The 102074-nt window shown below is 41.7% G+C and overlaps 4 protein-coding genes, 2 non-coding genes and 2 pseudogenes across 13 annotated transcripts in view; 3 read left to right on the top strand and 5 right to left on the bottom strand.

The window, feature by feature from the left end:
- Positions 1 to 1644: 1644 nt before the first annotated feature.
- On the top strand, positions 1645 to 16338 carry LOC110528453 (DDB1- and CUL4-associated factor 12). Of its 4 annotated transcripts, none has more exons than XR_016497420.1 (9): positions 1645 to 2025; positions 6319 to 6609; positions 6797 to 7072; positions 7194 to 7254; positions 7371 to 7564; positions 7691 to 7756; positions 10068 to 10230; positions 10341 to 11231; positions 14012 to 16338. XR_016497420.1 is itself a non-coding variant. In XM_021610526.3 (9 exons), exons 1-9 carry the CDS (start codon positions 1963 to 1965, stop codon positions 14168 to 14170), a joined length of 1452 nt encoding a protein of 483 aa, XP_021466201.1. In that variant the 5' UTR covers positions 1645 to 1962; the 3' UTR covers positions 14171 to 16338. The 4 variants fall into 4 exon arrangements, 2 of the variants coding, with proteins under 2 accessions (XP_021466201.1, XP_021466199.1); XR_016497419.1 differs by having other exon boundaries at positions 6797 to 7096; XM_021610526.3 differs by having other exon boundaries at positions 11053 to 11231.
- A 249-nt stretch (positions 16339 to 16587) lies between these two features.
- Positions 16588 to 46484, top strand: LOC110528452 (ubiquitin-associated protein 2). Of its 4 annotated transcripts, none has more exons than XM_036984034.2 (27): positions 16588 to 16693; positions 18203 to 18340; positions 18559 to 18636; positions 19139 to 19249; positions 25421 to 25589; positions 29317 to 29400; positions 29545 to 29611; positions 29724 to 29821; positions 30093 to 30145; positions 30443 to 30513; positions 30979 to 31129; positions 31306 to 31597; positions 31996 to 32261; positions 36755 to 36942; positions 37260 to 37533; positions 37833 to 37869; positions 37964 to 38132; positions 39789 to 39837; positions 39940 to 40399; positions 40546 to 40637; positions 42317 to 42367; positions 42470 to 42560; positions 42723 to 43091; positions 43200 to 43304; positions 44884 to 44954; positions 45203 to 45385; positions 45714 to 46484. In XM_036984034.2, exons 2-27 carry the CDS (start codon positions 18245 to 18247, stop codon positions 45807 to 45809), a joined length of 3771 nt encoding a protein of 1256 aa, XP_036839929.2. In that variant the 5' UTR covers positions 16588 to 16693; positions 18203 to 18244; the 3' UTR covers positions 45810 to 46484. The 4 variants fall into 4 exon arrangements, with proteins under 4 accessions (XP_036839929.2, XP_036839930.2, XP_090097938.1 ...); XM_036984035.2 differs by having other exon boundaries at positions 29317 to 29451; XM_090241812.1 differs by lacking the exon at positions 16588 to 16693 and adding an exon at positions 16910 to 17063.
- A 7269-nt stretch (positions 46485 to 53753) lies between these two features.
- Positions 53754 to 58418, bottom strand: LOC110529024 (nucleolar protein 56-like; annotated as a pseudogene). Its single transcript, XR_016497421.1, has 8 exons — positions 58307 to 58418; positions 56773 to 56962; positions 56340 to 56491; positions 56050 to 56141; positions 55606 to 55754; positions 55210 to 55332; positions 54608 to 54712; positions 53754 to 54353 (listed from the first exon to the last, which is right to left on the bottom strand). The product of XR_016497421.1 is annotated as a nucleolar protein 56-like (transcript).
- Positions 54799 to 54865, bottom strand: LOC118965415 (small nucleolar RNA SNORD57). Its single transcript, XR_005052741.1, has one exon. It is a non-coding gene; the product is annotated as a small nucleolar RNA SNORD57 (small nucleolar RNA).
- LOC118965417 (small nucleolar RNA SNORA26) lies at positions 56593 to 56717 on the bottom strand. Its single transcript, XR_005052743.1, has one exon. It is a non-coding gene; the product is annotated as a small nucleolar RNA SNORA26 (small nucleolar RNA).
- An 8102-nt stretch (positions 58419 to 66520) lies between the features above and the next one.
- Positions 66521 to 68365, bottom strand: LOC110529023 (protein NLRC3-like; annotated as a pseudogene).
- Positions 68366 to 82425: 14060 nt separating this feature from the next.
- Positions 82426 to 86098, top strand: mlnl (motilin-like). Its single transcript, XM_036984493.2, has 5 exons — positions 82426 to 82523; positions 82891 to 83021; positions 83710 to 83817; positions 84003 to 84111; positions 85967 to 86098. The coding sequence occupies exons 2-5, from the start codon at positions 82902 to 82904 to the stop codon at positions 85972 to 85974; spliced, it is 345 nt and encodes a 114-aa protein (XP_036840388.2). The 5' UTR covers positions 82426 to 82523; positions 82891 to 82901; the 3' UTR covers positions 85975 to 86098.
- Positions 86099 to 97352: 11254 nt separating this feature from the next.
- Positions 97353 to 102074, bottom strand: part of LOC110528451 (retinol dehydrogenase 12) — a 26001-nt gene continuing 21279 nt past the window's right edge. Inside the window, exons 5-6 of the mRNA XM_036984032.2 lie at positions 101830 to 101939; positions 97353 to 99613 (exon numbers count right to left, since the gene is read on the bottom strand). Coding sequence (XP_036839927.2) covers positions 99434 to 99613; positions 101830 to 101939 — 290 coding nt within the window. The 3' untranslated portion in view covers positions 97353 to 99433. The remainder of the gene's footprint in view (positions 99614 to 101829; positions 101940 to 102074) is intronic.

Genomic DNA, 102074 nt, shown 5'->3' with positions numbered 1-102074 from the left:
TTATTACAGACAGAAATACGACGATCCCGCAGGTGAAGAAGCTGAATGTGGAGGTCCTGGACAGACATGGTTACACGTGGTCTGAGGTTGTGAGGGTGGTTGGACGTACAGCCAAATTCTCTAAAATGACGTTGGAAGCGGCATACGGTCGAGAAATGAACATTCAATTCTATGGCAACAGAGCTGGTGGACATTCCTGCAGTCAGCATGACAACTGCACGCTCCCTCAAAACTTGAGACATCTGTGGCATTGTGTTGTATGACAAAACTACACATTTTAGAGTGGCCTTTTATTGTCCCCAGCACCAGATGCACCTTTGTAATGGCCTTGCTGTTAAATCAGCTTCTTGTTATGCCACACCTGTCAGATGGATGGATTGTCTTGGTAAATGAGAAATGCTCATTAACAGGGACGTAAATAAATTTGTGCACAAAATTTGAGAGGAATAAGCTTTTTGTATGGAACATTTCTGGGATCTTTAATTTCAGCTCATAAAACATGGGACCAACACTCTTGCGTGTGCGAGCGTTGTAAAATCTATTTCGATATCTATGTTATTCAATTATTGCACCCACACTGGTCGCACACGCCAACGGGCGTCTGCGTTGCCAAGGGCTAAAATAGAAGTCAGTTCTGTTCCTGAAGCAGATCGCGCTGCAAGTCCTGCCTCTCCCATCTCCTCATTGGTTTATAGAAGCAGGTACCCACGTGCCATCTCCTCATTGGTTATACCCATGTGGATGACTGAAAGACAAACAAAGTCAGTGGCGGAAATGCACCTAATTTATGAAAGTTGCCAATCGCAATATAAAGTCAAGAGAAGAAAAAGCCTGGAAGGAGGAGAGATGACTAGAAAATATTTGGTTGACCGTTTTATGTGTGGATTAATTGGCAGAGTAGAGGACCTTGTGCATTTTAGGTAAAATAACAACTCAGTGTTTATATCCCTGGACAAATTAGCTAGCAACAGCAAGCTAGCTAAAAAGAACAAATTGGTTAGTGCAAGCTAGCTAGCTAAATTGCCATAAATGTTTCATGCTTTTTGACCTGTCCCCAAATTAATATAATTGTTTCAGAGTTTTTGTTTTGATATTTTAACCTGCGTGTAGTGATTGCGTTTGGTGGGGGGACAAAATACATTTATGCACGATGGCGCACGGGCGCAGCTGGTTTGGGTTAGTGGAATATTGTTAGCCCTTGGCAACGCAGATGTTCGTTGGCACAATAATTGAATAATATAGATTTCTAAATTAATGTTGCAACGCTCGCGCACGCGACGCAAGGGGTGTTATCAGCCTGTTACAGAGTGACTTCTCTATAGTTTTTGGGGGGGATTCCCTGTCCAGGAAATATTACAATATATTCTATGTGATGCACATTTATTTTGGCACGATCAATGTAATCTGTTAGTCTCATGCATTTGATGTTTGCATGAACTCTGAATTGAAAAAATATTGTGCTTTTTCAATAAATCATTGGAGCAAAGAGTTCGGAAGCATAAATATGACGCCAATGACAAATGGTTCGTGAACGCGCACGCTTTATCGTAAACATGCACGTTCGACCTTGTTTTTGTTGATGTTTAACTTGACTGCGGCTGCGCGCGGCAGAATGTTGTTGCCGTTGGTGACGCGATTTGTAAAGAAAGAACAATTGGATAAAATATAAAAATCGATTTGTACTGTAGGGGAGTCTCATATTTTGGCTCCTCGACCGAAACACATTTTAGTAGGTTACAAGCTAATCTACGCGCGTAGCTAGAGTTTGAGTTTCGGAGGCCGGAGTGGAGTGGAAGGGAAGCTAGCTCGTCAACCTCACCCTTATGTGATCGTCCTTCCACGTCGCCGGGCTCTGCTACACTCGGAGCAAGACAACAAAATAGCTTATCGCCATTATATGACCCAGTACTTAGCGTCATTATTTGGCCTCCATGTGGGTGAGGGATTTGTGTGTGTCAGATTATGGCGAGAAAAACAGTTAGCAGGAAAAGGAAGGCAGGGGAGTCCAAGGACCAACAACAACAGGTATGAGGAAACAGACTGGTGTTTCAGTCAATTGCCGTTAGCCATTCGAGCAAATCTTGGTTAGCCTAGCCTAGTTGGCTAGCTAACGTTACCACTTTGCCTTGACTGGTTGAGCTAGCTAACTACTAACATATTCGTAGCGAATTTAGCTCGATAGCTAACGCCACGCAGATAAAAAAAAGCACGTCCATTTTTTAAAGTGTAACGTTACAGTAACTAGATAACTATTAGTAACATTAACTTTAGCTTCCTAAGGAACTCAATCCGTGTTACTAGCTAGAATGCCATGGCTAACGTTAGCTAGCTCACTGGCCAGTGTGCTTAGCTTATGTAAGTTCATGTTTCTATTTAAAAAGTTTTGTCGTTTGACTGTCTTTTTTTATTACATGGACCGTTTCTCTAACTGGTTAGCTAGCTAAATTAGTTAGCTAGTTAAATTAGACGTGTGTGAGTGAGTGTTTCTGGTTAGGCCCTAGGCCTACAACCACTAATGCTTTTTCCTAAGCACGGGATGTAATATTGGATCGTAGGGGATGGATGGAAATATATATAGAATAATCATTCTGAGAATGGAATACAATTTCAGTAGCTGTATAAAATGATAGGAATTTTAGCAAGGTTATGTCCTATTCGACTGGATAAGGGTGGTTAAGTCATATGTTGTATACCGAATGCAGTTGCGTTAAACTCAATTCAGTTCGTATTTTAGACTATATCCATGTGGTTGGTTAGGCAAACATTTTTGTGAATTAAAATATATGTAAAAAGAGTTGTTAAAGTATTGCCCCCAAATTCAGTGCCACATCCGGCATCGTGTTCCCATGTTGATGTACCACGACCACATACAAAGCCCATACTGCATTAATGTCCAAGTAATAACACTGTTAGTTCCTATGTTACAACAATGCAAGTATGAATTGACGACCAAGAAATCCAAAGGTGACATGTTAGTTGAATTCAGCAAATATATAATTGGCCTGCACGAATGACACCTGTTTTTATTTAATTTTTAAACTTCTATTTAACTAGGCAAGTCAGTTATGAACACATTCTTATTTACGATGACGGCCAAACCCAGACGACGCTGGGCCAATTGTGTGCTGCCCTATGGGACTCACACTCGCGGCCAATTGTGATGCAGCCTGGATTCGAACAAAGGACTGTAGTGACTCCTCTTGCACTGAGATGCAGTGCCTTAGACTGTACCACTCGGGAGCCAGAAGGAGCTAGCAAGTTTAATAGATAGCTACAGTACTTGTCAAGGTAACCAAACAAACTTGCTAGTTTTGCTAACCAAACCATCTGTCCTATTGTTGAATTCGATTTTCATAATGTCAGTAATGTTTTCAATTTGACTTTTGCTTTCAAAATCAGCTCAAAATAGAACATGTAAGAATGAACTATAGCTATTGAATTCTACCTTGTAAATATACAGTGTGTTTATAGGGTAATAATCTGTCCTCTAAAATACTCTTCAAGACAATCAGGAACAAGTATTCAACAATGCCATGGTATAAAGACAATTATAAACTGTGTGGTTCAAGCCCTGAATGCTGAGTTGCTGAAAGCTGTGGTATATTAGACCGTATACCATGGGTATGACAACGTGTATTTTTACTAGGGATGAACTGATATTAAAGTTTTGGCCGATATACATTTTCCTTGCCCAAAAAAAACGATACCGATAACGATATGTTAAATTTTACCGGGCTTTTAAGCATTCTAGTTCAGTTAAATAGTTGACACGCACACACAATGACCAAAAAGTTATTTTGTTGGCATTTACGTTTTTAAAACTTAAATATATTTAAGTAACCTTTTATTTAACTAGGCAAGTCAGGTAAGAACAAATTCTTGTTTACAATGACCGCGTACCCTGGGCCAAACCCGGAAGACGCTAAGCCAATTGTGCGCCGCACTATGGGACTCCCAATCACTGCGGATGTGATGCAGCCTGCAGCTATGTCCTCATTACCAGTAAAACATAATCAAAACCTATTTCTTTCACTTACTTGCTGTGCTGTTTCGTTTAGTCTCAACCAGGATTTCATCATGCATGTCAAGCAGTGAAGTTTCAGCTCTGTCCGTGGCCTCTTCCTCGGTACACGCTGTCACTGTGTCCGTTTCCATCTTGTCCAGCTGTGTCTTTAACATTTCACGTAAACTCTGTTTCTTGTCTGTGTCGAAGTAGCGGTCCTTGTACCTGGCATCGACCATGGTGGTGACACAATAGAGGCTCGGAGAGAATGCAACCGCATCGCTTTTTCACAGTCTCTTTCGACTTAACCCGATGGTCTGTTGGCATTTTTGTTGAGCAGGCATTTCAATGCCATGACACGGTATCACGCCCGCTGCAGATGCAGTTGAGCTTATTTCTCGAGTCAGTTGTTCAAATGGAGCTCGGAGTGTTCATGTTTCAAACATGTTCTCAAATGCCATTGAAATGGCTGCAGCGGTATGAGAACCGGCACATTCTTGAGCATGCAATACGGCTTAGTATCGCAATGCCGAGTGCGACAAACTTAGGAATTATTTCCCAGAATCAATGTTCATTGATACTCACATTTTTGTAGTCTGCTCTGCTCGCAATTCGAGTTGAGATATAAGTGTATCGTTAGAAAGGTTAACTTCTCAATAGCTAGGTTTCCATCCAATTGGTGACAGATTTTCATGCAAATATTCTAAAATCTGCATCAAATCAACATGCGCGGTTTCCGGCCAGAGATGTTTCCATTAAATAGAGTTGTTGCAGGTAAACGGCAGTGCGTGATGACATAGTGCACATAAAAATACCTTTTGCGGTTCAAATCCCATCTACTGAATAAAAAATACAAGTTCAATGGGTTTCCATTGCATTTTCAACTCTACTGATGTTTGTCTCATGTAAAAATAAAAAAAAGCTTTATATAGCTTGTGTCCCCTCTGGTATTGGCACGTGTGCTCTAGCTGAAAGCGCGCAGATGTACTGTATCTGCACACTGTTGAGCCTACATGATGAGATTAAAAAGAGCAAGATTGTTTATTTGTCAAAAGGCAGCCAAGCATCGATGATGATGTCACCAGAATAAGTCCCTCGATATTTATTGGAAAGGAGCATCAAGCTCATCACCTTGCACTTTCACCACCCTGTGATGATAACGTATGATAACTCTGTTGCCTAATAAACTGCATGCTTTCCTGGCGAGTTGTAGTGGGAGGACCACACGTGATATCAACAGAAAGGTATAAAGTTCCAGTATATAGTGTATGAGGTCATAGAAGTTTTGTAGTGATTTCTTTGTTTTTTGATGTAATTCATATTTGTTGGTCTGTAGTGTGTAATGAGGAGCAAGCAGACACTGCACTTGACATATTTATGACATTTCTTATTCCAGTTACTAACAAGCATGCACCCATTTAAGAAATTACTATTGATGAGCAATTGAAAAATTGTATGGTTGAGAGGGATGAGGGAAAATGAATGGCAAATAAGTCTGGCAGCACAACCGATTGGCAAACATAATTTCTCAATTTGCAGTATGTGACTAAGGTAAATAGAAATAATTAACTATTCTATGAAACAAAGATGAATGATAGTAAAAGCTTTGGAGCACCTTAAATGAAATGTTGGGCAAAAGGGCAAACTCAGCTCTGTCATTCATTAAATCAGATGGCTCATTCATCACAAAACCCACTGATATTGCCAATTACTTTTAATATTTTTTTTCCATTGGCAAGATTAGCAAATTTAGGCATGACGTAATGCGGCTTTTGACATTATGATCAATAATCTGCTGATGGAAAAACGTATGTGTTATGGCTTTACACCCCCTGCTATATTGTGGATAAATAGTTAACTGTCTAACAGTACACAGAGGGTGTTCTTTAATGGAAGCCTCCAACATAATCCAGATAGAATCAGGAATTCCTCAGGGCAGCTGTCTAGGCCCCTTACTTTTTTCAATCTTTACTAACGACATGCCACTCACTGGCTTTGAGTAAAGTGTGTTTATGAATGTGGCTGACTCAACACTATACACATCACCTACTACAGTGAGTGTAATCTCTGCAACACCTAGCAAAGAGCTGCAGTTATCACATGCACATAAAGTCAAACTGTCAAAGATATGTTCTCTAGCCTAAAATACAACTTTGTTTATTGAATTGCAGGAGCATGGCAAATGTAATGAAAATTTTGTTCCATATTCACTTGGAATGACCTTGTTCTAAATAGTCAGTGTTCTTGATTTACTTGGTGCATTTCATTTAAACCTTGTACTAACTGTTCTCCTCTCTTTCTTTCTCCTCCGTCAGGTGGCCTGGTGCCAGTCGGCGAGCAAGCGGACGCGTGTGTCCTCCTCGTCCCGGCACGCTCAGCAGTGGTGGCGTAGTCAGTGCTCGGTGGTGTGTGCGCTCCGGGGCCGAGAGTTTCGGCCGCAGCAGCAGCATGAGTGGCGGCTCCAGCGTAGCCTGCGGGGCTTTGCTGCTGGCCGCCTCCCGGGCATCCTCAAGGAGCGGGAGTTCTCCCTTGGCCGCCTCAACAAGGTGTTTGCCTCCCAGTGGCTCAACCACCGCCAGGTGGTGTGTGGAACCAAGTGCAATACGGTGAGACATTGGCCTCTTGTTTTACTCTACTCTGCTTTCTTCTCTCAAAATGGAGAAAGTGTATAAACATTTGCTGTTAACTGGAAAACCTTGAACTGACCTATTATGAACCAAAAAAATGCAACCTCCAATGATTCCAGACCATTTAACTTTTTCTCTTACCAGATTTCTTTCTTACTCTCCCCAGCTATTTGTGGCAGATGTTCTGACAGGGCAGATCACCCGCATCCCAATGCTGAAGGACCGACACGGCGGAGGAGGGGCCCCCGGGGGGGTTGCGGGTACAATAGGGGCCCCCTTCCTCCCTGGTAGTGGCTCAGTGTCTGGGCTGGACCAGCAAGGCTGTGGGATCCACGCCATCGAGCTTAACCCCTCCGGCACTCTGTTGGCCACCGGCGGAGACAACCCTAACAGCCTGGCCGTCTACCGGCTTCCTACCCTGGATCCCGTCTGCGTGGGGGACGTGAGTGGTTCCCCTCTCTTCTTGGTGTGTTGGTACTGAGCTACACAAAGTGGGACAGCACTGGTGGCTGAGACAGCCTAAGCAAGCCTGATCATACATTGAAACAAGTTCTGTTTTTCAGGATGGCCATAAAGATTGGATCTTCTCCATTGCGTGGATCAGCGACAGAATGGCTGTGTCAGGTGACACGCTGCTAAGCCATAGGAAGACCTTCACACCATTGTTCATCTGCGATAGTTTTTGTGTAATATTGTCTCTATAAAATCAACTAACCAATCAATGTGCTGCTGTTCTTCAGGGTCCCGGGATGGTTCAATGGGGCTGTGGGAGGTGTCTGAGGTGGTTCTGAGCCACTCCATGAGACAGCAGGACGAAGAGGGGGTCCCCTGCTACTCCCACATCTCCCACCGTGCCCTGGAGGACATCCCCAAGGAATACACCAACCCCTACAACTGCAAAGTGCGCGCCCTGGCCTTCAACAACAACCACAAGGTCAGACATACCTCCCTCCTAGACCTCTGAGACAAACCACAGCCTGTGTTCTCTAGTAAAAATCTGTGTTGTACTATAGCCCTGTACTTACGGGGACCTACACACTCTTGTTTTGCCTTCTCTCAGGAGCTTGGTGCAGTGTCCCTGGATGGCTATTTCCACCTTTGGAAGGCAGAGCAAAACTTGAGCAAGGTCTGTTTGAGTATATCTGTTTCCGCTCTGCATAGCAATGCTTGTTTGGTTCAGTGACTGTGTACTTGTTTGGGGACATTGGAGATTATGAAGACTTGGCTGGTGTCATCATGAGTCAATATTAAACAGTACTGCATTTTTGTTGAATGTCCTCGCATACCAAACATTTCTGGTCAAGACGATTGTGCAAATAAGACATTTCTGTTTTTCTATTTGAATTTCTAAAAGGATGTTTTCATTTTGTCATTATAGAGTATTGTGTGCAGATTGGTGACGATTTTTATTTATTTAATCCATTTTAGAATAAGGCTGTAACAAAATGTAGGTTATGCATGCCAAAGCAAAGGAATATGCCATTTGGCAGGGCCTGCTGTGGGCTGCCCGGTCAGCTCTTTACTGCGTGTTACAGACTATTTGAAATCGACGATGGCTGTCAATCATCTTTGATATCTGATACCATTGTAACATCGCCAAACCCTAGCGTACATAGTTGTTCAGTCTCTTTGTTATGCGACACAAATTTGAGCTCCGGTACATCCTATTTCCATTGATCATCCTTGAAATGTTTGTACAACTTGTTTGGAGTACACCTGTGGTAAATTCAATTGATTGGACATGATTTGGAAAGAAACACACCTGTCTATATAAGGTCCCACAGTTGACAGTGCATGTCAAAGCAAAAACCAAGCCATGAGATCTAAGAAATCAGTGGAGGCACAGATCTGGGGAAAGATACCAGAACACAGTGGCCTCCATTCTTAAATGGAAGAAGTTCGGAACCACCAAGACATCCTGGAGTTGTCTGAAAGGCCAAACTGAGCAATCGGGGGAGAAGAGCCTTGGTCGGGGAGGTGACCAAGAACCCGATGGTTACTCTGACAGAGCTCCAGAGTTCTTCTGTGTAGATGGGAGAACCTTCCAGAAGGACAACCATCTCTGCAGCACTCCAACAATCAGACCTTTATGGTAGTGGCCAGATGGAAGCCTCAGTAAAAAGGCACATGACAGCCTGCTTGGTGTTTGCTAAAAGGCATCTAAAGGCCATGTGTGGTCTGATGAATCCAAGATTGAACTCTTTGGCCTGAATGCCAAGCATCATGTCTGGAGGAACCTAGGCACCATCCCTGCAGTGATGGTGTCGAAAAAAAACATTTTTGATCAATATTAGAATAAGTCTGTAACGTAACAAAATGTGGGAAAAGTCCAGGGGTCTGAATACTTTCCGAATGCACTGTATTTAAAAAAATGTTGACAATTTACAGAATGCAACTTAACAATGTAGACAGAGATAAGATGTTTACCAAAGCAGCGCAGAATGTCCAGTCAAATGTTTTTATCTTTCTCTCAATGTCAGTTGATCTGAAGCCTATTTTAGTTTTTATAGAGGACACTCTGGTGTCTTAATTATTTTAAAATCCACATTTGGTATTTTCTCACCATTTGATATGAATATGACTTAATTTTTTATGCATGCTGTCTTTCTCCCGCCGTGCTATTTCATTATTAAACAATGAATTTATCTAGCTGAGTTCTAGGCTCTCTCAAAGTTTGAAGTTGTTTTTGAATAACCTAAAAACATGATAGGCCTAAGGGAATAATTAGAGGTAGAACAAACAATAGCGAGATAGAAAAATCAAACTAGTAGTTTGAACAAACCGTAGTTGGGCAAGGCTTAGTCTATTATAAAATAAAGGATGCATGCATCCCTCCTTCCCGTTGCCAACCAAACGGCCAAAAGCCAAATCCTACTGATAGCCTATCAAAACCATTAAGACAAGTTAGTTATTTAGAGTATTTCCCAAATAGGCTAATAGTGTCATGTCCAAGCATTGCAGCTTTCAAATGGGAACAATTAGAAAATTGCCTATAGACTGACTTTACATCACAGCTCTATTTTGAATGGAAACCATGAGAGGGAACAATAAGTGAAATTTAGCAAACAATATCAAGATGGAACATTTTTATGCGAAGTCAAAAGAACTTACAGCTGAACAAAGCTTATGAAAGCAGCAACATGTAGAGTAGGCCTATTTACATAGGCTATTATTAGAAATGTGGCCTACAACACACTGACTATACCAAAGATTAGGAACACTTTCCTAATATTGAGTTGCACATATTGAGTTTCCCGGTTGCTGTCGGCTGGAACACCGCCTGGGATTGAACCAGGATCTGTAGTGACGCAGCTAGCGCTGCGATTCAGTGCCTTAGACCGCTGCACCACTTGGGAGGCCCCGGTGTGTGCAAACTTTTGACTGGTACTGTACATGTCTATCCCTGTCTAACAAGCCTGTGTATCTGTTGTTCATAGCTGCTGTCCACAAAGCTGCCTCACTGCAAGGAGAATGTATGTCTGGCGTACGGTCAGGACTGGTCGGTGTATGCGGTGGGATCTCAGGCCCATGTGTCCTTCCTAGACCCCCGGCAGCCCACTCACAACATCAAATCAGTCAGCTCCCGGGAGAGGGGAAGTGGTAAGGAATTGACACCACACTACAATGTTTGACACACACAGGGTATATAGAACACTATAGCATACATTCTGTAAACTTTCTGTAACTTTCATTTCATTCCATTTTTCCAGAGGCAACACGAGGTACTACAAACACATTCCACCAAGAAGCAAAACAAAATCCAAACATTCGCCAAGACCCGCTCTGCACTTATGCTGCCTTCAAGTGGTGTCGGAATTATCGGAAATAGGAGTTACCAACTCTGAAATTTCACTTGAATGGCCCTCCATGTCGGGATTACGAGTTGGAAAGGCGGGAGAAAATAATGAAACCCGAATTTACGAGTTGTGCCGTTTCATCACTGTCCTTTTCAACCAAAAGATGATTAAACAAATCCATTTACATTATTTGTACATTATTTTAATGTGAATAATGTAGTTAGTTTGGCTATATTGTCAACGTTAGCCAGCTAGCTAAAATATTATTAGGAACGTTAGCTAGCTAGATTTATTATTAGCAACATTAGCCAGCTAGCTAAATTATTATTATTAGCAACGTTAGTCAGCTTGCTAAATTATTATTATTGTTAGCAACGTTAGCTAACTAGCTAAAATATAATTGGTTGAAGAGTTGTTCCGAATACAAAAGCTCTTGGACACACTGATGTCGTATTTACGACTTCACCAACTGGGAAATGCGAGTTTCCGAGTAGCATTTGAACGCAGCATTACAATGAAGTGCAGAGGCAGTACTTTTGAAATACATTTATTACAGCTTTTTTAAAGACGTTTATAAAGCTATTAAAGGCAAGGTATTAACTTGTTTGTGTGTGCTCGTTCACAGGCATCCGCTCGGTGAGTTTCTATGAACACATAGTGACTGTGGGCACAGGCCAGGGCTCCCTGCTGTTCTATGACATCAGAGCCCAGAGGTTCCTGGAGGACCCTTCCAGCCTGGCCGGCGGGTTCCGGCAGCGCCCAGGAGAGGGCATCCTCAAACTCACCACAGGGAAGGGCTGGCTGGTACGATTATTTTATTTATTATTCCTCTTTTGTATACCCATCTCAGGAACTTTTAACTTGAAGTGTCCTGCTATTACTATTTACGCTACATGGCCAAAATATGTGGACACCTGCTCTTTTCATTCCAAAATCATGGGCGTTCATATGAAGTTGGTTCCCCCTTTGCTGCTAATACAGCCTCCACTCTTCTGGGAACATACTGGGTATACATACGGGACCTCTTGAGACCCTGAAGCGACATTTGTCTGGATTTAGTTTGAGATTAAGAGCTTTTATCCTGTCTATGATCTGGCGGAGGGGCTCGTCGTGTTCCTGACCAGGATGTCGACCATAATGATTTTGACAGGGTTGTTCTGCGAAGAGCTGCTCCATGCACCTCCTGAAACACTTCACTTCCTGTAGAGATTCCACAGGGCATGCGTAGGAAGTGATATCTGCCCCCTGGGGTCAAGAAGTTGGTGAGCTTTGACGCTTCATCAAGTGTGCTCTGCCAGAACCAAAACTTGGCATCCAACATGAAGGCACGTCTGAGATCCCCTGCTCCACTGTTTTCATGGGATGATGTGGCCTGAGGAGTGCTTTGTTGAGATGGACTGGGTCAATGCATATTCTCACTCTTCTATCCTTTTTTCTTTACAGCCACCATGGCTGAGACCAATTCCATGGCCTCTTCTCTCATGATGAGATCTTGTCCTTCCATTCGGTTTATCTCCTTGATCACTTTTCCTTCAAATCAAATGTACATATTTTTACCAGATGTTATTGCGTGTGTAGCAAAATGCTTGTGTTTCTAGCTCCAACAGTGCAGTAGTATCTTCATGGCGAGTGGCATGCTTCTGGGAGCCCACACTGTGGGGTAAACAGTCATCCAGCCGCATGTAGTAAAAGGCTGGTAGCTTACCCACTGTGCTACAGTCAAACAGGTATTCAGTCTGCTCAGGGGCTTCATGCTGGACTGCATGCACTTCAGGTTGGAGATGAACTAAGCCCAGTCTGATACTGTCAGGGGGCAATGAGTGGTTTGACTTCACGATACACCACATGGAATTGTAATTTTTGAAGACCAGAGTGGCAGTAAAAGTCATAATCACCTGTCCTCCATAAGCCACTTGATTCACTGTGTTTGAGTGGTCAACAGGAGTGCTTGGGTCAACGTGTTGTAGCCCCAGTGTACATTTTTTGTTTAACGTTCTCACTGCTATTGATGGCTGAGAGATCTGTGAATATCACTCCCCTCTCTGATGTTATATCCACATTTTCACAGTTTAGTAGATCTGCTGGTTCAGGTGTCTCCTGTGTCCCCAGTTCATTAACCCTGTGTGAATACCTGCCTCTGCATGGATTGGGAGGAGCAGCCTGTGCTGGTCTGTTTGTAGTACACTACATGAACAAACGTATGTGGACGTCTGCTCTTCACAAATCTCATTCCAAAATCATGGGTATTAATATGGAGTTGGTCTATAACAGCCTCCACAATTCTGGGAAGGCTTTCCACTAGATGTTGGAACATTGCTGCAGGGACTTGCATCCATTCAGCCACAAACGCATTCGTGAGGTCGGGAACTGATGTTGGGTGATTAGGCATGGCTCGCAGTCGGCGTTCCAATTCATCCCAAAGGTGTTCAATGAGGTTGAGGTCAGGGCTCTGTGCAGGCCAGTCAAGTTCTTTCACATTGATCTCCACTAGCCATTTCTGTATGAACATTGTCTTTCTGAAACATGAAAGGGCTTTCCCCAAACTGTTGCCACAAAGTTGGAAGCACAGAATTGTCTAGAATGTCATTGCATGTTGTAGTGTTCCTTCTCTGGAACTAATGGGGCCTAGCCTGAACCATGAAAAACAGCCCCAGGCCATTATTCCTTGTCCACCAAACTTTACAGTTGGCACTGCATTCGGTAGTGAGTGTTGCAACCGAGGACAGGCGATTTTTACACATGCTACGCGCTTCAGCACTTGACGGTCCCATTCTGTGAGCTTGTGTGGCCTACCACTTCGCGGCTGAGCCGTTGTTACTCCTAGAAGTTTTCACTTCACAATAACAGCCCTTACAGTTAACCGGGGCACCTCTAGCAGGGCAGAAATTTGACGGACTGACTTTTTGGAAAGGTGGCGCCCTGTAACGGTGCCACGTTGAAAGTCACTGAGCTCTTCTGTAAGGCCATTCTACTGTTAATGTTTGTCTATGGAGATTGCATGGCTGTGTGCTCGATTTTTTTACACCTGTCAGCAACTGGTGTGGCTGAAATAGTTGAATCCACTCATTTGTAGGGATGTGCACACACTTTTGTATATAAAGTGCATCTCCTTAATGCTGTTGTAAGAATGGCATGAAATACTGGTTACTCCAGCATTTCTAGATTGTGACTATTGACAGTACTATCATGACACGGAACATATTTATGAACAGCTGACTTTAGGGTACACTAAAAGAAACTGTGATTCAGTGACTCCTGATCTCATGTGTTTGTAGTCTATCTTGGACCTGCCTTGACAAGATGTTAGCACAAGACAACAAGAACCATTTCCCCCTCAGTGTTCTTTCACCCTTGTTTTCAGCAGCAGTGTTAGGTCTCAAAAAGGATCTTTTAAAAAAAAAAAAAATATTGCTCCATTATAATTTTTCTACATGCTTTATATCTGGTTAAAGTTTACACTGGAAAACTTTTTACCATCCTGGAAATATATCCCCCCCCCCAGTGAGGCCACAATTTAAATTCATATAGGGGAAACATTGATGTCATCCCCTCCCCTCACACCTGTTTCTCTCGTTCTCCCTCAGAATCATGACGAGACGTGGAGGAGCTACTTCTCGGACATCAACTCGTTTCCCAACGCCGTGTACACACACTGCTACGACGACTCCGGCACCAAGCTGTTTGTGGCCGGCGGACCGCTGTGCTCAGGCCTTCACGGCAACTACGCAGCCCTCTGGAGCTAGCCTTCCCTTCGCCTCTATTCTCCTCCGCTATTCTCTCCTTACCCCACTACCCAGCCCCCCTCTCTCCTCTTCCTCCTTTTAGCGTTTCACTCACTGGTGTCCCTCCTTAGTGGACTCAGGAGCATGATCTTGGACCCCCTCTTTTCTTATCACGGCTTCCATATTGCCAATGTGTATCTCGTCAACACCTCCTTGTTGCATCCCTCCATCCTCCCTTGCACTTTGCCCTGTTTATATTCAGTTCTTTCATCTCTGCTCCCTGTTTTTTTATATAGATGATTAACCAGTTATGTTGTAATGAGCTGAGAGGTCCGCTTTTGAAAAACTCAAATGAAAGTTTAACGTTTTCTTACAATTTTTTTGTCTGTTTTTGGGAGTATGTCATACTGGCATAGACCGTTTCCTTGTGCGAACATTGGAGACACACTCCTTACTGTTCCCCTTCTCTCTCCGAAACTGATGGCAATATAAAATATTGAGGATGGGGGGAACATAAGAGACAAAGTTCTGAAGGAAGGAACAGGAGTATAGTTAAACTTTTCTAAGAAACTGAAAAAGGACATAGTCATTGGTTGGTAGCGTACCACCCTGTGCCATGGCAACCAATAAGAGCCGTAGCGATGGAAAAACTACCCAAACAGACGCAAGGTGAGAAGAAGCAGAGGATGAGTACAACAATCAGACAGCGGCAGCCACTTGTTTTTTTGTTTTTCCCTGACTGATGATGTAAAGGAGTGATGACTAGATGCTAAATGCCATAGGTATTCTGCAATGAATAATAATCCTGAAGAATCCTTATTTTATTTTGATTCTGACTGTGTGATTTGACATAAACGTACACTTGTTGATATTACTACTATCTTTATTATAATTTATTTTCCCCCTTTCACTATCACCCTTAGTTATGGTTTACGGCCAGGGCATTCAACGTCAGGGCCGTGCGGAACGCAGTGTCTGCTGGTTCTCTTTCTTCCCAGTTACTGGTCCATTCATGTCAGTGGTTGTGTATATCACAAAGCATGATCATTAAGTCAGCTAGCTAACTTGGATAAACATTCATACATGGCTGTTGATGTTGTGGATTATCCCTTACTTAGACCCTTTCAAATTCAACACCCTCTTGCTTTTTGAACTAGGAAATATGGAGTTGTTTGAGGACATTTTTGAAACATTATCTTGCTAACTCTTTGATCCTGCTTTGTGACAACCCAGTGGTTTCCATGTTCTAAACCAGCTGCTGATATAAAAACGAGGATGAAAACCTGCAGACAGTGCTGACCTTAAGCGCCTGAATCCCAAATCAGACCCTTGCCCTTTCCTCCTAGGCACTTGTGCAGATTTGAGAGAATTTAATAGGTGTTAGCAATATGGTGACCACTCCATCAATGCCCTCTGATAGCCAGATGGCATTGTTGCCATTTTGCCAAGACTTTACCAATATTAACAGATCTGAGGTGTATTCACTAGAAGCAAGCAGAATGAAGCAGGGAGAGACTTACCTGAATTGGTCCAATAGAAACTCTTGTTTTCATTGGAAAGGATTTTCGTTTGGAGTAAACTGTTTCCATTGCAAAACGGTTTGCTAAGGTCATGGTCTGAATGAATACATCCCTGGACAAGCGCATAGGATGTAGGGGGAAGGGGTTGGAGTTGAATACATCTGGAGGCACCATCGTTTTTGTCACTCTTATTTTTTTCTATCAAGGGATGAGTGTAGCTGCTCTTTTCCTTGTGTGCAAAGGCAGGGTATATTTGAGTGACTTTGTTGCCTTTCTATAGTCTTTCTGTGAAAGACTTGTAGGCTGACATAGTTTTGCTTTTTGGAACTTTGAGAGTTTTCATGATAATGCGAGAACAAAAAGAGACCCAATTACGACCATAAGTTGAACAAATAACCACTTTTAAAGTGTATTTTATAAATGTGTATGTGTGAAATGCATAGGGACAAATGCATACCTTTTTATGTATATGTTCCAGGGAGTGTGTGAACTGACCCCTGTCTTTACTTTGGTGGTGACCTATTTTATACCTTTACACACCTCATGAATGTTTTTAGAAATTACTGAACCTGGGGATATTGTATGATGTCAACAACAGCCGAAACCAACCTATAAATCTTTAAAATGAAAATAATGATAAATTAAAAATGTAATATTTCTCTTATTTCATATTGCTGTTTGTGTGTGGTTTATTTCATTATATTTGTGCTGGACTTACTCGGATTGCTCATTGGGTGATATTGTAGCCCTACAGTACTTACAAAGTTCAATTCATTGTACGGACAGGGTTTCTGTGTTACTGACACATTATTCATAGACATCATAGGTGACCCTGGCTATACTCTAAAACTTTTACTTATATCAACGACCCTTTATGGCTTGCTGTGAATATCAATGACCCCCAAGAGGACGACGCGCGCATGCGCGCTTGTATCCCACTGAGGAAAGCAAAGACAGCAGCTACGCCGTATATCACGTGACCTTGTCTGCTGCTGACTGAGTAGAGCGTGTTAGCGGTTAGCAGGTAATACAAAAAACAAATCTCGTTCAGGCACTCAATATTTATCTTTATACTTGAGCTAATTTAAACCCTTGTATAGTCTTGTCCCGCTTGAAGTGTAATATCACCGATTCATTCGTCTCTTTAAACCATCTTTTCACTCTTTATTTCGTTATTTTCTATTGGCTTGTTCCCTGGCAAGTAATGTCGGAGCTTGGATCATACGCTGTGGCCATTTTCGTCAGAATTGAATTGATAAAGCTTTGTGGTTAGCTAGCAAACTAGAATTATTTGATACCTGAAGAACGGTTGTTTGTTATTGTCACTTGGGGAGAACCCCCGTTGGTCAACATTCAATAATGTTTGAACAGGAATGTCCGTTCGTCGTGTTTTGGTATATTTTTTTGCAATAAATAGCCTAAATTGCATTTCCAGCTAGCTAGCTACTTAGCTAACTAGGACAAAGGGGTCCCACTGTCTGTCACTGTTGTGTATTATTTGGCAGCTAGGACTAGAATCCACATTCGTGTATTTGAAACGCTCGCGCTTGCATTTGAGTTAACGTATCGAACGTGTGAAGACACGGAATTTATTATAAATGTAATTTATATAGGTATGCATTTTTTTATTCTAACTTAATTATGGCAAGCTATAAATAACAATTATTGTTTGCGTTGCACCCATTTGTTGGCCGTGATTATATTGGCTACCGTTCGAGTGTGTTCATGTCATATATTGTGTAACTAGATTAATGATTTATGAGTAGCCAGCTACTATTAGAGGTGATGAGGCCAAATTCGATAGCTACGGTAACTTGTTTTGTTGTTGGTGAAACCTCTTGGCGAGTGACATGATCCAATAGCTCATTAGCTTTCATGATAATGAACTCGCTTTGTAAATACAAATAGGCCCCGTCAGACTATTTGCTAGGTTTCCAAGTCCACTGCTTTCGCAAAGGCAAACTGGTGTTGCTGCTCTAAATAATCATATTTTAGAGCCAGTGTTTTTGGATGCATTACTGTAAGTTGCCAATGGTAGCCACTGACCTGCAGCTGCATTGTCTGATATGAACCAAGCAGTGTAATGTGTGAAGGTCTCACTATTCAATCTACGTATTCAACGCTCAGTTTATACAGTCTAGTTTATAAAGTATGTCTAGGGATACTGTTCACCGTAGATTTATGCCAATACAGGCAGATCACTGTGTGTTTAGACTTGGTGTTGCGCAATCCCATCCGACTTTGTTGACGTGTGGATGTCTGATACAGGTTACTCCTGTCCACGACCAGGGAATGCATTTCAGTTCAAAATAAACTGCAATAAAATAAAATCAGGACTATCCTAACAACCTGGGCCTAAATTTAAATAAGTGTTTGTCTTATACCTGTAATTTATTTGTATTTTTATTTAACCTTTATTTAACTGTCTACAGTGAGTAGGGAAAATACTGATTGCGTTATTGGTGTGACTTTCTATCCACATTTGACCTTTGTTCCCACCCCAATCCCTCTTTCTCTCTGTTTTGTCTTCCAGATTTTTCTATTTTGTACATACATTGTTTTGTATATACTGTATATGATGACCTCGTTGGGTGGCGACAAAGCCCGGGGCACTCGGGATAAAGTGCTGCCTGCTGCCACCCACACAACTCAACCACAGAAACAGCTCCAGGTGAGGGACACACAGTACAATTCACTTGATCATACTTAGCAGGTCTTCAGGTGTTAATGAATTTCTTCAAAACATTACTTCTCCTTCCTTCACTTCTCTTTTCCTCCTCCCCCACCTTCCTCTTTTCCTCCTCCACCACCTTCCTCTTTTCCTCCTCCACCACCTTCCTCTTTTCCTCCTCATTTATCCTTCCTCGCTCTACCTCTTCTCGTCTGCAGGCGACCGCAGAGCAAATCCGGCTCGCCCAGATGATCTATGACAAGAACGATTCTGATTTTGAGGACAAAGTGAACCAGGTGAATGGGCGGGCATTGCCGAGGCCATTGTGTCAGTGCTGAATGTTGGCGTGTGTCTGTTGGAATGTTTGTTGCCCATTAAGAGGCCTACCTTAATTCCATCTGGAATCAGCAGGAATGAACACACTTGTGCTGTGCTCTCCTGTTAACTTTGGAAACCATTCTAAGCCTGTGAGTGTATGTTTGTGACTGCATGTACTAGAGAAAGAGGGTCCGCACTAATCTAATTTAAAAAAAAATATATATATATATAATGCAATTTTAGAATAAAATGTCCCCCTCCCCCACACACCTAAATTCTAAGAGTGCAGACCTTTTCCTTTTCTAATACTGTCTATGCAACTAGAAGTGACAAATATTTCCTTCTGTAATACACACACAAGCGGTACATACTATCAACATCAGTATACATAGGGTCCTTGTATATTCTGTCATGTTTTGTTGTGGATTCAAATGAAGCACTCGTGTATATTTGTGTGTGCCCGTGTGTGTACGTCCATAGCTGATGGAGGTGACCGGAAAGAACCAGGACGAGTGCATGGTAGCGCTCCACGACTGCAACGAGGATGTTAACAGAGCCATCAACTTCCTTCTTGAGAGCACCTCTGACACGGTAGGGCACAGGGGACTAACGCTAATGCTACCTTTTCAATTTCCTTCAACCACTTTCCTTCTCTCTGGGTGATGGGCAGCTAGTCGTAGCTAATTTAGTTTTGCACAGTCGCCTCAAAGGCTCATTTTTGTTTTCTGCCACAAAATAATGTACTACTTACTATATGTCTCCTCCGAAACATAACAGCTCAAATCAAATTTTATTGGTCACATACACATGGTTTACAGATGTTATTGCGAGTGTGGTGAAATGCTTATTCTTCTAGATCTGACAGTGAAGCAGCATCTAACAGGTAAAATCTAACAATTCCACAATAAAACCTAATACACAATCTAGTAATGGAATGGGATAAGAATATATAAGTATAAAATATATGAATGAGCAGTGACAGAGCGGCTAAGATGCAAAAGACAGTAAAGAATATAGTATACACATATGAGATGAGTAATGCGAGATGTGTAAACATTCTTAAAGTGGCATTATTGAAGTGACTAGACGTTTATTAAAGTGGCCAGTGATATCAAGTCTGTAGGTAGGCTGCCACCTCTCTGCTAGTGGTGGCTGTTTAACAATTTGATGGCCTTGAGATTGAAAAACAGCTTCTATCTCTCTGTCCCAGCTTTGATGCACCTGTACTGACCTCGCCTTCTGGATGGTAGCGGGGTGAACAGGCAGTGGCTCGGGTGGTTATTGTCCTTGATTATTTTTTTTTGCCTTCCTGTGACATCGGTTGTTGTAGGTGTCCTTCAACAAGTAGTTTACCCCCGGTGATGTGTTGTGCAGACCGCACCACCTTCTGGAGAGCCCTGCGGTTGAGGACGGTGCAGTTGCCGTAGCAGGCGGTGATACAGCCCGACAGGATGCTCTCAATTGTGCACTTGTTAAAGTTAGTGATCGGTGACAAGCCACAGTTTTTCAGCCTCCTGAGGTCTGTGTGCGTTCACCATTTCAGTTTGTTGGTGATATGTACACAGAGGAACTTAACACTTTACACCTTCTCCACTGCTGTCCCATCGATGTGGATAGGGGGTTGCTCCCTTTGCTGTTTCCTGAAGTCCATGATCATCTCTTTTGATTTACTGACATTGAGTTAGAAGTTATTTTCCTGACACCACACTCCGAGGGCCCTCACCTCCTCCCTGTAGGCTGTCTCGTTGTTGTTGGTAATCAAGCCTACCACTGTAGTGTCACCTGCAAACTTGATGATTGAGTTGGAGGGGTGCATGGCCACTCAGTCGTAGGTGAACAGGGATTACAGGAGGGGGCTGAGAACGCACCCTTGTGTGGCCGCAGTGTTGAGGATCAGCAAACTGGAGATGTTGTTTCCTACCTTCACCACCTGGGGGTGGCCCATCAGGAAGTCCAGGACCCAGTTGCACAGGGCGAGGTCGAGACCCAGGGTCTCAAGCTTAATGATGAGTTTGGAGGGTACTATGGTGTTGAATGCTGAGCTGTAGTCAATAAACAGCATTCTAACGTAGGCATTCCTCTTGTCCAGATGGGATGGGGCAGTGTGCAGTATGATGGGGATTGCATCGTCTTTGGACCAATTGGGGCGGTAAGCAAATTGGAGTGGGTTTAGGGTGACCGCTAGGGTGGAGGTTATATGATCCTTGATTAGTCTCTCAAAGTACTTCATGAGGACAGAAGTGAGTGCTACGGGGTGATAGTCATTTAATTCAGTTACCTTACTTTCTTGGGAACAGGAACAATGGTGGCCATCTTGAAGCATGTGGGGACAGCAGACTGGGATAGGGATTGAGTGTGTCCGTAAACACACCAGCCAGCTGTGCTGCGCATGCTCTGAGGATGCGGCTAGGGATGCCGCCTGGGCCGGCAGCTTTGCGAGGGTTGACGTATTTAAATGTTTTACTCACATCGACCACGGAGAAAGAGAGCCCACAGTCTTTGGTAGCGGGCCGTGTCGGTGGCACTGCATTGTCCTCAAAGTGCGCAAAGAAGTTGTTTAGATTGGCTGGAAGCAAGACGTCGATATCCGCAACAGGGCTGGTTTTCTTTTAGTAATCCATGATTGTCTGTAGACCCTGCCACATACGTCTCGTGTTTGAGCCGTTGAATTGCGACTCCACTTTGTCTCTATACTGATGCTTTGCTTGTTTGATTGCCTAATGGAGGGAATAACTACACTGATTGTATTCTGTCATCTTGCCATGATTAAATGCGGTGGTACATGCTTTCAGTTTTGCGCAATATTCTGCCATCAATCCACGGTTTCTGGTTTTAATAGTCACAGTGGGTACAACATCTCCTATACACTTCCTTATACACTTGCTCACTGAGTCAATGTTATTGTCTGAGGCTACCCGGAACATATCCCAGTCCACGTGATCGAAGTGATCTTGAAGTGTGGAATCCGATTGGTCAGACAGCGTTGGATAGACTTAAGCACGGACGCTTCCTGTTTTAGTTTCTGCCTATAGGAGGGGAGCAACAAGATGGAGTCATGGTCGGATTTGCCAAAATGAGGGTGGGGGAGGGCCTTGTATGCATTGTAGAAGGTAGAGTAGCAATGGTCGAGCGTGTTACTCGCTCGTGTACTGCAATCGATATGCTGATAGAATTTAGGTAGCCTTTTTAACAAAGCTGATTTGAGAACATCCCCAGCTACAATATACGCAGCCTCAGGATATATGGTTTCCAGTTTGCATAGTCCAGTGAAGTTCCTTGATGGCCGTCTTTGTATCCGCTTGCGGGGGGATATACACGGCTGTCACGATAACGGAGGAGAGTTCTCTTGGGAGATAATACGGTCGGCATTTGATTGTGAGGAATTCTAGGTCAGGTGAACAAAAGGACTTGAGTTCTTGCATGTTGTTACAATTACACCATGAGTTGTTAATCATGAAACATACTCCCCGGCCCTTCTTCTTACCGGAGAGATGTTTATTCCTGTCGGTGCGATGCGCTGAAAATCCCATTGTTCCTGTACGGACTCCGACAGCATGTCCCAAGCTAGCCATGTTTCCGTGAAACAGAGTATGTTACAATCTCGGATATCTCTTTGGAAAGCAACTCTTGCCCTGATTTCATCGACTTTGTTAACTGGGGACTGGACATTCGTGAGTAGTATACTCGGAAGCGGTGGGTGGTGTGGGCGCATCCGAAGCCTCACTAGAAGACCGCTCCGGCACCCTCTCCTCTGGCTGCATTGTTTTGTGTCGGCCTCTGGAATCAGTTCAGATGCCCTGGGAGGTGCAGACAAAGGATCCGCTTTGGGAAAGTCATATTCCTGGTCGTAGAGTCTGGTTGTGGTGGTAAATTGACATCTCTCTGATATCCAATAGTTCTTCCTGGCTGTATGTAATAACACTTAAGGTTTTCTGGGCTTTTATATAAATATATATAAATATATTTATATTTATATATATATATATATTTATATATAAATATAAATATATTTATATATATATATATATATAAATATATTTATATATATATATATATATATAAATATAAATATATTTATATATATATATATATATAAATATATATATTTATATATATATATATATATATATATATATATATATATATATAAATATATATATATATATTTATATTTATATTTATATATATATATAAATATATTTATATTTATATATATATATTTATATATATATATATATATATAAATATATTTATATTTATATATATATATTTATATATATATATATATATATAAATATATTTATATTTATATATATATATAAATATATTTATATATATATATATTTATATATATATTTATATATATATATATATATATATATATAAATATATTTATATTTATATATATATATAAATATATTTATATATATATAAATATATAAATATAAATATATTTATATATATATATATATATATAAATATAAATATATTTATATATATATAAATATATTTATATATATATATAAATATAAATATATTTATATATATATATATAAATATAAATATATTTATATATATAAATATAAATATATTTATATATATATATATATATAAATATATATATAAATATAAATATATTTATATATATATATATAAATATAAATATATTTATATATATATAAATATATATATTTATATTTATATTTATATATATATATATATATAAATATATTTATATATATTTATATTTATATATATATTTATATATATATATATATATATATATATATATATATATATAAATATATATATATATATTTATATTTATATTTATATATATATATAAATATATTTATATTTATATATATATATTTATATATATATATATATATATAAATATATTTATATATATATTTATATATATATATATATATATAAATATATTTATATTTATATATATATATTTATATATATATATATATATATAAATATATTTATATTTATATATATATATAAATATATTTATATATATATATATTTATATATATATTTATATATATATATATATATATATATATAAATATATTTATATTTATATATATATATAAATATATTTATATATATATAAATATATAAATATAAATATATTTATATATATATATATATATATAAATATAAATATATTTATATATATATAAATATATTTATATATATATATAAATATAAATATATTTATATATATATATATAAATATAAATATATTTATATATATAAATATAAATATATTTATATATATATATATATATAAATATATATATAAATATAAATATATTTATATATATATATATAAATATAAATATATTTATATATATATAAATATATATATTTATATTTATATTTATATATATATATATATATAAATATATTTATATATATTTATATTTATATATATATATATATATATATAAATATATTTATATTTATATATATATATATATATATATAAATATATTTATATATATATTTATATATATATATATATATAAATATATTTATATATATATATATATATATATATATATAAATCTTCTATATATATCTTCTATATATCTTCTATATATGTATTTTTGGGGTAGGGAGTGGTGGTAGTGGTGGGGGGGGGGAATTGGAGTGGTGGGGGGGAATTGATGAAAAGTGCGCAGACTCAGTGTGTCACTCATTGAGCTATGAAAGTGAGATGCGAACAGATTTTCTCCCTGTGTGATTACTAAATAATGGTATGTTACTCACATCTGATCAGAGGCCTTCTGCTCTCTTTTAAGGTCCTTACTACTGAAAGTGTCTGTTCCAGGTGCGTAGAAGTCAAAATAACAATACTGGAAGAAATAGAGACCTGCACGCTGTCAAAAAAAGGAATAGATCCAAAACTGAGGCCTGAGGATATTTATTGAAACAACATGGTGCCCAAAGAACATAGCATAGTACAAACAAGTGCAGAAATAACATGTGAAAACAAAACCCATGTTTCTCATATCGAAAATAATGACACAATGCATCTCTACGTGTCCTACAAATAGAATATGGGAGTTCAGAGCGTGATGTCAGATATGTCATATCAGAATGAGTTCTACATCCAATATCCAAAAAGTGTGAAGTTAAATGTAATGTGTTGTATTGAGGTGTGAATATCAGGGACAGGTTTTTGTGCGGCACGTGCAGAAAATAGTGTTTTTGAGTGTCAACTGCAAAGTTCAAGGAGTTGGTCTGATGGTGCCCTCTATCATCGGCCTCCCCCCACGCTTGCAGGAACAATAGAGTAGCTACATTTTCTGTAGGCAATGAATCGCTCAACAACCCTTGTCACAGCCCTTCCAATCAAGCCCAATCTACTACTGCTGCTCCCGCAACCCTGTGGTCATGAATCCTTCATGATGTCTGTCTTTGTCAGTGACGTTGTGACACTGCAGTAGGAGGGGTATACAGGGTCACAACCACATGTCGATTACATAAATACATGATCTCACATTGACTATTTTGTACTTTGAAGTTCATGGGAAAGGAAGAAGTTCAAGCAGTTGTAGGATCTGACTTGTAACCTTTTAATCTGTTGTTCTCTTTCCCATCCTCTATTCTTATCACCCCCTCTAATTCCATCCCTCCACCTCTTGTTCCCATTTCCCTATACACCCCCCCTTTCAAAGCAAGTGAGGATGTGTCAATAAGGAGAGATCAAACTTTTTAAAACCTATCTTTCTCTCTCAGACCTCATGGGAGACAGTGGGGAAAAAGAAACCCCTAGCGAAGGAAGGCCCTGCGGAGGGCAAGGAGAACCGGGAGAAGAGAGGAGGAGAGAGGGAGGTCAGCAGGGGCCGCGGGGGAAGCAACCGGAGAGGCAGAGGGGCCAGCAATCGCAGCCGCCAGGGGGAGAGAGGTAGGGGGCCACGGAGTCTCTCAAATTCTATCCATATGTTAATAAACAAGGCATTATAACACTGCCTAATTGATCACCTAAGAGCCAGGGTGAATGATTAGTCAAAAGATTTCAGTTGTTTATTACAGTTCTACACCTTTCAAACCAATATGTTTTCCCGACAACTTTAGCATCCCACCAACTTTTTCCGCCTTTATATCTGAATGGTGTTGCCGGTATCAAGGCCTAAACTTTTATTTCCGCGAACCGATCTAGTCATGATTGCGGTAAAGGCCTGCCTTCGGCTTAGTATCAAATGTAGCCGTAATGTTGAGACGGGATTGGCACGCACTATGCTCTTTAAGCGCTTGATGGTTGCTAGGCAGCTGACGTTACTACTATCCTCTAAACTTTGCGAGGCATGTCACTAAACCTATTTGTTTGCATTGCCCACCACATGTACTGTTTTCTTAGCCACAACTGGATGGCTCCATAGAGAATAACTGGGAATAAATGACAGAATTACGAGAAATATGGGAATAAAGTAGGCAAATGTCATTGAAGGCATCAACTTGTTGCTTACTGAAACTGTCTTCCAATTATTATAATATATTTGAAGCAATAGTCTGACGTGTGGTCAACTATTTTAGCACAGTTTCCTGCCGCTTTGAGACAAGCGTGGGGACTTGTCTTGATAAATCCATACATTTCAGATTTTTCTTTTCACTCATTCGCTGTTTGGCTCTTGGTTAGGCTACAATTAGGCTGTGGAAATGTTAGTTAAGTTGAGGTGCGTTCTGCTCATGATCATCTTGTCTAGTTGGCTCATTCATTAGCACTGATCAGAACATTTTGCCAGCATGTTATGTAGTTTAACAAGTGGATAATTTTGCTCTTGACTTGCAGTTGTAGCCTAGGTCTACTCCCAACCAAAAGCCTGTGACTTGTCTTAATCAACCAATGGGATTTTGTTTAACTGACTCTCCATATGTATATTTGGTTAATTCTCTGGCTGGGCAAATAAGTGGAGGTGGTTTAACTCATCTATTCCTTTGCTCATCTATCACTGATCAGAAACATTTAGCATTCAATAATGTAGCCTAAATAAAGTTTAGACATAGAGGACCAAAAAAAGCCAATCAATCGACGGATTTAAAAAATATATATTTTTTATTTTATTTTATTTATTTGTAATAATGACAATTACAACAATACTGAATGAACACATATTTAACTTAATATAATACATCAACAAAAATCAATTTAGCCTCAAATAAAATGAAACATGTTCAATTTGGTTTAAATAATGCAAAAACAAAGTGTTGGAGAAGAAAGTAAAAGTGCAATATGTGCCATGTAAAAAAGCTAACGTTTAAGTTCCTTGCTCAGAACATGAGAACATATGAAAGCTGGTGGTTCCTTTTAACAGGAGTCTTCAATATTCCCAGGTAAGAAGTTTTAGGTTGTAGGAATTATAGGACAATTTCTCTCTATACGATTTGTATTTCATATACCTTTGACTATTGGATGTTCTTATAGGCACTTTAGTATTGCCAGTGTAACAGTATAGCTTCCTTCCCTCTCCTCACCCCTACCTGGGCTCGAACAAGGAACACATCGATAACAGCCACCCTCGAAGCAGCGTTACCCATCGCTCCACAAAAGCCGCGGCCCTTGCAGAGCAAGTGGAACAACCACTCCAAGTCTCAGAGCGAGTGACGTTTGATACGCTATTAGCGCACACCCCGCTAACTAGCTAGCGATTTCACATCGGTTACACCAGCCTAATCTCGGGAGTTGATAGGCTTGAAGTCATAAACAGCTCAATGCTTGAAGCACAGCGACGAACTGCTGGCAAAACACACAAAAGTTATGTTTGAATGAATGCTTACGATCCTGCAGCTGCCTACCATCGCTCAGTCAGACTGCTCTATCAAATCATAGACTTAATTATAACATAATAACACACAGAAATACGAGCCTTAGGTCATTAATATGGTCGAATCCGGAAACTATAATCTAAAAAACAAGACGTTTATTCATTCAGTGAAATACGGAACCGTTCCGTATTTTATCTAACGGCTGGCATCCATAAGTCTAAATATTCCTGTTACATTGCACAACCTTCAATGTTATGTCATAATTACGTAAAATTCTGGCAAATTAGGCGGCCCAAACTGTTGCATATACACTGACTCTGCGTGCAATGAACGCTAGAGAAGTGATACAATTTCACCTGGTTAATATTGCCTGCTAACCTGGATTTCTTTTAGCAAAATATGCAGGTTTAAAAATATATACTTCTGTGTATTGATTTTAAGAAAGGCATTGATGTTTATGATTAGGTACAGTCGTGCAACGATTGTGCTTTTTTTCTCAAATGCGCTTTTGTTAAATCATCACCCGTTTGGCGAAGTTGGCTGTCTTTGTTAGGAAGAAATAGTCTTCACAGAGTTCGCAACAAGCCAGGTTAGTAGGCAATATTAACTAAATATGCAGGTTTAAAAAGATATACTTGTTTATTGATTTTAAGGAAGGCATTGATGTTTATGGTTAGGTACACATTGAAGCAAGACAGTCCTTTTTTGCGAATACGCACTGCATCGATTATATGCAACGCAGGACACGCTAGATAAACTAGTAATATCGTCAACCATGTGTAGTTAACTAGTGATTATGATTGATTGTTTTTTATAAGATAAGTTTAATGCTAGCTAGCAACTTACCTTGGCTTCTTACTGCATTCGCGTAACAGGCAGTCTCCTCGTGGAGTGCAATGTAATCCGGTGGTTAAAGCGTTGTACTAGTTAAGGTTGCAAGATTGAATCCCCGAGCTGACAAGGTAAAAATCTGTCATTCTGCCCCTGAACAAGGCAGTTAACCCACTGTTCCTAGGCCATCATTGAAAATAAGAATGTGTTCTTAACTGACTTGCCTAGTTAAATAAAGGTGTAAAAAAATTAAATTTTAAAAACGGCCAAATCGGTGTCCAAAAATACCGATTTCCAATTGTTATGAGAACTTGAAATCGGCCCTAATTATTTGGCCATTCCGATGAATTGGTCAACCTCTAATATAGATGACTCCAAAAGCCAGCGGAGGTTGTGAAATGACTCGCATGCTTTTGAAAGTATAGATTGACGATGAAGATACTCTCAATGTAAGACCCTATGCCTGCTCCCGACAAAGCGGAGTGAGGGTAGGAAAGAGAGAAAACGTGGATCAAAAAAGTGGAAGTTGTGTGGGGAAATATTTTTGGATTTTATTCTGTTACATTATATTCTTATGTGTTGACTGTGATCAGGGTAGCCTAAGTGAGTCCTCTGTTAAAATAACTATTGATTTCATGAGCATGGCGTAGGGTGCACAGACCAGTAACATAATTAAACTCAAAATATGCCTTTCTATTCTTTTGAAAATACATTTTATTAGTCTTATAATGTTTCTTAGGACCTGCCTAAAACACATGAATAATGGGTTTCTTTGTGATGGCATATATTTAATGCATGTATTAAAATAGACGTCCACCCACATCGCTCATGCCTACTCCCATTCCTGTACTTGTCGGCATGTGCATGGGCGATATAAAAGAATGTGGTAAAAATGGGACTGTATGATTTGGGCTCTATAAAACATTGCCAGCATTTTTTTTATAGCCAACATACCATATAATCTGTCTGTAAAGGTTACAGTTACTAAGTCCTGTCCCTTCCCCTCTCTCCCTTTTTCTTTCTGTCTCTCTGAGCAGTGCGGCCAGAGGAGAATGGTGTGGAAGCGGTCCCTGTGGACAGAGGGTCAGAGCGAGGCCGCAGGGGTGGGAGAGGGGGTAGAGGTGAGTGTCATTTAGTGGCACTTTCTCATATGTTCCAGTCAACACTCCCAGGTAACTTGTGGTATCTTAACTAAACACAATTTGTTTGGTTCCATGCTTTCTGTGTGTTGACCTAGTGCGTGTCTGTCTGTGTGTGTACTACAGTCGGATCTGGTGGCAGAGGAAGGGGCAGGGTGCCAGCGGGAAGCAGGTTCTCAGCCCAGGGAATGGGGTGAGTTATGGAATATACACACCTGCACATACCAACTCTTACACACACACACACACCTGTCTGGTTCCTCGTACACTGTTTTTTCTTACACCTAGACCCCTCCTCTCCTCAGGACCTTTAACCCAGCAGACTACACTGCAGAACAGAGGACAGGGACCACACAAGATGACTCCTGGGAGTCAGGAGCCATCAACAGCACAGACGGGACAGGTGAGGCCAGAACCATGAAACACTGGGCTTTTCAAAAATGTGTGCACACATCCACCAATTTCCCCAGGTGCAGAGTTGAAAAAATATCAACTCTGGATGTATTCATTGGTCAGGATGTGTTCATTGTTTTTAATGTTCCTTGTAGACTAGTGCTAGGGAAATGTCCCTGGACTTCAGTTCATATTCTAACGCCTCTCCATAAAGCCTCTGTTTCCCCCTTCATCTCTGACCTTCAATAACCTCTAACCCCTCACTGGTGTTCACCATGCAGTGGCCTGGAGGAGTACTCTGGAGGACTGGGCTGCTGAGGACTGGAGCGAGGATGTGAGTCTGAGTACTGGGGAGTAGTGGTCAGGGGGTGGAGGGAGCTGTGAGTCTTATGTTCACGTTTTGGAGATTTATCTTCAGATGGAACAAATACAATATACTAGTTCTCATACAGCGTTAGTTGTTTGTTGAAAAGGTTTATGCTAGTTGATATGGAGCTTTCCTTGAAGTGGACAGTGTTAGATTGGCCATTGTGGATTGTAATTTAACAAAACCATAGATTTGCTTGCATCTCACAACTCTGCCTATTGCATTTGTCACCAACTCCGTAACCCTCTCTCTGTCTTCCCTCAGCTCTCTGAGACCAAAGTGTTCACTGCCTCAAGTGCACCGGCACCTCAGAACCACATCATACCTGGGCAAAGGTAACTCCCTGCTCAACATCCGCACAACCAACAAGGGCACATTTCAACACTGATTTTGGTATTGTGTTTGTATATATATGGGCTCCCGAGTGGAGCAGGGTCTTAGGCACTGCATCTCAGTGCTAGAGGCGTCACTACAGACCCTGGTTCGATCCTAGGCTGTATCACAACCGGCTGCGATTGGGATTCCCATAGGGCGGCGCACAAAATATAGGACAATACTAGTGCCCAGCGGTGCACAAAACAACAGTTTTACCTTTTTGCCAGGTTTATTCCATGGAGTGATATGTTTGGCCCAGGTCTATACATGCACAATATCCTGGATGAATGGATCCTTCACCTGTAGACCGGGTTCTCATAGTGGCTGTGATGTGTATCTCTGTAGCAGGTCCCCATTCTGACTGTGTGTATGTGTATAATAGAAATAGTATTATTTTGTAATAATTGTATGTGTATCTCCTGTAGCCTGGACCATGCGTCTATGCTGCAGAAGCCAGTGGGAGGAGAAGAGGCACCCTCCTCTCAGAGCCTGGTCTTCACAAACTCCCACCATCACCCCGCCCGCAACGGGTCGGCCGTCGGCACAGGCAGTACCAGCTACGCACATGCCGCCCTGGTGAGCCATACCCTCCCACACACTCGTTTCCTTTACAGTTTTCAAATACATATTTCCTGTACATGATCACCATATTTTTCTTGTATTATCATAGCGCCCCATTCATTCTGAAAATATGTCTTAAACAATTTGCAAGCACCCCAAGCTAACTCTCTGTCTCGCTCGCTCCCTGCCAGTCGTCAGTGCTGGGGGCAGGTTTTGGGGACCTGGGTCAGTCTAAGAGGAGTCAGTCCAGTCCAGGGGCCCAGATCTTGGAGCAGCTGAAGGGCCCAGGCCTGGGTCCTCTCCCCTCCTCCCAGGCAGCCCCCCCTCCCAGCACACAGGGGACCAGCAGCACCTCGCTGGGGAGTAGACTCCCAGGGTTAGGAGTAGCGCCCCCGGTCCTCCCTCCGCCTTCCACTTCCAGCTGGGACATCAAGACCCCAGAGCCTAGCACCACCACCACCTCACTCACCTCCCACTTCAGCCGTGAGACACACACACACTTGTTTTTCTATTCTCGTGGGGACCTAAACCTCAAAATCCTATTTTCCCTAACCTTAACACCTAACTGCTAACCCTAATTGTAGGCCTAACCATAAACCTAACCCCTAAGTTTAAAATAGCCTTTGTCCTAGTGGGGTACGTGGGAAGAATCTTCCTTGTTTTACTGTCCTTGTGTGGGATTTCACATCCCCACAAAGATAGAACAACACCCACCACACACTCAAACACTTTTTATCAGATTTAATTAGAGATTTATCAAATTCATCTATCATTTCAAATACCTGGCATATGGCTTCAAAAAATAAATGACCATATGTCTTCATGTGGTGTTTGTGTCCATATGCCTGGCTGATCTGTGTTTGTGTGTTTTTGCCCTCCAGGGGAGTTTAGACTGCAGCCTGAGCCGTCCCTGGTGCTGAGCCATCTAGTCCAGAGACACGGCGCCCCCTCTCTGCCCCTGGCGCGCCAGTCCAGCCCCCCGCCAGCCCAATCCCCCTCCCCCAGCCAGGGACCCCCCCTGGCCGCCATCGGTGCCAAGCCTGCCCCCAGCGCAGGGCCGGACCCTCAGGGCAGCAGCTCGCTGCAGCAGCAGCACCGCGTTCCTCAACTAAAGGCTCAGAAACGAAGGATACCTCCCACCTCCAAGGTAAGGAACCAAAGTCAAGTCTTTCCTCGATTCCCTGTGTGAAGTCACGGAATCAAAGACGGGGGAATCAAGGAAAGTCTTCAGAGATTCACCCAGTGTGCAGGTCAGTAATGGTCAACCTTTGCTATTAAGGCTCTTAGCCTAGTTCTAAATCAAATCAAATGTCACATGGGATGAATACACCAGGTGTAGACCTTACAGTGAAATGCTTATTTACGAGCCCCTAACCAACAATGCAGTTAAAAAAAAAAATACAATTAAGAAATAAAAGTAACAAGTAATTAAAGAGCAGCAGTAAAATAACTATAGCAAGACCATACACAGGGGGACACTGGTTAGTCAAGGTAATTGAGGTAATATGTACATGTAGGTAGAGTTATTAAAGTGACTGCATAGATGATGATAACAGAGAGTAGCAGTGGAATAAAAGGGGGGGGGGGGGGGGTTGCAAATAGTCTGGGTAGTCATTTGATTAGTTCAGGACTCTTATTGCTTAGGGGTAGAAGCTGTTTAGAAGCCTCTTGGACCTAGACTTGGTGCTCTGGTACCGCTTGCCGTGCGGTAGCAGCGAGAACAATATATGACATGGGTGGCTGGATTCTTGGGCAATTTTTAGGGCCTTCCTCTGACATCGCCTGTTATAGAGGTCCTGGATGGCAGGAAGCTTGGCCCCAGTGATGTACTGGGCCGTACGCAATACCCACTGTCGTGCCTTGCGGTCGGAGGCCGAGCAGTTGCCATACCAGGCAGTGATGCAACCCGATGGTTCAGCTGTATAACCTTTTGAGGATCTGAGGACCCATGCCAAATCTTTTCAGTCTCCTGAGGGGGAATAGGTTTTGTCATGTCCGCTTCACGACTGTCTTGGTGTGCTTGGACCATGTTAGTTTGTTGGTGATGTGGACACCAGGGAACTTGAAACTCTCAACCTGCTCCACTACAGCCCCGTCGATGAGAATGGGGGCATGCTCAGTCCTCTTTTTCCTGTAGTCCACAATCATCACACGGCCAGGTCTTTGACCTCCTCCCTATAGGCTGTCTCGTCATGGTCGTTGATCAGGCCTACCACTGTTGTGTCATCTGCAAACTTAATGATGGTGTTGGAGTCGTGCCTGGCCGTGCACCCCTGAGGGGCCCTTGTGTTGAGGATCAGATTAGCGGATGTTGTTACCTACCCTTACCACCTAGGGGTGGCCCGTCAGGAAGTCCATGATCCAGTTGCAGAGGAAGGTGTTTAGTCCCAGGTCCTTAGCTTATTGATGAGCTTTGAGGGCACTGTGGTGTTGAATGCTGAGCTGTAATCAATGTATAGCATTCTCACATAGGTGTTCCTTTTGTCCAGGTGGGAAAGGGCAGTGTGGAGTGCAGTAGATATTGAATCATCTGTGGATCTGTTAGGGCGGTATGCAAATTGGAGTGGGTTCAGGGTTTCTGGGATAATAGTGTTGATGCGAGTCATGACTAGCCTTTCAAAGCACTTCATGGCTACAGATGTAAGTACTACGGGTTGGTAGTCATTTAGGCAGGTTACCTTAGTGTTCTTGGGCATAGGGACTATGGTGTTCTACTTAAAACATGTTGGTATTACAGACTCAGACAGGGAGTGGTTGAAAATGTCCGTGAAGACACTTGCTAGTTGGTCAGCGCATTCTCGCAGTACATGTCCTGGTAATCCTTCTGGCCCTGCGGCCTTGTGAATGTTGACATGTCTACAGGTCTTACTCACATCGGCTGCGGAGAGCGTGATCACACAGTCTTCCGGTACAGCTGGCATAAAAGTAATTTAGCTCATCTGGTAGGCTCGTGTCACTGGGCAGCTCTTGGCTATGCTTCCCTTTGTAGTCTGTAATAGTTTGCAAGCCCTGCCACATCCGACGAGCGTCAGAGCCAATGTAGTACGATTCGATGTTAGTCTTGTATTGACGCTTTGGCTGTTTGATGGTTTGCCGGAGGGCATAGCGGGATTTCTTACAAGCTTCCGGGTTAGAGTCCCACTCCTTGAAAATGTCAGCTCTAACCTTTAGCTCAGTGCGGTTGTTGCCTGTACTCTATGGCTTCTGGTTGGGGTATGTACTAGAGGTCGACCGATTACTCGGAATGGCCGATTAATTAGGGCCGATTTCAAGTTTTCATAACAATCGGAAATCTGTATTTTTGGACACCGATTTGGCACTCTTTTATTTTTGTATTTTTTTTTCCACCTTTATTGAATATTTTTAACTCGACAAGTTAGTTAAGAACACATTCTTATTTTCAATGACGGCCTAGGAACGGTGGGTTAACTGCCTCGTTCATGGGATCTTCACCTTATCAGCTCGGGGGATTCAATCTTACTGTTAACTAGTCCAAGGCAATAACGGCCTGCCTCTCTCGTTGCACTCCACAAGGAGACTGCCTGTTACTCGAATGCAGTAAGCCAAGGTAAGTTGCTGGTAAAACTAACTTATAAAAACAATCAATCAATCATAATCACTAGTTAACTGCATATGGTTGATGATATTACTAGATATTATCTAGCGTGTCCTGCGTTTCATATAATCTGACTGAGCATACAAGTATCTAAGTATCTGACTGAGCTGTGGTAGGTAGAAGCAGGCGCGTAAACATTCATTCAAACAGCGTTTTGCCAGCAGCTCTTCGTTGTGCGTCGAGCATTGCGCTGTTTATGACTTCAAGCTTATCAACTCCCGAGATGAGGCTGGTGTAACCGAAGTGAAATGGCTGGCTAGTTAGCGCGCGCTAATAGCGTTTCAAACGTCACTCGCTCTGAGTCCGTGGTTGTTTCCCTTGCTCTGCATGGGTAACCCTGCTTCGAGGGTGGCTGTTATCGTTGTGTTGCTGGTTCGAGCCCAGGGAGGAGCGAGGCTAGGGACAGAAGCTATACTGTTACACTGGCAATACTAAAGTGCCTATAAGAACATTCAATAGTCAAAGGTTAATGAAATACAAATGGCATAGAGGGAAATAGTCCTATAATTCCAATAATAACTACAACCTGAAACTTCTTACCTGGGAATATTGAAGACTCCTGTTAAAAGGAACCACCAGCTTTCATATGTTCTCATGTTCTGAGCAAGGAACTTAAACGTTAGCTTTTTTACATGGCACATATTGCACTTTTACTTTCTTCTCCAACACTTTGTTTTTGCATTATTTAAACCAAATTGAACATGTTTCATTATTCATTTGAGGCTAAATTGAATTTATTGATGTATTGTATTAAGTTTAAATAATTCAGTATTGTTGTAATTGTCATTATTACAAATAAAAAATTATTTAAAAAATCGGCCGATTTAATCGGTATTGGCTTTTTTGGTCCTCCAATAATCGGTATCGGCGTTGAAAAATCATAATCGGTCGACCTCTAGTATGTACGTACGGTCACTGGGGACGACGCCATCGATGCACTTATTGATGAAGCCAATGACTGATGTGTTGTAAATACCATCAGAGGAATCCCGGAACATATTCCAGTCTGTGCTAGCAAAACAGTCCTGTAGCTTAGCATCTGCATCATCTGACCACTTTTTTAAATTGATTTAGTCACTGGTGCTTCCTGCTTTAATTTTTGCTTGTAAGCAGGAGTCAGGAGGATAGAATTGTGTTCAGATTTGCCAAATGGAGGGCGAGGGAGCGCTTTGTGTGTGGAGTATAGGTGGTCCAGAGTTTTGTACACCAGCTGTTATTTACAAAAATACCTAGTCCGCCGCCCCTTGTCTTACTAGACACCGCTGTTCTATCCTGCCGGTGCAGTGTATGACCAGCCAGCTGTATGTTGATAACGTTGCCGTTCAGCCACGACTCCGTGAAGCGTAAGATATTAGTTTTGAATGTCCCGCTGGTAGTTTAATCTTCCACGTAGGTCATTGATTTTATTTTCCAAAGATTTCACGTTTGCTAGCAGAATGGAAGGAGGTGGGGGTTTATTCAATCGCATACGAATTCTCAGAAGGCAAACTGCCCTCCGGCCCCTTTTTCTCCGCCTTCTCTTCACGCAAATGACGGGGATCTGGAGCTTTTCCCGGGAAAGCAGTATATAATTCGCATCGAGCTCGTCACTCGTTAAAGGAAAAAAAGGATTCTGCCAGTCCATGGTAAGTAATCTCAGTCTTGATCTCCAGAAGTTATTTTTGATCATAAGAGACGGTAACAGCAACATTATGTACAAAATAAGTTAAACAATGCCAAGAAACGAACAAAAAAACACAATTGGATAGGAACACGTAAAACGTCAGCCTTCTTCTCCGGCGCCATCTAACACACCTGATTGATCTAATCAATGTCTTGATGCTTAATTTGATCAATGCCCAGCATTGTAGCGCACTGCTCTAAACTAAGAAGCTAAGGGCGTTTGAGGGTATTGGGGATCAAGATAAGCAAATCTTTGCAGATCCTTACACAGGCTGATCTTCTCAGATGCAAGGATTGTAAATGATAATGTTACCGACAGTATGCCCACTCTGAGTGAGAGCTTTCCCTCCCCTCCTGACCAGATCCCTTCGTCGGCGGTGGAAATGCCCGGCTCTGCCGACATCCCCGGTCTCAACGTTCAGTTCGGAGCACTGGACTTTGGCTCGGAGGCCACCCTGCCGGACTTTGGCCCCGTGGAGACATGTGTCAGCGTGGCCTCCAGGGCCCCCGCCCCACAGAGCCAGACCAACCTCTATTCCAAACCCCTCAGGTGGGTCACAATTTCCACCACAGGTGTATTCAGTTAGGTTAAATGTTGCAGATAGAAGAGTAACGAGTTTACGTGATTCCCCTTTGTGCCTGATAGAAATGTTGTGCAGAACAGATAGACAATCCTATGTTATTCTATGTCTAGCTATATGTATTCTGTTATGTTGCACTCTCCTGAACAGATCAAAGGGGTGGCCAACAGACTGAAGACCATGCAACCACACCCCTTGGACTAGAAGTCTATTTGAATACTTTATACTATGTACTTGTACTTATGGCATGTTTATAACTAAAACCTTCTTCTCTGTTTGTCACCAGTGAATCTATGGGCACCCCTCTTTCTATTCCCCTCCCTCTGTCCTCCTCTGAGCCCATCTACCACTCCCCGTCGGTGGCCATGCCCAGCCTCGCCCCCTCCGCTATGGGTATGGTCAGCTCCTCCACTCCCTCCTCCTCTATTTCCTCCTCAGTGCCCTCCTCCTCCTCCACTTCTCCCTTCGTCTCACTGGGAAGCGGTTATGACTGTGGGCCTGTGGCCCCTCACTCACGCCTGGCCTTCTCCCAGAGCAAAGAGGCCCCCGGACCAATCATGGTGAGTCGATCTAACATTGAAGGCCACCGGAGTCGTAGTCGTTCGGCACCAAACGGACTGAAACATGGAGGAACGACCTGAACTTGTCCAATAAGAAGCGTTTGTTTTTATTTTCCGTTGCAAAACGTTTTGCTACGGTGTGCACTAATGAATAAGACCCTTCCACACTGTCATGGCTTGTGTAATTGTGAGACGCACCAGTTGTTGTTGTATGATAAAATAATTTCCCACTGTCGGATAATAAAGATAAGTTGACTTGAGTGAAGAATACAAACTTGGTCGTTTGCTCGTCTCAACAGAACGGTCTGAACAGTGTGAGGACGTCTGCGATGGACAGTAAGTAACACATTTCATTAAATCAATCATTCATTCAGTGCTGCTACTTTTGTAGTTAAATTGTGATTGTTTCTCCGTCTCTCTTTCTTCCCAGCTTCATCAGCCTCCTCCACTCCAAAGCCAGAATCTCCCTCTCCGAGCATCAGTACCAGCAGTGCTCCTGCCCCCTCTGCCCTCATGCCCTCCTCCATACCCCCCCACAGCTCAGCACTTCCCAGTCTGCCACATGACATGCCCTCTGCCAGCTTGGCCACACTGAGCAGGTAACACACACATCTACTCACTTTTCCCTTGACGTCTTTGGATGTGTGCTTGTATTGACATGAGTGAGAGGCAATTTATGCATACAGAATTCAAGTTTGCCACTATAGGCTACAAATGCAGTTAACTTCTAGTATCTATTGAGATGAATATACTTGATTGTGAATATATCTAAATCAAGAGCAGAAGGCAAGTGGTGTGTATATATAAATGAATGAATGTCCTTTATACAGTGCATTCGGAAAGTATTCAGGCTCCTTCCCTTTTTCCACATTTTGTTACGTTACAACCTTATTCCAAAACTGCTTAAATACTTTTTTCCCCTTATCAATCTACACACAATACCCCATAATGACAAAGCAAAAACAGGCTTTTAGACATTTTTGCAAATGTGGATTTTTTTTAAAACTGATATCACATTTACATAAGGTTTCAGACCCTTTACAGAGTACTTTGTTGAAGCACCTTTGGCAGCGATTATAGCCTTGAGTCTTCTTGGATATGACGCTAGAAGCTTGGCACACCTGTATTTGGAGAGTTTCTCCCAATCTTCTCTTCTCAAGCTCGGTCAGGTTGGATGGGGAGTGTGGCTGCACAGCTATTTTCAAGTCTCTGTTTGATCGGGTTCAAGTCTGGGCTCTGGCTGGGCCACTCAAGGACATTCAGAGACTTGTTCTGAAGCCACTCCTGCATTGTCTTGGCTGTGTGCTTAGGGTCGTTGTCTTGTTGGAAGGTGAACCTTCACCCCAGTCTGAGGTCCTGAGCAATCTGGAACAGGTTTTCATCAAGGATCTCTCTGTACTTTGCTCTGTTCATCTTTGCCTTAATCCTGACTAGTCTCCCAGTCCCTGCTCCTGAAAAACATCCCCACAGCATGCTGCCACCGCCATGCTTCACCATATGGATGGTGCCAGGTTTTCTCTGGGTGTGACGCTTGGCATTCAGGCCAAGGAGTTAAATCTTTGTTTCATCAGACCAGCGGATTTTGTTTCTCATGGTCTGAGTCCTTTAGGTGCCTTTTGGCAAACTCCAAGCGGGCAGTTATGTTCCTTTTACTGAGGAGTGGCAGCCATCTGGCCACTACCATATAGGCCTGATTGGTGGAGTGCTGCAGAGATGGTTGTCCTTCTGAAAGGTTCTCCCATCTACACAGAAGAACTCTGGAGCTCTGTCAGAAATTTCCCTGAACAAGGCTCTTCTCCCTCGATTGCTCAGTTTGGCTGTGCGGCCAGCTCTAGGATGATTCTTTGTGGTTCCAAACTTCTTCCATTTAAGAATGATGGAGGCCACTGTGTTCTTGGGGACCTTCAATGCTGCAGACATTTTTTGGTACCCTTCCCCAGATTTGTGCCTCCACACAATCTTGTCTCGGAGCTCTACAGACAATTCCTTTGGCCTCATGGCTTGGTTTTTGCTCTGACATGCACTGTCAACTGTGGGACTTTTTATATAGACAGGCGTGTGCCTTTCCAAATCATTAATTCTGTTTTTTATTTTTAATCAATTTGCAAGAAATTCTAAAAACCTGTTTTCGCTTCGTCATTATGGAATATTGTGTTTAGATTGGGGGGGGGAATCATTTAATCCATTTTAGAATAAGGCTGTAACGTAACAAAACGTGGATAAAGTTAAGGGGTCTTCTTCTCTCTACCTTGTAGTCATGGCAGCAGTAGTCATTCCTCAGTGCTCGGCTCCAGCTCTCTCACTGTGAGTATGGCTTAACACACACTCACACATACATTTATTTTAGAGAGGTCTATGCAGAGTACAATCTCCTCCTTAACTCTCTCTCTATCCCTCTCTTTGTAGTACACCAGTGTGGACAGTAGTGTGAGCTCTCTGGTGCCCTCGTCTGGCTCCTACTCAACTGGCCAGGCCCCGGCCCAGTCGCTGCACCAGGCCCAGTCGCTGCACCAGGCCCAGGCTCAGTCGCTGCACCAGGCCCAGGCTCAGTCGCTGCACCAGGCCCAGGCTCAGTCGCTGCACCAGGCCCAGGCTCAGTCGCTGCACCAGGCCCAGGCTCAGTCGCTGCACCAGGCCCAGGCTCAGTCGCTGCACCAGGCCCCGGCCCAGTCTCTGCACCAGGTCAACAGCAGCATGGCTCACATCATGGGCACCATGAGCCACATGAACAGTATGGTCAGTAGCATGGGTGGCACCAGCGGGCTACACGCCAGCCAAGCACTGGGGCTCAGCGCCAATGGAACCACAGCCCAATCAAACCTCTCCTCGGCCCCCAGGACCGCACCACTGCTCTCCTCCTCAACTGGTACTCACAAATATATTCGTGTACACACACACACACACACACACACACACACACACACACACACACACACAGAGTTAGCCAGAAACATGAAGCATACAAGTGAAACTGTATTGTCTAGAAGCAGTGTGTATCCTTGTATTATCCAGGTAAAGCTCATCCTAACCTGTCCCAGGGAGGGCCCCCACTACTACCCAACCAGTACATCATGGGCCCAGGAGGCCTGCTGCCAGCCTACCCGGTAATGAGTGAGTGTGTGTGTGTGCGCATTAGTGTTGCACGGTATACCACAACTTCGGTACTTTTTCAATACCACAACATAAAAAAATAGATTATTTTTTTACTTTCGGTACTTCTGTCAAATGTGTCTCACGTCATATACAGATTGAGAGGATCGTGTCTGTCTAGTAATTTGTCTGAATCTTCTTAAGGGGGCAGAAGTAAGCTAGTCAGTCTTCTTGCAAATGTGCCACTTTTGAAAAGCAAGCGACGGCATGCATTCTAATGAAAACATCATACCTCCACTTCCCACAACTTGACAGAACTGGCTCCAGTTCCATTTATGTCCAAATAGCCACTTGTTGTTAGCGTGTTCAGCCCAGTAATCCATCTTCATGAGGCGCAGGCACTTCATCCAGACAAAACTCGAAAAGTTCCGTTAGTCCTTTAGAAACATGTCAAACGATGTATGGAATCAATCGTTAGGATGTTTTTAACATAAAACATCAATAATGTTCCAATCAGAGAATTCCTTTGTCTTCAGAAAAGCATTGGAACGAAACCGAGGCTCTCTGCCAGACCACTGACTCAGAGGTCTCATGAGCCCCTCCTTTATAGTAGAATCCTCAAACCAGTTTCTAAAGACGATTGACATCTAGTGGAAGCCCTAGGAAGTGCAACCTCATCCATATCTCAATGTGTATACGGTAGGCCAAGCTTTGAAAAACTACAAACCTCAGATGTCCCACTTCCTGGTTGGATTTTTCGCAGGTTTTCGCCTGCCATATGAGTTCTGTTATACTCACAGACATCATTCAAACAGTTTTAGAAACTTCAGAGTGTTTTCTATCCAATACTACTAATAATATGCATATATTCGCATCTGGGACAGAGTAGCAGGTAGTTTACTCTGGGCACCTTATTCATCCAAGCTACTCAATACTGCTCCCCTGTCGCCAAGAAGTGACAGGGAGTCATTTTTTGGGGTATCTGTACTTTATATTTATATTTTTACTTTTATTTCACTACATTCCTAAAGAAAATAATGTACTTTTGACTCCATACTTGGCTATATATGTATTATAAGTGTCCCTGACACCCAAAAGTACTTGTTACATTTTGAATGTTTAGCAGGACTGGAAAAGGGTCCAATTCCCACACGTATCAAGAGAACACGTGGTCATCCTCTGATTTGGCCGACTTACTATACACAAATGCATCATTTGTAAATTATGTCTGAGTGATGGAGTGTGCCCCTGGCTATCCCTAAAATGTAAAATCAAGTATATTAAAATAAAAAAAAAACATGGTATACTTAAGTGTATTTTAGCAATTAGATTTTATTTTTATACTTAAGTATATTTAAAAAAAAATACTTTTGGACTTTTATTCAAGTAGTATTTTACTGGGTGACTAACACTTACATGAGTAACTTTCTATTAACTTTCTATTATCTATACTTTTACTCAAGTATCACAATTTTTCCACCACTGACTAAGTTTACATCTGTTGTTTATGAAGCATGTGACAAATAACATTTGATTTGAATATTGTGATACTAAATCTGGTTTCAGTAACACTAGTGTGCGTGCGTGCAACTGTCTCACCTGTCCCATAAACTACTTTCAAAGCATCTGTCTTTTGTTATCTGGACTTACGATTCCTCCAATTGACTGTACTTGCCCTGTGTGTATTCCACAGCAGATCTATGGCTATGAGGACCTCCACATGCTGCAGTCCAGACTGCCTATGGTGAGTCTCAACCCTTTACCCTTCACTAATCAATGAAAGTGTTTGTGAAAAGACAGGACAAGCATTAGGATGTCCTTTCTGATCCTGTCTCTTTGTGTAAAGCCCTCTTTGCAGGATTATTATGGAATCACATTCCCTGGCCCCACAGCACTCTCTGGCAGAGATGGGAGCCTCGCCAATAACCCCTACTCAGGTAAGCAACTCTGGCAGCGCTACTCTCAAACTCGTCGGTCAACTTATTGGAATCAGCCTATTGAAACAAGTTCCTGTAATTTTTTGTATTTGTTTGAAAATAGCATCCGACACAATCACAGACACTTAGCGGACACCTCCATGTCTCCCACCCCTTCTGCAGGTGAAGTCACAAAGTTTGGCAGGGGTGACTCCACCTCCCCTGCACCCCCCAGCAACTTGTCAGCCCAACAGCAGCCCCAACAAGGCCAGACCCAGGCCCAGCCTCAACCCCCTCAGCCTCAAGGCCAGCCCCAGCCTCAGGGCCACCACAGCAGCCAGCAGCAGCAGGCCTTCCTCCCGCCGGGCTACAGCTACACGGGCCTGCCCTACTATCCCGGGATGCCCGGCGCTGCCTTCCAGTACGGCCACACCATGTTCATGCCCCAGGGACAAGGGCCAGCCAAACAGCATGGTGTGGGTCTGGGTAACCCCTCAGCAAGCCCCTTCCAGCAGCAGCCCAGCGGCTACGGCCAGCACACTTTTAGCTCAGGTCGGTTACAGTGAGATAGCGAGCGAGACGCACACAAACACCAACAATCTAGTCGACCTCTGAGGAAAGGACAGAGTTGATGTCAGTATGTTGTTGTGGTGTCCTCAGGGTATGAGGACCTGACCCAGGGCCAAGCAGGGGTGGACTACAGCAAAGGCTACAGCAACTCATCCCAGAGTCAGGCCAAATCTGCTGCTACAGGTGCTGGTAAAGGTACATCACCCATCACTTCACTGTCATCTTACCTACCATCTGTCCCCCTATTGTTACCATGCTTGAACTATTTTGTCTCTTGAGTTGTCCATGTTTCTGTCTTTTTAATTTTTGAAAATTGTAACTGGTTCTCAGCTGACTTGCCTGGTTAAATGAAGGTTAAATAAATACATAATATTGTCAGTAACTTGTCATTTCAATAACATTTGATACATTATTTTGAAAGTATAGTGTTATAAGCTGTCCTGGCATGCTTTATGAGGCATTATAAACTAGGTGGTTCAAGCCCCGATTGGCTGAAAGCTTTGGTATATCAGACTATACCATGGGTATGACAAAAATAACTTTTTACTGTTCTAATTAAGTTGGTAACCAGTTTATAATAGCAATAAGGGGGGTATTCAGACCCTTTGCTATGAGACTTGAAATTGAGCTCAGGTGCATCCTGTTTCCATTGATCATCCTTGAGATGTTTCTACAACTTGATTGTAGTTGTGGTAAATCTAGCCATGAAGTCAAAGGAATTGTCTGTAGAGTTTCGAGACACAATTCTCTCGAGGTACAGATCTGGGGAAGAGTACCAAAAAATGTATGCAGCATTGACGGTCCCCAAGAACACATTCTTAAATGGAAGAAGTTTGGAACCACCAAGACTCTTCCTAGAGCTGGCCGCCCAGCCAAACTGAGCAATCAGGGGAGAATGGCCTTGGTCAGGGAGATGACCAAGAACCCGATGGTCACTCTGACAGGGCTCCAGAGTTCCTCTGTGGAGAAGGGAGAACCTTCCAGAATGACAACCATCTTTGCAGCACTCCACCAATAAGGCCTTTTATGGTAGAGTGGCAATACGAAATCCACTCCTCAGTAAAAGGCACATGACCACACACTTGGGGTTTGTCAAAATACATTGAAAGACTTTCAGACCATAAGAAACCAGATTATCTGGTCTGATGAAACCAAGTACAGAGATCCTTGATGAACCTGCTCCAGAGTGCTCAGGACCTCAGACTGGCACGAAGTTTCACCTTCCAACAGGACAATGACCCTAAGCACACAGACCAGACAACACGAGTGGCTTTGCGACAAGTCCGAATGTCCTTGAGTGGTCCAGCCAGAGCCCGGACTTGAACCCGATCGAATATCTTTGGAGAGTCCTGAAAATAGCTGTGCAGCAATGCTTCCCAGCCAATCTGACAGAGCTTGAGAGGATCTGCAGAGAAGGCTTGTAGCGTCATACCCAATAAGACTCGAGGCTGTAATCGCTGTCAAAGGTGCTTCAACAAAGTACTGAGTAAAGGATCTGAATACTTATGTAAGGTTTTATTACTTTTTATAAATCAGCAAACATTTCTTAACCTGTTTTTGCTTTGTCATTATGGGTTATTGTGTGTAGATTGAGGGAGGGAAACTATTTCATACATTTTAGACTAAGGCTGTAACTTAACTAAATGTGGAAAAGGTCAAGGTGTCTTAATACTTTCTGAAGGCACTACCACACCTCAGGACTCATTGCTTAAGTAATTCTGTGATTTGAATGTTTTTTTTCAACTATAGTATTTTATATTTTGTCGTACGCTAGGCGGCATCTCTGTGACGTCAGGCAACACCGGGATCCCAGAAATCAGTGGCAGTGTTTACAACAAGACCCAGGTGAGATCTTTGATGTAGTCATGTTTGTATTTCAAATTTTGTTTAGTTCATTACAATACTCATTAGTCCACCAGGGCTTATTTTCCTAGGATAAGATACACAATAATAATAATCTCTTGTCAATTAGAATTGAAATTCAAGTCCTTGCCAGGGCTTAACAGAGATGGTATTTGTTTCTCCATGTTTGTTTTCCACCAGAGAAACCTAATCGCTGACCTCTACTTTGCTCTCCTTCCGTCTTTCTCCAGTCCTTTGATAAGCAGGGTTTCCATACGGGGACTCCCCCTCCCTTCAACCTGCCCTCAGCTCTGGGGGGTCCTGGAGGGGCCCCAGGGGGCTATGCTCCTGCCCCCTTCCTCCACATCCTGCAGCCTGCCCACCAGCAACCCCACTCCCAGATGCTGCACCATCACCTGGCTCAGGACGGACAGGTAACACACACTCCTCTCAAACACTCATCTGCATAAACTTGCTTTAACATGCCACACAACGGCACTGGTTAGATGGTGGTGGACAATCCTACAATGCGCTGGTGCGGTTGCAGGCTTTTGTTCCAGCCAAGCAGTATTAAGATCAATCAAGACTGATTTAGGTCAATCAGATAAATTGCAGCTTGAACAAAAGTCTGCACTCTCACAAGCCATCACATAGCCCACCTTTGGTTTATATTCCCATTACGTCTTTGTTGTGTATCAGTGTGGTACCTTACTTGTGATGGTCATGTCCAGTTTGTGACGGTGTCCTCATCTCCGTTTGCAGGGCGGTCCTAGCCAGCGAGGCCAGTCTAGCAGCATCCAGCAGAAGAGCCAGGTCAACAAGTCCAGCTATGGCAGCTCCCCATACTGGGGCAACTGACAGCGTTGTGTGTCTGAGTGTATATACTGCAGCGTGCCCACCTATCTTGACTGATCAGACCATCGAAGGACAAACCATTTTACAGCACCGAGCTAAAACACACTACCACCCATCCCCCCCTACTCAATATTCCCCTTTTCAAATTTATGGCTGTTGTATGTAAAATATATTTATGTATGTATTTATACAGTATATATGTATTGGTAGGACATGAAATGTGGTTTTCTGCATTTGTTTTATTTTTTTTGAAGGATGTTTTGTTTTATTTCAAAATGTCAGGAAGATGAGCATCAAAGATCATGAGAAGTAATTATGAAGTTGATGGTGAATATACTTGAACCAGAACAAGCATCATGTGGCGTGGATGATTTTTGTATGCATACATGACCCTGATGTACATTACTGCTAAGCATCATTTTTCATGGTGAAGCCTTTTTTAAAAGCTTTTTATTTTATTTTTTTGTAACTTCGGTCTCTCCCATCTGAACTCTTTTCTATTGAGGGTGACTTAAGTTGTTGATAGCTTGAGTTTTTTATTTTTCGCCCCTTTATTCCAACATTTGATTCCCACCTTTAGTTGGCTGATGTGTGACAGCCAGGCATTGGATGTCAATAACATTGGTTTAATCTTCATTGTCCAACAAATAAAAGTTCTGAACAGTTATGAATTATAAATGTATTTTATTGGATTATTATACAAAACATTGCAGGTCCACATGATACCGTACTGTAAACCAGTCACTCAGCATATTCTTGTGATTCAACACATGTACTCAACCATTGGTTTAGTCACTCAACTCACAGGGTGAAATAAACTCCTTTCCCACTTTGAAACTAAGATACAAAGGTTTGATCTTTGGAAGCTTGCTTACATGTAGTCACAACATGCCTTGTACTTTGTTTTAGTTATTCAAAGTTCACTAAAGTTCCATTAGCTGTGTTCGGGAATTGTCTACTCCGCATCGAATGACACCCCGTTTACCGGGCAACAATCTCAAGGATAAGCAAGCTGGGACTGTCCATGATTTGATTCATACATTTTTTTTTTGTCCTTAAATTTGCAATCTGCAGTTTCATGAATACCATGTATGACCATTATGCAGAAGGCAGGCTCTTAAAATGTATATTTCCAGTTGAAAATTATTGTACACAACCCAATTACAGAAAAGCAACAATACAGATTGCTAGGGATTCGAGTTGACATAAAATCACATTTATTTATATAGCCCTTCGTACATCAGCTGATATCTCAAAGTGCTGTACAGAAACCCAGCCTAAAACCCCAAACCGCAAGCAATGCAGGTGTAGAAGCACGGTGGCTAGGAAAAACTCCCTAGAAAGGCCAAAACCTAGAGAGGAACCAGGCTATGAGGGGTGGCCAGTCCTCTTCTGGCTGTGCCGGGTGGAGATTATAACAGAACATGGCCAAGATGTTCAAATGTTCATAAATGACCAGCATGGTCAAATAATAGGTCTGGGACAGGTAGCACGTCCGGTGAACAGGTCAGGATTCCATAGCCGCAGGCAGAACAGTTGAAACTGGAGCAGCAGCACGGCCAGTTGGACTGGGGACAGCAAGGAGTCATCATGCCAGGTAGTCCTGAGGCATCCTCTGAGAGAAAGAATTAGAGTGAGCATACATAAATTCACACAGGACACCGGATAAGACGGGAGAAGTACTCCAGATATAACAAACGGACCCTAGCCCCCCGACACAAACTACTGCAGCATAAATACTGGAGGCTGAGACAGGAGGGGTCAGGAGACACTGTGGCCCCATCCAATGATACCCCCGGACAGGGCCAAACAGGAAGGATATAACCCCACCCACTTTGCCAAAGCACAGCCCCCACACCACTAGAGGGATATCTTCAACCACCAACTTACTATCCTGAGACAAGGCCGAGTATAGCCCAAAAAGATCTCCGCCACGGCACAGACAAAGAGCACCAGTAAGCCAGTGACTCGGCCCCTGTAATAGAGTTGGAGGCAGAGAATCCCAGTGGAGAGAGTGGAACCGGCCAGGCAGAGACAGCAAGGGCGGTTCGTTGCTCCAGAGCCTTTCCGTTCACCTTCACACTCCTGGGCCAGACGACACTCAATATTATGACCCACTGAAGAGATGGGTCTTCAGTAAAGACTGAAAGGTTGAGACCGAGTCTGCGTCTCTCACATGGGTAGGCAGACCATTCCATAAAAATGGAGCTCTATTGGAAAAAGCCCTGCCTCCAGCTGTTTACTTAGAAATTCTAGGGACAATTAGGAGGCCTGCCTCTTTTACCGTAGTGTACGTGTAGGTACAGTGCCTTGCGAAAGTATTCGGCCCCCTTGAACTTTGCGACCTTTTGCCACATTTCAGGCTTCAAACATAAAGATATAAAACTGTATTTTTTTGTGAAGAATCAACAACAAGTGGGACACAATCATGAAGTGGAATGACATTTATTGGATATTTCAAACTTTTTTAACAAATCAAAAACTGAAAAATTGGGCGTGCAAAATTATTCAGCCCCTTTACTTTCAGTGCAGCAAACTCTCTCCAGAAGTTCAGTGAGGATCTCTGAATGATCCAATGTTGACCTAAATGACTAATGATGATAAATACAATCCACCTGTGTGTAATCAAGTCTCCGTATAAATGCACCTGCACTGTGATGGTCTCAGAGGTCCGTTAAAAGCGCAGAGAGCATCATGAAGAACAAGGAACACACCAGGCAGGTCCGAGATACTGTTGTGAAGAAGTTTAAAGCCGGATTTGGATACAAAAAGATTTCCCAAGCTTTAAACATCCCAAGGAGCACTGTGCAAGCGATAATATTGAAATGGAAGGAGTATCGGACCACTGCAAATCTACCAAGACCTGGCCGTCCCTCTAAACTTTCAGCTCATACAAGGAGAAGACTGATCAGAGATGCAGCCAAGAGGCCCATGATCACTCTGGATGAACTGCAGAGATCTACAGCTGAGGTGGGAGACTCTGTCCATAGGACAACAATCAGTCGTATATTGCACAAATCTGGCCTTTATGGAAGAGTGGCAAGAAGAAAGCCATTTCTTAAAGATATCCATAAAACGTGTCGTTTAAAGTTTGCCACAAGCCACCTGGGAGACACACCAAACATGTGGAAGAAGGTGCTCTGGTCAGATGAAACCAAAATGTAACTTTTTGGCAACAATGCAAAACGTTATGTTTGGCGTAAAAGCAACACAGCAGAGGGAGTTGAAAGTCCGTGTTGCCCAGCAACAACCCCAAAACATCACTGCTCTAAAGGAGATCTGCATGGAGGAATGGGCCAAAATACCCGCAACAGTGTGTGAAAACCTTGTGAAGACTTACAGAAAACATTTGACCTCTGTCATTGCCAACAAATGGTGTATATAACAAAGTATTGAGAAACTTTTGTTATTGACCAAATACTTATTTTCCACCATAAATTGCAAATAAATTCATTAAAAATCCTATAATGTGATTTTCTGGATTTTTTTTCTCATTTTGTCTGTCATAGTTGAAGTGTACCTATGATAAATTACAGGCCTCATCTTTTTAAGTGGGAGAACTTGCACAATTGGTGGCTGACTAAATACTTATTTGCCCCACTGTATATAGTGGTCCTAAAACGGAACCTTGAGGAACACCGAAATTTACAGTTGATTTGTCAGAGGACAAACCATTCACAGAGACAAACTGATATCTTTCCGACAGATAATATCTAAACCAGGCCAGAACTTGTCCACTTGTCCAATGAGCGCGCAACTAGCTGCAGTCATTCCTGGCTCAGGGAACTTCAAAGGTAACTATCCCCGTTTACAAAGCATTAGCTGCAATTCTAGCCACATGGAAATACTCTGAACCAAAATAAACAACTTGTGACAGATTTTACTGAGTTAGTCAATTTAAATAAGGTATCTGTATTCCATAGATTAGGGCCTAATTTAAGATAGGGGTGTAGATCATAAAAACAGTATCTGGTGACCTCTTCAATGGCTGTGCGAAGTTGTTGGATATTGGCGGTACCTAGAACATGCTGTCGTACACGTATACCCCTGTCTGCACATTATGCCCTGAATCTATTCTACCACGCCCAGAAATCTGATCCTTTTATTCTTTGTCCCCAACGCTCTAGACAACCAGATTTTGATAGCCTGCGTGTCCCCAGGCACCCCCATTTGTTGACTTCTGTGATCGAAAAAGCCTTGGTTTCATGCATGTTAACATCAGAAGCCTCCTCCCTAAGTTTGTTTTCTCACTGCTTTAGCACACTCCGCCAACCCTGATGTCCTTGCCGTGTCTGAATCCTGGTTTAGGAAGGCCAATTTTCCGTCATGATAGAACTGCCAAAGGGGGATGAGTTGCAATCTACTGCAGAGATAGCCTGCAAAGTTCTGTCATACTTTCCAGGTCTATACCCAAACAGTTCGGAATTCTAATTTTAAAAATTAATCTTTCCAGAAATAAGTCTCTCACTGCTTCCGCCTGTTATCGACCCCCCTCCGCTTCCAGCTGTGCCCTGGAAACCCTTTGTGAATTGATCGCCCCCCATCTAGCTTCAGAGTTCGTTCTGTTAGATGACCTAAACCGGGATATGCTTAACACGCCGGCAGTCCTACAATCTAAGCTGGATGCCCTCAATCTCACACAAATCATTAAGGAACCCACCAGGTACAACCCTAAATCTGTAAACATGGGCACCCTCATTGACATTATCCTGACCAACTTGCCCTCCAAATACACCTCTGCTGTTTTCCATCAGGATCTCAGCGATCACTGCCTCATTGCCTGTATCCGCTATGGGTCTGCGGTCAAACGACCATGCCTCATCACTGTCAAACACTCCCTAAAACACTTATGCGAGCAGGCCTTTCTAATCGACCTATCCTGGAAGGATATTGACCTCATCCCGTCAGTCGAGGATGCCTGGTCGTTCTTTAAAAGTAATATCCTCACCATCTTAGATAAGCATTTTAAAAAATGCAGAACTAAGAACAGATGTAGCCCTTGGTTCACTCCAGACCTGACTGCCCTTGACCAGCACAAAAACATACTGTGGCGGACTGCAATAGCATCGAATAGTCCCTGCGATATGCAACTGTTCAGGGAAGTCAGGAACCAATACACGCAGTCAGTCAGGAAAGCAAAGGCTAGTATTTTCAAGCAGAAATTTGCATCCTGTAGCTCTAACTTCAAACAGTTTTGGGACACTGTAAAGTCCATGGAGAACAAGAGCACCTCCTCCCAGCTGCCCACTGCACTGAGGCTAGGTAACACGGTCACCACCGATAAATCCACGATAATCGAAAATTTCGATAAGCATTTCTCTACAGCTGGCCATGCCTTCCTCCTGGAAACTCCAACCCCCGCCCGCAGCTACTCGCCCGAGCCTCCCCAGCTTCTCCTTCACCCAAATCCAGACAGCAGATGTTCTGAAAGAGCTGCAAAACCTGGACCCCTACAAATCAGCTGGGCTAGACAACCTGGACCCTCTCTTTCTAAAACTATCCGCCGCCATTGTTGCAACCCCTATTACCAACTTGTCCAACCTCTTTCGTATCGTCCGAGATCCCTAAAGATTGGAAAGCTGCCGCGGTCATCCCCCTCTTCAAAGGGGGTGGCATTCTAGACCCAAACTACTATAGACCTATATCTATCCTGCCCTGCCTCTCTAAAGTCTTCGAAAGTCAAGTTAATAAACAGATCACTGACCATTTCGAATCCCACCGTACCTTCTCCGCTGCACAATCCAGTTTCCGAGCCGGTCACGGGTGCACCTCAGACACTCTCAAGGTACTAAACGATATCATAATCGCCATCGATAAAAGACAGTACTGTGCAGCCGTCTTCATCAACCTGGCCAAAGCTTTCGACTCTGTCAATCAGCATATTCTTATCGGCAGACTCAATAGCCTTGGTTCCTCTAATGACTGCCTTGCCTGGTTTATCAACTACTTTGCAGACAGAGTTCAGTGTGTCAAATCGGAGGGCCTGTTGTCCTGACCTCCCCCCCTATGGGGGTACCACAGGATTCAATTCTCAGGCCGACTCTTTTCTCTGTATATATCAATGATGTTGCTCTTGCTGCGGGTGATTCCCTGATCCACCTCTACTCAGACAACACCATTCTGTATACTTCTGGCCCTTCCTTGGACACTGTGCTAACTAACCTCCAAACGAGCCTCCAACTGCTCTTAAACGCTAGGAAAACCAAATAAATGCTTTTCAACCGTTTGCTGCCCGCACGACCAGCATCACCACCCTGGACGGTCCTGACCTAGAATATGTGGACTATAAATACCTAGGTGTCTGACTAGACTGTAAACTCTCCTTCCAGACTCATATTAAACATCTCCAATCCAGAATCGGCTTTCCATTTCGCAACAAAACCTCCTTCACTCACGCCGCCAAACTTATCCTAGTAAAACTGACTATCCTACCGATCCTCGACGATGTCATTTACAAAATAGCTTCCAATACAATACTCAAAAAACTGGATGCAGTCTATCACAGTGCCATCCGTTTTGTTACCAAATCACCATATACCACCCACCACTGTGACCTGTATGCTCTAGTCGGCTGGACCTCGCTACATACTCTTTGCCAGACACACTGGCTCCAGGTCATCTATAAGTCTATGCTAGGTAAAGCTCCACCTTATCTCAGCTCACGATAACACAACCCACACGTAACACACGTTCCAGCAGGTATATCTCACTGATCATCCCCAAAGCCAACACCTCATTTGGCCACCTTTCCTTCCAGTTCTCTGCTGCCAATGACTGGAACAAATTGCAAAAATCGCTGAAGCTGGAGACATATTTCCCTTACCATATTTAAACATCAGCTATCTGAGCAGCTAACCGATCGATGCAGCTGTACATAATCCATCTGTAAATAGCCCACCCAATCTCATCCCCATACTGTTTTTATTTACTTTTCTGCTCTTTTGCACATCTGCTCATTTATCACACCAGTGTTAATCTGCTAAATTGTAATTCTTTGCTACTATGGCCTATTTATTGCCTACCTCATGCCTTTTGCACACTTTTTTTCCTACTGTCATTGGCTTGTTTATTCCATGTGTAACCGTTGTCTGTGTCACACTGCTTTGCTTTATCTTGGCCAGGTCACAGTTGTAAATGAGAACTTGTTCTCAACTAGCCTACCTGGTTAAATAAAGCTAAAAAATATATATATTGAGCATCCCAAACATGCTCAATGGGTAACGAGTATGCCGACCATGGAGGAACTGGGATAGCTCCCGTGAATTGTGAATAGATCCTTATGACATGAGTCACGATATTGGGGTCTCAGGATTTCATCACTATCTCTGCCTTCAAATTGTCATCGATAAAATGCAATTGTGTTTGTCGTTTGTCTGCCCATACCATAACCCCATGATGGGGCACTGTCAATATCAGCAAACCGCTCACCCACAAAGCCATACATGGTTTTGCCAGTACACTTGAAACCAGAATTCATCAGTGAAGAGCCCACTTCTCCAGCATGTCCGTGGCCACCGAAGGTGAGCATTTTCCCACTGAAGTCAGGTCAAGAATTGCAGACGAGCCTCACTGAGAAAAGGTGTGTGTAGAACTTCTTTGGTTGCACAAACCCAGATTCATCAGCTGTCCGAGTGGCTGCTCTCACAACCCCCAGGTGAAGAAGCCAGATGTGCCCTGGGCTGGCACAGATACAAGGTCTGCAGTTGAGGCTGGTTGGACATACTTCCAAAATGACAGTGGCTTATGGTGGAGAAATGAACGGCCCTGCAGTCAGCATGCCAATTGCACTCACTCAAAACTGCACATTTTAGTGGTCTTTAAACACACATGGTGCATCTGTGTAATACACATGCCATTTAATCAGCTTATGGATATGCTACACCTGTCAGGCAGATAGATTAGAAATGCTCACTAGCAGGAAAGTAAACAAATTTGAGAGAAACTAGCTGTGTGTATGGAACATTTTTGCCATCCTTTATTTCAGCTGAAGAAACGAAACATGTGACCAACACTTTATATTTTTGTTCAGTATATTTCAGACACATCGGGTAGGTAGCGTATATAATATTTAGTTGAAAAATGGTTGAAAGCAAGTTGACGCTAAACAGATTTAATAAAAAAAATGGACATGAAAGTATTTACATAATGCGAATGTATAATTACATTAACTTCAAGGCACTGAGCTGAATATTCACTTTCAGTGTGAAGTGCGTTGAGGATGGGAAGGTATAAAATTGAGACAAACACTGATTACACAAGTCAATCTGCTTCCAACCTCATTGGGTGGGTTAAGTCAAAAATAAGCTATAAAAAAAATCAACTGTACAAAACTAAGAAATGTTCAGTCTCATCCAAATCCTCTATTCATAATTTCTTCTTCTCAGTCTGGGGGGTCTCTAGGGCCTCTTCAGCCACCACCTCTATTGCCTCACTCTTTCGTTTCTTTTTGGCTATGGGGTCTCCATTCTCTGTTGCTGGAGCCTCTTCCTTCATTTGGACAGCTTCCTCTGCTGCATGCTTCTTTACCACAGCGACGTCACATTCTCCCTTCTCCCATTAGCATAAACCCATAATAGAAAACACATTAGGATGTTACATAATTTCCCCTTGGCATTAGTTTTAATTGCAGTATGATAAGAGCTGTAATGTCCGATTCACTTCAGTGATTTGGTCTACAGTAGAAGACCAGCCAATGGTTCGGAGTCAAGTTAGTTTAGCATGTCATACACAGAGAGAACCACGTAGAAGGGTCAAATCTAAACATGCTTTCAGTTTCTGGACAGAGCTAAACCAATACATACCTCTTCATCGCCTGTGGAAAGGGCTGCCTGCTTCTTCTCCCACTTCCTATGTTTCTTCTCCCTTTTCTCCAATCTGATCTTTATCTCAGCTGCCACCTCTCCTGCCTAGGAGTGGTAAGCCAAACAGCATGGGTAAACAGCAAATACTTCTAGAAGACTAGCTGCTAGTAGCATTGATGTGCTTTGGTGCTGTGTCAGGCTCATTAAATCAGTTAAACCCCCACGTTTGAGTCAGGGAAAGTGTTGTCATCACTCACAGCAGATTAGCTAAACATCTACAAGGAAAAAAGAGTCCTAAAAGCAGGGTTCATACACATTGACAGATGGAATTTCATTACCTCTAACCACATTTCTCATGACCAACGCATACAAAAGTACATGTAATGTATTGACACTGGGAGGCTGCTTTGATCCCATGCTTAAAATTACAAACAGAAATGTCCATTATGTTTCAGATTTGATGACTTTAAAACTCTTTCAGGCCTAGAAATCACAATTTTAAAATTGCATTACTTTCCCCAGATTTTTATTCCCGTACAAATGCTGTAAAAGCATGCTCACAAACCCAAGAAAATTAATCCCACGCCAGTGACATAGCTCACCTGTATCACAGCCTCTTTTCATGACATCCAGGTTCTTGCGAGGTGCCTCACCCATCTCGTAGAATGACAGGCGCTCCTCCACCAGGTCACGCAGCTTGTCACCAAACACACAGGTGGGCTCCTCTGTCAGCGGGAGGGAGAGGAAACGTCAATACCACCGCAGGAGAGCACGGGGCAGCAGTAGTCAAGACACCAAAGCTCAGTATTTAGCTAGTCACCATCATGTACCCAGAGGTGGATTACTGTTGACGAAAAATAAGAACATCATTGCAAATAATCCAAAGGGGTCATAATAAACAGGACCCGAAACAGAACGCCGAGAGGACCTTGATCTACCAGGCCCAAGCTAAGTTTGTCCTCTGCTCTCCTCATGGGTTAACAGACATCTTAACTCACCAGAGAAGGTATTGATTCGTGAGGCGATTGTGCACTTGTTGGCAAGGTAACGGGAGACACGCCATTTGTTCTTGGCTGCAGCACGGCCGATGAAAGTTGAGTGGAAGATGAGACCGTACTTAGGAGTGTTGCCACGGGTCTTCAGAGCCCTGTGTGTGGGGAATGGATGTTGGGTTTCCAGTGAAAGTCACTTTGGAAACATGTTACAACCATTGATTGTTGATTTTTTTTTTGATTTTTCTACACAATAAATGATTGGTTGAGTATGTTGGAGTTACAATATCTACCTCTGCGCACTAGGCAGCTGCTCAGACTGTGGGGGTGCATAAGGGAGAGGGATCACGCTGAAGGGGTCACACCACCAGCCACCCTTCTCTGCTTAGCCCCAGCCCTGCCATCATAGTAGCTGCTAGTTCGCCCAGCAGGGAGTGGGTGCCCCAGTACCTGAACAGGGCCTTCTCGGTGCCCAGGATCAGCACGGTGGAGGCTGGGTACTTGGCCAGGCTGCCGGCATGGGAGATAAGACGTGCTCCCACCTAAAGAAGGAAGAAACACCACGTCAGAGGTCGGCCGATGAACATTTCACCATGAGCTGAGGTGTCAGGGACTGTCAGGACCGATGGAAGACTCAACACAAAGAATTCAGGGGATTGACAGATTTGGTATAAACATCATTCAGTCCCCTTAGGAAGAGTATGTAGATTGGACAGGTGCTGAACCTAATTACTACGCACCACATCTCCTATAAGGGCAGCCAGGTTGGGGGCCACCTGGCTCATTTCAGAGCGCAGGTACTCCTGGAGTTCCAGCCTGTAGGAGGCTAGCGAGACCACACGGTTGGAGAACCTCTCAATGTTGATCAGGTCGATGGGAGAGATGTCCATGCCTACAGAAAGCCAGGGGAAAACAGTTTCAGCGGCAGTCTCGATACCCAGACACGGGAATTCAATGTACAAACATCTACTGTGAAGACGACTGAAATATACGTTTTGTATCTCCCGACAGGATCCGCAGTGAGGATTTGAGCCTACACTACAGGTTTATGAGAGAACTATCATACTCTTCCCCTCTGTGTTGGTCATATAGGACACTTAAAAGTCCCAGATGGGCAAAAAAGGGGTTGGTTTTATAAGTGTGTATAATATACTGTGTGGCTTGGCGACTCACCCATGGAACTGCGGGATGCCTCCAGGACAGCCTTGGCCTTTTAGCACTGTCCATCACTACCTCCTCCAGGCTCTCTAGACTCTCCTCGCTCAGCTCCTTTCTGTTGCCGATCAGCTGTGTCATCTTGCAGTACGTAGAGTTGTCAGTCACTATCTTGATCAGCTCTGGGAAGCGGTAGCCATACCACTCACTATAAAGCAGAAGGGGAGGGGCGAGCAGAAGTTAGGAAATGTTAGGATAGTCTCAACCAGGTTGAAGGCATACCTGACATTTATACTGCGGGACTGTCAGCACCAATGGAACACGCAATATAGAGTTTAGGGGATAGACAGATTTGGTATAGTCATCATTTGGTCATGTTAGCAAGACTGCCAAGTGGATGGTTGTTGGGTCTACTACTACGTACCCTATGAGGGAGACTTGTTTAAGAACCCATGCCCCAATTTATGGATTTCACATGACTGGGCAGGGGTGCATCATGGGTGGGTCTTGGAGGGTATAGGCCCACCCACTAAGCAGCCAGGCCCAGCCAATCAGAATTAGTCCCAGGGTTTATTACAGAGACCCCTGGTGAGGTCCTGGGCTGGCATGGTTTGTCTGCACTGCAAAATTCTCTCAAACGACATTTGAGGTAGTTTAGGGCAGACACATGAACATTAAATTCTCTGGCAACAGCTCTGTAAGGACATTTCTGCAGGCCGCATGACACTCCCTCAATTTGAGACATTTGTGGCATGGTGTTGTGACAAAACAGCATGGTCATTACAATGTGCAGTTAAAACAGCTTCTTGATATGCTACACCTGGCTGGTGGCCGGATTATTTTGGCAATGGAAAAATGTTCACTAACTGGGATGTTAACACATTTCTACCAAATATTTGAAATAAACTTTGTCTATGGTTAATTTCTGTGATTTTATATTTCAGCTCATGAAAAACACTTTACATGTTGAGTTTAGAATCTATCAACTTTAGATTTAAGTTCAGTGTAGGTACTAGATAGTATTTTGGAGAAATACTGTAACGTGAACCTATTTGAACTTGCGCGTCATTAAACCAATACTACGGTCACCACGTGTTGTGGGAATCAATACGCAGTACCCATGGCATGCACATTGTAAAGATATTTAAACTAGTCCATTACCTATAGCAAATGTTTACCAAATTAGGCTGTTATCAATAGCTATGTTAAATGTGTTCATTAAATCCTTTCGCAAATCTGGCTTTTTAACAAGACTGAGGCCTAGTCGTGAGGCTGCCAACACATTCCCAATCTTTGCTGAGAACACTAACGTTGGGTAATGACCGTCAATTTGGAATGGAACGCTAATTGCTTACAGTAAATGTTTTATTCTGATATGATAAATCAAACACGTTTTTGTAACTTAACTTGTTAACTCTTCACCTTTCGACCCTGAAATTGAATATATGCCATATAAGTTGAGTAAGCTAACGTTATTTTCCAAAGCATTTTATTGATGAGTAGTTTTTGTTGGTATTTCAAATGCTGAAACGTATAACAAAAAATATCTTACCATGATTGCACAATCTCTGATGCTATGCGTGTCCTTTCCTCTGCTTCACGAATGAATAAAGACTTTTAGTTTTCCACACGCGGCTACATAACGGTATTACCGTGGGGTCGACTTTGTATCGCGAGATTCATGAACTTAGCGTCATGTCGTGCACTACCTGGTGATTGGTGAATGATGAGCTCATTTGGGAGGGACAGAGAACATGGAGGGGATGCTGTAAGTGAGGCTTATGATGGGCTTTAGGCAAATTATTGCAATGGGGATTTCTATGGAGTATCACAGCCATAATATCAGCCTATATAAATACCTATTGATCTGCAAAGGAATACAATATTTAATAGGTATTTAGCTTAATCTGATTTGAATTTCATTCATTATTCTGTCATTCAAATTGTATTCTATATTATTATTTTAAATTAATTTTAAATTAATAATGTCAATGGAGTTAGCTTCTGCAATTCAACACTGTTCACACATTGTCAGTACTTGAAATTAATTCATTTTCTATCTTCTTTAAAACATTTACAAGCTAACTGTCAGTGATTTTTTTTAAAACTATGCCCCCTTCAACTTTGTCATGAAAATGTAAGAGCAAAAGCAATATCCTCCAACGGTGCTTAATTTGTAAATTGGGAGGTGCCAGAATAAAATGTGAGCTGAGAGGGGGGTGACATGGGGGGTTCTGAGGTATTAGAATGGATGAATGAAACAAAACTTTATAATAAAGCTTTGCATGTATTAGCATCACTTTTGTGTGCTGGCATAGAGCAATAGAGTAGAGGCACTTGGAGAAATAGAGTAGAGGCACTTGGAGAAATAGAGTAGAGGCACTTGGAGAAATAGAGTAGAGGCACTTGGAGAAATAAAGTAGAGGCACTTGGAGAAATAGAGTAGAGGCACTTGGAGAAATAGAGTAGAGGCACTTGGAGAAGTTTTACAGATGGGGAATTTTTAAAAGCCCTTTCGGCCTTTTATAAACACATTTCATGTGATTCTATATACAGTGCCTTGCGAAAGTATTCGGCCCCCTTGAACATTGCGACCTTTTGCCACATTTCAGGCTTCAAACATAAAGATATAAAACTGTATTTTTTTGTGAAGAATCAACAACAACTGGGACACAATCATGAAGTGGAACGACATTTATTGGATATTTCAAACTTTTTTAACAAATCAAAAACGGATAAATTGGGCGTGCAAAATTATTCAGCCCCCTTAAGTTAATACTTTGTAGCGCCACCTTTTGCTGTGATTACAGCTGTAAGTCACTTGGGGTATGTCTCTATCAGTTTTGCACATCGAGAGACTGACAATTTTTCCCATTCCTCCTTGCAAAACAGCTCGAGCTCAGTGAGGTTGGATGGAGAGCATTTGTGAACAGCAGTTTTCAGTTCTTTCCACAGATTCTCGATTGGATTCAGGTCTGGACTTTGACTTGGCCATTCTAACACCTGGATATGTTTATTTTTGAACCATTCCATTGTAGATTTTGCTTTATGTTTTGGATCATTGTCTTGTTGGTAGACAAATCTCCGTCCCAGTCTCAGGTCTTTTGCAGACTCCATCAGGTTTTCTTCCAGAATGGTCCTGTATTTGGCTCCATCCATCTTGCCATACATTTTAACCATCTTCCCTGTCCCTGCTGAAGAAAAGCAGGCCCAAACCATGATGCTGCCACCACCATGTTTGACAGTGGGGATGGTGTGTTCAGGGTGATGAGCTATGTTGCTTTTACGCCAAACATAACGTTTTGCATTGTTGCCAAAAAGTATAATTTTGGTTTCATCTGACCAGAGCACCTTCTTCCACATGTTTGGTGAGTCTCCCAGGTGGCTTGTGGCAAACTTTAAATGACACTTTTTATGGATATCTTTAAGAAATGGCTTTCTTCTTGCCACTCTTCCATAAAGGCCAGATTTGTGCAATATTGATTGATTGTTGTCCTATGGACAGAGTCTCCCACCTCAGCTGTAGATCTCTGCAGTTCATCTAGAGTGATCATGGGCCTCTTGGCTGCATCTCTGATCAGTCTTCTCCTTGTATGAGCTGAAAGTTTAGAGGGACGGCCAGGTCTTGGTAGATTTGCAGTGGTCTGATACTCCTTCCATTTCAATATTATCGCTTGCACAGTGCTCCTTGGGATGTTTAAAGCTTGGGAAATCTTTTTGTATCCAAATCCGGCTTTAAACTTTTTCACAACAGTATCTCGGACCTGCCTGGTGGGTTTCTTGTTCTTCATGATGCTCTCTGCGCTTTTAACGGACCTCTGAGACTATCACAGTGCAGGTGCATTTATACGGATACTTGATTACACAGAGGTGGATTGTATTTATCATCATTAGTCATTTAGGTCAACATTGGATCATTCAGAGATCCTTACTGAACTTCTGGAGAGAGTTTGCTGCACTGAAAGTAAAGGGGCTGAATAATTTTGCACGCCCAATTTTTCAGTTTTTGATTTATTAAAAAAAGTTTGAAATATCCAATAAATGTCGTTCCACTTCATGATTGTGTCCCACTTGTTGTTGATTCTTCACAAAAAAATACAGTTTTATATCTTTATGTTTGAAGCCTGAAATGTGGCAAAAGGTCGCAAAGTTCAAGGGGGCTGAATACTTTCGCAAGGCACTGTACGTTTAGATGACTGGAGACTTTAGCAGAATCTTGTTTTAATATCTCACCAATGATCGAAATGACAGGCTACGTTGACACTGACAAACTGAGAATCTGAGATCAATTAAAACGACCTTGTCTTGAATCCAGCAATAGCATTTTGGCCTAGGTGTGTGGAGACACTGTACAATATGAGGAGGAAATTTGGGGTGGCAGGTAGCCTAGTGGTTAGAGCATTGGACTAGTAACCAAAAGATTGCAAGATCAAATGGCCGAGCTGACAATGTAAAAATCTGTTGTTATGCTCCTGAACAAGGCAGTTAACCAACTATTCATAGGCTGTTATTGAAAATAAGAATTTGTTCTTAACTGACTTGCCTAGTAAAATAAAAGGTATAATTTTTTTTTTTTTTCAGACTCACCCAATGGTGCTCAGCTCACTCACCAGCATGCCAAAAGCCTATTTCTCTCTCTCGTTTTACTTTGTCAAACAATGTTGCTCTCTCAATAGGCCTATTTGGAAGTTGATAACATATTTGGTTGCCTACATAGGTTAGTCTTCTCCTTTCAGCAGAATCCATTTGCTTTCCAAATCGATGTTGCACAAGGACTGTTTTTGCTGCATGCTGCTCACTGACATTTGCAGCGCATTCCCTACATTGGGCATGCCTTGGGATTGGGCTACTCACAATCCACAGCCAGGGTATACTTTTTTATAAGCTATTGATCCTCTGTGGTTAAATTACAGGCCTACTCCTGGTGTAGTCTTCTGAATTACAAAGCAATTCTATAACTTTGGCAAATGTATTTCAATTTTTAGGGGTGCTGTGGCACCTCCAACACCCTTCCCGCGGCTATGATTCTATAAGGAAATAAATGATTGAGTGCAACTCTGGAGAGATGACAGTTGCAGGCTCATGTCATGTTAATCAGAGCAGAGAGCAGGAGAGAGATCATAAAAGTTCTCATTCTAGTTCTGTGAGAGATAGAGAGAGGTGCCTGTAGCCTCTCATCACAGCAATGGCCAGTTGTGGGAAAAGTACCCAATTGTCATACTTCAGTAAAAGTAAAGATGCCTTAATAGAAAATGACTCAAGTAAAAGTGAAAGTCTGATTTAATTGAAATTTTTACATTGTACACAGTGTTTGTGCCATGAGATGTAACGGATCCTGGCAAATGGTTTCCAGAACGAAACAGTCCAAAATTGAAAGATGCCTGATCCTGTTCAAGCAGGATCCAGATCAACTTAAGCACTGTCATCCAGCATAGGGAATTCTACTTAATTCAAGACTAAATGGGATTCACAGCTGGCACTGGACTTCTCTCAACCAGCTTCATGAGGAATGCTTTTCCAACAGTCTTGAAGGAGTTCCCACATATGCTGAGCACTTGTTGACTGCTTTTCCTTCACTCTGCAGTCAAACTCATCCCAAACCATCTCAATTGGGTTGAGGTCGGGTAATTGTGGAGGCCAGGTCATCTGATGCAGCACTCCATCACTCTCCTTTATCAAATAGCCCTTACACAGCCTGGAGGTGTGTTTTGGGTCATTGTCCTGTTGAAAAACAAATGATAGTCCCACTAAGCGCAAACCACATGGGATGGCGTATCACTGCAGAATGTTGTGGTAGCCATGCTGGTTACGTGTGCCTTGAATTCTAAATAAAGCTCTGATAGTGTCACCAGCAAAGCACCCTCACAAAATCATACCTCCTCCTACATGCTTCATGGTGGGAGCCACACATGCAGAGATCATCCGATCACCTACTCTACGTTTCACAAAGACACAGCGGTTGTAACCAAAAATATCACATTTGGACTCATCAGACCAAAGGACAGATTTCTACCCCAATGTTCATTGCTCGTGTTTCTTGGCCCAAACAAGTCTCTTCTTCTTATTTGTGTACTTTAGTAGTTCTTGCCATAATATGGACTTGGTATTTTACCAAATAGGGCTATCTTCTGTATACCACCCCTTCCTTGTCACAACACACCTGATTGGCTCAAATGCAAGAAGGAAAGAAATTCCACAAATTAACAAGGCACACCTGTTAATTGAAATGCATTCCATGTGACTACCTCGTGAAGCTGGTTGAGAGAATGCCAAGAGTGTGCAAAGCTGCTTTGAAGAATCTCAAATATAAAATATATTTTGTTTAACACTTTTTTTGGTTACTACATGATTCCACATGTGTTATTTCAAAGTTTTGATGTCTTCATTATTATTCTACAATGTAGAAAATAGTAAAAATAAAAAACTCTTGAGTAGGTGTGTCCACGCTTTTGACTGATACTGTATATTGAAATAAATAAAAATATTACTGAAAATTATATTTCTGTACATTTGCCCACCTATGTATTTCTCGGTCGCCTTCCACAAGCTTCCCACAATAAGTTGAATTTTGGCCCATTCCTCCTGACAGAGCTGGTGTAACTGAGTCAGGTTTGTAGGCCTCCTTGCTCACACACGCGTTTTCAGTTTTGCCCACACATTTTCTATAGGATTGAGGTCAGGGCTTTGTGATGGCCACTTCAATACCTTGACTTTGTTGTCCTTAAGCCATTTTGCCACAACTTTGGAAGTATGCTTGGGGTCATTGTCCATTTGGAAGATCCATTTGCAACATAGCTTTAACTTCCTGACTGATGTCTTGAGATGTTGCTTCAATATATCCACATAATCTTCCACCCTCATGATGCCATCTATTTTGTGAAGTGCACCAGTCCCTCCTGCAGCAAAGCACCCCCACAACATGATGCTGCCACCCCCATGCTTCACGGTTGGGATGGTGTTCTTTGGCTTGCATACTCCCCCTTTTTCCTCCAAACGTAACGATGGTCATTACCGCAGTTCTATTTTTGTTTCATCAGACCAGAGGACATTTCTCCAAAAAGTATGATCTTTGTCCCCATGTGCAGTTGCAAACCGTAGTCTGGCTTTTTTATGGTGCTTTTGGAGCAGTGGCTTCTTCCTTGCTGAGCAGCCTTTCAGGTTATGTCGATGTAGGACTTGTTTTACTGTGGATATAGATACTTTTGTACCTGTTTCCTCCAGCATCTTCACAAGGTCCTTTGCTGTTGTTATGGGATTGATTTGCACTTTTCGCACCAAAGTACGTTCATCTCTAGGAGATAGAACGCGTCTCCCTCCTGAGCGGTATGATGACTGCGTGGGCCCATGGTGTTTATACGTGCGTACTATTGTTTGTACAGATGAACGTGGTACCTTCAGGCGTTTGGAAATTGCTCCCAAGGATGAACCAGCCATGACATAATTTTCTGGAATTTTCCTAACTGTTTAAAGGCACAGTCAACTTAGTGTATGTAAACTTCTGACCAACTGGAATTGTGATACAGTGAATTATGCGGAATAATCTGTCTGTAAACAATTGTTGGAAAAAATACTTGTCATGCACAAAGTAGATGTCCTAAACGACTTGTCAAAACTATATTTTGTTAACAAGAAATTTGTGGAATGGTTGAAAAACGAGTTTTAATGACTCCAACCTAAGTGTATGTAAACATCCGACTTCAACTGTAGATGAGGGCAAAGGCCATACATTGAATGTCTTTTGTTGTTGTTGATATCAAGACCAAACTTCCCCATCACCAACATGAGATTTAAGCTGATTGACCAAAATAGTATGGATTGTAGCCAATGGAATTTCGAGAAACATTTGTCAGAATTTCCTTGTCTTGTCTAGCTGCCATTTGTTTTCTTACCATCGTATTATTTGCAAATCATTTAGGGACTAGTACAATGAGTACACATATCAAATATGGTGCCAAATCGAGGAAGTGGTTCGTGAGAAGATTTATAAAGATTTTTCCTAAATTCCAAGATGGCGGAAAGTCCATCATGGCGAATGTTATAGGTCCGCAGAGGCAATATTTTTTGGTGGAGCTGTAGGTCAAATATGATACTTGTGCCAAATTTGGCACCATAGTTACTCTTGATGGGTTCTACCATCCTGCCAATTTATACAACTTTTTTACAAATCTGTTGTTGAGATATTGTCTGGAAGGAAGGAACTACCCGAATAATAATACAACAAATACATGATGTGCTGGGACCCCTAACAAGCTGAGTAACAAGTAAAAAAGTGAAAACAAAATCACAATAGTTCTGACCTCAGTTTTCCAATTTACAGTGTGGCTTGTCCAGTCTAGCAGAAAGCATCTCCACTCCTAAGTCATTCAGTCTGTTGAAACTCAAGTACAGGCCTTTTAAGGCCCAATCGGTAAATTCTATGCCCCCTGTGGTAATACAAGAAAGTACTCAAATGATTGAAGATGAACTATCCTTACAAAAAATCAAACAAAGGTACATGTATGCCAATCAGTGCACACTAAGTGTACAAGGCATGCATCAAAAAATACTTTTTTTTATCCTAAATTAAACTCACTGATTGTATCTGGGATCACTGGCATTAGAGCAGTAATCAAAGTTGCACAAGATGGTTCTTCTGTGAGTTTACAGCCAGAGAGTCTACAAAGACAGAGACATCAATTGGTTAAAACAGGTTGTCTTTTTCCATTTATTTAATGTTTGTTTTAAGAAACTCAGCATAGAAAGCATATGTGTGAAGTGAAGCTGAACATAAAGCACCATAAAAAAATAATTTCGTTTCTATGTGTGTGCCCATTACTTAAAAGGTGCAATATGAAGAAATCGCTCCGCCATTTCCTGGTTGCTAAAATTATAATAGGGTAGCCTAATTTCAGTTTCTGTGACAAAACAGGCAATGTATAGTATAGAGAATCATAAAAATGACTTTAATGGAGTCCATGGAATGGTATCAATCACATGGAAACCACATCTTTGGTGTGTTTGATAGCATTCCATTGACTCCATTCCAGCCATTATTATTATGACCTGTCCACCCCTCAGCAGCCTATAACTCACATTTCTATGTGAATTTGGTCGGGTCACCCACAAAGTTACATATTGCAGCATTAATGCCCAAAACACGCTCTAAACCTTATGGAACAGTTTGTCAGAGTCAATCTGTGGGTTGTTATCATGATATCATACTTAGACCCCTCCAAAAGAACTGACCTCAGTGTTTCCAGTTTACAATGTGGAGGTTTTAATCCAGCAAAGAATAACATCTCTTTGCAATCATCAAAGGAATTGTTACTCATGTCCAGGTCTCTCAGAGGTGAGTCTACAAATTGGAGAATAGAGGCCAGTAATTTGAAGCACTCATTTGAAAGTACATTGCCAGATAATCTGTAGAACTAAAGAAAATACAACTAATTTAACTTGTGATGTAGTGTATGTCAGAGTAGCTTAACTGATGTTTTGAAGGTAGACTCAGCGAAATAACATTTCCACGAGCAGCACACACAGTATCTGAGCACTTGCTCAGGTTCGCTTCACACTGTTCACAGCGTGGTAACCATGTGACCAAAACAGCAGAGAAGTTGAGCATCAGGCTTCAGTTGTTGCAGAAATTGACCCACTAGGCTTTTTACTTTCTGCATCATATCGCTGAGTTTACCTTTGAGTATTATTTTGATTTACCAGGTAAGCAATTGACAAATGAAAACCCAGTGCTACTAGGGGTATCAGAAAGGCTCTCACTATAGTAAAAATGTCAGTTCGTGGTCAAATCTGATTGTGTGACATACAGTATGTGTGAATTCTGGATTAATACTTGCATTGCCTTTCTGCAGTTCCTCACAACTGGAAGCAGTCTCACATCACCCGTAATACCCGTGTTGTATCCGTTCACGTCAAACTCATCCAGCACCTCATCTGACATTTCAAGCATGTAGGCCAGTGCTGAGCAATGACAGGTGACAGTTCTGTTTCTGCATGATTTTCTGACTTAAGGTACTTTAGAATGTCCTCTTGTACTGAATTGTCTTTCATCTCAGTCAAGCACTGGCGAAGATTGATGTATCTTTCGGGTGAGTAATCCCCTACAATATCCTGATCTCTAAAATATGTCATCATTTTCTCAAGAGATTCACTTTGTGACAAGAGGCCTTGCAAGAGTTTCTAAGTAGCCTCCAGTGAGATGCCAACTAGGAAGCGGAGAAACAGGTCCAGGTGTCAATTCTTACTCTGCAAGGCTTTAACAACCATCATCTGCAGAAGCCTGTGCAAGGGAAGCTCATCCAAGTGGCATTATTTTGGCACACTTTCCAGGAAAGGCTCCAGCTCCTTGACATTCTTGATCACACAGCAGTGGAACACGTACAGCGCAGAAAAAAACTCATGGATACTCAGATGCACAAAGCAGTAGACCTTCTTTTTGTACAACACAGACTATTCTTTAAAGATTTCTGTGCACAACCCACAGTACACTGCAGCTTCACTGACCACAATGCCATACTTATTCAGGTCAGTTTCATAGAACATGAGATTGCCTTTCTCTAGGTGCTCAAATGATAGCCTCTCCAATTTCAGAAATAAATCTTTCCTTGATTCCAAGATCTTCTGTGCATCTCTCTCATTTTGCCCCAGATACTTTTCATTTGCCAGGTTTGTCTGAATGAGCAGGAAGTGAGAGTACATCTCAGTCAGAGTTGTAGGGATCTCTCCAAACTCATTTGTCATCAGCAATTCTTCAAGGACTTGGGCAGAAATCCAACAGTAGACTGATATGTGGCACGTGATGTAGCAACTTCTTGATGTTGTAAGGTGTGAGATGATTCTGCTGGCAAGATTATCATCACTCGTTCTTTTCCTGAAATATTCCTCTTTCTGTGGGTCATTGAAACCTCGTACTTCTGTCACTTGGTTGATGCACTTACTGGGAATCTGATTGGCTGCTGCTGGTCTGGAGGTGATCCAGAGGAGAGCTTTGGGAAGCAGATTACCCTTGATAATGTTTGTAAGCAACACATCCACTGAGGATGTCTTTGTAACGTCAGTCACCCTCTTGTTTTTATGGAAATCCAATTCAAGTTGGCTTTCATCCAGACCATCAAAGATGAACAGACCTTTACAAGCCGCAAATTCCATTGTCTTTTATCTCTGCAAGTTCAGGGTGGAAGTCATTCAGAAGTTCAGAAAGACTGTACTGGTCATCTTTGATCAAATTCAGCTCTCGGAAAGGAAGAACAAAGATGAAATCCACATCATGATTGGCTTTTCCTTCTGCCCAGTCTAGGATGAACTTATGCACAGAGACAGTTTGTCCGATTCCAGCGATGCCTTTCGTCATTACTGTTCTGATGGGTCTCTCTTGTTCCGGTAAGGGTTTGAAGATGTCATTGCAGTTGATTGGAGAGTCTGGTGCCTTTTTTCTCCTGGATCTTTTCTCAATCTGCCACATTTCATGTTCATCATTCACCCCTTGACTTTCTCCCCCTGTGATGTACAGGTTTGTGTAGATCCTTTCGAGATCAGTTTCATTGTCTGTGTTGCCCTCAAACACAAACTGAAACTTCTCCTTCAGACTGGATTTATGCTCCTCTTTAACTCTTTGCATCACAATATCCACTGCAAGGATAAGGTATATAAAATCCACAATAAGTGAAGATAAACATTTCATGGTAACATTTTGTACTGCAAAAGCATTATCGTTAATGTCGCCCTCAATCTAATATACACGTGCCCTACTACTACAACACTTATCACAATCATTTAAAATAAAATAAAAGTTATGTTTTATTGTTATACACCAGTCTTTTACTTTCGGTTTTGTACACCAGCTTCAAACAGCTGAAAATGCTACATTTTGCTTATTGAAGATATTTCACAACGGTGTAGATGGTACAATGATTCACATAAACTGAAATTAGGCGAACTATTACAATTTTAGCAACCATGAAATGGCAGAGCGATATCTGTATATCGCACCTTAAACCTAGGCCCTTTTGTTACCTCATATCCCAGCGAAAATGCCTTGAGAAGAAAACACTTACATTTCCTTGCCATTGGCTCAATTTGCCCTGTTATGTTCTGTTAATTACTGATGTCCCCTTTAAGAATGGAGCACCCTTGGTCATGCACATTGTTGTTCTATGTTATTCTGGTACTATCTCATTTTAGTAAATGTGAAGGTCCAGTTAATTTCCTTGTATTCTGAGTCTTTCTTATTATATAAATAAGTAATAAGAACTAAGACACTACATACCCCATGGCCATTTGCTCAACTTACCCAAAGGCAAAAATGTTGACTATATTATCCCACACAGCTACAAGGATGCACTTTCATTCTAGGTTTAGGACCTCATATTGAAACTTATAGAGACCCCAACTGATGTATAGAACAATCTTAAATGTATATACTTTGGTTTAGATACAAGCATCATGAAACCTCTAACACAATACATTCATTTAATTTGGTAAAAATATATATTTTTTTACCTAACTTGCAGACTCCATGAAATGATGACCTCTTCGTAGATATTTGGTCAACCAGAAAAGTCATTTTTCTGGTTCAGTACCTTTTTAAAACGTAACAACTATGTGTACCTCTACTGCTGTTTCCCATAATTGTTTGGCTACTATTAAAAGAATATATTACTAAAGCTTTTCAACTGACTTCCTATTTCGCAACAAAGCATCCTTCACTCATGCTGCCATACATACCCTTGTAAAACTGACTATCCTACCGATCCTTGACTTCGGCAATGTCATTTACAAAATAGCCTCCAACACTCTACTCAGTAAATTGGATGCAGTCTATCACAGTGCCATCCGTTTTGTCACCAAAGCCCCATATACAACCCACCACTACGACCTGTATGCTCTCGTTGGCTGGCCCTCGCTTCATATTCGTCGCCAAACCCACTGGCTCCAGGTCATCTAGAAATCTTTGCTAGGGAAAGCCTCGCCTTATCTCAACTCACTGGTCACCATAGCAGCACCCACCCGTAGCACGCGCTCCAGCAGGTATATTTCACTGGTCACCCCCAAAGCCAACTTCTCCTTTGGTCGCCTTTCCTTCCAGTTCTCTGCTGCCAATGACTGGAACGAATTACAAAAATCACTGAAGCTGGAGACTCATATCTCCCTCACTAACTAACTTTAAGCATCAGCTGTCAGAGCAGCCTACAAATCATTGCACCTGTACATAGCCCATCTGTAAATAGCCTTCCCAACTACCTCATCCCCATATTATTTTTTTCCTTTTTTTTTCTCCTTTGCACACTAGTATCTCGACTTGCACATTCATCTTCTGCACATCTATCACTCCAGTGTTTAATTGCTAATTATTATTTGTAATTATTTTGCCACTATGGTCTATTTATTGCCTTACCTCCATAATCTTACTTCATTTGCACAAACTGTCTATAGACTTTTCTATTGTGTTATTGACTGTACGTTTGTTTATTCCATGTGTAACTCTGTGTTGTTTGTGTCGCACTGCTTTGCTTTATCTTGGCCAGGTCGCAGTTGTAAATGACAACTTGTTCTCAACTGGCCTACCTGGTTAAATACAGGTGCAATAAATAAATAAAATAAACTTATTAAGGCAGGTATTTGCTGAGGGTGCACCCTACAATCTACATGCTTAGAACATCACAGGGTTGCAAAGGTACATGCAGCTATACCAGGCTGAAATGAAATATTTCCGGTTCTGTCATGTGCGCTGCTGGTTGTCATGCAACGTTTCCTTATTCCTGTTCTAATTTCGCCTGCTACTGTGTTTGTTTTTTGTTTTTCTACGGCTCACATCTCTTCCTGACAGAGAGTTTGTTAACTAGTGTTGCTATTCTACCGGTCAGTAGGTTGGTCAAATCGATGTCTTTTTCACCCCAACTCGTTTTTTGTGCCTGCTAGAGACGCAGGTGTAATCTGGTTAGCGAGCAAGAAATGTGAATCACTTTGCTATACTGCACCCGAACGACTGATATCATATCTCTTAGTTATCGATCAAATGTGTGGGGAGGCACATTCCCATTCAGTTGTCAAAACGTGGGCTGGGACAAGCATGCATATGGCAGGGCTGTGAAGTTAGCTTTATGTTAAAGATTCGGACTTTGCTCGTCAATACCTTTTCAAAGGAACATTCAAGGATGATATGAATGTCATATTTAAATCAGATGACGAACAAGTTACACCCCTTATTTTCGCTGTTACATTGCCTTTTCTAAAAATTAGTATACGCTCATTTCTATGTCTCATTCTCCGTGCAGTTGCAGCTAAGGGACCGTGTTAAAAGTGCAATTGAACCTAGTGTTAACTGCAACACTTCAATAGCTTTGTAACCATATGACAAATCTCAAACCAACTGTAATATGTTCAGGGATCTCTCCAATCCATGACAATTACTTTTGTATATATATTTTTTTTACTTTGGCTGTTAATTTATTAAATGTGATTATTTAATTAATTTAAGTTAAAAAAAATACTTCCTTAGTATCACTTGAATACAACCAAATGTTATTGGTTCAGGGACATTGTCTGTAGAATCTACGGCAATTGCATTAGAGTTGTTTGACTTTTTTCAATAAATTAATTTTAAATAAAATACTGGCGTAAAAACTTCAATACCTTCCATCCCATATGACTTTCATGAATAACCAACTGTTTTTGGTTCAAGGACCTTGTCTGCACAATCTACAGCAATTATATATGTGTTTTTTGACTTTGGCTATTTTCTATTAATTTAATTTAATTATATGTAAAAGCTCACTCAACATTTTTTTTTTTTAAGTTTAATTAAATTCATATAGGGCATGGGAAAGACAATTAGGAAGAAAACTATTTTCAGCTGGTGGTGCTAATGGGAGACCATACAGGTTGGCACTCAGGGTGTGGGGTACTATGGTCAATGTCTCCACCTATTGATGAAATACAGAAGTGGAACCAGTAAAAAACAATTGGAAAACTGGGCAAGCAAGCTTTTTTCAACTACAGTATATGTAATTGATATACAACCATTTCTTTATAATACATGTTGAATATGTTGGGTATTTGAAAATAAACAACAGGGCTAAACAAAACTAGGATAAACAAAACTAGGATAACAACAAAAAATATCAACAGCTTAGGCAAAATTGTCTAACAACTGGTTTGGACAACAGTTTGTTTACTTGTGTAAACAAGAATTACAAATGCCAGAGACAATCCGCGGTTCCAGCCACAATGGCTAACCGCGTCTTATAACTTAAGCTTTATGTCTTGTATGTGAATCCATTCTTTTTGCAAAGTAATTGAATACACTTGTATTTAGAATTCCATTTTCAGATACTTCTTTATTGCCTATTACTGTAACTCAACCATTGTCTCTTGCATATCGCTAATTATCTTTATGGAGTCAGGTAAACATTTTAATAGGCTAATTTCTTAGTCTTATTACGAGTCACATATGATGTATATACAGTGCCTTGCGAAAGTATTCGGCCCCCTTGAACTTTGCGACCTTTTGCCACATTTCAGGCTTCAAACATAAAGATATAAAACTGTATTTTTTTGTGAAGAATCAACAACAAGTGGGACACAATCATGAAGTGGAACGACATTTATTGGATATTTCAAACTTTTTTAACAGATCAAAAACTTAAAAATTGGGCGTGCAAAATTATTCAGCCCCTTTACTTTCAGTGCAGCAAACTCTCTCCAGAAGTTCAGTGAGGATCTCTGAATGATCCAATGTTGACCTAAATGACTAATGATGATAAATACAATCCGCCTGTGTGTAATCAAGTCTCCGTATAAATGCACCTGCACTGTGATAGTCTCAGAGGTCCGTTAAAAGCGCAGAGAGCATCATGAAGAACAAGGAACACACCAGGCAGGTCCGAGATACTGCTGTGAAGAAGTTTAAAGCCGGATTTGGATACAAAAAGATTTTCCAAGCTTTAAACATCCCAAGGAGCACTGTGCAAGCGATAATATTGAAATGGAAGGAGTATCAGACCACTGCAAATCTACCAAGACCTGGCCGTCCCTCTAAACTTTCAGCTCATACAAGGAGAAGACTGATCAGAGATGCAGCCAAGAGGCCCATGATCACTCTGGATGAACTGCAGAGATCTACAGCTGAGGTGGGAGACTCTGTCCATAGGACAACAATCAGTCGTATATTGCACAAATCTGGCCTTTATGGAAGAGTGGCAAGAAGAAAGCCATTTCTTAAAGATATCCATAAAAAGTGTCGTTTAAAGTTTGCCACAAGCCACCTGGGAGACACACCAAACATGTGGAAGAAGGTGCTCTGGTCAGATGAAACCAAAATTGAACTTTTTGGCAACAATGCAAAACGTTATGTTTGGCGTAAAAGCAACACAGATGAACACACCATCCCCACTGTCAAACATGGTGGTGGCAGCATCATGGTTTGGGCCTGCTTTTCTTCAGCAGGGACAGGGAGGATGGTTAAAATTGATGGGAAAATGGATGGAGCCAAATACAGGACCATTCTGGAAGAAAACCTGATGGAGTCTGCAAAAGACCTGAGACTGGGACGGAGATTTGTCTTCCAACAAGACAATGATCCAAAACATAAAGCAAAATCTACAATGGAATGGTTCAAAAATAAACATATCCAGGTGTTAGAATGGCCAAGTCAAAGTCCAGACCTGAATCCAATCGAGAATCTGTGGAAAGAACTGAAAACTGCTGTTCACAAATGCTCTCCATCCAACCTCACTGAGCTCGAGCTGTTTTGCAAGGAGGAATGGGAAAAAATGTCAGTCTCTCGATGTGCAAAACTGATAGAGACATACCCCAAGCGACTTACAGCTGTAATCGCAGCAAAAGGTGGCGCTACAAAGTATTAACTTAAGGGGGCTGAATAATTTTGCACGCCCAATTTTTCAGTTTTTGATTTGTTAAAAAAGTTTGAAATATCCAATAAATGTCGTTCCACTTCATGATTGTGTCCCACTTGTTGTTGATTCTTCACAAAAAAATACCCATTCCTCCTTGCAAAACAGCTCGAGCTGTTGTCCTATGGACAGAGTCTCCCACCTCAGCTGTAGATCTCTGCAGTTCATCCAGAGTGATCATGGGCCTCTTGGCTGCATCTCTGATCAGTCTTCTCCTTGTATGAGCTGAAAGTTTAGAGGGACGGCCAGGTCTTGGTAGATTTGCAGTGGTCTGATACTCCTTCCATTTCAATATTATCGCTTGCACAGTGCTCCTTGGGATGTTTAAAGCTTGGAAAATCTTTTTGTATCCAAATCCGGCTTTAAACTTCTTCACAGCAGTATCTCGGACCTGCCTGGTGTGTTCCTTGTTCTTCATGATGCTCTCTGCGCTTTTAACGGACCTCTGAGACTATCACAGTGCAGGTGCATTTATACGGAGACTTGATTACACACAGGCGGATTGTATTTATCATCATTAGTCATTTAGGTCAACATTGGATCATTCAGAGATCCTCACTGAACTTCTGGAGAGAGTTTGCTGCACTGAAAGTAAAGGGGCTGAATAATTTTGCACGCCCAATTTTTACGTTTTTGATCTGTTAAAAAAGTTTGAAATATCCAATAAATGTCGTTCCACTTCATGATTGTGTCCCACTTGTTGTTGATTCTTCACAAAAAAATACAGTTTTATATCTTTATGTTTGAAGCCTGAAATGTGGCAAAAGGTCGCAAAGTTCAAGGGGGCCGAATACTTTCGCAAGGCACTGTAATTCCTTCTCGCATCTAGTGTATCTACGCGCTCTCCTCCCCTTTCCCTTCGCTTGTGGACTTCAGTGCACAAGACATCAGCTGTCTTTAACCAGGCGAAAAAACATTTCCAAGCCAAACCTTCATGTCATGATGGCTAACTGCTACACACATCTTTGTCACGTCATAGTCAACATAGCTACTATAACTAACAGGTTAGTAAACCCATTACAATCATGCAGTGCAGTCAGCAGCAAGCAGTTTAGCAGTGGCAAAACCATCACTTGTCAATCCTAGAGCACTTTTGGATGATTTAGTTTTTTATATATACAAAAAAAGTAATTTAATTTAGTTGAATTTCTTATCATTTTTGCCTCATATTTTTCTGAAAAGAAGAGTCTTATTTGGTATATATGTTTTACTTGTATACGTTGTTAAATTAATGTTAAATTAATACAGCATATCCACATGTCACCAAATAATTGATTAAAGCACATTATTTTGCAATGACGGTCTACAGCATCCTCAGCAGCACTCTGTAGGATAACACCTTGGTGTAGACGGAGGACAGCTAGCTTCTGTCCTCCTCTTGGTATATTGACTTCAATACAAAATCTAAGAGGTTCTTGGTTCTCACCCCCTTCCATAGATTTACACAGTAATTATGACAACTTCCGGAGGACGTCCAAATAAAATAGCGGTTGACTCTTCCCATCCACTCCACCCTGAATTCCATCTCCTTCCCTCTGGATGCAGGTACAGACTGTCTAAGGTTAAAAAAATAGGGCCTTGTTCTCTTTTATTCCGAATGCAATTCTGCAACTTAACAAATGTTGGACTAATTGCACTTAGCACTTGCACTATGAAATTGCACTTACCATGCCTATTGGTTTTTAAATATTCTTTGCTATTTATTTAACATTTGTATATGTTATATGTTTTATGACTGCTGCAAGATGACTTGCCTCTTGAGGACATTAAAGCTTTCTGAATCTGAAAACCTATCAGAGCTCTTGCAGCATGAACTGACATGTTGTCCACCCAATCAAAGGATCCAAGAATGAATCTAGTCCTGAAAGCATATGCTACAGCTAGCTAGCACTGCAGTGCACACAATGTGGTGAGTAGTTGACTCAGTGATGGAAAAAGACAATGGTTGAACAGTTTTGAACAAATGAATTTCTCCCAAAAATAAGGAGAAGCAGTAGAGATAGAGCTTGCTATATTTCTCATTGTCATTTTTTTTCTTCCGTTCAGCGAATGCAGTTAGCAATTTTAGCCTACTCAAACAGAGTTGGATGCTATTTTAGCTAGCTGGCTATGGCTATCCAACACTGGAACTCTTCCAAGTCAAGGTAAGCTTTTGATTTTATTAATTTATTGCCACAGTGGCCTGTTGGTGTAACTGCTAAACTGCTTGCTGACTGTACACTGTACTGCATGATCGTAGCGGGTTTACTAACGCGTTAGTTCCAGCAGCTAGCTATGACTTTAGATAATATGGTAACAACATATTTTTTGTCTCCACCAAGTCTGTCCCCAAACAATTTGATTTGCTGGTTTTAAGTATTTCACTTTCAAATAGCTTTGTTGACTGTTGCTGGGTGCTATCGTCCTCCATCAGCACCGGCCTGTACCCTCTCCTGGCCCCTTACACCAAGTCTGAATTTGTCCTGCTAGGTGACCTAAACTGGGACATGCTTAAACCACCCGACCAAGTTCTAAAGCAATGGGACTCCCTAAATCTTTCTCAGATTATTACCAATCCCACAAGGTATCACTCCAAACACCCAGAAAAGGCTACTCTTCTTGTATTTTTCCTCACAAATAATCCTGATAGGTATCAGTCCGGTGTTTTCTGTAATGACCTTAGTGATCACTGTTTTACAGCCTGTGTTCATAATGGCTGATCAGTGAAATGACCTGTCCTGATTTTACATAGACACTTGCTAAAAACTTGAAAGAGCAAGCCTTCCTTCATGAACTGGCCTCTGTAAAATGGTATAGAATCAGCTTGATCCCTGTCGAAGATGCTTGGACCTTCTTTTTTATATTTTCAGTAGTATTAAAGAAAATGAGAATTAAAAACAAGTTCAGCCCCTGGCTCGACCATGATCTTGCAGAGTTACTCTACCTCAAGAATTGCATTTGATGAAAGGCTCGGCACACGCATACTCAGGCTGACTGGCTCTCGTTAGGACAAATGAGAAATAAGTGCACTCAGGCTATCCGGAAGGCCAAAGTTCAAGGAGCAGTTCTCTCTCTGTGGGTCTAACCCCAAGAAGTTCTGGAAAACGGTTAAAGACCTGGAGAATAAACCCTCCTCCTCACAGCTGCCCATGCCCCTTAAAGTTGATGATGTGGTTGTTACTGACAAGAAGCACATGGCTGAGCTTTTTAATCACCACTTCATTAAGTCAGGATTCCTATTTGACTCAGCCATGCCTCCTTGCCCTTCCAACATTTCCTCATCTCCCACCCCTTCTATTGGAACTATCCCGATGCTTCTCCCTCTTTTTCCCCTGCCTTGCTACAAAGTTTTTTCCTGCAGTCAGTCACTGAGTCCGAGGTGCTAGAGGAGCTCCTGAAACTTGACCCCCAAAAAACATCTGGGATAGATGGCTTAGACCCTTTCTTCTTGAAGGTTGCCTCCCCTATAATCGCCAAGTCTATCTCTGACCTTTTTAACCCATCTCTCCTTGCTGGGGAGGTTCCCATTGTTTGGAAGGCAGCCACGGTTCGTCCTTTATTTAATGGGGGAGATCAAGCTGATCCTAACTGTTATAGGCCTATTTCTATGTTGCCCTGTTTATCAAAAGTGTTGGAAAAACTTGTCAATAATCAACTGACTGGTTTTCTTGATGTCCAGGTTATGGACATCTCAGGTAATGGATGTGTCACTGCAACCTTAAAGGTCCTTAATGATGTCATCTCTGCCCTTGATTCTAAGCAATGTTGTGCTGCTATTTTTATTGACTTGGACAAAGCTTTTGATATGTTAGACCATTCTTGTGGGCCGGCTAAGGAATATTGGTGTCTCTGAGGGTCTTTGGCCTGGTTTTCTACCTACCTTTCTCAAAGAGTGCAGTGTATAAGGTCAGAAAATATGCTGTCTCAGCCATTGCCTGTCACCAAGGGAGTATCCCAAGGCTCAATCCTAGGCCCCACGCTCTTCTCAATTTACATCAACAACATAGCTCAGGCAGTAGGAAGCTCTCTCATCCATTTATATGCGGATGATGCAGTCTTATACTCAGCTGGCCACTCCCCGGATTTTGTGTTAAATGGTCAACAACAAAGCTTTCTTAGTGTCCAACAAGCTTTCTCTACCCTTAACCTTGTTCTGAACACCACCAAAACAAAGGTCATGTGGTTTGGAAAGAATAATGCCCCTCTCCCCACAGGTGTGATTAATACCTCTGAGGGTTTAGAGCTTGAGGTAGTCACCTCATACAAGTACTTGGGAGTATGGCTAGACAGTACACTGTCCTTCTCTCAGCACATATCAAAGCTGCAGGCTAAAGTTAAATCTAGACTTGGTTTCCTCTATTTTAATCTCTCCTCTTTCACCCCAGCTGCCAAACTAACCCTGATTCAGATGACCATTCTACCCATGCTAGATGACAGAGACATAATTTATAGATCAGCAGGTAAGGGTGCTCTCGAGCGGCTAGATGTTCTTTACCATTGACGGTTGATGCTTATTTATAAAACCCTCTTAGGCCTCACTCCCCCCATCTGAGATATCTACTGCAGCCCTCATTCTCCACATACAACACCCACTCTGCCAGTCACATTCTGTTAAAGGTCCACAAAGCACACACATCCCTGGGTCGCTCGTCTTTTCAGTTCGCTGCAGCTAGCGACTGGAACGAGCTGCAACAAACACTCAAACTGGACAGTTTTATCTCAATCTCTTCATTCAAAGACTCAATCATGGACACTCCTACTGACAGTTGTGGCTGCTTTGCATGATGTATTGTTGTCTCTACCTTCTTGCCCTTTGTGCTGTTGTCTGTGCCCAATAATATTTGTACCATGTTTTGTGCTGCTACCATGTTGTGTTGCTACTATGTTGTGTTGTCATGTGTTGCTGCCTTGCTATGTTATTGTCTTAGGTCTCTCTTTATGTAGTGCTATGTTGTCTCTCTTGTCGTGATGTGTGGTTTGTCCTATATTTATATGTTATTTATGTTTTTAATCCCAACCCCCGTCTCTGCAGGAGGTCTTTTGCCTTTTGGTAGCCCGTCATTGTAAATGAGAATTTGTTCTTAACTGACTTGCCTAATTAAATAAAGTTTAAATAAAAATAAAAATAAATTAATAAAGAACATTGTAGGCTGTGTGTAGCGGTTAATGGTTCTGGTATGAAGGTTTGGCTTGGAAAGGTTTCTTTGCCTGGTCACAGACAGCTGATGTGTTGTTGTGCACTAAAGTCCACAAGCGAATTGGAAAAGGTGAGAGGAGGAGAGCTCACAGATGCGAGAATTAATACAACGAGCAAAGTGATCATGCTGTTTGTACAGTGCACTCAGACTTTTGCTTTCAGTACTAGACTTTTTCCACATTTTGTTACGTTACAGCCTCATTCTAAAATGCATTAAATTGTTTTTTCCCTACACACAATACCGCATAATGACAAAGCAAAAACAGGTCGCTGCACAGCAATTTTCATGACGCTACAAGTTTGGCGCACCTGTATTTGTGGAGTTTCTTCAGTTCTTCTCTGCAGATCCTCTCATGTATGTAAACTTCTGACACACTGGAATTGTTATACAGTGAGGTATAAGTTAAATAATCTGTCTTTAAACAATTGTTGAAAAAATGACTTGTGTCATGCACAAAGTAGATGCCCTAACCAACTTATATATACAGTTGAAGTCGGAAGTTTACATACACTTAGGTTGGATTCATTAAAACTCGTTTTTTAACCACTCCACAAATGTATTGTTAACCAACTATAGTTTTGGCAAGTCAGTTAGGACATCTACTTTATGCATGACACAAGTAATTTTTCCAACAATTGTTTACAGACAGATTATTTCACGTAGAATTCACTGTATCACAATTCCAGTGCGTCAGAAGTTTACATACACTAAGTTGACTGTGCCTTTAAACAGCTTGGAAAATTTCAGAAAATTATGTCATGGCTTTAAATGCTTCTGATAGGCTAATTGACATAATTTGAGTCAATTGGAGGTGTACCTGTGGATGTATTTCAAGGCCTACCTTCAAACTCAGTGCCGCTTTGCTTGACATCATGGGAAAATCAAAAGAAATCAGCCAAAATTGTAGACCTCCACAAGTCTGGTTCATCCTTGGGAGCAATTTCCAAACGCCTGAAGGTACCATGTTCATCTGTACAAACAATAGCAACACCATGTGACCATGCAGCCGTCATACTGCTCAGGAAGGAAACGCGTTCTGTCTCCTAGAGATGAACATGCTTTGGTGTGAAAAGTGCAAATCAATCCCAGAACAACAGCAAAAGACCTTGTGAAGATGCTGTAGGAAACAGGTACAAAAGTATCTATATCCACAGTAAAACGAGTCCTACATCGACATAACCTGAAAGGCCGCTCAGCAAGGAAGAAGCCACTGCTCCAAAAGCGCCATAAAAAAGCCAGACTACGGTTTGCAACTGCACATGGGGACAAAGATCGTACTTTTTGGAGAAATGTCCTCTGGTCTGATGAAACAAAATATAACTGTTTGCCATAATGACCATTGTTATGTTTGGAGGAAAAAGGGGGAGGCTTGCATGCCGAAGAACACCATCCCAACCGTGAAGCACGGAGGTGGCAGCATCATGTTGTGGGGGTGTTTGCTGCAGGAGGGACTTGTGCACTTCACAAAATATATGGCATCATGAGGTTGGAAAATTAGTGGATATATTGAAGCAACATCTCAAGACATCAGTTAAAGCTTGGTCACAAGTGGGTCTTCCAAATGGACAATGACCACAAGCATACTGCCAAAGTTGTGACAAAATGGCTTAAGGACAACAAAGTCAAGGTGTTGGAGTGGCCATCACAAAGCCCTGACCTCAATCCTATAGAAGATTTGTGGACAGAACTGAAAAAGCGTGTGCTAGCAAGGAGGCCTACAAACCTGACTCCAGCTCTGTCAGGAGGAATGGGCCAAAATTCACCCAACTTATTGTGGGAAGCTTGTGGAAGGCTACCTGAAACGTTTGACCCAAGTTAAACATTTTAAAGGCAATGCTACCAAATAATAATTGAGTGTATGTAAACTTCTGACCCACCGGGAATGTGATGAAATAAATAAAAACTGAAATAAATAATTCTCTCTACTATTATTCTGACATTTCACATTCTTAAAATAAAGTGGTGATCCTAACTGACCTAAGACAGAGAATTTGTACTTGGATTAAATGTCAGGAATTGTGAAAAACTGGGATTAAATGTGTTTGGCTAAGGTGTATGTAAACTTCCAACTTCAACTGTATGTAAGGAACAGAAGCTTCGTCCTAACCCCAGAGAGAAAGCGAGAGAAACAGGTATGCTGGTGGAGTGCTATGACACGACATTAATTTCTTTATGACAGATGGCTATTGCGTCTGCTATTCAGATATGGATATACAGAAGGAGGCTAATTTGTTAATGTTCGATCAGAATATTTTGTATAAAGATAAGCATTATATTTTTAGATTATAGGATTAACTCTGGTAGGCCTGAAACAGTCTTCTTCAACTCACCTCACCTGTCGGAGGCAGTAGACCGCCAGGGCGCACTGCCTTCATTTCATAGGCCTGCGGTAGCTAAAGCTTAATAATAGCTACACAATAGCAAACCTTTGTTTTATTGGTCACTACCCTCCCCTGTGCCCAATAAAAAAAACACAACTCTCCTCAAAGCAAACATTTTTAAGTTTGACAACCCCTCTCCTATTTTGGTCCATCCCTCCCCCCAGTAAATTTCAACCTGTCCCTAACCACTCAACAAAAAAATGTAACTGGCCAAATCTAGATATTAAAGGTTTCCTCATGCTCAGTCAATCACGCTTATTGCATAAAAATAAATAGAGAAAGTTACAACACTGTCAGAACAAGCAAAGGATAGCCTACAACAAAGACCAGTCACTTTAAACACATTTGACATTTATCTCTATGAATTTATTATGTCCATCTACAGTCCATTTAGACAAGGTCCACGTCACATGAAGGATATCTAAAATGTTTTTTCTAAAATACCATGCAAGAATGATTGATTAAATAGTAAACAAGTGAAGTGTTACAGCAGGAAACGGTATGGTAAAAGCCATCCACGGTAACCTGTTACCAAGAAATTAATGTATGTGGTGCCATGTGTGTAGCTGAGTGTTACAATGCCAGGTCATAAATGTCACGGTAGACAGGATATTACTGAAGAGCTGAGAATGTATTATTGGCTATAACTGAAGCAGCCCCCATACCCCCCACACACACATACATGTGCACACACAAACAAACATAGTCAAAAACAGCATGTACATTTGGCATAGAATTTTCTCTCTCAAAACGTCCTCTTTAATCAGAATTGTCTGTGCTCTAACATTATCTAGCAGTAAGACAATAACAAGGGAAATAGTACTGTAAACACATAATAAATCCTATTATTATTCTACTTTTTTCCACAGTAACCCCCTTTGCTACTGTTATTTTTCACTGTCTTTTTACTGTTGTTTTTATTTCTTTACTTACCTATTGTTCACCTAAGCCTTTTTTTAAAACTTAGAAGTTGCACTGTTGGTTAGAGCCTGTAAGTAAGCATTTCACTGTAAGGTCTACTACACCTGTTGTATTCGGCGCACGTGACAAATAAACTTTGATTTCATTTGATTCAAGAAGAAAGGCAGCCCATTCCCATTAAGACATGCCTGTGTTTCCGGGAGCTGGAGGAGAGTGGCTGGTAGATCTGTTGAGGAGCAGATGTCAGAGGGGACAGTAAAAGAGACTGAGGGATGAGGATGTGGATCCATATAAAGAGCAGGGTCTCTAGCAGGGTGACAGAACAACAGGACACAGCCAGCAGCCAGTTAGCTCATCACCAGCAGGGACTCACACAGGGAAACAGAGTGGGTAGTTCAACAAGTTGGCGATATGGATCTGTCTGTCTCTGTCTGTCTCTCTTTCTCTGTTGGTCTCTCTTTTTCTGTCTGTTTGTCTGTCTGTCTGTCTTTATCTATCTCTGTCTCTGTCAGTCTCATTTTCTGTTTGTCTTTATGTATTTATTTATTAAGGAGTTTACTCACCGTGTGTGTGTTTTTTGTGTGCCTGTGCATTTGTACGTGCTTGTGCTTGAGTGTTTGTGTGAGCAGCCATCTGTGCAATCAGTTTACTTTCATTACATGATGTTTACATTACACAAGTCAATTGTCTTGGTCAGCATCATTATTCTTTAATGGTCAAACAACATCGTGCAAACATGTTTGTATTGGACAGGACTAAGCAGGATGACCATGCGTGAAGCGATGACGGGCTGTGTGGTGCTGGTGTGTCTGGTGGCCATGCTGCATGAACGGGCAGAGGGACACTTCTCCTTCTTCAGCCCCAAAGAGATGAGGGAGATGAAGGTGAGAAGCGTGAAGTGAGTCACAGGAAGGGGGGGACAGAGGTAAACAAAACAGCCAACCCATTGGGAAAAAACTGGTTGAATTAACCAAACAATGTGATGATGTTGAATCAACGTGGAAAACGGATTGGATTTGCAAAAAGTCCTCGACATCAGGGAATTTGGCCTTTTTTTCTAACCTAAAACCAATGACAGGGTGACATTTTTAGTTGATTTCATGTTAGTTGACAACTCAACCAAATGTAAATGAAAACTCGATGTTGAACTGTGCCCAGTGGGAAAATACCAGTGTCACGTTAAGAAGGGTGCACGGTACTGTATTTTGCAGATGAAAATGCCATGACCAGAGCTGATATGATTTCTAAAGCTGAGGCATGTCTGTTCTACACAATCTGTGTCAGACCTGGGTTCAAATACTATTTAGGGTATTCAAAGACATTTGAAAGTAAGTATTTTGATATTTTTGATTTGAAAACAAGTAGTTGAATATTGGAATATCTAAAAAAAATACTCAAATAAATACTCCCATGCATTTGAACCCATGTCTATTTGGTATTTGATATAAGTATTTACAAATGTTTTCAAACAGTAGGTTTTTTCCAGAAATTATTTGAAAATGCTTTAAAATACTTCCAATAGAAGTAGTTGATTCAGACACATTATTTGAAAATACGTGTGTATGTGTTTAGGCCCTACAGAATAAGTTGGGGAGGAAGGACATGGAGCCTCGGTCAGAGGATGGACAGTTTCAGGATGTCACCATCCAACAGCTTCCTGAGGACGATGGTGGAACTCCTGTAAGTACACACACACACACACACACACACACACACACACACACACACACACACACACACACACACACGCACACGCACACGCACACGCACACACACACACACACACACACACACACACACACACACAATGTTTTTTGTTGTTGACTATTTTGTGTTATAAAAGTCTAATAAATGTGTGTGGACAGGGGAAGACAGTGGAGATAAGTGTTCGACTGACAGCCAAACAGCTGGAGCATGTGGCCCCCGTGCTGGAAGACATCATCCATGAAATGGTGGAGCAGGCAGAGAAGAAAGGTACCCATGACCATAGAGATATAACACATGAAATTAGATGCACATAACAGCCACAACTGTCTGTCATCATGGGTGATTACAGGACATTTACAGCCTGGTTCAACTGCATACAGTACCAGTCAAAAGTTTGGACACTCCTACTCATTCAAGGGTTTTTCTGAATTTTTGTCTATTTTCTACATTGTACAATAATAGTGAAGACATCACAATTATTAAATAACACATATGGAATCATGTAGTAACCAAAAAAGTGTTAAACAAATCAAAATATATTTTAGATTATTCAAAGCTGTCATCAAGCACAAGGTGGTTAAACTTTTGCCTTGATGACATCTTTGCACACACTTGACATTCTTACAACCAGCTTCATGAGGTAGTCACCTGGAATGCTTGAAGGAGTTCCCACATATGCTGAGCACTTGTTGGCTGCTTTTCCTTCACTCTGCGGTCCAACTCATCCCAAACCTTCTCAATTGGGTTGAGGTCAGGTGATTATGGGGGCCAGGTCATTTGATGCAGCACTCCATCACTCTCCTTCTTGGTCAAATAGCCCTCACATAGCCTGGAGGTGTGTTGAGTCATTGCCCCGTTGAAAAACAAATGATAGTCCCACTAAGCGCAAACCAGATGGGATGGTGTATCGTTGCTGTGGTAGCCTTGCTGGTTAAGTGTGCCTTGAATTCTAAATATATCACAAACAGTGTCACCAGCAAAGCATCCTCCACCATCACACCGCCATGCTTCACGGGGGGAACCACACATACAGAGATCATCCATTCACCTACTCTGCGTCTCACAAAGACACAGCGGTTGGAACCAAAATTCTCAAATTTGGACTCATCAGACCAAAGGACAGATTTCCACCAGTCTAATGTCCATTACTTGTGTTTCTTGGCCCAAGCAAATCTCTTCTTCTTATTGGTGTCCTTTGGTAGTGGTTTCTTTGCAGCAATTTGACCACGAAGGCCTGATTCACGTAGTCTCCTCTGAACAGTTGATGTTGAGATGTGTCTGTTACTTGAACTCTGTAAAGTGTTTATTTGGGCTGCAATATGAGGTGCAGTTAATTGCCAATTTCTGAGGCTGGTAACTCTAATGAACTTATCCTCTTCAGCAGAGGTAACTCTTGGTGTTCCTTTCCTGTGGCTGTCCTCATGAGAGCCAGTTTCATCATAGCTCTTGATGGTTTTTGCGACTGCACTTGAAGAAACTTTCAAAGTTCTTTACATTTTCCAGATTGACTGACCTTCATGTCTTAAAGTAATGATGGACTGTCATTTCTCTTTGCTTATTTGAGCTGTTCTTGCCATAATATGTACTTGGTATTTTACCAAATAGGGCTATCTTCTGTATACCACCCCTACCTTGTTATAACACAACTGATTGGCTTAAACGCATTAAGAAGGAAAGACATTCCACAAATTAACTTTTAACAATGCACACCTGTTAATTGAAATGCATTCCAGGTGACTACCTCATGAAGCTGGTTGAGAGAATGCCAAAGTGTGCAAAGCTGACATCAAGACAAATAAAGCTGACATCAAGACAAATAATCTGTCTGTAAACAATTGTTGGAAAATGACTTGTGTCATGCACAAAGTAGATGTCCTAACCAACTTGCCAAAAGAATAGTTTGTTAACAAGACATTTGTGGAGTGGTTGAACAACGAGTTTTAATGTCTCCAACCTTGCAAAAAACTTCAGGTACAAAATCAGGTAAAAACACAAATCAGGTATACAGTGCTTAAAGTTGAGAGGCTCTTACAAATTTGTACTATCTCTCCCTCTCACGTTCTCTCTCTCTGTCTCTTTCCGTTCCTTTTCTCTTTCTCTCTCTCGTCTATCTTTTTCCCAGCCAAATGAGGAGACATAAGACCACAGGAAACATCAAAGGTGCCAGTATACTATAATTGACCAGGAATACATGCACAGATAGCTTGTTATGTGTCAATGATATGAATAAAGGGAAACAATAATTTCAACATTACTTTGCTTGTCTTGTGAAATTGCTGTATATCCATATATGTCACACTTACATACCCTACATTCTAGATTGCAGTGTCTATGTAATGTAAAGAAACAACCACTCATTGCTGGTAGTGAGTTAATTGACAACATTCTCTCTGCTTTACACATAAGCATGCACAAATGTGCACGCATGAGCACACACACGAGCACATACATTTACGCTATTTAGCAGATACTCATATCCAGAGCAACTTATAGGAGCAATTAGGGCTGAGTGCCTTGCTTGAGCACATCAACAGATTTTTCACCTATTCGGCTTGGGGATTCAGACCAGCAACCTCTCGGTTACTGGCCCAACCACTAGGACACACACACACACACACACACACACACACACACACACACACACACACACACACACACACACACACAGACACAGACAGACAGACAGACAGACAGACAGACAGACAGACAGACAGACAGACAGACAGACAGACAGAAAGACAGACAGACAGACAGACAGACAGACAGACAGACAGACAGACAGACAGACAGACAGACAGACAGACAGACAGACAGACAGACAGACAGACAGACAGACAGACAGAGAGAGAGAGAGAGAGAGAGAGAGAGAGAGAGTGAGTATTTGAGGATGGCCGGAGGGCATTGGAGGTTGGAGTATTTAGCATTTGAAACAGCTTTTTCCTGCAATCTAGAGCCATTATCATTATGCTTAATTCTATGTAAAAACGGTACATTTTTCTGCATCGCTAACATCTAATCATATCAAATTTTATTTGTCACGTGCCGGATTCAACAGGTAGACCTTACCGTGAAATGCTTACTTACAAGCCCTTACCCTTACCCAACAATGCAGTTCAAGAAATTGTCACACCCTGATCTGTTTCACCTGTCCTTGTCGCCCTTCTTCCCCATTCCCCATTAAATACTGTGTATTTACAGTGCCTTGCGAAAGTATTCGGCCCCCTTGAACTTTGCAACCTTTTGCCACATTTCAGGCTTCAAACATAAAGATATAAAACTGTATTTTTTTGTGAAGAATCAACAACAAGTGGGACACAATCATGAAGTGGAACGACATTTATTGGATATTTCAAACTTTTTTAACATATCAAAAACTGAAAAATTGGGCGTGCAAAATTATTCAGCCCCCTTAAGTTAATACTTTGTAGCGCCACCTTTTGCTGCGATTACAGCTGTAAGTCGCTTGGGGTATGTCTCTATCAGTTTTGCACATCGAGAGACTGACATTTTTTCCCATTCCTCCTTGCAAAACAGCTCGAGCTCAGTGAGGTTGGATGGAGAGCATTTGTGAACAGCAGTTTTCAGTTCTTTCCACAGATTCTCGATTGGATTCAGGTCTGGACTTTGTCTTGGCCATTCTAACACCTGGATATGTTTATTTTTGAACCATTCCATTGTAGATTTTGCTTTATGTTTTGGATCATTGTCTTGTTGGAAGACAAATCTCCATCCCAGTCTCAGGTCTTTTGCAGACTCCATCAGGTTTTCTTCCAGAATGGTCCTGTATTTGGCTCCATCCATCTTCCCATCAATTTTAACCATCTTCCCTGTCCCTGCTGAAGAAAATCAGGCCCAAACCATGATGCTGCCACCACCATGTTTGACAGTGGGATGGTGTGTTCAGGGTGATGGGCTGTGTTGCTTTTACGCCAAACATAACGTTTTGCATTGTTGCCAAAAAGTTAAATTTTGGTTTCATCTGACCAGAGCACCTTCTTCCACATGTTTGGTGTGTCTCCCAGGTGGCTTGTGGCAAACTTTAAATGACACTTTTTATGGATATCTTTAAGAAATGGCTTTCTTCTTGCCACTCTTCCATAAAGGCCAGATTTGTGCAATATACGACTGATTGTTGTCCTATGGACAGAGTCTCCCACCTCAGCTGTAGATCTCTGCAATTCATCCAGAGTGATCATGGGCCTCTTGGCTGCATCTCTGATCTCTGATATTTATCATCATTAGTCATTTAGGTCAACATTGGATCGTTCAGAGATCCTCACTGACCTTCTGAAGAGAGTTTGCTGCACTGAAAGTAAAGGGGCTGAATAATTTTGCATGCCCAATTTTTAAGTTTTTGATCTGTTAAAAAAGTTTGAAATATCCAATAAATGTCGTTCCACTTCATGATTGTGTCCCACTTGTTGTTGATTCTTCACAAAAAAATACAGTTTTATATCTTTATTTTTGAAGCCTGAAATGTGGCAAAAGGTCGCAAAGTTCAAGGGGGCCGAATACTTTCGCAAGGCACTGTATATACATCATATGTGACTCGTAATAAGACTAAGAAATTAGCCTATTAAAATGTTTACCTGACTCCATAAAGATAATTAGCGATATGCAAGAGACAATGGTTGAGTTACAGTAATAGGCAATAAAGAAGTATCTGAAAATGGAATTCTAAATACAAGTGTATTCAATTACTTTGCAAAAAGAATGGATTCACATACAAGACATAAAGCTTAAGTTATAAGACGCGGTTAGCCATTGTGGCTGGAACCGCGGATTGTCTCTGGCATTTGTAATTCTTGTTTACACAAGTAAACAAACTGTTGTCCAAACCAGTTGTTAGACCTTTTTGCCTAAGCTGTTGATATTTTTTGTTGTTATCCTAGTTTTGTTTATCCTAGTTTTGTTTAGCCCTGTTGTTTATTTTCAAATACCCAACATATTCAACATGTATTATAAAGAAATGGTTGTATATCAATTACATATACTGTAGTTGAAAAAAGCTTGCTTGCCCAGTTTTCCAATTGTTTTTTACTGGTTCCACTTCTGTATTTCATCAATAGGTGGAGACGTTGACCATAGTACCCCACACCCTGAGTGCCAACCTGTATGGTCTCCCATTAGCACCACCAGCTGAAAATAGTTTTCTTCCTAATTGTCTTTCCCATGCCCTATATGAATTTAATTAAACTTAAAAAAAAATAATGTTGAGTGAGCTTTTACATATAATTAAATTAAATTAATAGAAAATAGCCAAAGTCAAAAAACACATATATAATTGCTGTAGATTGTGCAGACAATGTCCTTGAACCAAAAACAGTTGTATTCATGCAAGTGATGTGGGGTGGAAGCTATTGAAGTTTTAAGTAAGTATTTTTGACATATAATGAGAGATTTCATTTAAAATGGCAAAAGTAAAAACAAATTACAAAAAATTAATTACAAAAGTATTTACAGTAGATTGTACAGACAAGGTCACTGAACCAATAACAGTTGGTTATTCATGAACGTCATATGGGATGGAAGGTATTGAAGTTTTTAAGCCAGTATTTTATTTAAAATTAATTTATTGAAAAAAGTCAAACAACTCTAATGTAATTGCCGTAGATTCTACAGACAATGTCCCTGTATTTTTTTGTGAAGAATCAACAACAAGTGGGACACAATCATGAAGTGGAACGACATTTATTGGATATTTCAAACTTTTTTAACAAATCAAAAACTGAAAAATTGGGCGTGCAAAATTATTCAGCCCCTTTACTTTCAGTGCAGCAAACTCTCTCCAGAAGTTCAGTGAAGATCTCTGAATGATCCAATGTTGACCTAAATGACTAATGATGATAAATACAATCCACCTGTGTGTAATCAAGTCTCCCTATAAATGCACCTGCACTGTGATAGTCTCAGAGGTCCGTTAAAAGGGCAGAGAGCATCATGAAGAACAAGGAACACACCAGGCAGGTCCGAGATACTGTTGTGAAGAAGTTTAAAGCCGGATTTGGATACAAAAAGATTTCCCAAGCTTTAAACATCCCAAGGAGCACTGTGCAAGCGATAATATTGAAATGGAAGGAGTATCAGACCACTGCAAATCTACCAAGACCTGGCCGTCCCTCTAAACTTTCAGCTCATACAAGGAGAAGACTGATCAGAGATGCAGCCAAGAGGCCCATGATCACTCTGGATGAACTGCAGAGATCTACAGCTGAGGTGGGAGACTCTGTCCATAGGACAACAATCAGTCGTATATTGCACAAATCTGGCCTTTATGGAAGAGTGGCAAGAAGAAAGCCATTTCTTAAAGATATCCATAAAAAGTGTCGTTTAAAGTTTGCCACAAGCCACCTGGGAGACACACCAAACATGTGGAAGAAGGTGCTCTGGTCAGATGAAACCAAAATGGAACTTTTTGGCAACAATGCAAAACGTTATGTTTGGCGTAAAAGCAACACAGCTGAACACACCATCCCCACTGTCAAACATGGTGGTGGCAGCATCATGGTTTGGGCCTGCTTTTCTTCAGCAGGGACAGGGAAGATGGTTAAAATTGATGGGAAGATGGATGGAGCCAAATACAGGACCATTCTGGAAGAAAACCTGATGGAGTCTGCAAAAGACCTGAGACTGGGACGGAGATTTGTCTTCCAACAAGACAATGATCCAAAACATAAAGCAAAATCTACAATGGAATGGTTCAAAAATAAACATATCCAGGTGTTAGAATGGCCAAGTCAAAGTCCAGACCTGAATCCAATCGAGAATCTGTGGAAAGAACTGAAAACTGCTGTTCACAAATGCTCTCCATCCAACCTCACTGAGCTCGAGATGTTTTGCAAGGAGGAATGGGAAAAAATGTCAGTCTCTCGATGTGCAAAACTGATAGAGACATACCCCAAGCGACTTACAGCTGTAATCGCAGCAAAAGGTGGCGCTACAAAGTATTAACTTAAGGGGGCTGAATAATTTTGCACGCCCAATTTTTCAGTTTTTGATTTGTTAAAAAAGTTTTAAATATCCAATAAATGTCGTTCCACTTCATGATTGTGTCCCACTTGTTGTTGATTCTTCACAAAAAAATACAGTTTTATATCTTTATGTTTGAAGCCTGAAATGTGGCAAAAGGTCGCAAAGTTCAAGGGGGCCGAATACTTTCGCCTGGCACTGTATTTCTCAAATACTGTGAGTTCAAATATACTTTTATTACAGCATAGTAAAAGCAGAGCTGGTTCATGAAAAACAACTACTTTCCAGTCTTGGCACATACTTCTCATATATTTTTCCTTCTTACGTCACTTCCATAGTAACTCCTCTTAATGACTCATCCCCTCTGGCATTTAGCCACCGTTATCTTATTGCATTGCACACATTTTTGTTTGGTTTCATATTAGGGCATGGAAACTGTAGAGCCACACCAATAGTTAAAAAATACAGACATGTACTCGCCTTAACTTCTTATGGCTGGGGGCAGTATTGAGTAGCTTGGATGAATAAGGTGCCCAGAGGAAACTGCCTGCTACTCAGTCCCAGTTGCTAATATATGCATATTATTAGTATATTTGGATAGAAAACATTCTGAAGTTTCTAAAACTGTTTGAATGATGTCTGAGAGTATAACAAAACTCATATGGCAGGCAAAAAACGGAAATCTGAGGTTGGTCGATTTTCAACTCATTCCCTATTGAAGATACAGTGGGATATTGGTCATGTTGCACTTCCTAAGGCTTCCACTAGATGTCAACAGTCTTTAGAAACTTGTTTGAGGCTCCTACTGTAAAGGAGGGGCTCATAAGGGCTCTTTGAGTCAGTGGTCTGGCAGAGTGCCACAAAGTCGTGATGCTCGTTCACGTGAGAGGTAGCTCCCGTTCCATTGCATTTCTGAAGACAAAGGAATTCTCAGGTTGGAACATTATTGAAGATTCATGTTAAAAACATCCTAAAGATTGATTCTATACATCGTTTGACGTTTCTACGGACTGTAATGGAACTTTTTGACATTTTGACTGCTCCTAGTGAACGAGCTTCGTGACTTTGGATTTGTTTACAAAATGCGCTAACAAAAGTAGCTATTTGGACATAAATGATGGACATAACAAAACAAACATTTATTGTGGAACTGGGATTCCTGGGAGTGCATTGTGATGAAGATCATCAAAGGTAAGTGAATATTTATAATGTTATTTCTGACTTCTGTTGACTGCACAATATGGCGGATATCTTTTTGGCTTGTTGGGTCTCTGAGCGCCGTACTCAGATTATTGCATGGTTTGCTTTTTCCATAAAGCTTTTTTGAAATCTGACACAGCGGTTGCATTAAAGAGAAGTTTATCTAAAGTTCCATGTATAACACTTGTATTTTCATCAACATTTATATTGAGTATTTCTGTAAATAGATGTGGCTCTGCAAAATCACCGGATGTTTTTGGAACTACTGAACATAACGCGCCAATGTATACTGAGATTTTTGATATAAATATGAACTTTATCGAAATAAACATACAGGTATTGTGTAACATGAAGTCCTATGAGCGTCATCTGATGAAGATCATCAAAGGTTAGTAATTAATTGATCTCTATTTCAGATTTTTGTGACTCCACTCTTTGGCTGGAAAAATGGCTGTGCTTTTCTGTGACTTGGCTCTGACCTAATATAATCGTTTGTGGTGCTTTCGCTGTAAAGCCTATTTGAAATCGGACACTGTGGTGGGATTAACAACAAGATTACATTTAAAATGGTATAAGATACTTGTATGTTTGAGGAATTTTAATTATGAGATTTCTGTTGTTTGAATTTGGCGTCCTTCACTTTCACTGGTTGTTGTCAAATCGATCCCATTAACGGGATCTCAGCCCTGGTGCATGCATGTAGGACCATAGCAACAGTTCTTGGCAATTTACAGAAATAACCAGACATGTCATCCTGCTAACTCCTCTGAAAGGGACACCCATGTTCTGGAAAAGCCCCAAGAGGTGTAACCATAGCAACAGTACATATTAGGCCATAACACAGTTAATAGAATAACCTTTCGTGTCCACTCCCCAGACAGGTGCATGTCTAATGATGTCTAATGACCCAGAGCACATGTAGAGTGCACTCATCTTACTAGCTCTTCTGCAATTAATAATTAACACACATGGTCTGGAAAATTCTCAGTATTCCTCTGGCATCCACCAAACCCAGATTTGTCCGTTGGACTGCCAGATGGTGAAGCGTGATTCTTCACTCCAGAGAACGTGTTTCCACTGTCAAGAGTCCAATGGCGGCAAGCTTTCCACCACTCCAGCTTGGCATTGCGCATGGTGATCTTAGGATTGTGTGCTGCTGCTCGGCCATGGAAACCCATTTCAAGAAGCTCCCGACGAACAGTTCTTATGCTGACATTGCTTCCAGAGGCAGTTTGGAACTCTGTAGTGACTGTTGCAACCGAGGACATACAATTTTTACACGCTACGCACTTCAGCACCCGGCTGTCCCGTTCTGTGAGCTTGTGTGGCCTACCACTTCACGGCTGAGCTGTTTTTGCTCCTAGACGTGTCCACTTCACAATTATAGCACCTACAGTTGACTGGAGCAGCTTTAGCAGGGCAGATATTTCACAAACTTACTTGTTGGAAAAGTGTCATCCTATGACAATGCCATGTTGAACATCACTGAGCTCTTCAGTAAGGCCATTCTATTGCGAATGTTTGTCTATGGAGATTTCATTGGCTGTGTGCTTGATTTTATACACCTGTCAGCAACAGGTGGCTGAAATGGCAGAATCCACTAATTTGAAGGGTTGTCCACCTACTTTTGTATATATCAAATCAAATTTTATTTGTCACATGCGCAGAATACAACAGGAGTGAAATGCTTACTTACAAGCCCTTAACCAGCAATGCAGTTTTAAGAAAAAAAAAAAAAAAAAAGAAAGCGATAAGAATAACAAATAATTAAAGTGCAGCAGTAAATAACAATAGCGGGGGCACAGGGGGTACCGGTACATAGCCAATGTGCGGGGGCACCGGTGTCAAGGTAATTGAGGTAATATGTACATGTAGGTAGAGTTGTTAAAGTGACTATACATAGATAATAACAGAGAGTAGCAGCAGCGTAGAAGGTGGGTAGGTGGGGGGTGCAATGCAAATAGTCTGTGGAGCCATTTGATTAGCTGTTCAGGAGTCTTATGCCTTGGGGGTAGAAACTGTTTAGAAGCCTCTTGGACCTAGACTTGGCGCTCCGGTACGGCTTACCGTGCAGTAGCAGAGAAAACAGTCTATGACTTGGGTGGCTGGAGTCTTTGACAATTGATAGGGCAATTTTTTATATACAGTGGGCAAAAAAGTATTTTGTCAGCCACCAATTGTGCAAGTTCTCCCACTTAAAAAGATGAGAGAGGCCTGTCATTTTCATCATAGGTACACTTCAACTCTGACAGACAAAATTATAAAAAAATCCAGAAAATCACATTGTAGGATTTTTAATGAATTTATTTGCAAATTATGGTGGAAAATAAGTATTTGGTCACCTACAAACAAGCAAGAATTCTGTCTCTCTCTTCTTTAAGAGGCTCCTCTGTCCTCCACTCGTTACCTGTATTAATGGCACCTGTTTGAACTTGTTATCAGTATAAAAGACACCTGTCCACAACCTCAAACAGTCACACTCCAAACTTCACTATGGCCAAGACCAAAGAGCTGTCAAAGGACACAAAAAAATGTAGACCTGCACCAGGCTGGGAAGACTGAATCTGCAATAGGTAAGCAACTTGGTTTGAAGAAATCATCTGTGGGAGCAATTATTAGGAAATGGAAGACATACAAGACCACTGATAATCTCCCTCGATCTGGGGCTCCACGCAAGATCTCACCCCGTGGGGTCAAAATGATCACAAGAACGGTGAGCAAAAATCCCAGAACCACACGGGGGGGCCTAGTGAATGACCTGCAGAGAGCTGGGACCAAAACAACAAAGCCTAACATCAGTTTTGAGTGAAAACCTCCTTCCATCAGCAAGGGCATTGAAGATGAAACGTGGCTGGGTCTTTCAGCATGACAATGATCCCAAACACACCGCCCGGGCAACGAAGGAGTGGCTTCGTAAGAAGCATTTCAAGGTCCTGGAGTGGCCTAGCCAGTCTCCAGATCTCAACCCCATAGAAAATCTTTGGAGGGAGTTGAAAGTCCGTGTTGCCCAGTAACAGCCCCAAAACATCACTGCTCTAGAGGAGATCTGCATGGAGGAATGGGCCAAAATACCAGCAACAGTGTGTGAAAACCTTGTGAAGACTTACAGAAAACATTTGACCTCTGTCATTGCCAACAAAGGGTATATAACAAAGTATTGAGATAAATATTTGTTATTGAGCAAATACTTATTTTCCACCATAATTTGCAAATAAATTCATTAAAAATCCTACAATGTGATTTTCTGGATTTTTTTCCTCGTTTTGTCTGTCATAGTTGAAGTGTACCTATGATGGAAATTACAGGCCTCTCTCATCTTTTTAAGTGGGAGAACTTGCACAATTGGTGGCTGACTAAATACTTTTTGCCCCACTGTACAGTGCTGCCATCTAGTGGCCAGAATCTAAATGGCACCTGGGCTGGAATAACACATTATGGTCTTTCTCTTGCATTTCAAAAATGATTACAAAATAATGGTTGTTTTTTTCTTTGGATTATCTTTTACCAACCCTATTGTGTTATATTATCCTACATTCCTTTCATATTTCTACAAACGTCAAAGTGTTTCCTTTCAAATGTTACCAAGAATATGCATATCCTTGTTTCAGGGCCCGAGCTACAGGCAGTTAGATCTGGGTATGTCATTTTAGGTGAAAATTGATAGCCTGAAACATCTTCTTGGTAGATATTTATGAGGTTGAGAGATTGGGCACCTGTTGGCCTATCAGGAAATGTAAAACTTCTAGGGTCGGTTTCACAGACAGAGTTTAGATTAACACAGGAGTAGGACTTAATGGGCCGGTTTCACAGACAAGGCTTAAGCCTAGTCCCAGACTAAAATGCATGTTTGAGCTGTCTTAACTCAAAGCGACTTGCACAAATTTATCTTAAAATGGTCGTAGATTTAGCCTGTTCTGGATTAAACAAAGCCGATTGCAAGAAGGAGGATTAGAGCTACTCAATGACTAAATTGAAGCTTAAATTAAACCTTCAGGCGTAGGTTCAATTCTGATTAGTACTGTTTGTGAGGGAGCATGGACTATTTGGAATATCTAAATGAAGGCCAACATGCCTTACAGAGGCCAGCCAGATGGGTACTTGTGGATAGGAGTAATCCATTAAATTACTTTGCTGAAATAGCTTTTCGAGACCGCTTTCGTATGTACAAAGAAAATGCATTGGAGATAATATCTTTGCTTGAGCCTAGACTTTCTTCTCCGTCTCAAAGAGGAAGGCCTTTACCCAATTCTCTCCAAGTTCTGATTACTTTGAGGTTTTTGGCATCTGGAATCTTTCATCGTGAAACTGGGGATTTGTGTGGTGCCAGTGAAGCAACTGTGTGTAGAATAGATCAAAGTCTGCAGGGCCATTTGTGAACTGAGGAGTCTTTACAAGTTTCCAGTTTCCTGATGCTGCTGGCAAAACCAACTATAAAGTGCAATTCTATGAATATGGGCACTTCCCAGGAGTGATTGGCTGTATAGATGGATGTCATGTTCCCATCAAGTGTCCATCAACTCCTGATGCTAAGGAGTACAGGAACCGTAAGAACTGGTTTTCCATCCATTTTCAGGGTGTATGCACTCCTAATTTAGAATTTTCAATTATTGTTGCCCGTTGGAAAGGTGCAACTCACGATTCTTCATTGTGTGCTCAGTTTTAGAGAGGACAACATAGTGGACTACTACTTGGTGACAGTGGATATGGTCAGAGTAACTTTTATTCACTCCATACATAAATCCCACAACAGCTGAGCAGCAACGATACAACAGAGCTCATATCCGCACGAGAGGGATGGTCAAGCGTATGTTTGGAGTATGGAAAAATAATTTCCAGTATTTATGCAATACATTTAGTTTCAAGTCAAGAAGATGCTGTAAGGTGATCATTGCTACAGCTGTGCTGCACACCTACCTGAAGCAGCAGGCAATGACCAACAAGGACTTGCACACAGAGTTGCTTTCACATTGCAGCACCTCAACTAGATGAGATGCATTTAAATATGGAAGGTATTCATTATGGCTTATTTTTGCTTTGATAATGTTTGTTCTGTACAAATTTCAAATAGTTTGCAGCTAAATTAAATGAGTGACTAAACCAAGGCTGGTTTAAAATGTAGTTTGTGGTGATTAAAATACTCTCACTCATGAATATCCAAATGACAAAACATGTATTTTTTACATATCATATTGTTCACCATAGCTGGTAATCAATTGTCTCATTACTCGTTTTTCACAATTCCTGACATTTAATCTGAGTATTAATTCCCTGTCTTAGGTCAGTTAGGATCACCACTTTATTTTAAGAATGTGAAATATCAGAAGAATAATAGAGAGAATGATTTATTTCAGCTTTTATTTCTTTCATCACATTCCCAGTGGGTCAGAAGTTTACATACACTCGGTTAGTATTTGGTAGCTGTTATGAGAATTTTGTTCTCAATGTTCATAAACTGAACTTCAATTAACATACTCTGTCTGTTACTAAGAATTTGTAAGGTTCTTATTAAAATGAAACAGTCAGAGGCCAGTCTACCATAGTCAGCAAGGTTTATTTACGAGAGCGCTGCTGTACATATACAAAGACATTCCTTTTATAACTTTCTCTTACCCTACACACATACATACAACCCAACAGAGTCTCACCACAGTTTATTACCACACAGCTGACAGTTCCAGTCTCCCCCATATACGAGAGCTCTGGAGGGGCTCTCCCTGTCCTATCTTATCTCCCCAGAGTTACAGCCGGGTCAGTTCAAACATAGGTTAATGGCCCTCTTCGTTCTCTTTCGACACACACATACATTCCTTTCTTATGTTAAATGTATACATAATTTAGTCATTATTCATAAAAATCATAACAGTAGCATTGTCTTTCCATTGTTTAACATGGGTCAAACGTTTCGGGTAGCCTTCCACAAGCTTCCCACAATAAGTTGAATTTTGGCCCATTCCTCCTGACAGAACTGGTTTAACTGAGTCAAGTTTGTAGGCCTCCTTGCTCGCACACACTTTTTCAGTTCTGCCCACACATTTTCTATGGGATTGAGGTCAGGGCTTTGTGTTGGCCACTTCAATACCTTGACTTTGTTGTCCTTAGCCATTTTGCCACAACTTTGGAAGTATGCTTGGGGTCATTGTCCATTTGGAAGACCCATTTGCGAACAAGCTTTAACTTCCTGACTGATGTCTTGATGTTGCTTCACTATATCCACATAATTTCCCGTCCTCATGATGCCATCTATTTTGTGAAGTGCCCCATTCCCTCCTGCAGCAAAGCACCCCCACAACATGATGCTGCCACCCCCGTGCCTCATGGTTGGGATGGTGTTCTTCGGCTTGCAAGCATTCCCCTTTTTCCTCCAAACATAACAATGGTCATTATGGCCAAACAGTTCTATTTTTGTTTCATCAGACCAAAGGACATTTCTCCAAAAGGTACGATCTTTGTCCCCATGTGCAGTTGCAAACCGTAGTCTGGATTTTTTTATGGCGGTTTTGGAGCAGTGGCTTCTTCCTTGCTGAGCGGCCTTTCAGGTTATGTTGATATAGGACTCGTTTTACTGTGGATATAGATACTTTTGTACCCGTTTCCTCCTGCATCTTCACAAGGTCCTTTGCTGTTGTTCTGGGATTGATTTGCACTTTTCACACCAAAGTGTGTTCATCTCTAGGAGACAGAACGCGCCTCCTTCCTGAGCAGTATGACAGCTGCATACTATTGTTTGTACAGATGAACGTGGTACCTTCAGGCGTTTGGAAATTGCTCCCAAGGATGAACCAGACTTGTGGAGGTCTACAATTTTTTTCTGAGGTCTTGGCTGATTTCTTTTGAGTTTCCCATGATGTCAAGCAAAGAGGCACTGAGTTTGAAGATAGGCTTGAAATACATCCACAGGTACACCTCCAATTGACTCAAATTATGTAAATCAGAAGCTTCTAAAGCCTTTACATCATTTTCTGGAATTTTCCAAGCTGTTTAAAGGCACAGTCAACTTAGTGTATGTGAACTTCTGACCCACTGGAATTGTGATACAGTGAATTATAAGTGAAATAATTTGTCTCTAAACAATTGTTGGAAAAATTACTTGTGTCAGGCACAAAGTAGATATCCTAACCGACTTGCCAAATCTATAGTTTGTTACCAAGACATTTTTGGAGTGGTTGAAAAACGAGTTTTAATGACCTCCACCCTAAGTGTATGTAAACTTCCGACATCAACTGTGTTTTTATAAAGTCTGTTATTGAATAATACACTTAAGATAGAAACAGAATTTATATACATATTTGACCCTGCATTTTTTATTAATCCTTCATAATAACAAGGGTAAATGGAGTTCAAAAGGAATTTGACCCCACTGCAAACTAGCCTCTCTCTTTCTCTCTCTCTCTCTCTCTCTCTCTCTCTCCGTATCTTTCTCTTAGAGCTTGGATGTCAATCTCTCGCAGAACTCAAAGTCCTTGACTGCGAGGGCGGGGTCTCTGGCCAGGTGGGCAGGGAGAACCAGGGAACAGTCGCTGTCAATGTACTTTCCTGTTATTCCCTCCATCTCCTCGGCGACAGCACAGTAGATGGTGCTCACTGCCCCTTCTTCAGAAGACTTTGTGGACAGAGATGGGAGAAGAGGGTGAGAGCATAAACATTAACCACCTCTGCATAAAAGAGACAACAATGTGTAAGCACATTGAGTGCAAGTAAATATCTTTGTCGGGACTTTGTTTCTTTGAGCAATGCCAGGAAGGGGAGTGTCCCTTAACCTGGAGCTCAGAACTTTTACACAATTGCCATGTTTACTCAGAGACATCTGCTATAGAGATTTTGTGAAACTGATATAAATAAATAAGTACACACACACACACACACACACACACACACACACACACACACACACACACACACACACACACACACACACACACACACACACACACACACACACACACACACACACACACACACACACACACACACACACACACAGGTTTCAATAGCAAACATGTTGTAGCTGTTACAGTTGTTCTGCTGGCTTTATAACAAAGGCCAGCTCTTTCAATCTGACTGGCCTTCAGACCTATAAATCACTAATTCATTCTAACCAATCAGCCGATTGGACACACTCAACATCACGTTCTAACCATACAGCACTATAGTGGACAGAACCAAACCAATCAGCATTAAATACATAGAAAGTGAGGGCATATCCCGAGTGGCGTAGCGGTCTAACACACTGCATCTCGTGCTAGAGGCGTCACTACAGACCCTGGTTTGATTCCAGGATGTATCACAACCGGCCGTGATTTAGTGTCCCATAGGGCTGCGCATGATTGTCCCAGTATCGGCGGGTTAGGGTTTGGCCGGGGGAAGCCGTCATTGTAAATAGGAATTTGTTCTTAACTGACTTCCCTGGTTAAATAAAATAAAGGTTAAATAAATAAATAAAAAATATCCAGCCAACCGCACAGACGAGCTCCAGCTAGCTGCTTTTTCAGGTTTATTGAGTGAAATTGTTTGTTAACTCATTATATGCTGTAGTGTGCCCACTGAAGCAAACCATCATTTTTCGGATCATGACAAATGATCAGAGACTCTTCTCTGTCCCAAAGACCCACCTAAAAATGATGGACCAAGCATTCTGCTCCTTTGGTCACCAACAAGCCTCCATCTCTGCATAGCCCAGAACATCACTGCCTTGAAGTCTGGGCTAAAGACACATTTTTACCACCTGGCTTAAATGTGGCCTATTGTTGTGGTGCCCTTGGTTGGTCTCCACTCTAATTGAGTTTAATTGAATCTCAGCAGCACACACACACGTTCACCTTTGTTTTCCTTGAAGTGAGACATAACACATCCTGTTCGCACACACTAACCAACCAGGACGAGAACACATTTTTATCTGTTTGGCTAGGATTCAATCCGATCACACTCGTAGACATTGCAGCTTTTAAAGGCAATGTTACTGAGTTTGTGGAGATTACATTCAAGTTAAATGTTTCAGATTCAAGGTAAACGCTGAATTGGAAATTACCTTAATGTCAAGTGTGCTATAGCGCGGTCCCAGATTGAATCCAGGCACTTGTCTCACATATTCTTCCTAGCTACAGACCTTTCCAGAAACCCACTTTCCCTCTCTTTCAGTTCAGACAAACAGAAAATATTGATTACACTTCATTATTTTACAGTTCATTATGCACTTGTTATTTATTTAGCAGTTACAGTTTAAAAGGGTTATTATGTAAGGGATTAACAACGAGGGGCTATGAGTTTTATGGAAATAATGCACAATGCGGGTGTGCCACGACCTGCAGCGGAACGGCAGTAACCTTCTGCGGAGTTGCATGATTTTGCTAACACTTAAACACTACTAACACTCACATTTGCCAGTAGAAATTTGAGTTGAAATCTTTAGAGTAAGAGCTCTAATTCAATGCGTATTGCAGAAATTCAACGTTACAAGTGATTGAAATTCAAAGGCAATGATCCCAAATCCTGCGTTAGCGGAGACTGCATTCACGGTAAATGCTGCATATGTTGGCTCAATAGGAAATGACCTTTAGATGTCTACCGCACAATCTGTGACGCTTCAGTGATACAGATTGAATAGAGCCCTAAGAACCAGAAAGTTAGCCTGGTCACAGATGTTTGTGCTGTCTTATTATGACCATAGAAGTTGGCATGACAACACAAACAGACCTGGGAACAGGGTCACCAGAAATGTTCCACTGTTAACTTCCTACATGAAACAGGACTGTAAAATAGTGTTAAAAGCATTTTTTCCCTTAAAATTTTTACCAGAGTGTTATGATACAAAGTATTCACCTTGAAGAAAAAGATTCCAATCAGGTTGAATAGGAACCGAACCAGGAAGTTATAGTGTCTCATCACTTCTGTCATCACCACCCCAGGGTGGAGGGAGTTGGCTGTCACCCCTGTGAGAGGGAGAGACACACACACACACACACACACACACACACACACACACACACACACACACACACACACACACACACACACACACACACACACACACACACACACACACACACACACATATACACATATAC

This window comes from Oncorhynchus mykiss, chromosome 7, assembly GCF_057628025.1.
Source record: "Oncorhynchus mykiss isolate SJ-2025 chromosome 7, ASM5762802v1, whole genome shotgun sequence".
NCBI lineage: Eukaryota > Metazoa > Chordata > Actinopteri > Salmoniformes > Salmonidae > Oncorhynchus > Oncorhynchus mykiss.
Note: the sequence above shows the minus strand (reverse complement) of the source record. Positions and strands in the feature narration are given on the sequence as shown.

Coding starts and splice junctions, on each gene's coding strand:
- LOC110528452 (XM_036984033.2), top strand. CDS start 17,043: ATGTCCGTTCGTCGTGTTTTG. Junction 29,612..29,723: donor TTCTCAGCCCAGGGAATGGG/GTGAGTTATGGA, acceptor TCCTCTCCTCAG/GACCTTTAACCCAGCAGACT. Junction 42,368..42,469: donor TGCAGTCCAGACTGCCTATG/GTGAGTCTCAAC, acceptor CTTTGTGTAAAG/CCCTCTTTGCAGGATTATTA.
- LOC110528453 (XM_021610524.3), top strand. CDS start 1,963: ATGGCGAGAAAAACAGTTAGCAGGAAAAGGAAGGCAGGGGAGTCCAAG. Junction 7,565..7,690: donor CCTTCAACAACAACCACAAG/GTCAGACATACC, acceptor GCCTTCTCTCAG/GAGCTTGGTGCAGTGTCCCT. Junction 10,231..11,052: donor CTCCCGGGAGAGGGGAAGTG/GTAAGGAATTGA, acceptor GCTCGTTCACAG/GCATCCGCTCGGTGAGTTTC.
- mlnl (XM_036984493.2), top strand. CDS start 82,902: ATGACCATGCGTGAAGCGATGACGGGCTGTGTGGTGCTGGTGTGTCTG. Junction 83,022..83,709: donor AAGAGATGAGGGAGATGAAG/GTGAGAAGCGTG, acceptor GTATGTGTTTAG/GCCCTACAGAATAAGTTGGG. Junction 83,818..84,002: donor AGGACGATGGTGGAACTCCT/GTAAGTACACAC, acceptor GTGTGTGGACAG/GGGAAGACAGTGGAGATAAG.